The sequence below is a fragment of the Dermochelys coriacea genome, chromosome 10, assembly GCF_009764565.3.
Source record: "Dermochelys coriacea isolate rDerCor1 chromosome 10, rDerCor1.pri.v4, whole genome shotgun sequence".
Taxonomy (NCBI): Eukaryota; Metazoa; Chordata; order Testudines; family Dermochelyidae; genus Dermochelys; species Dermochelys coriacea.
Window position 1 is genome coordinate 1,704,396 of NC_050077.1, and position 144,179 is coordinate 1,848,574.

At 47.2% G+C, this 144,179-nt stretch overlaps 2 protein-coding genes and 1 long non-coding RNA gene across 4 annotated transcripts; 2 read left to right on the forward strand and 1 right to left on the reverse strand.

The window, feature by feature from the left end:
* Window positions 1-3,559: 3,559 nt before the first annotated feature.
* USP31 (ubiquitin specific peptidase 31) lies at window positions 3,560-67,241 on the reverse strand. Of its 2 annotated transcripts, XM_038419187.2 has the most exons (16): window positions 66,581-67,241; window positions 37,162-37,299; window positions 34,002-34,090; window positions 32,596-32,688; window positions 30,999-31,134; window positions 30,192-30,336; window positions 25,709-25,889; window positions 24,606-24,717; window positions 23,102-23,196; window positions 20,660-20,737; window positions 20,026-20,155; window positions 17,579-17,698; window positions 16,852-17,077; window positions 15,512-15,670; window positions 12,678-12,830; window positions 3,560-11,718 (listed from the first exon to the last, which is right to left on the reverse strand). In XM_038419187.2, exons 1-16 carry the CDS (start codon window positions 67,103-67,105, stop codon window positions 10,166-10,168), a joined length of 3,933 nt encoding a protein of 1,310 aa, XP_038275115.1. In that variant the 5' UTR covers window positions 67,106-67,241; the 3' UTR covers window positions 3,560-10,165. The 2 variants fall into 2 exon arrangements, with proteins under 2 accessions (XP_038275115.1, XP_043349371.1); XM_043493436.1 differs by lacking the exon at window positions 17,579-17,698.
* Window positions 67,242-87,010: 19,769 nt separating this feature from the next.
* LOC122456113 lies at window positions 87,011-110,347 on the forward strand. Its single transcript, XR_006274792.1, has 3 exons — window positions 87,011-87,023; window positions 88,624-88,637; window positions 109,972-110,347. It is a non-coding gene; the product is annotated as an uncharacterized LOC122456113 (long non-coding RNA).
* On the forward strand, window positions 94,638-109,979 carry SCNN1G (sodium channel epithelial 1 subunit gamma). The gene is made up of 13 exons (XM_038419559.2): window positions 94,638-94,721; window positions 98,332-98,656; window positions 99,811-100,108; window positions 100,833-101,026; window positions 102,559-102,662; window positions 103,144-103,307; window positions 104,971-105,069; window positions 105,986-106,103; window positions 107,166-107,244; window positions 107,334-107,391; window positions 108,052-108,113; window positions 108,317-108,392; window positions 108,896-109,979. The coding sequence occupies exons 1-13, from the start codon at window positions 94,691-94,693 to the stop codon at window positions 109,283-109,285; spliced, it is 1,998 nt and encodes a 665-aa protein (XP_038275487.1). The 5' UTR covers window positions 94,638-94,690; the 3' UTR covers window positions 109,286-109,979.
* Window positions 110,348-144,179: the final 33,832 nt, after the last annotated feature.

Genomic DNA, 144,179 nt, shown 5'->3' on the forward strand with positions numbered 1-144,179 from the left:
GCAAGAGTGCGACAGCAGCCCACTTCCAAATTGTGTTACCAACTGACACCAGCAAATTCCCCGTCCCAGACTTGTCCCTAGAAACGTGCATCTTGTACTGCCCAGCCCTCTCCTCCTCTGGACAATGCAAGCTTATAGAAAGTCGATCCCTTCATGAATAGGAAATAATATGCACAACCCCCGTTATCTCCAATGGAGGTTCCCAAACATTTCAACCAAACACACTGGTTTAGATAAAACTATTCTATTAACTACAGATATCTTTTAAGTAACTACAAGTAATGAGGCATAAGAGGTAAAACAAATACCTAACTTAACGAGCTAAGTGAATTCAAAGCAAAATGGCTCTCTCACCACATGCTTTTGCAGTCTGACTGAATCTTTCAGCCAGGATCCCTCCCCAATCCAATGATGCTTCCTTTGTCTTTCAAGCATTGTTGATGCCATGAGTAGAGATGAAGGGAGAGATATGGGGGGCTCTGTTCCCCTTTTCTTACACTTTGCCTTTCCTTTGGAAAATCATCTCCAGCTGGGGTTCAGGAGATAAGATGTCTGTGAGGACAAGAACTTCCAGCTGTTCCTTGGCCATAATGTAAATTTCTTGCTCACACCCTTTTTCCTGCCAAAGAATGGCCACTTAACCAGGTAATTGTCCATCTGATGTTGACGACACCTGGCTCCAGTGTTGGCTAGCCTTTTGTCTCTGGGGAACTGGTTTGAAGTGATTTCCCCAGACTTGGAACATGTCTTATAGAGTAGAATCTTATAACTTTACATACAATGTTGCCACACACATTTTACCCGGACAATAATGTTCAGCGGAATACAGGTTTTTGAATGAAACTTCACGAGGCATACTTTGTACAAAATCCATTATAGTTTTGTAGAAAGGGTGAACATAGGGATACAGACCATCAGTGTGCTTCCGGTTCAAGCAGCCCAGCTCCATACGTACTTAGCCATGACAACAGGAGCCACCTCCCTGCCTGCCTGACCACAGCCTGGAGTGTTCATTGACATCAGAATGTGTCATATGCAAACAGCTGGTTGGAGCTGTAATCAGCCATCAGAACTGGAGATCTCTCCAATCCCTTCTCCTCCAGCCCCACAACCAAGCTGGAGCACTCCCTCCAGCACGTTCACCAGCACAGTCTGGAACAAGCCAAGCAATGGAGCTGGAGAACTACTGTTCTGACAGCACAGAATAAATCAGCAACTCATCTACATTCCAGGAGAGCTCCCACGTTCTCGTCACTGATGGGGAAAAAAACATCACTGCATAACCCACCAAATGAAAAATAATATTTAATTAGGACAGAGCTAGACAAGCACACAATTAAATGTTCTATTACTATCAGTCTTTCACAGTTTAAGCCTCAGTTCAATAAGGGGTCATTAAAAAGGTTAATCAATATCAAATATCAAATATATACATCAAATATCAAAATGTACATAGGGAAGTTACATGTTGCATTTCAATAACTGCTCCAGTGCAAGAGATCTGAGGAGAGTTCTGCCGAAACCAGTATGAAAACGAAAGGCAAATGGGAGCAAGAGGCAGGAGCCAGACAAGACCTGGGAAGCCTCCCAGCTCCCTCCAGTGAGAATCAGAAAGGAGATGGGAGCAGCCGCAGCTGTAGGACTCTGCGGTTCCTCCTGGAGAGGCAGGAGCAAATGGCTGGAGAAGTGAACTAGCTGCCTTTGCTAAGCAGAGGCCCAAGACTTCCCATTTTACTAGGGAGCCTGACAGTGAGGCTGCTTGAGAGGAGCCTGCACCCTGCATAAGGGAACCATCCCCAGACACCAGCCTGGGGGGATGGCAGACACGTGAAGGGCTAGAGGAATCCACCCAAGGGAGCCAAACAGGAATCAGAGCGATTCAGACTACCAGCCTGCTCCCCGCAGACCACCACTCACCAAGGTAAACGGGGCTCCTGCCAGCTTGTGGTCTCCCCTCTCCAGGGCATCACGAGGGGATTCCAGTCCAACACAGCAGCTGCCATCAGCAGCACACAAACCAGAACATCCAATATCCCGAGTGTCCAAGAGAGAGGAGGCCTGAAAAAACAGCGGAATGGGGCAGGGGGCCTGCTTCTCCAAAACCTTAGCAAAACCAGGAACCATGCCTGGTCTTCTCTGCTTCTGCTGGAGGACTCCTTGGTGGACTAGAGAACTGGAGTGGAAGGCTTCCCAGCCCTTTGAGGAAGAGATGCAAGTGTTGTGTCTTTTACTGAGCGCGCTCTCCGACCCATTTTCTGTCAGGAGATGGAAATCAATAGGTGTAAAGAAAGTTCTAGATCACTATTGTCCTGCGCAGCAACTTAACCATCTGTTTTCCCAGATGGTCTCCCCTGCTATGCAAGGGTAAACTGACATTGAACACGACACACTGGATCTTTTTGGCTTTGCTGAAGAGCACATGGCAAAGTGATTCAGGGCCAGGGAGTGGCCTGAGTTGCCTGAAGCTCTCAGCACCGCCTTACCAACCTACCATGCCATCCCCGGCACAAGCAGAGCTGAGCTGAGCAGAGCAGTACTAGAGTGGATTTCTGGGACGGATTGGGTGAAGCCCTGATTTAGTTGCTGACACTTTTCAAAGCTGAGCAAGGGACCCTGCGGAGAAGGGCCTTGGGCAGGAGGCAGTGGAGTGAAGTAGGATTTGTTGTGCATCCAACAAGGGGCTCTGAGCAAACACCGGAATCATGGACATTCGCTCCCTTTAGGTCTGCACTGCATCTTGGAGAACCAATTCCATGAAAATCCCGCCTCAGTGGTATATAAACCCACCGAGCCCAAGTCATCAAAACACTTCACTCCTCTAGGAGTTTGCAGACCTGAGGAGCCTCCAGATGAGTTTCTAAAACTTGCCTCCCTGTCAGGGATAACAGGATGGTTGTGCCATCTAGCGGCCACAAAGGAGATTCTACACTACCCACCAGCAAGACACGAACCATGTAATTTGAACGTTGTAAAATCTCATCTAACTGTAAAAAGTGCCTTTGGATCTGGCTTATCTCCTATTTGCTCACAGGGACAAGAGACAACCCCCCCCCCGTCACTAAACTGCAATGTCAGGTATAAAGGCTCTGTATACCACCTGTACGCTAGACACACTGCACTCAAAGCCATGTAGTCCTTGTACTCTAGAGCTCACAAGTCCAGGCAGTAGCATGAGAACAGAGGAGGGAGAGGGAATACCCGGTGAAGCCAAGGGGCTGATTGCAGTTGAGTGGCCACAGCATGACAATGCCATCTTTGTGTGTGACCCTTGGCCTGGCCTGAAGGAGAGAACTGGCAGGAAAGACGTGGTGTCAGACCAGGTTCAGGAAAGGGTTTGAGCATAGGGGTGCATGGAGAAGGGAGGCCAACCCAGAAATGGCAGTGAGACCCCAAAGGGAGAAGTTAGTCTGTGGCCAAGGTGGAGCGAAGTGGAGAAAGGGAAAAACAGGGAGTAGCGCAGATATGAAGAAGGGGCAGGTTTATGGGATGAATCCGAACCACATGCCTTGGGTAGCAGGCACCAACCCCTCACCTCTGAAGAAAGCTCACACAGCCAAAATGCATGGTAATAAATTTATTGTATTTTATTACATTTTCCCACTTTTTCCACTTAATTCCAATTCCTTGTATTCAAAACTCTTCTTTCTGAAAGAAAATGATCTTTTAACATAAAAATATAAATTCTGCATATTAAAAGTGCATACACCTCGAATAATAAAACATACAAATAAATAATAAAAGGCATCACAGTCTCATGCACTTGTCCTCAAATAATTTAAAAGTTTTTATGGTACAATGTTCAACCCCAAGTAAAGACAGCCTGCTTTCCAGATTACTGTACAGTTCAAAAACATTAAAATACAGAAGAGTATCAAAGGTGGGGTGATCCCCACTGCCCAGTATCAGCGTACAGTGATATGACATGCAGCTTTTAGAACTGTAGATATTCCAGTGTAAAATCTGAAATTTGGTGACCAGAAGAGAAACTGCATTTGTAATGGGACTTAAAATTCAATTTTAACCAATGGTGAGGCACAGTTGGTGAGCAAACCTGTATACTCTGAAGGCCAAGTGTTCTAGCCATGTGTAGCCTATATCCCCTGGTGTTTAATACTACCCAAGGCTGTATAGCACCTAGAAACATTTCCATATTGCATTGCATAAATGCTGCATCTTAACACAAGCTTTCTTGAAAAGGGTTTGTGCTGCAGGACCTTAAGAGTGGAATAGAATGTATGTTTGCACCTAGTTTTAATCTGTGCCATTTAAATACTATTTGCAGGTATACTGGATGTTAGTAGCTTTTTAAAAAACCCCGCTAAGCTTTGAAAAAAATGGAAAAATACTGTAGGAATCTTCATTTTATCTTTGTTCTGCAAAATAAAGCTCCCATTGGTAATAAATGCTTTGTGGTGCTTTTATTAAGAAAACCATGTAGTACTTTCATCTCACCACAGATTAAAACTAAATTTCAGTTGCCTCCACAAACAACACGAGATACTGCCAAATTATTTTGGATTAGTAGGCAAATGACAGCAAAGATAAAGAGGATTACAGTAAAATGATTTGGAATGTCATTTCAAAACAAAAACGTTCTTTATAACTGCTGTTCAACTGAGAAAAAAGGGTCCTGGAACAGATGCCACAAAGAAATGGGGGCAGTAAGGATGTCCTAGATGTGACCAATGACTGACTGAATTGTTGGCGATGGAAAAGATGTCTGTATAAGAGGGAATATCTCCTATCGGGGCCACATTTCATTGTGGCTCTTCAGTTTTCCATACTAAAAATGCCCAATCCCTCAAGAAGTCTTGAAACCCATCTTTGAATTAAGAGGGCACAGTCCCTTAGACCAGCTGTTCTCAACCTCCTTGGGCACCTGTACCAAGCTAAGATCTCAGCCAACCCCATGATGCTCCCATTAGGCTGTGCATGCTCTACCAACCATGGAGTCTGCACTCACAAAGGACTGAGGCTTGGTGGTCATAGCCTGGGGTACACAATGGATTGTAGACAGCCAGTGAACAGCAGGGCCTAGGACAAAAGCTTATCATTCAGGGAGGAACCTAAGGTCCCAGTCACCAAAGCCTGATGTGCCAACATAGTCAACATGCCAATGGCTGGTAACCACTCCCTGAGAGAGCACTGAAATTCTACAAAAGCTCTTTTAGACTGTCAACACCGCTACAGGTGACCTCCTTGTCTCTCAGCATGATGTACAGAATGGGCCATTAAAACCATATAGAAAGTAGCAGGCTACATACAGAACATAACAGAGTCAGGCTATTCCGGTTAAAAATATATAAAAAAACAGTTTGTTCTCATTTCAACACTTCAGATTCCTTTCTGATTTTACTCTACACTGCAGTCTTGTCAGTAATCCAAAATTCTGCAAAGGAAAGAGAATCAAAGATGTGCAAATAAAGCAAGAAACCAGATACATGCTCCTCTCTGGTGCTTGATACTTTCTGTGCTGACATGCAGCCGCACCAGGACTCAAAACCAGAACCCCAGAGTCTACCTAATAGCTTGTGATACTGACAGTGCAATCTCTAGTTTATCTTAATGCTTGCATAGTTAATAAGTGCATGCAGTCAGGAAATAACAAGAATCGCCATGCAAAAATGGTCTTAATTTCTTAGGAAAAATGGTTGGTCATGCTCAAATGTATGTTGTGACAAGAAGACAGCTGTGTGTGTAGAGACTGGGGAACTTGCAGTGGGCCAAATGTACTGTAATTAAGCTGTTAGTTTTCTATCTAAAGCGTGTGGTTTTTGACTTAGCCATACAGATTGCATAAGTTTTAGAGAGTTAAAAAAGTTTGTACATCCATCCAAAGTGAGCCACCTATCACTTACAAAGAATTGTAGGCACCAGTTTGCCTATCAAATGCAAGTAATACAAAGTACAAGGTGCCTCTATAAATACATTTCATTTAAAATGTACTTATATAGTTAACATACTACTAAATACTACCCATAAAATTTTGCCCAGAAGGGTGAAAATAATTTCTTCAGATGGCTCTAGCAAGAATCTAGCTATGGAATGAAGGCTCAGCTCTTCCGCAATCAGAAGGTAAGACATCAGGATTACAAGCGAGTAACTAGAGACATTTGAATCTCCACAGTTTAAGAAATGAATTCATTCATATCAGGCCCACCCAGAGATGGTTATAACCATCTCTTAAGCCCTTCAAGATGACCAACTCTCTCCCTTCTCCTCCGAGGATTGTGGCTGGAAGTTCAAAGACAGAGCTAGCACTGGGATTCCCTACTCAAAAGGACTCTCACATCTAGTAACTTTCTCTTCCAGTTTACCAGTCTCTGATCTTACAGGGTCTCACCTGTGAGCTAAACAAGCTGGAGACCAGACTCGACCCCACTAAAGGCCACACTGGCAATTCAAGAGAGGCCCAAAGGCTGCACGTGACTAATAAAATGGAGCAGGATTACAGCCACTTGTCTTTAATTCAGAGCTGCAGGCATGAAGACTACAGGACCCAGCATACAAATCCATGAGATCAGAATGGCATCCTGGGTCCTGCCATCCCCCAGGTTGCATCTCCTCCACATTAGGTATGAGCTGCTCTGGGAGCCAAAGCAGAATTAAGTTACTGTAAACCTGGTACAGGTAACTGCTTCAGGGCAGTCCAAGACCTTTAAAGGACTAAGACATAAACCCCTGCCAGACCTAGCTTTTAGGACTTGCAAAACTCACAGCCAAAAGGGACCCCGTACTGAGGTTACCCCTAATTTAGGATTGCTCTGTTGTGTTGGACAACAGCACACACCAACTTCTTCCCCTTCCTCATCTTGCAGGAAGGAGAAAAAGCAGATTGATGGGGGAAGTGAGGGAAAGATTGAGATGTCCCTCCTCCCCAAATCTCCTCACTGGGAAGCTCCAAAATCATGCCAATGGCCCTAGAAAAATCTACTCCCCATAACTGGTTCAATGAGGGCTAGCAGGACAGATGCTTGGCTTAGATTCATATTCAGAGTGGTTCTTTTCTGGTCAAGCAACACATATGCCCAGAATTTCACGTTCTATTGATATCAACAGAACCCAAGGGGAGAGGATGCAGAGAAAAGCAGTGAACGACCATCACACTTTCTAGACAGTTTTGTGTTTGGGTTTCATCTGCCCATAAAGATACAGCTCCAGTTCTAGTTACTGGCAAGAGTCATGGCCATCATATTTTACTCACTTTGCCCAAAGTTGTGCACTTCATGAGACCACCAACAGAAATCCACCGCCCTATATGAACCGAAGTGATTTGCTGTATGGCTCAGCCTGCCCTAGTCAAAAATATACTGCAGCAAAAATATATATGAAGTGCAGGCAGTCTGCCACAGAAGAATAGTCACTCACTTTGAGAGATTTTATTATACTCTTCCCTAGAGATGAAAATTAATGGGAAGAGGGGGATATTCTAAAAACTTCAGATGGGCGGGATTGACCAGACGTAAGTGTATCATAGTGTATCATAGTTCCTGTTTTCAAACGCGCAGATACCAACACGCATTGGACAGTTTGCAGAAGAGGAGAGGATTTTGGAGCACGTAGGAATTCCCAAGAGGGATTATTCGCAGACCCCAGAGAAAGATTGGAGTTACCCACCAGAACGGGGCAGTTTGGCTGTTATTGATCTTAATTAGAATATTTGGCAACAATAAACTTCTTGTTCCCATTTTGGTGCTGCAGCTTATGTCTATATAGCAAACTCACCACATGGTACTGGCGCATTGGATTAGCATTGGTCCACAACACAGTCTCAAGACATTGCTGCAAATTTGCTTCAATAAGGCAGCGAACGCAAGTAGTAAAGCTACCATTTGGAAACCTTAAATCAACTTTCAGCTGTATGTAATACAGGAATTGCACAATGAATGAGTGCACAAGCTATTCCATAAGGTCACTTTGCACAATGCCACCTCATTAGGAAATGTATCAAACTAGGTCCAGCCTATAGCGAGATGTCGGACCACGTTGGCACAGGCTACTGGAAAGGTGTTCCTGCTAGAAGAGCTGTTGCAATAAAGGAGCTAAAATGGTTTGCGCTCTCACGACGACAAAGCTTTAAACTAATGCTTCAATATCAGAAGTTTTAGGTAGAAATTTACGACTAGAGGGAATATGCCCAGTAACTCCTGCCTGTTTAGGAAACGGGGTACAAGAAACAAAATCCAGCTTCACAAATTAAGGTAATTTTCTATGCTTCTTGCCCCCTTTTGCTCCATTAAGTGCGACACAGGAACGAATGGAGAATGGGGCCATGTTTGGGTTTTAAAGCATAATCCATAACATGGAAAGTCAGGCAGAGTACAGAGAGGTGTTACAGGCTATAGCACTGCTACTAGTTATCAAGAACGCTTGTCCTGCAGAGCACACGGTCTGGACGGGATGGTGTGGGTTACACTGCACTTGGGTTCATATTCACAGGTTACATAGAGCTTTGTGGTATGCACAATCACGCATGAGGCCGTATATGCAAGTCTTGTGTATTACCAAGATGAAGCTACCCTGAAAGTAAATTTCTCAACAGCTTGTTGCAGATGAACTAAGTGTAAGTGATCAAATAGCAGTCACAATCAGTGACCTGTGAGCAACTTTCCCAAGAGGTTCAAAAGAGGAGATTGAACCAGATATTTAACAATAACTATTTGTTCCAGGGCCATTTGTTACTGTAATAGTGAGCAGGAAAGGTTAATAAATAGGTCTGTCCACACACTAAGCTCACAGAGCCAGAAGTGTTCATGTGACAGGCAAAGAATTAATGTACATCATAATGTAAACTGGAGATGATTTGTACACACAGTACAACTCTGCTATTATACACCATTTATCACAAAACACAAGTTTGGAAAGGACACAGTTTGTTGTTTTCTTAAAATGAGAATGCAATTCATCATCATCTCATGAAATAAAAACAGACAATGCCACATGTGTATCAAAGGACTGGAGGGAAGAGAAGCCACCTTTCAAAGAGAAAGTGTGTGCAAAGATGTTGCCGATGTAGTGTTTTAACCCTGACAGAATTCCCCAAAGGATAAGAAACCAGACTTGTAAGACATTGTTGCAGCTGGACCCATCAGCAAGCATTAGAAACGTAGAATGAAGAGAAGAATGTGGAACTACACTATTAGTCCAAATGCTACCCCGCAGCATTTTGGCTTAGCCACACAGAGGTGCGTTGAAACACACTCGGAAAATGCAAAAAGGGAGCAGAGAACATGTGGTTATCTATTCACTTCTCCAGCAGATAGAGAGATGCCACTACAATGAAGCATCCGAGCATGTGTGTTAGAAAATGCTTCTCAGGAGTTTAACGATAAGGGTCCTACCAGCGTCACTATTCAAGACTCGGAATTCCAGCTGTCTTTCTAGGCATTGTAATAATCTTTCACCATGGACATTTCACAACTAATGGCTAGAAACTGACTAGTCATTTTCTCTGCAGCTTAGTGTAGCACTTCAAAGGAAGAAGGAAGCTAGAGCAGACAGTGGAGTCTCCAGATATGCAACAACAAAAATTAAGCCTGTTGGAATGAAAATATGAACCCTGTTCTGCACATACATACATGGGAGTACCTTTTGGATCTGTCCGGTCACTAATGCTAACCCTCCTATACTGGCTGAGTATATACCTGAGAAACAACATTAGTGTTGAGATATTGCCCTTTAAAAAGCTTGAAAAATGGGGGACTGGGGAGAGCACAAAGAAGCAGCAGTCTCTCTTTTTCACAGTTCCCTTAGCATCTTCTGCAGCCAAGAACCAGGCCACCCATCAACACAGATGGAGCCTGCTTAGACTAAAACCAATGGAATATTAGTTCACAGTTCTATAAAGCACGCTAGTTACAGTATAATGGAGTCACAGGTTTCAAACCTGGTGTCTGAAGAAAGTTGTTGCATTTTTCTATAAAGAGACCGTACAAGTGCTATGGGACAGTTGTGTTTATATTCTATGACTCCAGATGGACTTCACTTGGTATCAATGCTGGCCAGCTGTGGCTATTTGGTTTGATGGCAGAATCAAAAGGCGCTTTACCAATTTGCAGTTAAGTTCTCCTCTAACACACATTAGGCACATGAACAAAGAAACAACAAGAACTCAGCATAAATTAGCTCTCAGCAGGAGAAAGAAAAACACCTGGATTGCAGCATCTCACTGAGGTTTTGGAGAAGGCCGTGCAGACATGTGCATGCTGGAAGGTAACTTTTTTAACGACTTGTCAGCAGACTGTTTGTCACTGGAAGGTGACTGCGCTCCGGGATCTAGCTGGGAAGACTTGGATTTGCGGCTGGACAGCAGAGAATGTTTGCTGGATGGGGCATCTTTTGGGGCAAGCTTCTCTTTCACAGCAACCTTGGTGTTTGCATGAGAGGATGGTGGGAGGCTGCTCTTCTCTGACTTGTCTTCTGCCACATTTTTACTGCCTGGCTTGGAGGAGCCACCTGCAGTCTTTTTTGAAAGCATTGTCGTCTTCCCCAGATCAGCCGACCGTCGGGTCTCCTTCTGCCTTAGGGCTGATTTGAAGAAAGACAGCCCTTTATCTTCCGACTTGCTGTCCCTCTTTAAACCTGAACGCATGCTGATGCTTGGGGACCTCAGGCTGGCCATAGAGGAGCTCCGCACATGCTTGCTGTCCATTGCTCTGCTCTCGCTTCTAGGCTGGCTTATCCGAGGAGAGCTAGTTCTTGAACTAGAATTGACACTGATCTTATCCGAACCAAGGCTTACCTTGGAGCCCTCCCTGCTGAGGCTTCGGTCTGAAGTCCTGCTCTTCCCAGCAGAGGGCCCCCGTGTCACTGAGCCTGAAATAGTTTTCTTGACAGCTGTGGAGGATGGGGAAGAAACTGACTTGTGTTTCTGTTGAGCCCATGACAAAGCAGTTTCCTGGAGTTTGGCACCAGATTCCTTTCTAGCCTGGCTGGAAGCAGGATTTGCATGTCGCCCACTAGTCCTGGAAGAATCGGTCTTGCTTCTGGAATGGGAAATCTTCTGAGAGGTCTTTAAAGGAGGGGCAGAGGCAGAAGAAGGGTGAGAAATTGGGGATTCTTGGCTAGACAAGACTGTCCTTCCTTTCCTCAAACTTTTATCTGGCTCAGAAATGCCTTTGGAGCTGGGAGCTTTCTTGGGGGTGCCATCTGCCTTCTCGGAAAGCAGCCCTGTCCCACTGGGGGCTTTCACCTCTTTGACTGGAGAGCTCTCTACAGAGTCACTCTGATCCACAAAAGCAATTTGATTGTTGTTATCAAAAGGGTCCAGAGCCAGGTGGCTCCTGTCTGCTTGCACTGAGCTTTTCCCATACGGGTCCATGAAAGCAGAATTCGATTTCCTTGCAGCAGATTCCTCTCTGAACACCCCTTCCATGACAGCCAGAGGGGCTCTGCCCACAGTCCTATGTTCTTGCCTGCTGCTGCTGTCGCTTGGTTCCAGGTAACTGCTGGAGAGATTCCTTAAGCTGCCAAAGCAGGAGGTGGACACTTTATCATCAGCAGCCTCCCCGATCTTCTCCAGTGTTGAGGCAGAAGTGCGCACAGGGGAGTCTCCAGGGAAGCGTGAAGGAGAGTTGGAACGCATCTGCAGCTTTGCAGACAGCGACCAGGATGGCCGGACGCCATTTTCATTTACTGCCAGAGGGCTGGTGACAGAGGATCTAGAAGACAAGCTCTGACGCTGGACACTTCTTACAAAGGGTCGAGTCGAGAACCCCCCTGCAGGGGAAGAGAGCAACACTTAGTTTTGTAACTCTGAAAGCTAAGCCAGAAGCACATAGAGAAATCCTGGAGAAGCAGGGTGCAGCCAGCAGCTGTCAGGGTATTTGTAAAGGTGAATCTGCTAGCATTCTCTTTCCTGGGGAAATGAGAAGATCGCGCCCCATGCGTGCTTTGAGCATGGCAACATGACACCAGCAGTTCTCAAACTGTGGGTCAGGACCCCAAAGTGGGCAATGACCCCATTTAAAATGGGGTTGCCACGGCTGGCTTAGACTTGCTGGGGCTCAGGGCCAAAGCTCAAGCCCTACCACCCGGGGCCGAAACCGAAACCCGAGGGCTTTAGCCCTGGGCGGCAGGGCTCGGGTTACAGGACCCCTGCCTGGGGCTGAAGCCCTTGGTCTTCGGCTTTGGCACCCCCAGGACAGCAGAGCTCGAGTGGGCTCGGGCTTCAGCCCGCCTCCTGGGGCCATGTTGTCAGAATTTTGTTGTCAGAAGGGGGTTATGGTGCAATGAAGTTTGAGAACCCCTGCTCTACACTAAACGCACGTGGAATGTCAGCCTGATATTGCTCCCTGCAAACATGGAAGAACTTAATTCTCAAAAAAAAAAAAAAACATTTTCTAGAGGGGCTGGGCACATGCTGTGGTTTCCACCTTACATTTTCTTCCTCTCAAAGGCCCTCTATGCTGGTTCCCACACTCCCAAAAAAGGGCAGCCCATCAGTGCCACTCAGTCTCCTAGCACTCCTTGATCCACTGTCTGTTGCTCCCAGAGGCTGGGGACACTGCCTGCCTGCCTCCTGAGCACACCCTGTTCAGATTAGGGAGCCCGCTCCCGGGGCTGTATGCATTCTGCTGCTATCCTACGAGAGAGTCTGTATTGAGAGGAAACACTGGATCCACAGACCCGTTTTGATTTTATAACCCCCTGCCCACACAGTGCGCCAGAACGCTCACCATCATCTTCACTCCGTTCACCAGTCAGCTCAACCGATTCCGAAAGCGAGGCCAGAGACGTGCGTCGTGAGGAAGCTGCTGAGGCGATGCTGGGCTGTTTGCTGCCAGGAAGCCGGCTCACCCAGTGTTCACAAAGAGAAGAGCTTGTAGAGCCTGCAGAGGGGTCAGGGCACTGAAATCAGACCAGCAGCATGTGGCCAATTACAGATCACACCCCCCTACCAAGGCACTGATTGATCACAACCAAATTACATTCCTACCAGGAACCTATCCTTGCAACAAAGCCTGTTGCCAACTCTGTCCACATATCTATTCAGGGGACACCATCATAGGGCCTAATCACATCAGCCACACTATCAGAGGCTCGTTCACCTGCGCATCTACCAATGTGATATAGGCCATCATGTGCCAGCAATGCCCCTCTGCCATGTACATTGGCCAAACTGGACAGTCTCTACGTAAAAGAATAAAATGGACACAAATCAGATGTCAAGAATTATAACATTCAAAAACCAGTCGGAGAACACTTCAGTCTCTCTGATCACTCGATTACAGACCTAAGAGTGCCTATCCTTCAACAAAAAAAAACTTCAAAAAATAGACTCCAATGAGAGACTGCTGAATTGGAATTAATTTGCAAACCAGATACAATTAACTTAGGCTTGATTAGAGACGGGGAGTGGACGGGTCATTATACAAAATAAAACTATTTCCCCATGTTATTCCTCCCCCCCCCCGTTCCCCAGATGTTCTTGTCAACTGCTGGAAATGGCCCACCTTGATCATCACTACAAAAGATTCCCCCCCACACACACTCTCCTGCTGGTAATAGCTCATCTTAAGTGATCACTCTCCTTACAGTGTGTATGGTAACGCCCATTGTTTCATGTTCTCCGTGTATATAAATCTCCCCGCTGTATTTTCCACCGAATGCATCCGATGAAGTGAGCTGTAGCTCACGAAAGCTTATGCTCAAATAAATGTGTTAGTCTCTAAGGTGCCACAAGTCCTCCTTTTCTTTTTGCGAATACAGACTAACACGGCTGCTACTCTGATTCCTATCACTGGGATTCAACTCTAACTCCCGGAAACCAGAGCTGTGTCTATGTGACTGCAATGTTCTGACTAGCTGTAGCAATAAATCCACATTCACATCACATGGTTTGGCCCATAAAGTAAAACTCTTCCTCCAGCAGCATGTGAACTGCAGCAAGAGTGCCACTGGAGCAGAAATCAGCCCAGGCTGCCACTCAGACCCACAGCAGCTATCCTGATCCTGCCCCAACACCCCCGTGCCTTCACTTCTATCCGACCCCACGATGGATGAGTCACTCCCTGCAGTTGACTGACTTGCTGCATTTGGTTGGCTTAGTGAATTAGTGAGATTCTACCAATGACAGACCAGATTATATTTATAGCATATCACTGTAATTGGATGAACAAACTAACTTCAGACTGGCTAGCTTTAAAAAAAAAAAAATTTTAAATTGAAGAATAATGCTCCGGCAATCTGACTGGCTGCTACACAGACAAAACATCCCAATCAAAATGGGCTCCAAGACTCACCTATTTACTTTCTCCCCTTCATATTCAACTTTCCCCTTACTATATTCTTCAACTCACAGCCCCTCGGAGGTGGTATTCCTTCCTCTAACCCTGCCCCACCCCAGTGCGTGCACACGTACGATTTCCCTGAAGGAGATTTTTCTTCCTTTCGTGGGAAGGAGGGGAGGAAAAAAAAAATCAGTCTCTCCCTTTGTGGATATTAAGTCTCTTAAGATTTCTTTAAGGCCCTGTCCACATCACATCTTGCCCATGATTTTGTAACCAATTAGAGGCACAGCCACTTCAACCAATTACCAGTAACACTTCAGTTTGTGTCCAGGGGGCATGGATCAACAGTCACGTCGCACTCCCCATCAGTTCCTGGCCTGGGCCAGGTAAGCTAAAGATCCAACCAGCAGACCAAATTTGATGATGAAACCTGGGTACATAGCACCTGAGGCACGGTGCATGTACACTTAGAAGTTTGTTTGTAGGAGTGCATTCTGGGAAGCAGCCAGCTGACAGCACTTCAGCAGGGAGAGCATGCCTGGAGAACATGCAGGTGGAGCTGCCCCAGGGACACATGGAGCTGTATACGTGGGCTGGCCTCCTATCAAAAGGGAACTGACCAAAGTCCTGTATACACATGATCAGCGTGCCCTAGATAAAAAACAGAGCTGAACTGGATCCAGGAAGGAAGCCTCGTGCTTCTGGCAGGGAGAAGGAACAAAGCTGAGCGCAGTAACTGAACTGGAAGCTCCTTGGGCACGGACACTAGCCAGGTTGGTTACGGTTCCCTCTGCATTGAGGAGACCGAAGTCCGGCCGTGCTAGTGTGATCTGACCAGCAGGGTTTCTCTCTCTGTGGTATAAGTGCCTGTGCATTAGCTACAGGAGTGGGTCTCCCAGGACTAGCCCCCAGAGAACAGAGCAAGTGCACGAGCAGCAGTGGAAGAATTCCCCAGTGTCTAGAAGAGGCCTCAGTGGGAGCAAACTCAGGCCTATGCTCTAGGATGGCCAGAGCTTAGGCTCTAAGCTCTTTGGGAGCTGTCTCTATTCCTACCTGGTCAGCACAAGCGGAAATCACCACTAAGAATGGGCAGCTTCAAGGGCTAGCGGCACAGCTAGTTAGCTACGCCAGCTCCCTGACTATTCCCACAGCAGCCCTGTGCACCAGGGGCTGACGAGGAGCGAGACACAAGGCTGATCTGATCACTAAGCTAAAGCCCTTCCTTCAGTTCTACAAGAAAAGACCAGGTAAGTTCCTTGACCAAGCCAGCGTTGCTTTACCTGCCACAGAGCTGTTAGCTGACCACGATGGGATCATCGTGCGCCTCTGGTAGAAGAGAATATAAGCGGTCTGCTTGCAGACTTCGTTTTCTGCCAACTGCTGCACATCAGTATCATCGAAGCAGTACCACAAGCCATCTACAGAGTTCTTACAATATGCTGTCAGACAGAAGAGTGCGTTAGAGACCTCACAGCACCAGGCACCATTCACTTCACTCCTGCCAACCCAGCAGCCAAATCCACTGTATGACAAACTGCAAGCAACCTCTTCCGCTACCACAAGCTCAGTTAGACAAAGTGGAGAAGGATGGATCACAGATTTATTATCCTGGCTACCCATACTCTGAATGGCCAGCAGGAAGCTTGCTGAAGACACCAGAGATGTGCATTGCACACATGCCGGTACCTACGGTTGCCCCATGCTGTCCAGAGAAGGGACCCCTGCTTTGGGGCAGCTTCATTTGTTTTATTTTTTGTTTGAGGCATTTTGCCTCTGTTGCTGCATCTTGTGTCTTAACTGAACCTATTCAGAGTGCTGCAGGACTACAACGTCCAGAGAACACCCACGGAGGGAATGGCATGTGTCTCATCACTGGGCTGGGAGTGCACGAGCACAGACATTGAAAGGTGCTGAATTCCTGTCTCTCACCAGCTGTTCTTTAGAGCTACATAAGGACAAGCAAGTAGGGATCTGCTGGGATATGCACACACATAGCTGAAGAATCACCACATCTCATATACAACACAAGTTCCGGTGGTAGGCGAGCACTGAACAGCATTTGGTAAGATGTAAGGAGGGTTAACTTGACTGTCCATTCTAAGGTTTATGGCTTTTTAGCATTTTTATCTGCAAGAAAAGCAGTTAGGATGACTGGGAGAAACTCATTTTTGTCAGATTTGATTGTAGTTTCATCTAACATGTAGCTCATTTCTAAAACCCTATTGGCACTCCAGACTCAGGCAAACTCCTGTCAGAGTCAAACAGGGCTCTAAGTACCTACTCAGCAGCCCTCATCACCATGTTCTCCAAGCACCTAGAGTTGGAATCCGCTATTTTACTGTGTTTCTAGAATTACTGGCACTAGAAGAAGCTGTGCACAGGCTGTTTGGTAGGACGTGTGAAGGGAGTTTGGGCCTAGAGGGCATTGTTCCAGTTCCCTGTAAGCAGGTCACAAAAGGCCATAAAAACAGACCTATAAAATTGGACACTAAGTGGCCCCTTATTAGCAGGCTCAGGGGGGCCAAGCTAGATTCCTGCAGGTTTGGGAAGGCGGCATATTAGTGAGGCTACAGAGATCCACCCTGAAAAGTGCATCAGTCTAAAGCTGCAGAGCACTTGCCTGTATAGTGCCCTCCTTGCATAGTGCCGTGGTGATTGCACACAGCATACAGGTCATAGACATAGTCCTCGGGATCCCTTCCAAGACCGTAGGGTCGTCTCCATGGGGACCAGTGAGATGGCAGACTCCAGCTACTCTGACTGCGTTTGACGACGTGAGGGGTCATATCCAAGCCGGTCAGAGGGAACTTGACCATGTTTTGAAGTTTCATTCTTCGGTCTCCTTCCTGTTTAAAAGGAAGTGTGTTTTACAATGGCAGGGAGGATCCAGAGCTTGAGGAGAAGAGGAATGCATGATGCAGAAGCACAGTCACACAGTAAGGGACTTCTCTCTGCAGCTCCTCTCTCCAGAGGCTACTGAGTCACCAACACAGCAGCAAGAGAAACTAGAGCAAAGTTCCAAAGCCGAAAGCGATTATGACAGACAGAAGAACGCACAGGAAGGCAGGCAATGCCGACATGTTCCGGTGCGGCTTTGAACCACAGTGTCAGTTCTGTTGAGGAACTTTGGTTTGCACAAGAACCACAACTCCAGGTGTCAATACAAGCCCATCTAGGATATTCATACTTCTAGTGAGCACAATTGGCCACTTGGGGACAGTGTTCAATTGCAATGCAGCCAAAGACAAAGTGCTAATCAACTGCCTAGCTTCAGAGGGTCAGTAGTTTGAAAACCCATTTTTCAGTGTTCCTTTTGGAGTCTCCCACTTCATGCACCTGTTTCTTACCTGTCTAAACCTCTTTAGATGTATGATGAGAACATCAGGTAAAGTCCATAGGCTCAGTGTAATACTCCCCTGCTGCAGCTGCTTGCAATGGGGGCAGCGCCATGCATCATCTGGAGCAAGCTAAGAACAAGGAGCATTAGCAGCTGTTAGCTGGCAAACATCTCAATTAAAACATTTACCTACAGCAATTGCTCACTTATGCACTCACACCCAGTGCATCCAGACACTGGCTACAAATACCTTCACTGTCAGCTGGCACGCTCGCCAACCGGGGCTTCCAGCAGCACAGAGGAGCTCCCCACATTGATGGTGCATAATAAACATGGAGGGAATGGATGCAGGAGACACTTCAGCCAGTGCAGCTGTGCAAAGCATCTACTTCCACTTCCAAAACACTCCCTTCCGTGTGTTTCTCTCTCTCTCACACACACACACACGTACATAATAAATGGACAGGTCTGGCAGTATGAGAAAGCCATTTTTTGCTGAGGGCAAGAACACTTGCCCATGGTCTTCATGGCTCAATGGATCACGGACAAATACACAGCTGAAGTCAGTCTGGCTCATCAGCATGTTAGTATTGTTAAAATAGGTACTGGAATTACAAGGATGTGTTTTGTGTTTAAAAACTTTATTGAATGCTTGTGAGCTGCTGCATGCATTAATCTCACATATAATATCTGTATCCCATACTGTAAGGTAATATTTGAACATTTGTATTCTAAGCCTTTGCAACTGTGCAAATTACCAGACAGGAGAAACATTTATTGTGAAGTGCTGGTCTCCCACAGAAGGGGTTCTATCCTGTTGGACAAGAAAGCCCATCAACACCAGATGAGCTAGAGTGGAATATCAAAGGACAAAAGACTGGTGTTTACTCTCCCCCCACATCCCATGAGGATGAGTCTTGCAAGTGAATTCCTCTCATTAGCTCAGTTTGCAGCTCAAAGCAGAAGGGGACCAACGGTAAAAAAGCCCCTAACAAGGAGGGACTGTATCTCTATGCTGCTTGGACTCGAGGGCAAGGATTATTTGCCATAAGCAAAAGATCCGCCAGATTTAGCCCTAAGGGTCATATAAAGCTTATTCATCATATAAGCTTTTATTATCTTTTAAAACTTAGATACTCACAAATGAGTTAGTCTATGTTCCTGCTTTAACCTTGTAAAAAACTCTTGTATCCTTTTCCTACACAAATCTTTAGATAGTTTAATATAGGATGGGCTACAAGCGTTGTCTTTGGGGGGAGATCCAAAGTGTAAGTGACCTGGGATAAGTGACTGGTCCTTTGAGACTGGAGTGTCCTGAATAGTATTGTGATACTTGGTGTAAGGGACGTTCTAACATAAAAGTAAGCTTACCAGGGGCGGCAAGACAGAATTGGGAGTATCCAAGGGGACTCTGTGATTAGGCTGTGATAGTGCCTGAGGAGTTTACACTTCCCAGTTGGTTGGTGAATCATAGAATCATAGAATATCAGGGTTGGAAGGGACCCCAGAAGGTCATCTAGTCCAACCCCCTACATAGAGCTCACAGCCAGTCTGGGGTTGGTCCCTGGTTCCGAACACTCTACCCTAAGGTTGCTACTCATGCTTCTGAGCCACCGCAGAGCAGCTTGACCTTAGTTTGGAGGCTACGCGGCTTTCTATGTGTACGTACAGCCCCTGCCCAAGAAATGGGGAACCCAATTTAACGTTTTGGACTGTGCCAGCCTGTTTCATGGCCAGGCATGTAGATCACATTTGCATGTTACCCTCCTTTACAGCCCCATGTTTATCATGCACAGAACATCCCTCCCAGAAGCCATGAAAAGGCTGCTCTCTGAAAGCACCCGATACCAAGCTAGCAGTCTCTCCCTCTAACATTCCCTAGCTTGAAGAAGTTCTTCTACAAGAGGTTAAGTACAGCATGATCTAGACGAGGGGAGTCTCCAGCCTTCCTAATAGCACTCCCTGCTAGATAGAGACTAAGAGAAAGGGGCAAGACCACTGAGTGAAGAAACTGTCAGCATGCTTGCTGAGGAGGCCTGTGGGCATGGCGGCTCAGACTGAGCACTGTAGCTCCAAGGTGCACTGATAGAGGCATTAGAGGCAGCCTGCACTGCAAGAGAAAAAAATCCTCCCGGTCTGCCTCAGAGACTTGGAAACACACAATAGCATAGTTCCATGAGAAGAAAGAAGCCCAAACGGTCTCCAGACTATCGTAAAGGACATCTGCAGAAAGTATTACCCCTTCAAAAGGCAGGCACTGCTAAGGCGGGGAAGGATTTGAACCTGGGGCTCCGACACCCCAGTGAGCCCAGTGAGTCTGCAGAACAGCTACTCCAGCAAACTAGTGAATCTAGGCAGCACAGGAAGTGACTAAAGCAGCAGAGAAGATGATAGAATCCCATTCTCCTCCAGAACCTCCCGCTCCATATTTAAAGAGGCCAGGCCCTGGACTCCTACCTGTTCCTCTTTGGTGTAAAGTTGGAAACACTGAGATAAACTGCAGGACTGAGGTTGGTGATGAAGCTCCCTCTGCTGACGGACACTTTCGGAGTCTGGGATGTACTCATCCTCCATGTTCACAAACAAACTGCATCAGGGAAACAAGGCATTTACCAGCTGTACAATACACACATCCCAACGTTACAGATGAGCCATTGCAAGGCTGGAAGTATTGCTTGCTTGATCTGTCCCATCCCATAGGTAGCCAGCCTTGGTAAGAGGCTGCTCTACAGCAACTCACTCAAAGAAAGGAAAGCAGTTTTCACTCAGTCTTGGGTCTAGATCAGATAGCAGAAATGGGAAATTCATGGGGTGGCTTAAGACCCCTCTGACATGAATGGGAGCTGTGCACATGGAGCAAATGGTTTGTGATGGATAAGCCAGCTCGTATATTACGGAATCCAGGCTAAACAGAAGTAGGGATCCCACCACACAGAAGCTCCAGTAGCTAGATCCTCCTGTCTTTACAGGTACAGTTTCACCTGAACATCTCAGAAGCTGGAGATTTTATGGGATTTAACATTTTGCTGCATTTCCTATTATGCCAGGCTGTTTGCAAATATTTCCCTGCAGTTAATGCAATCATACTTACTAATCTTTAGTCTCTTTGTCCCATTCTACCACTAACTTCACATGAGCAGTTCCACCCTGTCCACATGATTTCAGTGCCCTAGAGAGAGAAGCAGACATTGTAGGGTTAGAATAGCACTGAGTCAAACTCAAATCACCCTGTACTGTGTATGTGTGTATCTATATCTATATCCACTGCGCACCCTCACCCCCTGAGCTAACCTAGCAGGGCCCTCTGAAGTAGGAACTCAGCTGGATCAGAGAAGCAAGTCTTTCAGCTTAGCTACTACTGCCGCTAACCGTCTGCATCGATATAGACAGGCTACTCAAAAGGAAAAAAAAAATCCAGCAAGAACAGCTTATCCATAAAGTCTCCATTCACAAGAATGACCAGATATGCTGGGGGATTTTCCTTTGTGCTATCAGCAGGGAATCAAATAAGGAAATGATACCAGAAACAAACTACTTGTCAATTCATCTGCTTGACACACCTCACTGTGCAAAATGGGGCAAAGAAAACTACTCATAAAGCAAGTTACGAAGCCAGCAACATGTGCGACCAGAGAAACATCGTATGAACCAGATTTTCTGTTAGCCAATTGGATTCCAGCATTTTCTCCCTTGAAAAATGGCTGATTTTGTCTGTAATCAAGACTGTCCCATGGACAAGACTGACAAGAATTTTAAAGGGTTTCTCACATCCAAAATTGGAGGCCCTAGCCACTCAGTGTACTATAGCACGTAACAGAGAAGAGTGGTGCCCACAAAACTTTGCCCCAGCGAACTGGCCAAATTCCAATTTGGGGATCTACTTGTGGTATTTCATTATGCCTAAGGATATGATTCTGTCAGAGGCCACAGGTTCCGTGATTTTCCAGGATCTCCGTGACTCCTTCTGGGGCAGGGCTGAAACAGCGGCTGGGGTTGGGTCAGCACCGTTTGGGCTGGAGCAGCGGCAGTCAGCCCTGCTGCAGAAGTAGCCCCTGGGGCCAACTGGACCACCCCCAGGGCGCGGCAGCAGCAGACAGCCCATGCTGCAGGGGGCTGGAACAGCTGCAAGCCCCTGGCAGTGATCTATTTATCCATCCGTCCTCCCCTCTTACCCTACCCTCTGCGCAGGGTATTTTTAGTAAAAGTCAGGGAGAGGTCACAAGCTTCTGTGAATTTTTGTTTATTGCCCACAACCTGTCCCTGACTTTTAATAAAAATAACCATGACAGAATCTAACCTTAATTATGCCCATCACTTCAGTATTTTATTGCTGGCCATCATATTCCTTTGGGTACAGTTTCTTGCTTCATTCCCTGTCTTAAGGATGATGCAGTAATGTTACACGCTGCTCCTATGGTTTTGCATTCCAATCTATTCTAGCTACATATGTGACTCTGCTTACACATTATCTAAGCACGTAGATGAGTGTACATTGCAATGATGGATGAAGTGGTTCTTGCGTAAGTTCCTGAAGCATTGTGGGATGGGAGTACTAGGGAAAGGCAGAATTACTCTAATATGTTCCACTCTGGGGGCAGAAACCCAATTTGAGAGAAGACGTTTTAGAGCCCACAGTCCCTTCCTTGTTTTCCTTCAACACTAGCATATCTAATGCCAGTTAACAGCTTGCAAGTTGAACTCCTCTCGCTCCTAGAGATGGTCCCATCCTGGGCACAGCTGAACACAGCCCTTGCTCAGTACATTATACATGGCTTGCCATGGGCAGCGGGTGGAGCCGCCCTTTGGGGAGGCTAACCCCCAACTCTGCCCCTTCTGCCTGAACCCTCCCCACAGCCAAAGCCCCAAGACCCCCTGCCTCAGCTGCAAGAGCCCCAGGGCAGCTGAAGCCCTGAGTGCCCCCACCTTGGCTGGAGGAGTCCAAGGCTGGCCGAAGCCATGCTGTGCCTCCCCTCCCCGGACCCAGTCTGCCTGGGGAAAAGCGCCCATTACAAGATGCTTTTGATATGCCCCATGCAGGTTCCAGGGCGGTTGGGGAGGTGGCATGTGCCGCCTTAGCTGCCCCGCAACCTGCATGGGGCATAATAAAGCAAAAACATCACCGCCAAACCCCACAACCAAGGGTCTGGCAGCAATGGCAGGGGAGGCAGAGCCTCCCCTGGCCTATTCTATCTGCAGCCCGTGTGGCTTGCAGTCATTTTACTCCATCTGTTACTATCTCCAGTGCCGCACACCTGCCTCTCAAAGCTTCTCTCATCTTCTCGCCCCATTTATTTCCAATCACTTGCTCTCCTTCTCCACATAGTGCCAACTAGGAGTTTTCCAATGGAATTTTCTTACAACAAATATAAAATTCATCCATGGCCATCCAGGTTTAGAAAGTCTGTCTATGCTCCCACACGTAAGGCACCCATCTCCTAAGGGCTAAGCAGCAATACTTCAAGTTCAACACTAGAACAAGCGAGTAGTGAACTGGAAAACACTCTGCCCCCCTGGGGGACAAGGCCGTGCTTACCGTTCCACAGTGGGGTGGCAGAGGGGTCGCTCCTCCTGAGGTAATAGGTATGTTATGCCCACAACACTAACCACCCGCAAGCTGAATGGACACACCTATGGTAAACAGGGAAAAATATTAACTGGTTGAGTGACTGAAATTAGATTTATTCTAAGAGGCTGGTTCACTCCCTGCAAGCGCTAAGGCAGGATCTGCCCCTCTGAGTATGCGTTTCACAAGAGAAAACAAGTTCTCGTGGCTACTGTGCTAAGAGTAGATGTTCCTGCACCTGGAACCCAATGCAGGGACACTTGAAAGAGCTGAGGTTTGGGAGAATCACCAGGAACTCTTCCACAGTGATAGGCAATGTCTCTTCTCTCCCCACACCTGCTTGTTCTTACACAGACTTTTCCAACAGACATGTCTACTCTAAGAGCCACCTAGCATGCTTGTGGGAGCCATGAAAACATCAACTAATGTTTCAAAGTCTTTTCTAAGCCAGATTTCTCAATTAAGAATGTTAATGGCAGAACTACAAAACAAAGGCTGGCACATGTTGAGCTTGCAAATGACTCATTACAGCTTCAAGCCTTAGATTTTTGCAATTTAAACTGTGAACAGTTTGAGGCTTATTGAGTGGGGGGGTGAGGAAAATGAGCAATCATCTCATTGAAACAATTATAAACAAAGGACTCACTGGGGCAAAAGTTCCCCAGGAATGAAGAGTTGGAAAGATCAGCATGGGTTCTAAACAGACTGCCAAAGTACTAAGGGGACAGGAAAATTCTCTGGCTTGCCATCTAACCTGATCTCAGCTCCTCCATCCACCTCGCGCAAAACCAAAGACAAGCAGGGCCCGCATCAGGCTGAAGCCAAACGGCACCCAGAGCACTCTAGTTCACCTGCTCCCCTTGGCATTGCATTGCTCCCTTATCGCTTGCCTCTGCTCTGCTGGAGGCGCTAAGCTCCAGGGCAATCCCTTTGGTGCTCCCCCAGAATGGGGGTCACACCAAATTTCAGACACCTGCTCCTCCCAATTTTGCCAAACCCAGGCTTTTTATACCGGGGAAAATTCCAAGTATGAGACCTAAACATTTAGTGGTTCTACAGTTTAGACTGAAAGGCTCTGTTCTAAGGGGTGTAAAAGGCAGACGTCTCCTGCTAGCTGGTTTCAGTTATGGAAGGAAGCGCAAGACAAGCTTGTCATGTGCTGCTCTCAGAATGCTGAAGAGAGCTCTTGACAGAAATCCTTTACGCGGAAGCTGACTTCATTCAGCCCCCGCCTAGGCTGAGCACCTATACTTTTTCAGGGTGGTAAATAAAAGCGGACAATTCGGCAAACGGCACATGCAGGCTGACCTTCAGATCGCACACCACCCCCCGGTATATATTTCATATAAGGAATGTTCCATCACCACATACACAGCACTTTCGCCACCTCCAATCAACTGGATTCTCCATCAGCTTCAAGCTACAAAGACAAAGAGGTGGAAATTCCAGGAGCAGAAGTGTCAGTCTATTTTACCTGAATGCAGGCCGAGGGCCGCAGAATATTCTGCATCTTCTCCAGGATTTCCTTCTGAAGGAGATCCCACACAATTGTTTTCTCCAGGTGCAACACAAAGGGCTGGCCAAACCTACCAAAGGGAGCAACATTTTAAGAAGCCGTTAAAAGATTAGTCTTTTTGAAGGGATGACCCTGTTATTTTCCCCTTTCTCACTGCATGTCTACAAACACGACACTGAACAGCATCAACCCTGCCAAAGCCTGGAGTTTCAAAGGTAAAGAGGAGACACTGTATGAGATTTCCAGCATTGGCCCAATTCTGCTCCCAGCAGAGTCCATGGCAAAGCTCACCCTCTCCTCGTTAACCCCAGTTACCATCCCAAGAAAACACATATGGCCCAATTCTACCCTCACCCCACCTCCACTGACTTCAGTGGAGCCCAGGCCTTGGAGACCTATTGAGATCACAATCAAGCCCAGATGGATTTTGAGGGAGGGAGAGTGAACATTTAGTGGTATACCCTGGAGCACACAGGGACAAATGACTTAAGACTGTTTCAGCGGTCACATTCAAAAGGGTCTTGTCATTTGGTCCCAACTTCCCACCAACAAGGTCCCATTTTCAAGCTGAAATACGAAGACTAGGAAGAAGAATAAACTTCTCATTATGAAATATTTCCCATTCCCACTCTAGCACCTCAGCAAGAGCAGATAGAGCCTTGACATTTGGCAGGGAGGCACATCAGGTACAAGTGTGAACTGCACCACCCTCAAAGGACAGGCTGGCTCATCAGAGGTGATTTCAGGCCATCTGACGGGATCTAATTCCCTATGACACACGCAGTTCCCATTAGCGTTCACAGAAGTTGCGCCCATTTAACTGCAGACTCAACTATTAATGGTTTCAAATGAACCCAATGGCTACATCACTGAACATATGTTTTTAGTGGGCCAACAACTCTTCACACATCACTTTGGCTCCCAACAAGAGTTCGGACTTTACACTGTGGCTCCAGAGAGGTGTCTATGTTGTCGTCTCAGTACATGGAGAGTTATAACAGAGAATCCTGGCTTTCCAGGGAGGCCACTACCAAAGGTGTAGCCTGCAAGCTGGTGTTTACCTTTTCCCCTGCTGTCCGGTAGATGCTCTGTTGCAGATCAGCAATACAATTTTGTCACTGGCTGCTGAGCGAGTAGAGGTTTCCTGTTTCCCTGATTTCACCGCCCCTTGTGTACAAGATGTTGTTCTGTGGTGATCAGTGCCATATTTCAAGTTATTCAGGTTATTGTTCACATGAATTCCTGGAATATTAGGGGAGAGAAGGCATTTTAAATGGTTTTCCTCTACCATTGGATCTTGTGCCCTCCACTGACAGAGGAGTGTTAACATGCTCTCAAGAAGTCATCTTCTAATTTAGAACAGCATGTCAGTGTAAAATCAGGGCTTCTAGACTGGGTCACTTAGATTAGATTCATTGTCGAATACTTTAATTCTACAAAAAAGTTATTTTACATAAGTGATTATTTCTATACAACAGAGATACAATATAAAACACACCCCCACCCCCCTAGTATCTCACACTGGAAACCCAGTTCAGTTGTTGTATATGCACCTGTAGTTTTAGGTCAGCTCATTTTGTTTATAAGTAGAAGAACTGTTTGAGGGAGTAAACGAAAAAACCCTTGCTCATTTTCAAATATAAAATTTTGCTTTTGTTCTCCTACATCCCACTCTCAGATGTTTCCTCCTCTAGTTGGTGAAATCTGTACTCTGCCAAATTGCAACAGATCTCCAGCAAATCTAGCTTCTTTTGGTTTCCTTCTCTGCCTGCGCACCAGCAGCATGCAGTTCAGCTGGAAAATGCACAAACTGGCTGAAGCATATGTTAGCACCTGCAGTTGCAAAGACAACAGGAGAAACTCGGTGCTTTCATCCTGCAGGATCTGAGTTACTCCTATTGACTTGAATGAGAGTTACCCAGACACGGAGAGAACAGGGGCCCCAAGGGCCTTAAAGAGAGGGGCACATTTTGTTTATTCCTGAAACATCACCAGCAATCTGATTTTTATAGCAAAATTTTAGCTTTGGGTCAGAGTTCAGGACAACTATCGCGGTCCCTTTAGCAGCCCAAAAGATGCACCCACTCTTGTGCTTCCAGCCCTCCAGCTGTTGCCAGAGCGCGAGTAGCCTTGCAGGGCCACTAACGGGAAATACAGAGGCAGGTGCTCTGAACTGTAGCACATATGACAGTGTATTTGGGATCTGTAACAATCTGAATTGCATGAGTGCCAACAGCGGTAAAAACAAGTACTGAAGAAGGAACAGCATAGAGACAAGTGTCTCAGTCATCATTTTGGGAAAAGGAATAGCAAAAAGACTGGGGAAAACAAATTTTGAACAGCTTAAGAAAAACGGGCTAGTTGAGTTATGCAGAGAAATGCTTTCAGAGCTGATTTGTCTAAATCAATCAATTTGTTGTATTCGAATGACCAGCTGAGGAACGATGGTTCAGATTTGCAGAAAACCTCCAGTCTGCTGGAGGAGGATTCAGCAGATGGAGAGCCCTGCAACTATGTTCCATCCAGACCAAGCCCACCACTGCAACAGGAATGGTGGACAGCTTAATAGCTGGAGCAGGAGAAGCAGGAAACCCAACAGCTTGTAGAGTAGGAGCAGCAGTGTCTGTATGAGAGATAAGAGGACAAGCAGCAGCACTACCAGCTCCAGACAGAGTGACGGCAACAGAAGAACAGTTGCCCAGTAGGTGGAACCAGGCCCCAGTACCTGTACTGATGGGTGGTATACCTCGCTTTAGGGAGGGGAATGACAGGGATGTGTTCCAACATGCTTTTGAACTGGGGTGCTAGCTGAATAAAATGGGGGGAAAGGAACATGGTAAGGTACCTTGCTCTACTGCTGTCTGGGACAAAGGCCTTGGACATTTTTACCCTTACGGGAAGCGAGGACTATAAAGATGACAGTTAACAAGCTTTGTTACAAAAGTTTAAACTGACCCCCAAAACATATAGGAGAAGGTTTCAGGGAGTTTAGAACAAAAGGGACATGACCCATGCTGAGATTTCAACTCAAACGAGGAGTTATGCAAGGAAAGGGGGAGCAGGTTGTGGGGAGACCATGGTCAATGAGATCTACATATTAATGGGGCTGACAGCCTGAGCTCACACTGTCAGCACCGGAGCAGAAGGAAGGGCCCAGTGACAGCTCAGGCTGTCAGCAGCGCATCAGAGGAGAGGGGAGGGGAGCGCAGGGCTGCCTGTGTCCCACAATGCCCCACTTCACTTGGTGGATTGGATGTGCTTCTGGGGAGGACGTGCACCACCGACAGAAGGCACAAGAAGGAGCTTTAATTACTGTGGTGGCTGTGAGTCAACTTAACTTTGTAGTGTAGACAAGTCCTCGGTTATTCTCAGACAGGCGAGGACAGGCAGAGGGCAAAAATGTCTATAGCATAGCTGACTAGGGGAAGGGACATCCCGTGGACACTGGCAGTGTCCATGAGGAGTCTGGTTACATACCCAGAGCATGCAGACTGAGGGGCGAGGCGCAAGTGCTTGGTGCTCAGGAGAAGGGACAAGACCCGCTGACCTAAAAGGAAATTAACTGGGCCCTAAAATGCAGATCAGGAAATAAAGTTCTCTGCCAGCCCCTAAAAAGGGACCCCGGGGCAGAACAGAGCCTGATGATGGCAGTGTCTCCGGCCAAAAGGAGGGAGACAGGCAGCTGTGGTGCACTGACAAATCTATGATACCTACCCCAGTGTGGAAAATGCACAAGTACAGGGTAAGACAGCTGCTGGGGAGATAGCGAAGGATCCTGAGCCAGGTGGGAGAGGGAATTCTGCTCACCTTGACTCAGTGGGGTGGACAAAAGAAACCAATGGTGTGGGGGATCAATACTCCCATCACCTGCACCCAGAGGAGCTGAGGTGGTGCCACGGGAGTCCTGGAGCCCAACTTCAGGGGAGGTAGGGCAGAGAAAGGAATCTGGCTATGGGGGAGGTTTGAAGACATTCCCTTGGCTTGACTTTTCCTGTTCAAAGCAGTGCATTGTTGACAGCCACTGCAGAACTATTTCTCTCTGTGGTCCAAAGAATGGCTGCTTGTAAAATTCCTGGGTGGTGGGAAGTGGGGAACCTCAATCAAGAACAGAAGCAACTGACCCCTTAGGGCACCACAGAACATGACACATGCTCCCTAGAAACCGCACAAGAAGTGGAAGAATCAGGTCTCAAGTTTCCATCCAAAGGGTTTGGGGTAACAGGGCAAGAAGGTACTTGTGAAAGCTCAGTCCCATATGTTTAAAGAGGAAAATTATGTAGGATGCTGGTCAGACAACGCCATACAGATTTTTGAAGGACGTATGCTAGTTTGCTTGCAGGTTTGTTATCTGAACAGGTGAAATGTAACAGAGAAGTAATGGCACAGCTGCCATCCAGGGAATATCCCCACCGAGGCACTCACTCAATGTGTTCCCCTAGAATGTTAGTCAGCACCCTCATTACACCCACTTCTGTAGAAGGAGAGATGTGACAGACTGACAATATCCTGAATGAGCTTTAATGAATTAAGTTACACCTTACTGAATTATGGTTAATACCTCTGGGATACATTGTATTAGAAATGCAAGTGTTTATTTACTATCATGAGATTATATGGAACTTCTTTAGCAGAAAGACAGGATTAATGCAATCTCTGAAAGGTACTAGGCCATCAAAGATCTTTTTGCAACATGTGTGAAGTGAATTTCCTAGGAAATACCTGGAGGTAAGGGGAATTTTGTACCAATTACCTACTTCTGGAAACGCCAGGTCAAAGACCCCTGAACTGTATAACGTGTGAACTGAACATGTTATGAGTGTGCTTGTTCTGAGCTGAAGCTGTGATGAACTGGTAACCCCAAGAACTCTCCTAGGGAGGGTACTGATGGACTTGTCCTGCCACAATCCATGTAAGGCTTAGGGTTCTTAGTACACTTAAAAGCATGTCTGTAGGTTCTTTTATTGGTTTTAATAGGTTTTCCTCTGCAATGTTTTTTACCGGTAGAATAAAGTAGACTTGATTGGGAAGTCTGTGCAGTAACATATCTGTAGCAATTATACTTGTTATCCGTCTCTAAAAGAGAAAGCATGCAGGTATTCTTGAGCAATTTGTCCATGCTGGGAAGTATTCAGTGAAGGCAGTGACTGTGCAGCCTGGAGACTCCGGGTCAGAAGGAGAGGAACACGTCTCCATCCAAGAGAGGCAACAGCTGGGGAACTGGAAGCCTGCGTGAGTGCCCTTGCTGAACCAATAATGAGAAATACAGGTGCAGTTGCTCTGTACTGTAACAGATTGCTTGGCAGCACCCCTCCACCACAAGGTTTGATAATGCCAGGTTCAAAGCTAAGCCGTCTATGTTTGGAATGCCAGCCCGTGGAAGCAGAGCTCAATTCAGAGTCAGCAAACCAGGAGACACTCCACGTTCTGCTCTAGGCCTAGGACATATATAACCAAATGCCCCTTTTCAAACAAATTCCCCTCAGCCAATACTCCAGTAGGGGTGGAGTTGGAGGGAAGAGGTGTTTAGAAGACCTACCCACTTACCTCTCTGACTAAGGATCCCCTCAGGCCTAAATATCTCAGGGGTCTCAAAGGCAAAAATGCAGTCGCTGTCCTGAACGGTGTCCAGGTCATCGGCGTCGCAGAAGGAGCGATGGAACCCATCGTAGTACATCTCAGTCAGCACAATCTACAAGGCAGAAGTGGAACAGCAGCCATTAGACCATCAGTGCCAGCCACTGCCGAGCTGCAAACTCCCACGATGGCAAAAGAAATTAATGAATGGACTTTCGCTGAAGCATTCCTGACAGAGGATGGGAATTCTCCAGTCTTATAGTACCAGCCAATAAGGAGAAACTGGGGAGGGTCTGACCATGAGGTAGTAGCTGGGATCAAGGGAACACATGCAGAGGTTTTCGTGGGACCCTTTGAGTGTCATCTCAGTAGTTTTCCCTTCAGAGTCTCAAAACTCCATGAGCCCCTGCTGGTTTCTCAATAGTGAGCAGAGTACACACGTGCACTCTATGGCTGTTAGGCAGAAGCACCAGGCTTTCCCTTCCTCAAGTAACAGAGCAAAAAGGAGCAGAAGCAGCAGGGCACCTGGAGGCCTGAGCAGGGAACTGGTATACCCTACAGGCAGCCAAACTGATTCATGGGGGAGTTACACATAAGAGACAGTGTGTTCGGTCTAGTTTCTGCAGTCACCCATTTCCTCCACAAATTTAGGTCCACTGATCTGAACCCCGAGCACCCATTGTTACCTGCCACATCAACTAGAAAAAAAAACAAACACACATCGGAACTCCTGAAGGACACCAGTGGCACCACGGTAACCGAAGACCAGCCCATTACCTGCTCAGTTGGTATCTTGGTTTCCATGGATACTGCTTCACGCAACTTCGCCACTGTTCCAAACAGAGGCACCGCCACACCGATGCGCATGCAATGCGAACACTTCCCTTGATACACCACAGTGATATACAGAGGTCTGCAGAGAATACAGGGAAGAACTGGGATGGCTGAACATTTCTATACAGTACCTAGGAAAAAAACAGCCTGAGCTAAGCTTGGTCAGATCGACAAAGCAGGCTGCAGAACCCTGCATGGGGACTTTTACATTGCACACATCATAAAAATACAGACCATTTCTGATCTGGTTGTTATGACTTAATCTCCAGGCCATTTAGGGATGGGAAAACAGTGTAAGGATGTCACTCAGTCCTTGGGTTGCGACCCAAGCCTAGTTCCCACACAGAGTTCCCTAAGAGGCTGGTTGCATCATCAGTAATGAAGTCATACATGACCATTCTGGGCCACATTACCCTGGGGCTATTCAGTCAACAAGACCCAGCCAGCAGATGCTTTGGAGTCCCAAACGTCTACCAGACCCTTAAATAAAGGAGGGACGGACACCTATCTTGCTCCAAGTTGGAGGTATGTTCTCTATAGTGCTAGCCTCTACTCTATGTACTAACTGGGGAGTCCTCCCAAGGAAGTGGAATCACAGAAAACAGTTCCTCAATGAGGCCGCCCTAGATGACCTCTTGATTGAAAGGCAATCCTAATTTTACCTCAAGGATCCTTGTAACATGGCCCAGATCAATCAAAACTGACATCCTAAAGCCATTCTCAAAGAAGTGCTACTGAGAAAACCCACTGGACTAAAGAGAACAGGAAGAGTGGAAGCATTCTTGCAGCCTCTTTTCTACAGCTGGTTGGAAGTTTTCCCCCAGAACATTTTCCCATTGGCAAAAGCCAATAGCAAAACGGCCTTTCTGCAACCAAATATTTTCTGTTTACATGTTTTTAAAATTTTTTATATTCTAGAATCAAAGAAATGTAGGGCTGGAAAGGACTGAGAGGTCATCTAGTCCATCCCCTGCACCGAGGTAGGAACACGTCAATCTAGGTCATTCTCTGGCAGGTGTTTGTTCAACCCAATGACTGGGATTCTACAGCTTCCCTAGGCAACCTATTCCAGTGCTTAACTAGCCTTATAGTTAGAAAGTTTTTAATATCCAACCTAAATCTCTTTCTTGCTGCAAACTGAGCTCATTACGTCTTCTCCAACACTTGGTGAAGCTGGAGAACAATTTAAAAAAAAAAAAAGTCAAAATCAGAACAAAAAACTTTAACCCAAAATGAAATTTTGGAATAAAGTTTTGTAGGAAATTTCAATCTTTATTGTTTTCATTCTGCTTTGTATAGGAAAAGCTTTTAGATTTATGGAATTCTCTTAGAAATAAGAAATCTAGTTCCCGCAGAGCTCATCTTTTCAGCATTCAGTTTGGGGGCTCAGAATACAGCTCTACCGGCCCATTCAATTTAACCCTAATCTGCCACAAGTCTTGTTGGCGTCTCAATCTCTTCTATAAAAAGATTTGCAATGCTACCAAACATTGGGAAAGGCGCCCAAAATTTAACTTCAAGGCACAGATTAGCACATTACCGTGTCTGAGGCAGAGGAATTGGTAAAGAGATGCAGAGGAAAGGATCAAAGGTGTTACTCTGCTTCTGACAATGAGGGCACGTCAGAGAGGACCTGTTAAAAACATCAATCGGGGTAAAGTTACATCTCCCATTTAACTAGGGACAAGCAAACCATCGAAGAACACAAACAGTGACTCTGCTCTTCCCTCCTGATCAAACCCCTTCTCTCACACTCCAGCAAGGCTCTGCACGGTTTGCTGTAAATGAAAGGCACCTAATTCCCAGATGCTCACACAGTAATTAGTCTCTGAGCTCATTTATTACAGGGTATGACAGGAAGACAGGCTCCTCTCTATTATTCCACTTTGCCTCCACTAAGAGACATTTGTGAAATTAACAATTCACTCATATTTGACTCTAATAAAGAGACTGACAAGGACTATTCTCCCCCAGACACGTGCGCGAGGGGGATGGTTATGCAGACAGCACTGCATGGGCCTCAATCTCATTCACTCAAAGAAAGGAGACTCCTCACATACACACATGCACACGCATGCACCCTGAGTATTTCATATCCCAAATTAACAAGCCATAAGGTCACTAAGTCTTGCTCAGGATTCTGTAACATCCCAAAAGGTTTATTTCTTTGCCACTGGGGAGCCTCAGTGACATACTTGGAAGACCATTTAACCACTCAATCTCCTACACCAGATTGGCTGCAGTGCTGCTGGGAGAGTTTGGAAATTAGCCTGTTTTTTTCAACTTCAGCTCTCAGGTGGAAAGCTGTGGTTGTTCCCATGAACAAAGGGGCAGTGAAGGACTAAGCACAGAATTTCTTTTCTGCTAGAAGGCTTCCTCATTAATGATAAATTACTACAAGCTTGTTTGGGATTCTAAACTCAAGCAGCCACCACATGCCTCCAGTTCATACCACAGGCTCCTGACTCGGCACAACCCAGGAAGATTTCAGACATGCAAAATTGTGTCTCACACCTTTGCTCCCTGACCAATCGGGCTGGAAACACCATGGGGGCTTAGGTTGGGGGTGAAGGCTGAAACAAGCACTCCTGATTTACTGGCAAGAGGGAAACAAATGTACCTTTTCCACTGAAGTGACAAAAAAATTTAGTGCAATAAAACTGACCGTTACTCCCCTTTGGAGCAAGCTTTCATTTACCAGAGTGAGAGACAACCACTAAGGGAGTCTGATCAAGTGGGGCACGGAGACACAGAAGCACTGTAAACAAAATGGAGGGCTGCAGAGGGTTACTTGCCTGCTACCTCTCCGTCCTACCTGCCCCCACACCACACACAGCACTGCTGCACTGCACCAGGCTCTGCCACCAGGGATGAAAGAATCTTACTGTGATTATAAAGACATGCACATAAACCCCCATAATCCAAGTGTGCTGAAAGTTACTATACCTGTACTGAGCTTGAAAGAGTTCCTGTACGAAAGTGCTACTGATTGGAAAGCCTGGTGCCTCAAGCAGCGCAGCATCTTCCAACGGTGGCTGAAAAGGAAAAGCAGTTCTAAGGGAAGCCTGCCAGGATATGCAGGAGTGCCACACCAATCACATACAGCTAAACGGGGAAGAGCCAAGTTAGGTTCTCCTGAGCTAAACATACCAGGACAAAACCAAGTATTTGAAATTGCAAGTGCTTTCAGGCCCACAGAGGGGACTAGAGCAACTGGGCAGTCATCTTTGCTGGACATAGCTGGCACATCAGTAAGCTGCCAAATTTAACTGGTGGCAGAGTCAGGGGTCACCATTCACACTGGATTGTGCTGGTGCACACTTGCCATGCATTGACTGAGAAGGCTCTTTGCAGCCACAGGGGCCAGGAACAGCACTCTGGCTACTGCATTTGTTACAGGAGAGATATCATGGCTGGGAAGTAGGGCTGTCGATTAATTGCAGTTAACCCATGTGAATAACAAAAAATTAATCGCGATTAATTGCAGTTTTAATCTCACTGTTAAACAGAATACCAATTGAAATGTATTAAATATTTGTGGATGTTTTTCTACATTTTCAAATACATTTATTTCAATTACAACACAGAATACAAAATGTAGTGCTCACTTTATATCATTATTAAATATTTGCACTGTAAACATGATAAAAAAATAGTATTTTTCAATTCAGCTCATACAAGTACTATATGCAATCTCTATCATGAAAGTGCAACTTACAAATGTAGATTTGTTATATAACTGCATTCAAAAACAAAACAAAGTCCACTCAGTCCTACTTCTTGTTCAGCCAATCGTTAAGACAAACAAATAAATTTGTTTCCATTTGCAGGAGATAATGCTGTCCTCTTCTTATTTACAATGTCTCCTGAAAGTGAGAACAGACATTCACATGGCACTTTTGTAGCTGGCATTGCAAGGTATTTACTAAACATTCATATGCTCCTTCATGCTTCGGCCACCATTCCAGAAGACATGCTTCCATGCTGATGATGCTCATTAAAAAATAATGCCATCATAAATATAAAGAGAATCACAGAATCATAGAATATCAGGGTTGGAAGGGACCTCAGGAGGTCATCTAGTCTAACCCCCTGCTCAAAGCAGGACCAATCCCCAATTTTTGCCCCAGATCCCTGAATGGCCCCCTCAAGGATTGAACTCACAACCCTGGGTTTAGCAGGCCAATGCTCAAACCACTGAGCTCTCTCTCCTCCTCTAGGGTAACCACCTTTCTGTATAACAGTGCTATAAAATCCCTCCTGGCCAGAGGCAACATCCTGTTACCTGTGAAGGGTTAAGAAGCTCAGCTAACCTGGCTGGCACCTGACCCAAAGGACCAATAAGGGAACAAGATACTTTCAAATCTTGGGGGAAGGAAAGCTTTTGTTTTGTGCTCTGTTTATGTGGTTGTTCTCTCTTGGGACAGAGAGGCCAGACAGAAATCCATCTTCTCCAACCCATACTAATCCAAGTCTCCAATATTGCAACCAGTATAGGTAACCCAGGCAAGGCGGATTAGTTTATCTTTTGTTTTATGTGAATTTTCCCTGTGTTAAGAGGGAGGTTTATTCCTGTTTTTTCTGTAACTTTAAGGTTTTGCCCAGAGGGGGGATCCTCTGTGTGTTGAATCTGGATACCCTGTAAAGTATTTTCCATCCTGATTTTACAGAGATTCTTTTACCTTTTCTTTAATTAAAATTCTTCTTCTAAGATCCTGATTGATTTTTCATTGTTCTCAAGATTCAAGGGTTTGGGTCTGAGTTCACCTGTACAAATTGGTGAGGATTATCATCAAGCCTTCCCCAGGAAAGGAGGTGTAAGGCTTGGGGGGATATTTTGGGGGAAGAAGTCTCCAAGTGGGCTCTTTCCCTGTTCTTTGTTTAAAACGCTTAGTGGTGGCAGCATACTGTTCAAGGACAAGGCAAAGTTTGTACCTTGGGGAAGTTTTTAACCTAAGCTGGTAAGAATAAGTTTAGGGGGTCTTTTTTGTGGGTCCCCACATCTGTACCCTAGAGTTCAGAGTGGGGAAGGAACCCTGAGAAATGCATTAATTAAATTTGTGACTGAACTCCTCAGGGGGAGAATTGTATGTCTCCTGTTCTGTTTTACTCGCATTCTCCCATATAGTTCATGTTCTAGCAGTCTCAGATGATGACCCAGCACATGTTGTTTTAAGAACACTTTCACAGCAGATTTGACAAAATACAAACAAGGTACCAAAGTGAGATATCTAAAGCTAGCTACAGCACTTGACCCAAGGTTTAAAAATCAGAAGTGCCTTCCAAAATCTGAGGGGAATGAGGTATGGCGCATGCTTTCAGAAGTCTTTAAAAGAGCAACACTCCGATGCAGAAACTACAGAACCCAAACCTCCAAAAAAGAAAATCAACCTTCTGCTGGTGGCATCTGACTCAGATGATGAAAACAAACATGCGTCGGTCCGTATTGCTTTGGATCGTTATTGAGCAGAACCCATCATCATCGGCACGGAGGCATGTCCTCTGGAATGGTGGTCAAAGCATGAAATACAACATGTAAATATCTTTCAACACCTGCTACAGCAGTGCCATGCAAACGCCTGTTCTCACTTTCAAGTGACATTATCTCCTACAAATGTAGACAAACTTGTTTGTCTGAGCAATTGGCTGAACAAGAAGTAGGACTAAGCGCACTTGTAGGCTCTAAAGTTTTAGATTGTTTTATTTTTGAATGCAGGGTTTTTTGTACATAATTCTACATTTGTACGTTCAATTTTCATGATAGAGATTACACTACAGTACTTGTATTGGGTAAATTGAAAAATATTATTTCTTTTGGTTTTTACAGTGTAAATATTTGTAAACAAATATATAAAGTGAACACTGTACACTTTGTATTCTGTGTTGTAATTGAAATCAATATTTGAAAATGTAGAAAATATCCAAAAATATTTAAATAAATAGTACTCTTATTGTTTAACAGCGCAATTAATCGCGATTGATTTTTTTAATTGCTTGACAGCCATGCTGGGAAGCTAATACAGAGATATTTTGTTTCAAACGGAAAGCTTCTGTGGAACCACTACAAAAGAAATGCCCCTGCTGGCCTGTGCTGGATTTGCCTTACCTTCAATGGAGGTCTGCCATTGTATTTCACTACATTGTTCAGGTCTTCATGAACCCTGTCCAACAGCCAGAGCAGAAATTCCTGTGCATCATGCTGCGAGTTCCCTCGGTACTGCATGGAGTTCTTCGAGACAATGCTCTGCAGAGGAACGGCAAAGAGGCCTTCAGAACACAGTATAAGCCCAGGGTCAGAACATCCGCCTTCAAGAACAGCCCTGTGATCAGAAACAGGCTCAGCTAACCACTATATTCAGAATCATACAGCTTCCCTGTTGTCGAGGCGCAGTGTTTACAGGTGGAAGGGGGGTTCTGTGCCAAGCTTGAAGTAAGCCGAGAGCCGCAGGAGATGTGGAAGTTGCTCTCTGATCTGAAAACTGGACAGCGGGGCTAAGGCAGAGGCTACCAAGGGACCTGGTTTCTATTTTAGACAGAAATGCAAGTTATACATTGACTGATTCAAAGAGATCAGCACCAAAACGATCAGTCTATAGAACAGTCTAACTGCTGGAAATAGCCCACCTTGCTTGTCACCATGAAAGGTTTTCCTCCTCCCCCTCCCCCCGCTGCTGGTGATGGCTTATCTTAAGTGATCACTCTCCTTACAGTGTGTATGATAAAACCCATTGTTTCATGTTCTGTGTGTGTGTATATAAATCTCCCCACTGTATTTTCCACCAAATGCATCCGATGAAGTGAGCTGTAGCTCACGAAAGCTTATGCTCTAATAAATTTGTTAGTCTCTAAGGTGCCACAAACACTCCTTTTTGCAAATACAGACTAACACAGTTGCTACTCTGAAATCTGTAGAACTAATACTAGCGAAAAATCAGGCAAGTGCATTTTAGATCCACTAAAGTGGAGCAGCAGCACGTGCAGGGAGGCTGGCATAGAGGTCTCTTGGAGAAGACCTGGCATTTCTTCCCCATCCCTCCCAGAATAAGAGGAAAAATCCAGCTCCATTATTAATATTCTGTTTTGAGGGACTATCTACATTCCTAGTCTAGCCAGGCCAGCAATACTCATCTGGCATGGATGGGGCACCTACACTGTAACACAGCTTTGCCAGTTCTAAACCCTTGCTAGGAATCATGTCACAGCCTAAAAGGGTCTAACATCCTGCAACACAGATGCTACTAAGCTCACACTAGTACAGTTAGGTTCATATTACATCCAGGCCATAAAATTCCCCATTATTTCAAATCGATGAACAGGTCTTCACGGTGTCTCTGAGCTCGTGCAGTGTTGCTGTGCACTGTTAACCAATCGCCTGTTCAATCCAGAAGTGGCTGCATTTCATTGTTAAGTGAAATGATATACAGGTAGATAAATGTCAGGGCAGTTTGCAAAGTGCTTTGAAATCATTTTGGATAGGAGTTCACTACATATCTTGATTAGCTTCATACTCAACGTATGGAATCCTTAGCTTTAAGCTTTTGCTGTTAAAACGTGTCTTTGGGCTCAAGCTTATGTCAAAGAGCCAGAAGTCAGACGAATCACAAAATCCTCCATTGAGAACACTCAACCCTTGAAGATAGCTACATAAATCCAAAATTTATCTGGATTAGCAAATAGAAATTCCAGCCACTGCTACAATCCTAGTTGAGGGGCTGCATGCCCGAAAGCACATTTACCAAGTGTTTCATCAGCGAAGCAAGTGCAACTTTTCCCTTTGGTAAATATAAAGCATCAATGACCCAGTGCACAAACCTAGAACGGAGAGCAAGGTTTGCCTTCATATCAAATATGTTGCTACAAACAGGGCTTAGCTGTCAGCCTGGAGAGGCAAGGAACTGGGAAGTTTGCCAGAGAACTGTACATTTATCTATCTATCAGAAGAGTACTATTTATCATACCACTACTGTCCTGGACTGAAGCCATTAAAGACAGGCTGCCATCAAGAACTACATCTCCCAAAGGAACAGCACCAGCAGACTAATACCTGATGGAGTCCCTTCACCACCTCTGTAGAGCAGAAGTGATTTCAAACGCTGGTTGTTAGATTTTACTCTCAGAGCCACGCATTCGGAGCAGGACAGGCAGACATTTGGTCTTTTACCATTGTCTATACCTAGGAACTTCATGGCTCTGGAGCTTAGAGTTGTGTTTGATAGGGGTCTCAGAGCTAAAGAGACCCTAGTATTGACAAGCTAAACTGATAATTGATATTTCAGCCTGTTTTCTCTAACTGAACACGTCTTTACAAGCATGCGGCAGATAACTCCTCAGACCCATGTCATCTAGCCTGGATTCTACCTCCAATATTCCCATCTACACAAAAGGCTCCTGTCTTAAGTGCTCCAAAGCCATCTCCCTGCTCCCCAAACCCATCTTCAGTAAATTCTGACAAGGCCACTCTGCCCCTGAAGCAGACTGTACCGTCACACTCCATGTTTTTAATCATGTTTATCATGGTAGTGCTAAGGACCTGCCAAGAATGAAGCCCCATTGTGCCAGGCACCGTACAAGCTGCAGACAGTTCCTCTCCTGAAGGGCTGCCTGTGTTTAGCCATCCTGCCACACAACATTCAGGCCCAAAACCAAACTGATCAGAGATAGAGAGACCCAAAAATGCCAAATATTGCTGAAGCAGCTTTGCCCAGCTTTCGCTAATGACTCCTGGCCAATAATGGGAAATATGATATGGAGTGACAGGTGGAGAGATCAGCCATGTTGAGAGAGGACTTACTGAGCAACAGGAACCATCATTTCCTCAACGTCATTGACATGTTGACTAAGTTGCCTGGGAAAGTGGCCCAGCACCTTTCTTCTGACTTTCATTAGCCAGGAGGGACACACATCTAAACTCAAACATCACAGGGCAAAACAGTTCCTGTGTCTTAGTCTCAGCAACTGTATCCAGAAAATAATTGTCAGACTCCTCATTGAGCAAGGCTCAACTGCCAGGGTGTACCAGTTGCAGGTGATCTGAAAACTACTGTGAAGAAATTGAAAAACAGTTATCTTTCCATACCAGGCATGTGACAAGACAAGCTTTCCCAATGCAACAGTTGCCAATCCAGTAACAAAATATTCCTGCAGGACCGGGAACAAGAAAATGGGGCTGCAAGAGCAACACAATCAGCAATAATGGCACAACCAACACAGGGGATTGCTGGAAGAGACCAGACAGTCTGCACACATGCTCACGTTATCAAGCTCTCCCTTCTCTAATCAGACTTTACAACAGATTTGAGAAAGGAGGTCGGGCTACTCGTTTTATCCCTCTTGGAAATGGAGTCACCACAGGGGAGGGAAATGGGCCAATCAATATTTATTCTAGTTCCTCAGTAATCTGCCCACTTGCCCCAAAGCAGCAAATGAGAGGAAGTGGAAATCTGTTCTCAATACAGATGTGCAATTTCCACTGACGTTAGTGGATTTACTGCTCATGCCTGCACAGGGATTAGTGTCTTCCCACCTGCAAAGTCTTGTATACACCCGAGACCCACTATCCTCCTCATCCACCACCACCACACAGCCCCACAAACCAAAGGGTTGCCATACAGAGAGTCATAGCTTGCAGACATTTTAAACCTAGTCTACTCTGTCAGGAATGGCAGGGGAACTTGTGGGTCTACAGTCCCAGAAAGTCTCACAGAAAGGACAGTATCCTGACAGAGAACACACAGAACTAACAGAGCCCTTTGCATACTGTATCAGAAATAGGCAATGTAATAGCATTCACAAGCAGCAGCACTGAACTGGACTGGAGGTATTTGCAGAACATTGTAGTTTTAAATCACATAGCCCAGCAACTGGCAAGAATGCGGCTGAAGCAGAGAAGAAGGAAGAGCAAAGTTATGAGGGTCCATCAGTAGCCAACATCCTGGCTCTGTTGAAGAACTGGATTCAAAAGCTCTTGGACACGATTAGAGGATTATCCCCACCCCACCCCTTCATGCGTCTTCTATATATTTACATTAGTATGTTGACCTGCTCTCTGGTTGTTTCTCCACCACCATCTTTTTAAGAATAAGGCTATGTCTACTCTGCATCATTTACAGCGGCTCACTTGAAGCGTTACAGTGTACAGCTGAAGCCCGTGGGGGAGAGCTCTCCCACTGGCTTAACTCCTGCCTCCAAGAGAGGCAGAGGAGGTAGCTGTGTCGGCGGGAGAAGCTCTCCCGTTGACATGCAACTGTCTACACCAGCACTTAGGTCAGTGTAACTTGCATTGCTCAGGAACATCGATTATTCACACCCCAAGCAATGCAAGTTATACCAAAGTAATTTGTAATGTAGACATAGCCTCAGACTATCAGAGTGGGATGTAAGGCCTTTACAGTGTATGTCTGTACCCATTTCCTATCTTTCCCCTGCCAAATAAACCCAGGAACATTGGAGGTGGTTACATGTTCTTCTTGTCCAACTTGCTCTCAGTCTCACTCAGCTGCCTATGGACCAACTGCTGTCGCCACCCCATAGGGCTTTTAATGGCCATGGAGATTCCACCTCCATGCCCAAGACTCTGTCTGCCCAGAGATGATATGCAGGGCTGTGCTGGAAAGTGGGGCAGATCCAGACTAACCCATAGCAATGACCTGCATGCTCTACTCCAGAGCCTCCATCTTGGATTTTCTCCACACAAGAAGTGTGTTCCCTCCAGCTAGTTTCCATACTTTAAACGCTCATTCTTTGTCGACAAGCATGAACAACCATGTCGGCCATCCACCGCCCTTCTCTGCTGCTTCTTAAAGGAAGAAAACCCCTTTAAACAGCTAGGGAATTTCAAAAGCTACCCACATGGAACATGCTTCACAGGTCATGCATTTAAAGCGACAAAACTAGCTTCCTTGCTATCTTTTCCTGTTCTTCTCCAAGCACTGGAGGGTCTGCCCTCTCAATGCACACACATGCAATTCCCATTAACCTTCATGTTCACTTGGTTTTAAATATGCAAAACTTCTAGGCTTGGCTCCTGGCTATGCTGGGCATCACCGAGAAGTGCCTGAAGGGGAAATTATTAGCTGCCACCTTCAGTTGCTGCTATCTTGGGTGAATAAGACAGAAAACAGCTCTGGACTGAAATGAGATTACTCACAGCCCCCCAAGGAAGTCAAACTCTGGCAGGCAGGAGGGGTGGGGGATGTGTCCTATTCCCACATCTTCAAACAGTTTCATCCAATGGAAACAGAATTGGGATTTTCTCTGTTTTCTTAACTATTTAGCAAGCAGAGATATGGGCCTGTGAAGCAGGTAAAGTCTGAGTACCCAGCACTACTTTGCAGTATAGAAACTGCGCAACCTTAGATTATGTGCAAGTGCTTACCCATGCAGCTGTTGTAGATACTGGTTCATTGATGCTGGATCCTTCCCTGCCACTTTAGACATTATGCTTCAATGGGAGGAAGTTAGAACAGGGAGGTCCCTCTCCCATCTCTGAATTCTCTCAAGTACATTTAATGGAGTGAATCTTTACAACATGGCAAACAAGGACAGACCTTGGCTTGCAGCCAGTACCAACAGCATTAATATCCAGCACTCATACTTTCAATGGATATCAGCAACACGAGGGAAACAAGCAACGACTAACTTGCTGTAAACATTCAGACCCCGTTTTAACTAATATCCAGGGGACAGTTCACACCCTCTTTTTGGTTTCAGAGGAGTCCACCAGCAGGGAAACAAGGAGGCAACACTGACGAGATTTCATGGTATGTGGAAAGCAAACTCCAAACCTCCCAGAAAGGCAGAAAATAAGGATTCAGGCCCTCCATGCTTCCCTTCCAGCTGGAACATCTAGTTAATTAGGGTAATTTTACCCATTTGTAATATTTAATATAGAGAATCTAGGCAACAATCACAGATTTGCAATTCTCGCTCTCAGATCACTTCCCTGCCAAATCCCCCTGTACACATCCATCAAGTGTTATCCAGGACAAGATTCCTGATATAGAGGACAAAATATTTGGAAGTTATACTAAAGACTCAATGGGCACAAGCAGGAGTAGCCTTTAAGATGCGACCTTGTCATGTTTATATTTGTTTCACTTATAGCTGCTCTCACAATATCAGATGGGAGCAAAGAGCTGGAAAGCCTAAGGTGGACCTTGTTTGGCTTCTTGTTAACCAGTGTAGTGCAATATAAGCTTTTTTGATGCTGATTTGGTGAATCTAATTACAGGGGGGAAAACCACCAGTTTTGGGGAATTGCATTTCACTTATTACATTCCAGGATACGAGACTCACATTCTTTGCTCCTAGATGTAAGACCTTGCATTAGGCTGTTTTAAAAACATGTCCAAATGAGTTCCTTACCAGGTATATAACCCACTTTTCGCCATTATTTACCACTCCACCAAACTGTGTCATCTGCAAATTTACCTAGCAATTTTATACTTTCTCCCAGATCATTTCTAAAGCTATTGAATAGCATCAGGCAGAAACCATGTCCCTAAGCAACCCCACTGGCAACACTCCCACTGGAGGATGATTCTTCCTTTACAATTATTTTTTTGCTATCAGTTGACGAGTTTTTAGTACACTTCGTATGGACAGCAATGATTTTGTATCATGCTAGTTTTTTTTTTAAATCAGAACCTCACGCAGGAAGTCGATGGGAGTTCTGCAATTCAGGCCAACGTTTCTGAAGAAACTATCTACAGCAGGGGTCGGCAACTGAAGGCACATGAGCAGATTTTTAACGGCACGCTGCTGCCTGCCGGGTCCCAGCTGCTGGCCCCGCTCAGCCTGCTGCCGAACCCAGGCCAGGACCCGGCAGGCAGCAGTGTGCCATTAAAAATCCTGCATGCCCCGGCCTGCTCTTCTCCACTCCCCCCGGGCAGGGTAAAGAAGCTTGGTCCTGCCGGCTGCTACTGCAGGGCAGGCAAGCTCCCCTGCCTCTTCCCCCAGCGTGCTGGGTCCCCGCCCCTCCTCCTCCCCCCCCCTCTCTTCCCCCAGCATGCTGGGTCCCCGCCCCTCCTCCTCCCCCTCCCTCCTCCCACTGATCAGTGATGGCCGTTGCAGGGGAGGGGGAGAAGCAGAGCGCTGCTCCGGGGAGGAGGCAGCGAAGAGGTGGGAACAGGGCCTTGGGGGACGGGGTGGAATGAAATCAGGGCATATCCCCTCCAGTCCCCTGCCGTGAGCCACTCTGGGCAGAGGGCTGGGGAGTACCCCCATGACCCTAGCCCAACCCACACCCCCAGCCCTCTGCCTGGATTCCCCACACACACACACACACACACACACCCCCAGACCCCCCGTGCCCTGACTCCTGCACCCCCTCATATACCGCCAGCCCTCTGCCCTGACCTCTGCACCCCCCACAACCCCAGCCCCCCAAACACCCCCAGCCTCCTGCCCTGACCCCAGCAGCCCCCCATGACCCCAGCCTTTACTCCAGCAACCCCACACACATACCCAGCCCCCCAAACCCCATGCCCTGACTCTTGCACCCCCCACATTCTCACCCCCACCCTGAGCACCAAACAGGAGCTCCTGCACACCCCCCCTCCACACACACACACTCCTGCCTGAACCCCTCGCACCAAATGGGAGCTGCCCAAGTAAGCACTCCACACCCAAACCTCCTGCCCCAACCCTGAGCCCCCTCCCTCATTCTAGCTCCTGGCCAGACCCTGCATCCCAACCTGCTCCTTCACCCCCAGCCCTGTACTCTGTGCACTCCCACCCTCAGCTCAGTGCAGAGAGGAAGAGAATGAGCTTGAACCAGGGAGAGGTAGGTACCCACTCTACGTGGGCAGGGCCGGGATCCCAGACTGGCAGCCGGGACCCTGGCTGGCAGGAGCCAGCGGACAGAATCCCAGACTGGCAGCGGGCTGAGCCGCTCAGCCCACTGCCGGTCTGGGGTCCCGGCCACTGACCCCGCTCAGCCCACTGCCGGTCTGGGGTTCTCGCTGCTGGCCCCTTGCCAGCCAGGGCCCGCTCAGGCTGCTGCCGGCCTAGGTGAATGGAACCCCAGGGTGGCAGCGGGCTGAGCGGGCCGGCAGTGTAAGGTCAGCATTTTAATTTAAATTTTAAATGAAGCTTTTAAACGTTTTGAAAACCTTGTTTACTTCACATATGACAAATAGTTTAGTTATATAATATATAGACAGAGAGAGACCTTCTAAAAAACGTTAAAATGTATTACTGGCACGCAAAACCCTAAATTCAAGCGAATAAATGAAGACTTGGCATACCTCTTCTGAAAGGTTGCTGACCCCTGATCTACATTGTGGTGTCATCTTATTTTTAAGAAAATGGAGAAACTGATCCACATCACAGAACATTTGAGGAAATTCCATATAACTGAACATTGACAAGGCACAACAGGCAAGTGCCAAAGCCTCAGACACAATCCACGCTCTGCCTTCCCATGGCAAAGGCCTCTTCTGAGCTCCTGCAAATCCCTACAATCACCCTCCACACACACACTCACACCCAAAGCCTGACTCATCCCCATATCTGCCCCAGAGACCAGTAAACCCCACCTGGGGCACATGCACAACACAGCTGGAGGAGTATGACAGTAAGAGTACAGAAGACCTGATGGATTTGTGCAGTCTAAACTCGATTATCCAGAATTAGGGGAATAATTAAGTATTTTAAAGTTTCAAGAGTGAGCTATACCCTAAGTATTAGAACCAAGGTATGAAATTTAATGCTCCAAGAGAACGTGGCTGAAGTTGGTTTAGCTAGAAAAAGCCAAAGAAATGTCGGAAAACCAGGACAATTTTTCCCCTAAAGCAGCATTTTTACACATTTCCTCAGCATTCATTAGTACATATTTTGCTGAAAAGGTTACACAGAAAATTCAATTGGTCCTTGAATTATTGGGCCAACTTTGTAGACCAAATTCAACTCATACAAATGAGTAAGAGGGATTTCAGTCCCAATTTAAGTGCTAATCTCAATACAACCTTACTCCAATGCCTCCACAATAATAAATTTGCACTTTACAGCCTTGTCAGAGGATTCACCCTTCCCACCAGACAGCACTTCACCCACTGAAAAACTGCCTAGGATATTATCCCCAGAGGCAGAAAGTCTACATCACAGACCAGCCTCACAACCATCCTTCTCAGTGACCAGAGGGCAAGGAGGAAGAGAGGTACAAGCAAGAAGCGGTTCTATGGCCTTGTCTTGATTAGGTGTGATGTTAGCCTGTTAGCTTTAACTCTACCAGTTTAGCATGCCAAAGGCAGCATGCCTTGTTTATACTAGATTTTAAAACATTAGTTATATGCTAATATGTGCTATCACCACACCTTAAAATCCTAGTCTAGACAAAGCCTCAAAGGAAAGTCTGCAGAACCCCTCTTGGAGGTATACAAGGTAAAAGTGAGCTTTCTACATAGAAACAGTCTACAGAAATCTAGGCCCACGTTGCCCCATTTCCCCTTCCCCACTATTGTCTGCACATCATTCCAATCAAAAGCCTAGTGGCATTTGACCAAAAGCTTCACTGATGAGCTTTCATGCCACAAGGAAGCCAGCCAATACTGTAGAAATGGAAGTCTCTGTTCATAATGGAGAGAAAAAAGCCAGGCAACTAGCAGCAAACAGCACATCTTGGGTGGTATCTTCCTTCTCTGCCTCACAGGTGTCTCCATGATACTTATCCTGCCCCAACTCCATAACATTGAGAAGTGAGCAGGCAGAGAATAAAGACAGTTGCCTGTGGAGATGGATTGCTAGGTCACTGGAAGTGAATCAGGAAGTACCACAGAACATCAGCTGCAGTTCCCTCATGAGTTGCTTTGCCCTAGAAACTCCACCGACAGTAGCAGCACCTTCCCATTCTGTCCAGGCCCCTTCTGCCGTCACTGCTCTGAAGTGGGTTTGTTACTGAAACCTTTATATTTGCTGGTCTGTGAAATGTTACATGCCTTTCTTCTAATAAGATGCTGTGGCAGCAAAGTAATCATCAAAGGACAAGCAAGGTAGAAAGGAAGCAAGAGACATATAACAAAGAACACAGTACAATCTGGCTGTACAGCTAAGGAGCACAATTAAACCTAGAGGAAAGATCAAGAGTAGATACTAAATTGCATTTGTAATTAAGAAAGGAAAAAAAAAAAAGATGTTCTTTAAATTTACACTCAATGGCTTGGTAATGGGATACGGTCCTTCTCACTGCCAGGTCAACAGTTCAAGTCAAGCCCATTCTCATAGCCTGCTGCCCAGTCACTAAAATGAGAACACACTACACTGATCTCTGGGCAGTTCAAAATTGCCAGGTGCTCACACCACAAGAAAACCCACCATAATTAGTACTGGATTAATGAAACCGTCCAAGTTGTCAGACAGTTAAGAAAAACTGGATGGGCCACAGATACAGAATAAGGAAGCCCCCTTGCACTCAAGTGGTGCCCACACTGAGAATTCCCTGCAGTTTTGCCTAGCACCTGTGCAGATCTACTAGGGTAGACCAGCCACATGCCTTCCTTTGCTCAAGCAGCTCCAGATGACAGTGCTAAAATGCCTGTGCTAATTCACAGTAGTAAAACTGAACAGATACTTAGGCCAGCGGTGAGAAAATAACATCAAATTCTCAGTGTAGACAAGGCCCTAAGATAGCACCTCTACATCAGGACACAGGAAGTCTGGCAGGACAGTCTAGGGAAGCCTGTTTGCTGCCCATGCTCTCTCAGTTCTGTGTACAGCCTATTTCACTATACAGGAACTACGATATCACAAAAATTAGAGGGTAGAAATGGGAAACAGGGTCACTAGGAAGAAGGGGATGTTTCCAAATTCCACACTCAGATCCTGTCTACACTGAGAGAACTACATGGACATAAACCCCTAGTGTGAGAACCTTACCCAGACACAAGGTACTGTTCACACCAGTGCTATGTGTCTAAACTAGGCGATCTGCATTGGTACAGCTACATCAGTGCAGACCACCACACACAAGACCAAACAACTAGTTTCAATTTACTGCTCTAATCACAAACAGAAAATAAAAATCACATGGAACAGAATGATTAACCTTTCGTTTGCTGTTTCTGTTCCCTGGAACACACAAGATTTTAAATGGAAAAATATGGGCCTGCTATTTTCCAATACATCTCTGGTAGGAAACAGCTGTAGAAAGGATTTTGTATGTACACGGATGGGGCTAGCTCATTAGAGGTCTGAACATAATGGCACAGATGTGCACAGGAAAGATATCTATTCTTTATCTTTCAATACAGAACACTAGTGACGTTAAGACAGATTTTTATCACACACAAACCTCATTCTGCATTTGGGAGATTATGTTAGAGGCAGAACATCCCATGCTGAGAGAGATCTCCATAGCACCAATGCATCCACCTCCACCCTGCTCCACACACATACACGCCCCTCCCCAGCCAGCTATCCTTCTCTATAAAGGTGAAATAGAAATCCGAAAACTGCAGAGATTGTTTCTCCAAGAGCAAACACCATGGAACTAAAAAGGGGTTGGACAGTCAAGATCTTCTATTTGTCCCCAAAACAGGACACAGTGTCCCTGAAATACTGGTAACTTCAACCAAAAAGCTACCTGGGCTTGCAATGACTGATGTGGGGCCACCACATGTTCCTTCCTGGCCTGCCCGCCACTGAGCTGACTCCTCCATTGGGGGACCAACATGGCCTCCAGATACAGAGGACAGTACAGAGGAGGAGCTGACTTAACTGTAGGCAGGAAAACAGTGCAAAGGATACAGAAGCAGACAAAACAGTCTCCTTCCTCACACCCTTAACAGTAACAGTATCAACCGGAGTGAGTGGGGGGGCGGGAGATGAGGCAGAAATAGAAGAGGTAATACAGCAACAAAGGAAGGGTTTGTCTAGAGTAGGAAGAAAGCCAATTTTGACCTAATCTCAGCCTAACAGATCGGCCAACTCTGAGCAAACCTCAAGCTTTTTTCCCCCCACCAGATGTATCCAAAGAGGAGACTGAATCCCAGGGGAGGCTGCAACAGGAAGAGGGATTCCACGTTCCTCTCCCTGCCCCACTGATTGCAGTGCCTCCTTTTTTTGGGGGGGGGGGGAAGAAGGGGGAGACACAACAGAAACAGAGCACAAATACAAAATGGGGAAAGGACATGCTGTTGCTTCCCAATAGAGAGAAGAGAACACAGAGAGGAAACAGTGGGGGGAAAACTGTGCCCAACACTCCTGTCACATTCCAGCGTGCAATGCATACCAGTAAGGGGCTCCATCCCCCCCACCCTGAAACCTTGGGTGCCTCACAAAGTTTTGCTGTTTTATCTCCCAACCTGGGTCACTCTCAAACAGCATGCAGGGCACGCCCTGAGCGTCTGTGTATAGCTGCAGCCCTGGTCCAGCAATTCTGACTCTAGAAGCCTGTCAGCTACACACCAGCTACACTCTGGCTTCCAGCAGCCTTGCTTACTACGTGCAGGGTGACCCCAACACACTCCCAGTCCCAAATTTTCCCCAAAATATGTATTCTGCACTGTCCAGCCCTCTCCTGGGCAGTTCAGTTAAAGTAGCAAACTACTGGAAATTTGTTCCCTTACAGGGGCAACAGACCTAAAATCTGGAGTTACGCAAACAGTTCAGTTTAAAACACTAGATTAGTTTTGATTAAAAACAAGTTTATTTAACTTCAAAGAGATATAGTTGTACTCACTCAAGGCATTAAAGGCATTTTATTTTGTAACCATTTCTGACTTCTAGTAGCTAAAACTTAAACTAGATTTGATTTAAGGAAAATCCTCATCACATTACCAGCTACACCGCTGACCACATTTTCAAGTTAGAATCACACCCAAAGTCAAAAGGCTGGTTCCTTTGTCTTCTTAGAAGAGACAGAAATAGGGAGAGAAAAAAATAACTTGGGGTGATTTTTACAGTCCAGTCACACTTTGAAATGCGTTGTCCTGAGGGTTACCCAGAGACAAAAGTTTCTTCCAGCTGACAGGACAGAGCCACAGAGTGTCCTGGTGAAAGAGGTTCTATGTTGTTGCTAAAATGCAGATCAATCTGCTCCTGTCCCCGCTTCATTGCCAAAAATGGCCACCAGAACAGTGATTGCTAATCAACTTTTATGACAGCTTGCTAGAGGAATCAGCTTGTCCTTTGTCTTTGAGTTACCGGGTTACCCTTCTAGCTGTTCCAAGAACCCTGTTTACTGCTTAAATATATTTACTTCAGTTTACATGTATTTGTTTAGGACAGACCTGTTTAACTATTGCTTAGTCAGAGCTATATAGGTTTGAACATGTGCTAACAACGTCCTAGGGGAGAATTCATAACTTTACATATAATGTTGCTACACACATTGCACCATGATATTATTGACCAGTGAGTTATTAGTTTTCAAATGATACCTCCCAAGGCATATTCTGTACAAAGATAATTACACTGGGGTGCAGGGTGTGAATACGGGGGTGCATTTGGTCACAACCTACTCCCCAAAGAGATGGAGGCTTAGCATCCCCCAGATTTCCAGCTGATCTGGAGAGTCATTCCTCAGACAAGTATTAGATGGTGGCAACCAGGCATGGGCTCAAGCACAAGTGCCATATCTCCTGCAGGTTTCAGAGTAGCAGCCGTGTTAGTCTGTATTCACAAAAAGAAAAGGAGGACTTGTGGCACCTTAGAGACTAAAATTTATTAGAGCATAAGCTTTCGTGAGCTACAGCTCACTTCATCGAATGTAGCTCACGAAAGCTTATGCTCTAATAAATTTGTTAGTCTCTAAGGTGCCACAATATCTCCTGTAGCAGAGGATGCAGCAGACCTTAGGTCACTATCAACTCGCCCTTCAATTTAAGAAGGATCAGATATTGGGGTGGGATCTGGGGAAGAGAAGGGGGATAGCCAAAATAATCCTCCCACTAACCCTCCCAAAAGTCCTAATCCTAGCCCTACAAAGGGCTAAGTGGCAAGGGGGAGGGGGGAGTAGCACCCAGTCACATGGCTACTAAAGCCATTGGGATGGCACATTTGTATTTCAAAACAGTACCTCTCAATGACTGTTGTATCCCAGTGAATAGAAAAAGCCACCTCCTATCTCAGAAGGTAGACATTTCAAGAAAGCTTTTATATACTTAGTCCACAGAGAAATAGCCAGTTTTATGGCTCTTGGTGAAGTTTTGCTCCAGGTTTTATAGGGCTCCCTCACTACTGACTACGTTTGTATGTACTACAGTTAACCTTCCTAGCCTTAGCACATAAAGTAATGCCATCTGGCCAGACAAACAGTAAGCCATCCATTATTATTGTGTAGATGGAGAGGAATAAGCCACATGCAAACAACATTTCAATGGCTATTTAAAAGTTCCCTGCTCTGTCTCAGACATTAAGCTGACAATGCACTGAGCTCACCACTAGCCTCCCAAATGTGTTTGACTATCATGCTACCCTGGTACTAAAAATAAGATGCTTATAACTTTGATAGGTTTCAGAGTAGCAGCCGTGTTAGTCTGTATTCGCAAAAAGAAAAGGAGTACTTGTGGCACCTTAGAGACCAACAAATAACTTTGATAAAACTGAACCCTTTTCCTTTGTGATAGATTTTACAGCCTCATAGTAAATTCAGTCTTTCAGAATTTAAGAAATACAGCCATCAATTGGCCATCATGAAGATCTATCAGGCTTTACCGTCTTACTGCATGTGAAATTGCTAGGAGAAGCGTAAAAGCTCTTTATCCTTATCCAAAATTGTTTAATGAGTCTTGTTGCCAAACACAGCTAAGCATGGCATTCCAAAGAGGAAAGCGGAAGCCTCTCTGGCAGCTCCACCTCTCCTGAAGCTGCTGCTATGTTCTGTTCTACACCAGAGCGCTCGCCTTCTTCAGAGAGACAAGTGTAGTAATTTGCTTTTTCCTAAAGAAAGTCACAGCCTCAATAGAAACTGGCATCTTAAGAAGCAGCAAAGTGGATTCTTACCCCATGTTTGATACAAATTCATAGATCAATGAACACTGCCCAGCTTTCCCTATGCCAGCAGTCAGGCAAAACACTAGCAGTTAGCCCCATTCCTCTAGTTTTAATCTTTAATGATCCTATTTCTAGTTTTCTCTAATTTTGTTGAAGAAAAAATTTGTCAGGGACATCATAATCATAACCCTTCCAGTAAAATAACCCACTCCTTTGGTCACACAGCAATTGGGGATGGTACTGTGCAGACAACCCTGCTATTAAAAATATAAACAACCATTCAGTGAATCAATCGATATAGCTAGACCTGGATCTCAATGCTACTGGGCAAAATACCAAGGGATGGGATGCTGTTTTCACATGAGCAGGATTCAAAATGTAGTTAAAATGCGGAGACAGGGCACAAGATTGGGACTCAGGAGACCTTAGTTCCCCGCCACTGACCTGCTGTGCAATCTTAAGCAAGTCACTTCTCTTTGCAGTTTTCCTTCCCAATTTTTTGCCTTATATCTCAAATTAGAACGTAAACCCACTGGGGCAGGGACCTTGCTTTTATTTCTTCTGTAAAGCTCCCAGCACATTTCATGTGCTGTAAAATGTGAGAACCTGACTGACATGTCAGTCACATCCAAAATGATCAGATGTCACTAACTACTCTTAAAGGCCAAATTTCAAATGGGACTTTGATTAGGCTCAATTCCGTGGCAAGCACACATTTATAAATGCTAGTCTGCAAACGAAGGGTTAGGACATATGGATTAATTTCAGTCTCATTGGAACAAGTCACTCACTTATTTTATCGTGTCCCAGTGGGTGACTAAAAGGGGCAGCTTGATGTTTTTGCTGCTTATGCTTTTGCTATATGATAAAAATTGTGACAAGTTACAGTGCCCAGCCACCTCTGAGATCACACACCTCATTAGAAAAAGTTTTTAGGGCTATCTGGCAAAGCAACATACAGCTACAACTGTACAGTTGTTTACCCCTCCTTGTGTTTGTTTCCTTTGCCTTCTAGAAATGTCAGGCCTCTTCTTCCTTACTGCAGACCTGGCTTTAAAAAGGAGGCAGCTTCTCCTGACTGTTCAACATTGAAATTCGCTGTCTGTTTCTAACTTCCTTCTCCTTTACCACTCACAGCCTAACCCACTCAACTCAAATCGCCAGCAAATCACTGAACTTGACAGATCAAAGCAGCAGCCTGATGACAACCTAATCTCAGTGAGCCCACCTCAAGGTCAGAGCAAAAAGGCAGCAAACACTGACTAGCATTTTGAAAGATGTGTGGGGTCTTCTAGTAGCAACTTCAGACAAGTAGTAAAAGCAAAGCTCAGATTTTACTGATGATTAAAACAAAAAAAAATTAACATGGGAACACTACCAGAGACTTTAGCGAATAGCAGGTCACATTTACTCCCAATAACATGCCAGAAGTGCTTCAATTGTTTTACAGAAGGTTTTTAAACTTTACTTTTAAATTTTATTAAGAAAAGGCACCCGACAATACCACCAACTAACAGAGCAGCTGTGGGATTAGCACTCAATTCACCACATCTACACTAATTTTTTTTTTTTTGGAAGTCTCCCACCATTACATCTCTACCAGTGGTAGCACAGATGGGGCAACGGCATTTCAACCACAATGCCACTTTGCCTAGATCTACGCCAGCCTAGACAAGCACAGTGCCAAACACAGAGCAGTCTACACTAATGCTACCAACATGTGAAACTGGCTGAAAAAGGTGAACATGATGTGACTGGGTTCAAGCCTGCATCCCATCCTCTCGCACTGAAGCAGAACGGACAGGCTGGAGTGATCACTCACTGAGTGGAGCGCACTCTATAAACACATTATGGCCTCACTGCAAACTCCACTAAACATGATCAACTGGGAAATGCTCCCTAAACAAGTTTAAACAGTGCATTGAGTTGCTTCTTTCATAAGGAGAACAACCTATAGAACAGGAAAATGGTGGGCCTGGAGCCAAGGTTAAAACCACATACTGTTTCATGTTTCAGAGTAGCAGCCATGTTAGTCTGTATTCGCAAAAAGAAAAGGAGGACTCGGGGCACCTTAGAGACTAACAAATTTATTTGAGCATAAGCTTTCGTGGGGGGTGGGGGTGGGGGAATAAACATGGGGAAATTACTTTGTGTAATGACCCATCCACTCCCAGTCTCTATTCAAGCCTAAATTAATTGTATCCAGTTTGCAAATTAAATTCAAATTAGATGGGAGTGGATGGGTCATTACACAAAGTAAAACCATTTCCCCATGTTTATTCCACCCTCCACTGTTCCTCAGACATTCTTGTCAACTGCTGGAAATGGCCCACCTTGATCATCACTACAAAAGGTTCCCCCCCTTCCCCCCCCCCCCCCCCCCGCTCTCCTGCTGGTAATATCTCACCTTAAGTGATCACTCTTGTTACAGTGCGTATGGTAACACCCATTGTTTCATGTTCTCTATGTATATAAATCTCCCCACTGTATTTTCCACTGAATGCATCTGATGAAGTGAGCTGTAGCTCACAAAAGCTTATGCTCAAATAAATTTGTTAGTCTCTAAGGTGTCACAAGTCCCCCTATACTGTTTCATATACAACTATTTTAAAACAAACATGCAATTGACCTTTTGTACAGAATAAAAAGAACTGACCACAACGTGCAGGGTACAAGATATTAAACTCTGACCTGAAGGGGGATCCCATTGCCCGTATAATAATGAACTGGTTTCCTAAAAGGACTCTCTTTTAGTCTAATGCATGGGATGGAAGCTAAGAAGCTCATGGCCCAAATGACTGCATGTGTAGGGGAAAAGTTCTGTCCAGAAGGTCAGCATGGGCCAGGCAGCCCAGGCCAGGCCGCAGACTGGGAATTTTTAACCTCTCTCCATCTACCAGGAAAATGGAATCAATAGCAATGGACTTAAGCACTCATTAAGAGTCACCTTTTTAAAGGTCAGAAGCAGAATTAACAGATGAATGACCAGAGTCCAATGTTTATCCAACTTACAAAGAAACTGAGCTTTACCGTCCCTATAGAAGTCAGTGATCACAAGGCAGCGTGTATAAACGTTCGGATAAAAGACATATAACCAATCTGTACTAAAAGAACAGCCTTTATGCAGACATAGTTCAATTGTCTATTGCAGCCGTTTGCTAATTTTTTTTTTCGTGGACCACTTGAAAATTGCTAAGGGCCTCGGTGGACCACTTAATGATCTTTCCAATTGTTGTTTGTACTGTTAGGTAACTATTGTAAAGCACTTTGGATAAAAGCGCTATATAAAAAAAACCTTAATTAACTTTTTTTTTCTTCTACAAATGAAAGCACACAACACATTTTAATATCAGTAGTCTTACCTTTCTAATGCGATGGATGTGCCCTCTCTCCCCCGCCCCAGCAGCCCCCAAACTGGAGCTGGGAAGGAGGAAAGTCACTCTCCGGCAGCCGCAGCCCTGGAGCTGGGGAAAGTTGCCTCTTTCTCTGGCCACCACATCCCTGCAAATCCCAAATTCCCCCAATCCCTCCTCACCCCACTGCCCCCTCCCACCTACTCCCCAAGGCCACTACCTTATCTTACAAGTGTGTCTTCTCCAGGGTCCAGGCACCTAATTAGTGTAGCCACACCTGTGTGGCTCCACTAATTAGGTGGTGGCCCATCACTCATGTGTGGCCGCTCAGGCACGCGCCTTAGAGGAAACCATCCGTGGACCACTTGAATGGAGCTTGTGGGCCATTGGTGGTTCGTGGACCACAGTTTAAGAACCTCTGGTCTACTGCAACAGAGCTAGCTCTTATTTAAGCAGATTGAAATCAGAAATATTTTATTCTTTCTACTAAGATTTCACATAGCAAGCTCATACACCATAGTGGGAGTTGTCAACAGTCAGCAGTGGAAGGCAATAACCAATTCCTGGAAACATGTCAGTGGTCTTAGGAAAATACACTACTTCATACCATAGTGATTAGATCCAATATATGTATCTGAATAAATTTATTCCTTCATCCCTAGATTTGCCCAACATTTCACCATTTGTACAGACTTGACCTAAACTGACACAGAACATAATGCACTTGTACTAACTGGTAAGAAATTTCCCTGTTACACAAGAAGCATTCCTCTCTGAGGTTTTATTTATATAAGGATTTCATTGTTCATACCACATGCACTTTGAATACATTTGTCCACAGAACATTTTCCTTTACTGCCCCTGGATTGCACACAAATGCTGTTGTGGAGTATGGGTAGCTCTTCTAGCAGTAAAATTCCTATGTTTCTACTCCCCCACATACACGTGCACGTCCCCAGAAGTAAAGCCTCCGAGGATGGATTGCTCTTTCCCCCACATAGATGGTTTAGATTCTCTACCTTTTCAAACGTGTGACTCTTACAATAGCTCACAATCAGTTTTAGATAACTCCACCTAGTATGAGATGCTACCTCTGTCCAAGGCGCAGAAGCAGTAACATTCATTAAAGCCAATTAAAGTGCCTGATATTCTAAATATTCAACATTCATCCTGACCTTTAACTACTACCATCCCAAATTTGTGCAATCAGTTCCACAATGATGTCTGTGTATGGTATTTCTAATGCATCCAACACTACCCTGCACTTGGTTTTCCAAGGACTGTGGATTGCTAAATTTGCAGAGCAATTAACTACATCCAGTTCTAGGACTTCAGCACCTCCACAATATTTACAAGATTGCTTCTCATGGTACTGGTGCTTACATCAAGAATGTCCCCAAAGCATGTGCATCTTGAAACCCTAGTATTTGTATAGAAGTAAATCCTAAGTATTATAAATTACATAAACAATAGAATAGGTGCAGTTTTGTCAATATAGCATAGTGATCAAATTTATAGCACTCCTGGCAGTTATCCATCAGCTCTGCTAAGAATCCAGCTCAGTATCAAATGTCAAAAACTTACAAAATACAAATGCTCCTTTAATTCAAAGTTACAAAAAAGGCAGTCCTCAGCTCGTAGAATGTAAAGTATCACCATCAACATGCTCTAGCCAACTAAGGATGCTTTACAGCCTATGTACTCAGGTCCTGAGTTGACGGGCAGTTAGCATGTAAAGTTCAAAAGAGAATATACAATATTGTTCCCAGGAGAAGCCCCATGAGAAGGAGAACAAGAGCCCAAGGAAGGCCAGTTAGGGGAGTTTGGAGAGTGCTGAAAATGGGATTTTCAAAGCCTAATTCTCACTGCTTTTAATGGAAACTGGACACAGAGATCCTTTAAGCAGCTTTAAAAATCTCTCTGGCACAGATTGTTCTGTGTGTGTTAGAGCCCAAAGCTATTCAGAGGAAGAAATGGCAAGCCTGAGGCACAGCTACTGCTTACCCAGCAATTGTGTCTTGCCAATCCCACAACATTACCAAGAGGAGAAAGGAAGCAGAGGCTGCGAAACTGGCACTAGTTAGCAGGGCCGCTGCTCTCATTAGGCAGAAAGAAAGTCGAGCAGCCAGGAGAAGCTGGTTGTTGCAGGGCACGAGAGCTACAGGAAGCAGAGTCCCCCAAAGCAGAGAGCGGGAACACACGCTACCTCTACATTCAACAGTGCTTCTTCTGCAGAATCTCCCCCTCCAACCCTGCCCAGCTCCATTACATAGTGCTATTCTCCCAAAGCTAGTGCTGAGAAGCTACCGTACAAACACACAGATGCAAGTATCAAGACGTCAGAAGAGAGGAAGAGCTGCCATCAAGTCGTTTTTCTAAAAAGGAAGAGACCATGTGAAAACTCGGGAGAAGAAGGGCTAGTGTCCGGCAAAGAGATTTAACAGAGTACAATTACAGTTAGAACAAGTTAAAGTGATTCTATAGTTCTAAACGCAGACAAAGATGTCGAGTCCCCTGGCAGGCTAGAATCCATCTGCTTGGCAGGAGTTCATGATCTGGGAAGAGATTATCGAAGCTGCACGCCTCACTGCATCTCTGCCCCCTTTCTGGTCTCCGGGAGTGCCTTCGGCCCCCCACCACCACCACCCCAGTCAGGCCCCATGCCTTTACCTCTCCTGGGACGGGATTCCACAGTTCTCCCACTCTTACCCAGCACGCTGTAGCCCAGAGCCCACTGCACCAATCACAGTTATCAAGCAGGTCTGACTAGGTTCTTCCCTTGAGGAATTCTGGACCAGTGGTCGCTACATATACCAAACAGCTTCCTCAAAACCAAAGCATTGCTATGTTGTTTACTGTTTAGTAAGAATAAAGCACTTAAAGAAAAAGGATTTTAGAACAATATACATGCATGTCTGTCTATCTTACCCAGTGGCTTACCATCCCCAGTGGTAACCTAGATAGGCCTACCTTCTTCAGACACCTCCAGCTGGTACCTGTATCTTAATCTAGTTCCCCAAGCAACTCCCCCCTCTTGACAGGCAGAGAGAATCCCTTTTTACACTGCTACAGTCCTTTTGAGCTTCTGGCTCCCTCCTGTCGGAGCATTTTCTCTCAACAAATCAGGTGTTTGCTGAGAAGTGGCTTATCTTGAGCTAGGCTTATTAAAATTTAGGACTGGAAAGTACCTTCTCTTCAAGATAATTTGCTGCTTTTTCCTGTTCCAGCTTATTTTTTCATACAGCCCCCTGTGATGCTATCTAATTAAAATATGACCAGCAAATCATTGCTGCTACCACTGTTAGACAATTGCAACGAATCTTACACAAAATGTGACACGTGGCCAGAAAGGGTTAAGCAGCTTGCAGGATAATTGACCCAGAATCAACCATTAGAGAGATGGTAGAACAGTATGTAAACTGTCATTAGGGCCATTCTATGGTAGATGGTCTAGAACTTTGAAATGCAAATGTGTATTGTTAGAAATTAGAGGTGATATTAATTGTATGTATGTACTCAGATCTTGTTAAATGCTAGCCATGTAAACACACAGTTCCTGTCACTATAGCTATTGATTCAGAGACCAAGGGAACATTAACATTTAGATTAATCTTGGGTGCAATAATGTCATTGTGTGTGTGTGTGTCTCTTTAAAGTTTGTGATAGCCTGCCTAATGGATAAATTGCCTTGTGTTAAATTGGGCAGCTAATAAACGGTGATTCTTAGGATATAGGTCTACATCAAAGTATCCGTGATTGCCTATTGTTCGCCTAAGGACTCCTAACTATATAAAGATGCCTTGGGTCTCAATCCATTTTATCTCAGATCTGCTTGATGCTTCATGCAGGGGAAGCTTAAGCCCAAAATTGAGATCTCCAGCCCTAACCTGGAATTACCCCGAATATAATTATTGGACTATAACCTATGAACTAATTCTGAAAGAACTCTTTGCAACTACAAAGCTCACCATATCTGCTATGAATCTGAATCTCAAGAATTGTACTCATGTCTGTATGTATACTGATCTTTTAACCAATACTCCTTTTTTAAAATAAATTTTAGTTTAGTTAAAAAGAATTGGCTGTAAGCATGTATTTGGGTAAGATCTAGAATATTCATTAATCTGGGAGGTAATGTGTCCGATCCTTTGGGATTGGTAGAACTTTATGTGATGAATAAGATTTCCAGTAATCCTCATCATGTTTGACTTGGGTGTCTGGGTGGAGGCCTGAGACTGGGTGGCTTTAAGGGAACTGTGTTGCTGGCTTCTGGGGAACCAGTGAGATATTAGAGAAGCTGTTTTGTGCTGGCTTAGTAAATTTAAGTATTAGAATATCCACCAGCTTTAGGGATTGTCTGCCCCATTCTTTGCAGTTCACTCTGAGTGACCTCAGTTGGCTCCCCTGGGACCCTGGTCACACATCCTAACTAAACCAAACCAATATATTTACGCAATAAACATCTCAACAATCAGCATTCATCAGTTATAGGACAGTTCCACTTCTATCAGAGAGCTTAACGAGTAACTCCAAACATCTTCCCACAATGGAGCCTTACCTTAAAGTTGGAATTGGCTGCAGACACCATCTGTGGATCTACCCGCAATGGATTAACACAAAGTATCAGTCTGGAACAACAGTAACCCAGTAGAACTGGGTAAGCACTTTTATTCGTGTATCATGAGCTTTGGACACCCCCTTTATCAGAGGCCAGGACATAAATCCAGGGCTTTATTTAAAAAATAAAATAGGTCCTAGGAGACTGGAGAGAACCTAGGACACTCACAAAACATGGCACATCTGACCAAAGAGTGATTCTAGCTATATAAAGGTTTCAGAGTAGCAGCCGTGTTAGTCTGTATTCGCAAAAAGAAAAGGAGGACTTGTGGCACCTTAGAGACTAAAATTTATTTGAGCATAAGCTTTCGTGAGCTAAATTTGTTAGTCTCTAAGGTGCCACAAGTCCTCCTTTTCTTTTTGCGGATACAGACTAACAAGGCTGCTACTCTGAAACCATTCATTTAGCGCTCGCTTTTAAATGGAAAAATTCAAGTTCTACTTTTTCCCATACTTTACAGCCCCCGCCTTAGCCACACGAGTATTTACTTATACCTTTAAAGAGGCATTGTGCAAATCTGTCAGTTAGCAAATAATCCCATTAAACACAGGATTTAACGGCAGGCTCAGGATCGTTACACTTCAGGACAGAGAATGCAAAAAGTCAATTCACTAGAAACAGCCTGCCCCTTGTAAAGAGGCAGCCTAGCTAGCACATGACAGAGTGTAATCATCAAATCACTTTGTATCTGGTATAAACCTGCTTGCTCGCTCTTTGCAGATATGAAGATGGACCTTACTCAGTGCCAGTAGCTCACGAAAACTTATGCTCAAATAAATTTGTTAGTCTCCAAGGTGCCAGAAGTCTTTTTTTTTTTTTTTTTTTTTTTTTTGCAGATACAGACTAACATGGCTGCTACTGTGAAACCAGTAAGTTAAGGTGTGAATCTATCGTCTGTGTGGCCCTTCTGAACAGGATAAACAGGAGTATATCAAAGCATGCTAGGGAACTTTTAGTGCATTGCAGCAGGATTCACATGGACAGCTAGTGAGCTTAGATTTACACTCCATCTTACTGATTGTTCATTCAGACAATCCCTCAACAGCATTCCCCATGATATGTTGCTTGACAGATCATCCAGAAGGCTCCAAAGACTCAAAAGATGGTATGTGAGAGAGGCATACAACGAATGCCTAGAAAGAGGAGTTCACCTAGCAGTTGTGGGGATTTTGAGAGGAATGGGAATGCAGGAAAAAAAAAAAAAAAAAAAGAAGTTCTACTAAAACCTTTTGAAGGCAGGAGTTATTTCTATCTAGGTATCATTGTTATTAATCATGAACATGATGGTAGTGCTTAAAGATAAACAAGTGAGGCCTCATGGAGGCATTGTACAAGCACAAGAGTAGTAGATGGTCCCTGCCCCAAAGAGCATATAATATGTTCCCTTCCCCCACTTCCATCACCATTTTGTCACTGCAATGTAAACTCCTCTGCAATCTGAAGTCATTTATAAATTTCCAAATGCAAGTTCAACTGATTATTTGATCATGGCAGTCGAAGGAGTAATTGATAACAGATTCATAGATACTAAGGTCAGAAGGGACCATTCTGATCATCTAGTCCGACCTCCTGCACAGCGCAGGCCACAGAATCTCACCCACCCACTCCTAGGAAAAACCTCACCCATGTCTGAGCTATTGAAGTCCTTAAATCATGGTTCAAAGACTTCAAGGAGCAGAGAAGCCTCCCTCAAGTCAACCATGCCCCATGCTACAGAGGAAGGCGAAAAACCTCCAGGGCCTCTCCAATCTGCCCTGGAGGAAAATGCCTTCCCGACCCCAAATATGGCGATCAGCTAAACCCTGAGTATATGGGCAAGATTCACCAGCCAGATACTACAGAAAATTCTTTCCTAGGTAACTCAGATCCCATCCATCTAATATCCCATCTCAGGGGATTTGGCCTATTTACCCTGAATATTTAAAGATCAATTACTTACCAAAATCCCATTATCCCATTATAACAGCTTATATGACCCATTCAAAGACTAGTTTTTAGACTGTGGACTCCTTGGGACAAGACCATCCTTTCTCTATTCAGGAAGCACTTTGCACATTCCAGGCACTATGAGAAAAATAATGATTTGACGTATCAGTGTCCCCAAGCATGTCTAGAAATGGTTTCATTATTTCTGCAGTTCAAGGGGTCTGTTCTTCAAGTGCTTATACTGCCCAATATTCAGTACTGAAAACTCAAGTGTCCACTCACATGAGGACCCCACACAGCAACTATGCACAATGTAATAGCTGAATATGCAGTTAGCTGTGCCATGCACACATGACAGGGACTGCAGCTAGTGGGGCCCAGCTCACAAATGAATTAACAGACCTCCACAACAAAAAACATGGAAATAGCAGGACTGCAATGGAAAGACATCAGTGGATTTCCTGTGTGGAAACAGACAAGATTGCTGGCCATTGTCCCAAATTCAGAAGATTAGGGAGCCTCAATTGTATCCGTGCAACCCCCAAATGGGCATTTTAACGGGAATCAAGAGGGCACACCTAGTATATACACATCGGGTGGGTCAGGATATTACTGTCTTCATCTTCAGTAAGAAAGTGCAGCATGTGAAGATTACATATGCTGGAATTTGATGGGACCTAGTTGCTCAGATCAAGGTACAGCACTGCATGCTGGGACCTGCAATCTCCACTGGTCACACCATCATTTGGATAATGGAGCCCTATGGCGCCTTCAAGAGCCACATCAGAGGCACAAACCACATTTCCGGCTGCTCTGGCTATAATCCCGTACATCCTCTCTTCATCCTGCCATGCAGGAAAAGAATTCACCATTTAGATGAACAAAATTAAGTCTCCACTGTCTCTTAATCCTGCATGGGAGCGCAGAATTTTGATGCTCCAAAAGAGTCATTGTTACAAAGAAGGTAATTTAGTAGTACTGTACTCTCACTATGCTAGGAGTAAAGTTAGCCCAGGAATAACCTCTTACTGTAGCTTTGTCAAGTACCTTTCATCCCAAAGGACCGACAGTGCTTTAAAGACTACAGACACAAGATCACTTCCCCCACCACCACAGAAGTGATCTGACTTCTGGGGCAAACATGACAGCTATTTAACAGCACAATACTTTACAGTAGCTTTGGACAGAAACTAAAACTGCAGAAGAAATGTTTAAGTAGGCAGAATGCACCCAAGTAAAACAGGAGTTGGCACAGATGTGGAGATTAAAATCCTCCACTCTTGCAAAAAGTGAAATTGGATATTTTCACATGGTCAGAAACTTGGTTTGAGTGTAAGAATCTACCCTTTAAAATGACTGACTCTGTAAGAATGGCATCTTACTATTCAACAGATCTACTTTCTGCATGTAATCAGAGTCAGACTTGCTCACTTGAGTGACAAAAACAAGTTTTAATTTTAACACATTAGCACATCAGAATCCACACAGCAATGGAACAGCAAGGTGGATGCTTTCTGGTCTCTCACAAAACCAAGAGAATTGTTTATCAAGTTTCAATAGAACACTGAAAATAAAAATACTGGAGTTACTAAGGATAAAATCTGATCTGCAGAATATTTATTATTGGTGATGATACATGAGCCAGAAAGCACCTCATTTGATTTATAGTTTGAGTCTGCGGCACTATCATGTAAAATACAAGTCTGCTTTTCTGAAGACACTTAGAAGCTAAGTTAGGTCTCTGGAGCTGCTGAAATACAAGTGTTGAATCCCACAAGGTCCCTTATGGAGAAGCATGTTTCAAATTAGAACCATGCTTTGCATTCCTCCTGAAAGACAGCATCAATACAGTACTCTCCTGCACCATGCTGGGAAGTCATGCCCACTGAATCATGAACACCAGGTCCTACAGCACCTGCAGCTAGACTACAAAAATTGTAAGTCATATTATAGCAACAATGCAGTGGTTCTCAACCTGTGGCCCAATCAGCACACAGCTGCAGCCCATGTGACATCCTCAGGGCCATACAAGTAGTATATATATTGTGTGGATGTCATCCACATAACAGAGAGAACCCACAATTGTAAATAGGTTGAGAACCACTGCATTAGTGGTAAGCTGCTAGGGCAGTCATGCAAACCTGCTCTGTCCTGTCATAGTGCCATGACTAGACCAGTGCTTGCAATATTGGCGGCAGCAGTTGTAATACAGGTAATAATTTTTCTTGTGTAGACCAAATCTAGGGTGAGAGATCTCCTAGGAACACCAAGAAGTAACCTAACCCAACAATGCTTATGACTAGACCACAAGTTAAAACAAACAATCCCAGTTTTCACATCCGGAAACAGAAATGTCAAAGAAAAAGTGTGGCCTGAGGCAAAAGTAAGCAGTTGTTACAGGAGACTACTTGAGAAAAAGAGTACTTTACACAAAACAAACTGTTCATTGCTCAGCTTTGCGAACCAGACGACCGAAGTATACCTTCTGCTCACAGCCAGAAGTTGGTTCCACCAGGCAGCTTTCAATTAGCAACATATGAGCCACATGTCTAGAAATAATATTTCAGACATGTCAAGTACCCCAAAATTCTGTTCTATGGGACTTTGGAATAAACTTTAAGACAGGAAAAGACCACCAAAACAGAGTCTGGTACACACTTAACTTGCTATGTGCCTGGTTTGGTATTGATATTAATAAGCTATAAAACTTATAAAACTTAAGGGTTCTCAGGCAAACTAGTCCCAAGGGCAAGGTTAGCCACTTGCACATGAGACTGGATCTGAGTAAAGAGAGAGGAGGGCTAACTTAAAAGTAAACTAGTTTAAGAAGAAAAGGAGTACTTGTGGCACCTTAGAGACTAACAAATTTATTAGAGCATAAGCTTTCGTGAGCTACAGCTCACTTCATCGGATGCATTTTCGTGAGCTGTAGCTCACGAAAGCTTATGCTCTAATAAATTTGTTAGTCTCTAAGGTGCCACAAGTCCTCCTTTTCTTTTTGCGAATACAGACTAACACGGCTGCTACTCTGAAACCTGTAGTTTAAGAAGGTAAGTAGTATTGCTAGCATAGCCAGGTTAACAAGCAACTGCTGCTCTACAGACAAGAAACAAGCTGTTTGCAAACACTGCCAAGTTTACCTTCACACTCAATTTCAACATTTAGTTTTTTGCTTTGCATTACAGAAGTTTCAAACTTCAAAAACTCCAATCTGCTGCTTGCCTGTTTACAGACAGCTAGCATTTTTGCTTACTCAGAAATGTGAGAAACAACATTCTACATAGGTATTGGTTATCCCAGAGAGTCACTAGTGACTGCCAATGTATAACATGCCTTATGAATCTGCTTATACTTCAGCTAGTGGTACGCATCTGGTCCCAGCTTCTTAATAGAACCAAAATAAACATTTGTAGCCAAGAATAAAAAGATAAATATCCACTAAAAACAGTTCCTTTCTCCTGAAAACACTTAACTGAAACAATAAAGGAATCTTCCTAGCGCACTGGTACTCAAACTTTTTTTCTGGTGACCCAATTGTAGAAAATCGTTGATGCCTGCAACTAAGGGCTGGGGCAGAGGGTTGGAGTGCAGTGGGTGGGGCTGGGAATGGAATAGCTTGGGGACATGAAGGGATGCAGGAGTGGGGACAGGGTTCTGGGGTGGGGACAGGGATGAGGGGTTTGGGGTGCAGAAAGCAGCTCCAGGTTTGGGGGGGCCTCAGGGCTAGGGATTGGCAGGCAAGGTTGGTCCCAGTCAGCAGCACAGCAGGGATGCTACGGTAGGCTTCCGGCCTGTCCTGGCACCACAGACTGCACTGTGCCCCAGAAGAGGCCAGCAGCAGGTCCGGCTCCTAGGCAGAGGCGTGCAAGCGGTCCCCGCGGTTCTCGCCTGCAGAGACCACACCCCCCAGCTCCCATTGGATGGTTCACAGCCAATGGGAGTGCAGCGCCAGTGCGCGGAACCCCATGGCCTGCCCCACCTAGGAGCCAGACCTGCTGCTGGCTGCTTCCGGGGGTGTCAGAAGAAGCAGGAACTAGCCTGCCTTAGCCAGCCAGCACCCGCGACGGGGCTTTTAACCTCCCCGTGGGCGCTGCTGGGTTGGGACCCACAGTTTGAAAGCCACTGCCCTAGCGCATACCAAAGCCCTCCCACTTGTAAATAAAATAGCTAAACATTAGGTCAGCGTAGGTGCTACTAAGGTAGGCCCTTGTATAACCTGCCTTTCCTCTCGTTCTTTCAGTTACGAGTTCTCCTTAGTCGTTCTAAACGGTGAAGGGTTGCACGTAGCCGGGGCAAGCTAACGGTCATGGAAAGTGATCATGGACTCTCAGGGTTGGGAGGCACCTCAGGAGGTCACCTAGTGCAACCCCCTGCTCAAAGCAGGACCAACCCCAATTTTTGCCCCAGAGCCCCAAGTGGCCCCCTCGAGGATTGAGCGCGGAAGGAGGAACGGCAGGTGCCCGGGCAGGGGACCGCAGCACAACCGCTCAGTCAAAAGCGGAGCCCGCTCAACGCAGGGGCTGCTGAAGGCGAAAGGCAGGGCGGGCAGGCGGCACCGAGCCGAGGCACCGGCACCCCAGCCCCCGCCTTCGCGGCCCAGGGGCGGGCGCGGCGCGCTTATTTACCGGATCCCCCCCCCACCCCCGCGCCCGAAGGCGAGCCCAGGCCGCCGCGCCCCCGAGGCCGCCCCGCCTCACCTTGAACTCGCGGCTGTGCTGCGGGGTGTACTCCAGCGTCCAGAGCGCCCGCACCAGCTGCGCCAGCTGCTCGGTGACCTCGCCCTTGGGCGGCGGCGGCGGCGGCGGCGGGGCGCTGTCGGGGGGGGGCGGCGGCGCGGCGCCCGCCTGGCCCCGGTAGCGCTCCAGCGCCAGGTACTCGGCGAAGAGCTCGGTGTTGCTGAGGCACTGCAGGACGGCGTTCATGAAGCACGTGTTCCCGTGGTTCTTCAGCCCGGCCACCCCGGGCACCGGCTCCGGCGCCTCGGGCGGGGGCGGCGGCGGCGGCGGGGGCGGCGGCTCGGGGCTCGGCGGCGGGGGCAGGCGCGGGGGCCGCGAGCCGCGGGCCGCCTCGGGCTCGCTGCTGTAGTGCGACAGGGTGGAGAGGGTCTTGAGCACCCGGCTCATGAAGCCGCTGAGCGAGCGGGCCGAGCCCGCGCCGGCCCGGCCCCGGAACAGCCGCTTGCTGAAGGAGCGTTTCTCCTGGGGGCCGCCCACCCTGGACATGGCGCCCGAGCCCACGGCACATCCCCAGCGGGCGCCGCGATCGGCCGCGGCCTCCCGTCGCCTCTGCAGCCCGGCTCCGGCTCCGGCTCCGGCTCCGGCCCCGCTGGGCGGCGAGCAGGGCGGCGGGGGGGCTCACCGGGACGCCATGGAGCGGCGGGGGCGGGGCCGCCGCGGGTCACGTGCCCGCCGTGAGGCCGCCGGCGCCATGTTGAGCGCGGGCAGGCCGGGCGCCATCTTTAGTAGCAAGAGCGGGAGGACTCGGGGCCCCTGGGAGACCAACACATTTACCCGAGCAGGAGCTGGCCTGAGCTAGAGCCCACGGCATCGCATGCAGGCGGTGCAACAAACACAGGGGAGATGGACACACACACACAGAGAACATGAACCAATGGCTTTATCCTACACACTGTAAGGAGAAGAGAAATGCATCCGACCAAGTGAGCTGGAGCTCCGCAAAGCTGATGCTCTAATAAATGTGTTAGTCTCTAAGGTGCCACAAGTCCTCCTTTTCTTTTTGCGAATACAGACTAACACGGCTGCTACTCTGAAACCTGTAAGGAGAGCGATCACTCAAGCTGAGCCACCACCAGCAGCGGGGGGGGGGGGGAACCTTTCCTGGGGACAAGCAAGATGGGCTAATTCCAGCACCCTGACAGCAGGATTGTCTGGCTATGTAGACTCCCTCCTCAGGCCCTTCGTTACCAGCACTCCCAGCTATCTTCGAGACACCACCGATTTCCTGAGGAAACTACAGTCCATTGGTGATCTTCCTAAAAACACCATCCTGGCCACTATGGATGTAGAAGCCTCTACACCAACACTCCACACAAAGATGGGCTACAAGGCGTCAGGAACAGTATCCCCGATACTGTCACGGCTAACCTGGTGGCAGAACTTTGTGACTTTGTCCTGACCCATAACTATTTCACATTTGGTGACAATGTATATCTTCAAATCAGCGGCACTGCGATGGGTACCCGCATGGCCCCACAGGATGCCAACATTTTTATGGCTGACTTCAAACAACGCTTCCTCAGCTCTCGTCTCCTAATGCCCCTACTCTACTTGCACTACATTGATGACATCTTCATCATCTGGACCCATGGAAAAGAAGCTCTTGAGGAATTCCACCATGATTTCAACAATTTCCATCCCACCATCAACCTCAGCCTGGACCAGTCCACACAAGAGATCCACTTCCTGGACACTACGGTGCTAATAAGCGATGGTCACATAAACACCACCCTATATCGGAAACCTACTGACCGCTATTCCTACCTACATGCCTCTAGCTTTCATCCAGATCATACCACTCGATCCATTGTCTACAGCCAAGCTCTACGATATAACCGCATTTGCTCCAACCCCTCAGACAGAGACAAACACCTACAAGATCTCTATCATGCATTCCTACAACTACAATACCCACCTGCTGAAGTGAAGAAACAGATTGACAGAGCCAGAAGAGTACCCAGAAGTCACCTACTACAGGACAGGCCCAACAAAGAAAATAACAGAACGCCACTAGCCATCACCTTCAGCCCCCAACTAAAACGTCTCCAACGCACCATCAAGGATCTACAACCTATCCTGAAGGACGAGCCATCACTCTCTCAGATCTTGGGAGACAGGCCAGTCCTTGCTTACAGACAGCCCCCCAATCTGAAGCAAATACCCTCCAGCAACCACACACCAGAACCACCAACCCAGGAACTTATCCTTGCAACAAAGCCCATTGCCAACTCTGTCCACATATTCAGGGGACACCATCATAGGACCTAATCACATCAGCCACACTATCAGAGGCTCGTTCACCTGCGCATCTACCAATGTGACATAGGCCATCATGTGCCAGCAATGCCCCTCTGCCATGTACATTGGTCAAACTGGACAGTCTCTACGTAAAAGAATAAATGGACACAAATCAGATGTCAAGAATTATAACATTAAAAAACCAGTTGGAGAACACTTCAATCTCTCTGGTCACTCGATTACAGACCTGAGGGTGGCAATCCTTCAACAAAAAAGCTTCAAACACAGACTCCAACGAGAGACCGCTGAATTGGAATTAATTTGCAAACTGGATACAATTAACTTAGGCTTGAATAGAGACTGGGAATGGATGAGTCATTACACAAAGTAAAACTATTTCCCCATGTTATTTCTCCCTCCCACCCCACCCCCCCACTGTTCCTCTGATATTCTTGTTAACTGCTGGAATTAGCCTACCTTGCTTGTCACCATGAAAGGTTTTCCTCCTTCCCCCCCCTGCTGTGGGTGATGGCTTATCTTAAGTGATCACTCTCCTTACAGTGTGTATGATAAACCCATTGTTTCATGTTCTCTGTGTGTGTGTATATAAATCTCTCCTCTGCTTTTTCCACCAAATGCATCCGATGAAGTGAGCTGTAGCTCACGAAAGCTTATGCTCTAATAAATTTGTTAGTCAGGTGTTAGTAAGGTGCCACAAGTCCTCCTTTTCTTTTTGCGAATACAGACTAACACGGCTGCTACTCTGAAACCTGTCATCTTTAGTAGAGCGGCCCGTTCAGAGCCCGCTACAGGGGCGCCGGCGGGATTCAGCCCTCGACGCCCCAGCTCCCCCAAGGGGCGGCCAAGGGCCAGAGAGGGACGCCAGGGTCCCCTTCCACTTCACTGCATAGCCCCAGCCCTCCGTGGCGGGACCCGTACACCGGCCCCGAGTGCAGCACCAGCACCAGCCCTGGCGGGAAACGTTTCCGGGGCCCCCACGGGCGCTGTCCGCAGCACCCTGCCTAGCGCCCCACGCGGCGCCTGCCCACCCGGACACCCCGCCCTGGGACCCGGGAGACCAGGGCTGGGCTAGGGCGGGGGGGTGGCACCAGCGGCCATTTTCTGTCACCAACGGCCCCGTGTGTCACCAACTGCCCCGCCTGCCACTAACTGCCCTGCCTCTCCCTGTTCTGTCACCAACTGCCCTGCCTAACACCAACTGCCCTGCCTGTCCCTGTTCTGTCACCAACTGCCCCGCCTGCCATCAACTGCCCTGCCTGTCCCTGTTGTGTCACCAACTGCCCCACCTGCCACCAACTGCCCTGCCTGTCCCTGTTCTGTTACCAACTGGCCCACCTGCCACCAACTACCCTGCCTGTCCCTGTTCTGTCACCAACTGCCCCGCCTGCCACCAACTGCCCTGCCTGTCCCTGTTCTGTCACCAACTGCCCCGCCTGCCATCAACTGCCCTGCCTGTCCCTGTTGTGTCACCAACTGCCCCACCTGCCACCAACTGCCCTGCCTGTCCCTGTTCTGTCACCAACTGCCCCGCCTGCCATCAACTGCCCTGCCTGTCCCTGTTCTGTAACCAACTGCCCCGCCTGCCACCAACTGCCCTGCCTGTCCCTGTTCTGTCACCAACTGCCCCACCTGCCACCAACTGCCCTGCCTGTCCCTGTTCTGTCACCAACTGCCCCGCCTGCCACCAACTGCCCTGCCTGTCCCTGTTCTGCCACCAACTGCCCCGCGTGTCCCCAACTGCCCCGCCTGTCCCTGTTCTCTCACCAACTTCACCGCATGTCACCAACTGCCCTGCCCTGTCCCTGTTCTATCACCAACTGCCCCACGTGCCATCAACTGCCCCGCCTGTCCGTGTTCTGCCACCAACTGCCCCGCATGTCACCAACTGCCCCGCCTGCCACCAACTGCCCTGCCTGTCCCTGTTCTGCCACCAACTGCCCCACCTGCCACCAACTGCCCTGCCTGTCCCTCTTCTGCCACCAACTGCCCCACGTGCCATCAACTACCCCGCCTGTCCCTGTTCTGCCACCAACTGCCCTGCCTGTCCCTGTTCTGTCACCAACTGCCCCGCGTGTCACCAATTGCCCCACCTGTCCCTGTTCTGCCACCAACTGCCCCACGTGCCACCAACTGCCCTGCCTGTCCCTGTTCTGCCACCAACTGCCCCGCGTGTCCCCAACTGCCCCGCCTGTCCCTGTTCTCTCACCAACTTCACCGCATGTCACCAACTGCCCTGCCCTGTCCCTGTTCTATCACCAACTGCCCCACGTGCCATCAACTGCCCCGCCTGTCCGTGTTCTGCCACCAACTGCCCCGCATGTCACCAACTGCCCCGCCTGCCACCAACTGCCCTGCCTGTCCCTGTTCTGCCACCAACTGCCCCACCTGCCACCAACTGCCCTGCCTGTCCCTCTTCTGCCACCAACTGCCCCACGTGCCATCAACTACCCCGCCTGTCCCTGTTCTGCCACCAACTGCTCTGCCTGTCCCTGTTCTGTCACCAACTGCCCCACGTGCCACCAACTGCCCCGCCTGTCCCTGTTCTGCCACCAGCTGCCCCGCCTGTCCCTGTTCTGTCACCAACTGCCCCGCGTGTCACCAACTACCCCGCCTGTCCCTGTTCTGCCACCAGCTGCCCCGCCTGTCCCTGTTCTGTCACCAACTGCCCCACGTGCCACCAACTGCCCAGCCTGTCCCTGTTCTGTCACCAACTGCCCCACGTGCCACCAACTGCCCCGCCTGTCCCTGTTCTGTCACCAACTGCCCCACGTGCCATCAACTGCCCCGCCTGTCCCTGTTCTGCCACCAACTGCCCCACGTGCCACCAACTGCCCCGCCTGCCACCAACTGCCCTGCCTGTCCCTGTTCTGCCACCAACTGCCCCACCTGCCACCAACTGCCCTGCCTGTCCCTGTTCTGCCACCAACTGCCCCGCATGTCACCAACTGCCCTGCCTGTCCCTGTTCTGCCACCAACTGCCCCGCATGTCACCAACTACCCCGCCTGTCCCTGTTCTGCCACCAACTGCCCCGCATGTCACCAACTGCCCCGCCTGCCACCAACTGCCCTGCCTGTCCCTGTTCTGCCACCAACTGCCCCATCTGCCACCAACTGCCCTGCCTGTCCCTGTTCTGTCACCAACTGCCCCGCGTGTCACCAATTGCCCCACCTGTCCCTGTTCTGCCACCAACTGCCCCACGTGCCACCAACTGCCCTGCCTGTCCCTGTTCGGTGACCAACTGCCCCATGTGTCACCAACTGCCCCGCCTGCCACCAACTGCCCTGCCTGTCCCTGTTCTGTCACCAACTGCCCCGCGTGTCACCAATTGCCCAGCCTGTCCCTGTTCTGCCACCAACTACCCCGCATGTCACCAACTGCCCTGCCTGTCCCTGTTCTGTCACCAACTGCCCCGCCTGCCACCAGCTGCCCTGCCTGTCCCTGTTCTGTCACCAACTGCCCCACCTGCCACCAACTGCCCTGCCTGTCCCTGTTCTGCCACCAACTGCCCCACATGCCATCAACTACCCCGCCTGTCCCTGTTCTGCCACCAACTGCCCCACGTGCCACCAACTGCCCAGCCTGTCCCTGTTCTGTCACCAACTGCCCCACGTGCCACCAACTGCCCTGCCTGTCCCTGTTCTGTCACCAACTGCCCCGCATGTCACCAACTGCCCTGCCTGTCCCTGTTCTGCCACCAACTGCCCCGCATTTCACCAACTGCCCCACCTGTCCCTGTTCTGTCACCAACTGCCCCATCTGCCACCAACTGCCCTGCCTGTCCCTGTTCTGTCACCAACTGCCCCGCATGTCACCAACTGCCCTGCCTGTCCCTGTTCTGCCACCAACTGCCCCGCATTTCACCAACTGCCCCACCTGTCCCTGTTCTGCCACCAACTGCCCCACGTGCCACCAACTGCCCTGCCTGTCCCTGTTCTGTCACCAACTGCCCCGCGTGTCACCAATTGCCCTGCCTGTCCCTGTTCTGCCACCAACTGCCCCACGTGCCACCAACTGCCCTGCCTGTCCCTGTTCGGTGACCAACTGCCCCATGTGTCACCAACTGCCCCGCCTGCCACCAACTGCCCTGCCTGTCCCTGTTCTGTCACCAACTGCCCCGCGTGTCACCAGCTGCCCCGCCTGTCCCTGTTCTGCCACCAACTGCCCCGCATGTCACCAACTGCCCTGCCTGTCCCTGTTCTGCCACCAACTGCCCCGCATGTCACCAGCTGCCCTGCCTGTCCCTCTTCTGCCACCAACTGCCCCACGTGCCATCAACTACCCCGCCTGTCCCTGTTCTGTCACCAACTGCCCCGCCTGCCACCAACTGCCCTGCCTGTCCCTGTTCTGCCACCAACTGCCCCGCATGTCACCAACTGCCCTGCCTGTCCCTGTTCTGCCACCAACTGCCCCGCATGTCACCAGCTGCCCTGCCTGTCCCTCTTCTGCCACCAACTGCCCCACGTGCCATCAACTACCCCGCCTGTCCCTGTTCTGTCACCAACTGCCCCGCCTGCCACCAACTGCCCTGCCTGTCCCTGTTCTGCCACCAACCGCCCCACATGACATCAACTGCCCTGCCTGTCCCTGTTCTCCTACCAACTGCCCCGCCTGCCACCAACTGCCCTGCCTGTCCCTGTTCTGTCACCAACTGCCCCATCTGCCACCAACTGCCCTGCCTGTCCCTGTTCTGTCACCAACTGCCCCGCGTGTCACCAATTGCCCCGCCTGTCCCTGTTCTGCCACCAACTGCCCCACGTGCCACCAACTGCCCTGCCTGTACCTGTTCTGTCACCAACTGCCCCGCATGTCACCAACTGCCCTGCCTGTCCCTGTTCTGTCACCAACTGCCCCACGTGCCACCAACTGCCCTGCCTGTCCCTGTTATGTCACCAACTTCCCCACGTGCCATCAACTGCCCTGCCTGTCCCTGTTCTGCCACCGACTGCCCCGCGTGTCAGCTACTGCCCCGCCTGTCCCTGTTCTGCCACCAACTACCCCGCATATCACCAACTGCCCTGCCTGTCCCTGTTTTGTCACCAACTGCCCCACGTGCCATCAACTGCCCCGCCTGTCCCTGTTCTGCCACCAACTGCCCCGCATGTCACCAACTGCCCCGCCTGCCACCAACTGCCCTTCCTGTCCCTGTTCTGCCACCAACTGCCCCGCATGTCACCAACTGCCCTGCCTGTCCCTGTTCTGCCACCAACTGCCCCGCATGTCACCAACTGCCCCGCCTGCCACCAACTGCCCTGCCTGTCCCTGTTCTGCCACCAACTGCCCCGCATGTCACCAACTGCCCCGCCTGTCCCTGTTCTGCCACCAACTGCCCCATCTGCCACCAACTGCCCTGCCTGTCCCTGTTCTGTCACCAACTGCCCCGCGTGTCACCAATTGCCCCACCTGTCCCTGTTCTGCCACCAACTGCCCCACGTGCCACCAACTTCCCTGCCTGTCCCTGTTCTGTCACCAACTGCCCCGCGTGTCACCAATTGCCCTGCCTGTCCCTGTTCTGCCACCAACTGCCCCACGTGCCACCAACTGCCCTGCCTGTCCCTGTTCGGTGACCAACTGCCCCATGTGTCACCAACTGCCCCGCCTGCCACCAACTGCCCTGCCTGTCCCTGTTCTGTCACCAACTGCCCCGCGTGTCACCAGCTGCCCCGCCTGTCCCTGTTCTGCCACCAACTGCCCCACGTGCCACCAACTGCCCTGCCTGTCCCTGTTCTGTCACCAACTGCCCCGCGTGTCACCAATTGCCCCGCCTGTCCCTGTTCTGCCACCAACTGCCCCGCATGTCACTAACTGCCCTGCCTGTCCCTGTTCTGTCACCAACTGCCCCACCTGCCACCAACTGTCCCGCCTGTCCCTGTTCTGCCACCAACTGCCCCGCATGTCACCAACTGCCCTGCCTGTCCCTGTTCTGCCACCAACTGCCCCGCATTTCACCAACTGCCCCACCTGTCCCTGTTCTGTCACCAACTGCCCCGCCTGCCACCAACTGCCCAGCCTGTCCCTGTTCTGTCACCAACTGCCCCGCGTGTCACCAATTGCCCCGCCTGTCCCTGTTCTGCCACCAACTGCCCCACATGCCACCAACTGCCCCGCCTGTCCCTGTTCTGCCACCAACTGCCCCACGTGCCACCAACTGCCCCGCCTGTCCCTGTTCTGCCACCAACTGCCACCAACTGCCCCGCCTGTCCCTGTTCTGCCACCAACTGCCCCAAGTGCCATCAACTGCCCTGCCTGTCCCTGTTCGGTGACCAACTGCCCCACGTGCCACCAACTGCCCCGCCTGTCCCTGTTCTGTCACTAACTGCCCCACGTGCCACCAACTGCCCCGCCTGTCCCTGTTCTGCCACCAACTGCCCCACGTGCCACCAACTGCCCTGCCTGTCCCTGTTCTGCCACCAACTGCCACCAACTGCCCCGCCTGTCCCTGTTCTGCCACCAACTGCCCCACGTGCCATCAACTGCCCTGTCTGTCCCTGTTCGGTGACCAACTGCCCCACGTGCCACCAACTGCCCTGCCTGTCCCTGTTCTGCCACCAACTGCCCCACGTGCCACCAACTGCCCTGCCTGTCCCTGTTCTGCCACCAACTGCCCCACGTGCCACCAACTGCCCTGCCTATCCCTGTTCTGTCCCCAACTGCCTTGCTGGTCACAAGCAACCATATTCTGCCACCAACTTCCCTACTTGTCCCTCTTCTGTCACCAGTGGCCATGTTCTGTCATTAGCTTCCTTGCCTGTCACCAGCAGCTGTGTTCTGCCACAGCCTGTCATCAACTGTCCCACCTGTCACAGTGGCCATGTTGTACCACCAATGGGCACATTCTGTCACAGCCTGTTATCAGGAGCCCTGCTTGTCACTAGTAGGATTACCAGCCAGCCAGTGTTTGACTGGCCTGGCTATTTTGCGGGGTGGGTGTGGGGGGGGGTTAATGGATTTGCCAGTTGCCAGAAAAATAATTTAATCTGCCGGGTTTGGTTTGATTTTTTTGCTGGGTCTAAAGATTTGCATTATCACAATATACTGGGATATCTAACATTAAAAGTTTCTTTTTAGTGTATGCACAACATGTCTCAAGTGGCACGTGACCAGGATTCGTCACCAAATTTAGTCCACTGGTTGGATCACTGGCAGGGAGTGCGATGTGAACCGGGTTTCATGCCCTCAGAAGTTTCTGTGTCCAGATAAAGATGCTGCAGTATTCACACTTCCATAGTTAAGCAACAGATCAAAACTCTTGAAAATATAGCAGCTGTCTGCCCACCAACATGCAAGTGCACCGTGCGTGTGTGTGAGAGAGGATTTGAGTCACGAGGGAGGAGACGTGTGAGGCATATTAAATAATGGAATATCAGGGCAATGGTGCAAGTGATCCTACTACACCCCCCAAAAAAAATCTCGCACATTCAGTGACAACTGGCTAAAAGAAACAGATCACAAAGACCGGCTGGCAAAATGTGCTGATAAAACAAATGTCCGTTTATTATCAATGGTGTTATCAATCTTATCTCTATGTGTTATCTCTCTAGATACTATAAGTGGCTGTTGAAGGGGGGGAATTGTGCCGTTACCTTGTCGTTTGGGTTATGGCAAGGGTGCCTTGGGGGGAGGGGGTTGCTGGGTTTTTTGCATTTCAAAGATGGTAACCCCAGTCACCAATGGCCGTGTTCTGCCACTAACTGCCCCACCTGTCACTAGTGGCCATGTTCTGCCACCAGCTGCCCTGCCTGTCACCAATGGCCATGTTCTGCCACAGCCTGTTACAACTTCCCCATCTCTCACCAGTGGCCATGTTCTCATGGAGGACAGGAGAGATACTCAAGGACTGGAAAAGGGCAAATATAGTACCTATTTATAAAAAGGGGAATAAGGAAAGCCAGGGAATTATAGACCTGTTAGCTTAATGTCAGTACCTGGAAAGCTAATGGAACAAATAATCAATTTGTAAGCACCCAGAACAAAATAAGATGATAAGTAACAGTCAACATTGATTTGTCAAGAACAAATCATGTCTAACCTACCTGATATCCCCCTTTGACTGGGTAAAAAGCCTTGAGGATAGAGGGGAGCAGTATATATGATATACCTCGACTTGAATAAGGCTTTTGACACTGTCTCACATGGTCTCATAAACAAACTAGAGAAATATAGCCTAGACAAACCTACTATAAGGTGGGTGCAATACTGGTTGGGAAACTGCATCCGATGAAGTGAGCTGTAGCTCACGAAAGCTTATGCTCTAATAAATTTGTTAGTCTCTAATGTGCCACGGGTACTCCTTTTCTTTGTACTCAGAGAGTAATTATCAATGGTTCACAATCAAGCTGGAAGGGCATATCGGGTGCAGTCCTGCATGAATCTGTCCTGGGTCTGGTTCTATTTAATATCTTCATAAATGATTTGGATATAGAGAGTACACTTATAAAGTCTATGGATGATACCAAAATAAGAAGGGTTGCAAGCACTTTGGAGGACAGGATTAGAATTCAAAATGATCTTGATAAACTGGAGAAATTGTCTGAAAATTAATAGGATGAAGTTCAATATGGACAAATGCAAAGTATTACACTTAGGAAGAAATAATCAACTGCACAAACACAAAATGGGAAATGAGTGCCTAGGAAGGAGTACTGCCAAGAAAAGAATCTGGGGGTTATAGTGGATCACAAATTAAATGTGAGTTAACAGCATAATACCATTGCAAAAAAAAGCAAAATCATTCTGGGATGTATTAGCAGGAATGTCATAGGAAAAACATGAGAAGTAATTCTTCTACTCTACTCAGCATTGATAAGGCCTCAACTGGAGTAGTGTGTCCAGTTCTAGGCACCACACTTTGGGGAAAATGTAGATAAATTGGAGAAAGTTCAGGGAAGAACAACAAAAAATGATTAAACATCTAGAAAACATGACCTTGAGGAAAGATTGAAAAAAATGGATTTGTTTAGTCTGGGGAAGAGAAGACTGAGGTGGGACATGATAACAGTCTTCAAGTACAAAAAAGGTTGTTACAAAAAGGAGGGTGATAAACTGTTCTCATGAGGACAAGACAAGAAGTAATGAGCTTAGATTGCAGCAAGGAAGGTTTAGATTAGACATTAGGAAAAACTTCCTTACTCTAAAGGGTAGTTAAGCACTAGAACAAATTACCTAGGGAGGTTGTGGAATTTCCATCATTGGAGGTTTTTAAGAACTGATTAGACTGACACCTGTCAGAGATGGTCTAGATAACACCTTAGTCCTGCCTCAGTGGGCAGGGGACTCGATTAGATGACCTACTGAGGTCCCTTGCAGTTCTACATTTCATAGAATTGTAGGACTGGAAGGGAGCTCCTGAGGTCTTCTACTCCAGTCGCTGCACTCATGGCAGAACTAAGTATTATCTAGACAAGGGTCTCAAACAGCGGTGAGTGAAGTTATTTCCTGTGGCCCGCCATAGGCGCTGACTCCACCAGCAGCCAAGCTCCCCTCCACCCCTTCTTCCCCCCCTGAGCACGCCGCATCCCCACTCCTCCACCTAGCTCCCAGCGCATCCCATCTCTAAAAGCTGTTTGGCGGCACTTAGGACTTTCCAGGAGGGAGGGGGAGGAGCAGGGACGCAGCATGCTCAGGGGAGGAGGCAGAGAAGAGGTGGGGCCAGGGCAGGGATTTGGGGAAGGGGTTGGAATAGGGCAGGGAGGGGGTGGAGTTGGGGCAGGGACTTTGGGGAAGGGGTTGGAATGGGGGCGTGGCCTCATGGACTAGACCAGCAGTCTGAGGTATGAAGTTCAGCACGTATGATGCTTTGCTGTGAGTAGTTGGGAAGAATGTTTGTTAAAAGTGGCAACGTATTTTGTATGAATAGTTATTTTAAAAAGTTCCTGCCATTACAGTGATGTTGATAGACTGTTAGTGTAGATCATCATCAGTGTTACTGACCACATAAGGAATAATTACAGATGTTTATATTTGATTAAATCCCTCTTCGCATTACAGTTTTTAAAAAGTTAACACATTGACTTTTAATAGCACACTATATTAATCTTCATTTTTTTCATTTTTGACGATACTTTTGTATCGTTGTATGAAAAGGTTTCAGTGATGCGGCCCTCTGGCCAATGTACTAGTCCTCATGCAGCCCTCGTGGTGATTTGAGTTTGAGATCCTTGATCTAGACCATTCCTGGCAGGTGTTTGTCTAACCTGCTCTTACAAATCTCCAATAATGGAGATTCCAAAACCTCCCCTGGCAATTTATTCCACTGCTTAACCACCCTGACAGTTAGGAAGTTTTTTCCTAACATCCAACCTAAACCTCCCTTGCTGCTGTTTAAGCCCATTGCTTCTTGTCCTGTCCTCAGTGATTAAGGAGAACAATTTTTCTCCCTCCTCCTTGTAATAATAAAGGCAAAAAGTTCTGAGACATTCACAGTTGCTCCTGAGATCACACTTTTAAAAAACCTCAGAAAATCACAAGATGTGTGATAATATCACAAGAGCTGGAAAGTCTGCTGCCTGCCACTGTGTCTGCTGCCACCCACTGCCACCCTCCCCTGATGCCCATATCACTCACCACTACCATCACTGCCCCTCCCTGTCACAACATGCCACAATTGCTCCACCTGTCAGCAACTGCCACTGTCATTGCCATCTGGGCAGTCTCTGTTCTGTGAATGAAAACTGGACATAAGCCTCCAGGACTGCCAATCCAGCACATTTCACCAGCATAAAGTTCACTTAAAGAGTAAGGATTATGCCTGCAGTCCCACCCCATACTCACATGGTCGTGTCAGCTTTTGACATCCCCCGACAACGGGGCCCCGGCCTGGCTAGCTTCTAGGTGCTACCTCATTATAAATGGTTAAAATAATAATAATTTTGTTCTCATCCCAAAGCATCTTCACTGACATGTAAAACAGTACAGCATCACCATTCATTCCTGCCCATGGCTCAGTCCTCCATTAAGCCCAGCCTGATCATGTCCCTGCATACTGTGTCCCACCATCTAGTTGGTGGTTGGCCTCTAGATCTGGCTGACCTTGGTTGCATTGGCATTAATAATAATTAATAACTTCTCAAAGCAAAGGGAAACTTGCCTTTGGGGCACCCTGCTGCCATTCTCTACCCTGAGACCACCCTCACATAGCGCCCCGGGGCAGTGCTCCTTGCTGCCAGGCTCAGTCAGACACTTACCTTCAACCTCAGGCACTAATCATTAGTTCACCCCCATGTGCACATGCCATGCACTCTTATTTCTCCAGGCCCGCATTTCCTGTAGATTTCCTCTGTTTTCTTTGGCATCAATGACCCTTCAGTGTGTGCCAGTCCCATGGCTCCAATGTCTGGCTTTCCTCCATGTTCAAGGATTGGCAGCAGCACAAGGGCTGGGCTTCCTATATTTATTTGTAAAGAGGGAACTGGGTAAAGATCATTACAAATGGGAGGGAGGTCAACAGGTTCAAGGCTTGTGGAAACTCTTTTGCACTTTGGAGCTTCCCTTGATAAAAATTTTGGCAGGTAAGAAAATGTGAGTAAAATATAAGATTGTTCAACAATTTTTTCAGACAGCATTTTCTAGTATGATTTATAATGCTTAATAGTTAAATAGAACATTGCACCTTTAAAGTGCTATATAATAATCATATCATCCTCACAACACTTCTCTAATGCTATTTTCCTCATTTTACAGATGGAGAAACAGAGCTTACGACCAAACAGTCAAATTTGGGTGCCTAAAGATAGGCACTTAAATCCATATTTAGGTACCTAGAAAAGCATACCTCTGAAAATCAAGCCATTTTTCTAGGTACTTAAATATGGACATATGTGCCTAATTCTGAACTTTGCACCCAAGTTTAAAAAATTTGTCCTTTGTGACTTACTCAGAGTCACATTGCAAGTCAGTGGCAAAACTGGGAGTAGAACCCAGGAATTTCTGGTTCCCAAGGTGGTGGTTAGTCCATTACACAACACTATTTTTTAATATTATGGTTTGAATATAGAATTGATGCCTCTAAGGTTTTTTCAAAATTGTATTTTGTTCTCAGTTATATACTTGTATTTACAGTGATGGAAACCCATAAAACACATGTGAATAAAGAAGAACTAAAAAGAACATCAGAGATTCTAGGGGTAAACTATTGTATTTCCTTTTTTGAAATTGTGCTACATATAGGAGGATCTGGATGACCTTGTAAACTGGAGTAATAGTAATAGGATGAAATTTAATAGTGAGAAGTGTAAGGTTATGCATTTAGGGATTAATAACAAGAATTTTAGTTATAAGTTGGGGACGTATCAATTAGAAGTAACGGAAGAGGAGAAGGACCTTGGAATATTGGTTGATCATAGGATGACTATGAGCTGCCAATCTGATATGGCTGTGAAAAAAGCTAATGTGGTTTTGGGATGCATCAGGAGAGGCATTTCCAGTAGGGATAAGGAGGTTTTAGTACCATTATACAAGGCACTGGTGAGACCTCACCTAGAATACTGTGTGCAGTTCTGGTCTCCCATGTTTAAAAAGGATGAATTCAAACTGGAGCAGGTACAGAGAAGGGCTACTAGGATGATCCGAGGAATGGAAAACTTGTCTTATGAAAGGAGACTTAAGGAGCTTGGCTTGTTTAGCCTAACTAAAAGAAGGTTGAGGGGAGATATGATTGCTCTCTATAAATATATCAGAGGGATAAATACAGGAGAGGGAGAGGAATTATTTCAGCTCAGCACCAATGTGGACACAAGAACAAATGAGTATAAACTGGCCACCAGGAAGTTTAGACTTGAAATCAGACGAAGGTTTTTAACCATCAGAGGAGTGAAGTTTTGGAATAGCCTTCCAAGGGAAGCAGTGGGGGCAAAAGATCTATCTGGCTTTAAGATTCTACTCGATAAGTTTATGGAGGAGATGGTATGATGGGATAATGTGATTTTGGTAAGTAATTGATCTTTAAATATTCGGGGTAAATAGGACTAATCCCCTGAGATGGGATATTAGATGGATGGGATCTGAGTTACCCAGGAAAGAATTTTCTGTAGTATCTGGCTGGTGAATCTTGCCCATATGCTCAGGGTTTAGCTGATTGCCATATTTGGGGTCGGGAAGGCATTTTCCTCCAGGGCAGATTGGAGAGGCCCTGGAGGTTTTTCGCCTTCCTCTGTAGCATGGGGCATGGTTGACTTGAGGGAGGCTTCTCTGCTCCTTGAAGTCTTTAAACCATGATTTGAGGACTTCAATAGCTCAGACATAGGTGAGGTTTTTCGTAGGAGTGGGTGGGTGAGATTCTGTGGCCTGCGCTGTGCAGGAGGTCGGACTAGATGATCAGAGTGGTCCCTTCTGACCTTAGTATCTATGATTCTATGATTCTATGAAATATTTCTCTTCTCTTTTTAGGGGAGAGTGGAAGGGAGGTCCAAAGGGGAAACCCAGCAGGGCCCCCCAGTGTGTTTACTGAGCTAGTGGGGAGTTAAGGACAGTTCAGAGCTGTAATAACTAAACATATTTGAAAGAGAATGTGGTTTTACAAAATAAGGGGTGATAAGAGCCCAGGAGACATGGCAAATTTAAAGATGAAAACTATGGGGCAGATCCTGCTCTGCAACTCATGAGAGACAGTGCACAGAAAGTGCAGTCGAGGGAGGGAGGGAGGACAAGGTGACTTTAAGCCACCTTTGTGCCTTCCAGATTCTGAGCCTCTAACGGGGCCTAAACGTCCCTCAACATAATTTAGAGCAACTACGAGCATAAGCTAGGGCGACCAGGTATCCGGTTTTGGACCAGAACACCCAGTCAAAAAGGGATCCTGGCAGCTCCAATCAGCACCACTGACCAGACCGTTGACTGTCCGGTGGGCGGTGGCACCATGCAGCAGGGCTGGCAGGCTCCCTGCTCGCCACCGTGCTGCGTGGCTCCCAGGTCAGGAAGCAGCCAGCATGTCAGGCTCCTAGCCTAAGGGCGGCCAGGGGGGGTCCGCGTGCTGCCCCGTCCCCCGCCCGCCAGCACAGCTCCCAAGGTGGCTGTTGAGGGGGCATGTGGTGCGCGCCTCTCCCGATGCTGCCCGGCTTCTGCTCCTCGCGCTCCTCATGCCGCTGGTCTCGAGCTGCGGCGTGTGCCCTGCAGCGAACCATGGTCTGTCTGTCACCCCACCACCGGCACCCAGGAGTTTGAGGTATGTGTATCCTCATCTCTGAGTGCTAGGAATGGGGCTGCACTCCCATCCCCACCCCACTGCATCCCTCCCCGTCCCAACCCCACCGCACCCCCATCCCCCGTCATTGCTTCACTTCCCATCCCAGCCCCACCACACCCCCATCCCCCGTCACTGCATCCCTCCCCGTCCCAACCCCACCGCACCCCCATCCCCCCATCACTGCATCCCTCCCTGTCCCAACCCCACTGCTCCCCCATCCCCCGTCACTGCATCCCTCCCCGTCCCAAGCCAACCGCACCCCCATCCCCACCCTACTGCATCCCTCCCCGTCCCAACCCCACCGCACCCCCATCCCCCGTCATTGCATCCCTCCCCGTCCCAAGCCAACCGCACCCCCTTCCCCTCACTGTATCCCAACCCTACCCTAACCTCCATCCCCCCATCATTGCATCCTTCCCATTTCCCACCTGTCCTGCCCCCCACACCTACCCATCCCAGCCTTGTACCCCTTATAGCACTCTCCCACCCATCCTCTGCACATCCCAGAGCCGCCACCCCATGTCCCTCACCCCCCCACATCTCTGCACCCCATTCACCTCCATACACTGCTGCACTCCCATTATATCCCTATACACCCCTGTGCCCCCCCACATCCTCATGCACCTGGAGCCTTATGCCTGTCCCTGCATCCCCACCCACCCCAAATCCCCCCCCCACGCACTCCTCTCTCCTTCACTGCCCCCTCTCACCCCCATCCTGCTCTCTTCCTTGGCCTCTTTCCCTCCCCATCCTCTCTCCTCCACCCCACCCCCATCTTTTCCCCTCCAGCCCACTCTCCTCTGTTCCCAGCTGGGTGATTTAGGCAGCCCCTGGAAAAGTGTATGTAAAAGTGTCTCTGTGTAGGCAAGTGTGTGCATGCATGCATTGTATGTATGTAAGAGACTGTGTCTTTGTGTAGGGAGGTGTGTGTATTGCCACATGTGTGTATACCTGTGTGAATACAATTTGCAACCTAACTCTTTGACTGTTGCTGGCTTGGGCACAAAAAATTGATGACATAAAATATGTGTGTATTCATTTCATAACAAGTTTTTAAAAGAGAAGGGAACTCTAAAAGCAATGTATTATTTCTTAAAAAGTGAATGTTGTTGACTAGTAATTGCAGAAGAGCTAATGGATCATACATTTCTCCCCACCTTTGCCTAGCTACATTATAAACACTTTGTCGCAGACTCTCTCTTTTTATGTGTTTGTCCAGACCTTCCACCCTGGAGCCCTGATCGTAGTTTGGGTCTCTAGGCACTAAACAACAATTGTAATATTAAATTATGTGGAAGTCTATGTGTTAGTGCACACTTGATGTGTACACATGAATACATGTGTGTATCTGCACGTAGGTGTGGGAGTCAGTTTCGACAGATTTATTTATACAGGTATCTGGACAGGTGTGTGTTTCTGTGGTTGTGCTCTATGGATTTATATTTGGGCATGGAGTGAGCCTTTTTTGGACCCTGTGCAGCTGTGAGAATTGCACACATAAAATTACAGTAACTTTAGCGAACAAAAACCATGGAGCTGGTTATGAGAAATGGGAAGAGGGGAGGGAAAGAATCATGAAAACCTTTGTGGAATTTCATTTTTTTAAATGACCCTTTTTGACGATTTTGCTGCCAGCTCTCACATCCTGTAACAAATAAAACCTGAATTTAGCATAATACAGCTGTCAAAACAAGAAATATGCCTGTCTGGGCCTTGCAGTGTGGGAGAGCAAGCGATGGAGGGAGGAGGGATAGAGTGAGCAGGGGGAGAATTCGGGAAGGGGCGGGGCCTCAGGGAAGGGGCGGAGCAGTGGGAGGGGCACGGGTGTTCGGTTTTCTGGAATTAGAAAGTTAGCAACCCTAGCATAACCCCACCCCCAATCCTTTCCAAGCCCAGCCTCTAATACCCTCTGTGGCAGGGCCTCAATCTGCTCCAAGCCCCACTCCCAAAATGTCCCCTATGTCAAGTTCCACTGAGGGGGCAGTTTAGAGCCATTTATATCAATCCTACAATACTCCTGCACTGGGAGAATTCTCCTGGGCCCATTGTGGCTCATTTTACAGCCCCTGTGTGTTACTATAGCAGTGTACCAGAGCCAGGCCAGGGCCAGACTCACTCCCTGCAAATCTACCAGGAACTTCTGAAGTGAAGGCCCATACTGTGTGAAGCGTGCCACGTACTGACTCACTCAAGACACTTTCCACATCACCTGGGTCTTCCCTAGCAGATTCCCACCAAAATAATGACTATGCCTAACGCTTGTGACAGCTGATGAGACCGTGACCTGGGTGGTGGCTTCACGCACATTTCCCGCGCTTTCATAGAAAAGAAGGTGGTGCACAACAGGATTTGTGAGGAGCAGGACCCTTGCTATGAAGATGGCAGGGAAAGGGGGCTCAATTATTGTAGGAAACCCTAACTGTTGCTCTACTGAGATTATATTTTTTTCTTTCCGTGCATAGATTTTATATTGTCTGCATCTAGTTTACTGTTGTTGTTATTATCATCATCGTTATTTATTATTTCTACTGTGAGAATACTAGAGGCCCTGATCCAGGCCCCTTTGCACCAGGCCCTGTACAAGGGGGTTGGACTAGATGACCTTCTGGGGTCCCTTCCAACCCTGATATTCTATGAAGGGGTGAGAGCTAGGCCAAGAATTTGGGCAGCTGTAAAAGTGACGTAAAATGACCATGAGCTCCTCCTCCTCTGGAGCTGTGCCTAGCTCACTCAGAGGCCAGGCCAACGTCTTTTATCAGAAACAATAAAATGGCCTTTCTTTGCAAGTTCTATCCCCTCACACTGGTTCAGCAATGGAGCCCAGCATAAATCAGTTCTGTATTGATCAGCATCCTATATTACCTAGTATCATATTGCACTCAGATGTGCGGTTTGGTAATTTACTGCTGAAAACCATATCCAGCAGTCTTTCCAGTCAGCTTGGCTTTGCCTAAGCTTACGGTTTGCAGATATGCCTCACTGCTCCGATATTGTGGTTTGCATACAAATCCATACAGTCATTTTCATTCCTAAAAGTACTTTGGTTAGTTGACATTTTTTGTAGAAGGTATTTTACCACCTCTCACGCATGGCAGTATTTCTGTGGCTTCCCGTAAGCCAACTCTTTGCTATGTTTTACCATGCTCTGAAGGTCTGAGTGCCTGTGTGTGCACATCACAGCTGGTGTTTATCTGATCAGGGCAGTTCTCCTCTTTCCAAAGCTCCAGTTTACCCTTCCGCAGGGTGGTACATTAGCAATATTGCAATGAGCCAGCTAGCGTCTGTGTGTACTACTGCCCTCTACTGGCTAGAATCAAACTGCTCATTAAAGTACGGTTATAATAACAGTATCATTCAGAGGCCTCCAGTCCAGACTTGGCTCTATGGGTATGTCTACACAACAAAATTAGGTCGAATTTATAGAAGTCGGTTTTGTAGAAAGCGTTTTTATACAGTCGAGTGTGTGTGTCCCCACACAAATGCTCTAAGTGCATGTAGTCGGCGGACTGTGTCCACAGTACCAAGGCAACCGTTGACTTCCGGAGTTTTGCACTGTGGTAGCTATCCCACAGTTCTCACAGTCTCCACCACCCATTTGAATTCTGGGTAGAAATCCCAGTGCCTGATGGGGCTAAAACATTGTCACAGGTGGTTCTGGGTACACATCATCAGGCCCCCCTTCCCTCCCTCCCTCCGTAAAAGCAAGGGCAGAAAATCGTTGTGCGCCTTTTTTCTTGAGTTACCTGTGCAGACGCCATACTACGGCAAGCATGGAGCCCGCTCAGCTAACCATCACCGTATGTCTCCTGGGTGCTGGCAGACGTGGTACTGCATTGCTACACAGCAGCAGTTTAGGCAGTTTGCCTTTTGGCAGCAGACTATGCAGTATGACTGGTAGCCGTTGTCAACATAGTCCCGGGTGCTCTTTTAACCGGGCACCTGGGCAAACATGGGAGTGACTCAGCCGGGTCATTTCCCTTGTTTCGTCTCATGGTGATTGAGTCCTACCGGCAGTGCACTGTCTTTTAATTTGCAGCCAGCAGAAGACGATGGCCAGTAGTCATACTGCATCGTCTTCTGCCGAGCATCCAGGAGATGACGATGGCTAGCGGTTGTACTGCACAGTCTGCTGCCGGCATGATGTATAAAGATAGATGAAGTGGCTCAAAACAAGAAATAGACCAGATTTGTTTTGTATTCATTTTCTCCTCCCTCCCTCCCTCCCTCTGTGAAATCAACGGCCTGCTAAACCCAGTTTTGAGTTCTATCCTTGAGGTTTTGAGTTCTATCCTTGAGGCGGCCATTCAGTTTCTCGCAAAGCCACCCCCTTTGTTGATTTTAATTCCCTGTAAGCCATGTCGTCAGTCACCCCTCCCTCCGTCAGGGCAACAGCAGACAATCGTTCTGCGCCTTTTTTCTGTGCAGATGCCATACCACGGCAAGCATGGAGCCCGTTCAGATCACTTTGGCAATTCGGAGCACATTAAACACCACACACATTATCCAGCAGTATATGCAGCACCAGAACCTGGCAAAGCGAAACCGGGCGAGTAGGTGACGTCAGCGCAGTTACGAGAGTGATGAGGACATGGACACAGACTTCTCTCAAAGCACGGGCCCTGGCAATGCGGGCATCGTGGTGCTAATGGGGCAGGCTCATGCGGTGGAACACCAATTCTGGGCCCGGGAAACAAGCACAGACTAGTGGGACCGCATAGTGTTGCAGGTCTGGGACGATTCCCAGTGGCTGCGAAACTTTCGCATGCGTAAGGGCACTTTCATGGAACTTTGTGACTTGCTTTCCCTTGCCCTGAGGCGCAAGAATACCAAGATGAGAGCAGCCCTCACAGTTGAGAAGCGAGTGGCAATAGCCCTGTGGCAGCTTGCAATGCCAGACAGCTACCGGTCAGTCAGGAATCAATTTGGAGTGGGCAAATCTACTGTGGGGGCTGCTGTGATGCAAGTAGCCAACGCAATCAAAGATCTGCTGATATCCAGGGTAGTGACCCTGGGAAATGTGCAGATCATAGTGGATGGCTTTGCTGCAATGGGATTCCCTGACTGTGGTGGGGCCATAGACAGAACCCGTATCCCTATCTTGGCACCGGAGCACCAAGCCAGCGAGTACATAAACCGCAAGGGGTACTTTTCAATAGTGCTGCAAGCACTGGTGGATCACAAGGGACGTTTCACCAACATCAACGTGGGATGGCCAGGAAAGGTACATGACGCTCGCCTCTTCAGGAACTCTGGTCTGTTTCAAAAGCTGCAGGAAGGGACTTTCTTCCCAGACCAGAAAATAACCATTGGGGATGTTGAAATACCTATAGTTATCCTTGGGGACCCAGCCTACCCCTTAATGCCATGGCTCATGAAGCCATATACAGGCAGCCTAGAGAGTAGTCAGGAGCTGTTCAACTAGAGGCTGAGCAAGTGCAGAACAGTGGTAGAATGTGCATTTGGACGTTTAAAAGTGCGCTAGCACAGTTTACTGACTCGGTTAGACTTCAGCGAAACCAATATTCCCACTGTAATTCTGCTTGCTGTGAGCTCCACAATATCTGAGAGAGTAAGAGGGAGACGTTTATGGCAGGGTGGGAGGTTGAGGCAAATCGCCTGGCTGCTGGATACGCACAGCCAGACACCAGGGCGGTTAGAAGAGCACAGGAGGGTGCGGTGCGCATCAGAGAAGCTTTGAAAACCAGTTTCATGACTGGCCAGGCTAAGGTGTGAAAGTTCTGTTTGTTTCTCCTTGATGAAACCCTCTGCCCTTTGGTTCACTCTACTTCCCTGTAAGCTAACCACCCTCCCCACCTCCCTTCGATCACCGCTTGCAGAGGCAATAAAGTCATTGTTGCTTCACATTCATGCATTCTTTATTAATTCATCACACAAATAGGGGGATAATTACCAAGGTAGCCCAAGAGGGGTGGAGGAGGAGGGAAGGACAAGGCCACACAGCACTTTCAAAGTTTAAAACTTATTGAATGCCAGCCTTCTGTTATTTGGGCAATCCTCTGGGGTGGAGTGGCTGGGAGGCCAGAGGCCCCCCAACGCATTCTTGGGTGTCTGGGTGAGGAGGCTATGGAACTTGGGGAGGAGGGCGGTTGTTTACACAGGGGCTGTAGGGGCAGTCTGTGCTTCTGCTGCCTTTCCTGCAACTCAACCATATGCTGGAGCATATTAGTTTGATCCTCCAGCAGCCTCAGCATTGAATCCTGCCTCCTCTCATCACGCTGCCCCCACCTTTCAGCTTCAGCCCTCTCTTCAGCCCGCCACTTACTCTCTTCAGCGCGCCACCTCTCCTCCCAGTCATTTTGTGCTTTCCTGCACTCTGACATTGTCTGCCTCCATGCATTCGTCTGTGCTCAGTCAGTGTGGGAGGACAGCATGAGCTCAGAGAACATTTCATCGTGAGTGCGTTTTTTTCGCCTTCTCGTCTTCGCTAGCCTCTGGGAAGGAGAAGATCCTGTGATCCTTGAAACACATGCAGCTGGTGGAGAAAAAAAAAAAAGGGATAGTGGTATTTAAAAAGACACATTTTTATAGAACAATGAGTACACTCTCTTTCACAGTAAACCTTGCTGTTAACATTACATACATAGCACATGTGCTTTCGTTACAAGGTCGCATTTTGCCTCCCCCACCCCGCATGACTAACAGCGGGGAACATTTCTGTTCAGCCATAGGCAAACAGCCCAGCAGGAACGGGCCCCTCTGAATGTCTTCTTAAGAAAATCACCCTATTTCAACCAGGTGACCATGAATGATATCACTCTCCTGAGGATAACACAGAGAGATAAAGAACGGATGTTGTTTGAACACCAGCAAACATACACTGCAATGCTTTGTTCTACAATGATTCCCGAGTACGTGCTACTGGCCTGAAGTAGTAAAATGTCCTACCATGGTGGATGGAATAAGGCTGCCCTCCCCAGAAATCTTTTGCAAAGGCTTTGAGAGTACATCCAGGAGCACCACGAATGCCAGGGCAAATTAATCATTAAACATGCTGGCTTTTAAACCTTGTATAGTATTTTAACAGGTACAGTCACCAAAGGTCCCTCTCCGCCTGGTGGGTCCGGGAGACAGCCTTGGGTGGGTTCGGGGGTACTGGCTCCAGGTCCAGGGTGAAAAACAGTTCCTGGCTGTCGGGAAAACCGGTTTCTCCGCTTGTTTGCGGTGAGCTATCTACAGCCTCCTCCTCATTGTCTTCCTCGTCCCCAAAACCTGCTTCCGTGTTGCCTCCATCTCCATTGAAGGAGTCAAACAATACAGCTGGGGTAGTGGTGGCTGAACCCCCTAAAATGGCATGCAGCTCATCATAGAAGCGGCATGTTTGGGGCTCTGACCCGGAGCAGCCATTCGCCTCTCTGGTTTTCTGGTAGGCTTGCCTCAGCTCCTTAAGTTTCACGCGGCACTGCTTCGGGTCCCTGTTATGGCCTCTGTCCTTCATGCCCTGGGAGATTTTCACAAATGTTTTGGCATTTCGAAAACTGGAACGTAGTTCTGATAGCACGGATTCCTGTCCCCATACAGCGATCAGATCCCATACCTCCCGTTCGGTTCATGCTGGAGCTCTTTTGTGATTCTGGGACTCCATCATGGTCACCTCTGCTGATGAGCTCTGCATGGTCACCTGCAGCTTGCCACACTGGCCAAACAGGAAATTGAAATTCAAAAGTTCGCGGGCCTTTTCCTGTCTACCTGGTCAGTGCATCTGAGTTGAGAGTGCTGTCCAGAGCGGTCACAATGGAGCACTCTGGGATAGTTCCCGGAGGCCAATGACCATCTAATTGCGTCCACAGTATTCCAAATTCGACCCAGCAAAACTGATTTCAGCGCTAATCCCCTTGTCGGGGGTGGAGTAAGGAAATCGATTTTAAGAGCCCTTTAAGTCGAAAAAAAGGGCTTCGTCATGTGGATGGGTGCAGGGTTACATCGATTTAACGCTGCTAAATTCGACCTCAATGCCTAGTGTAGAGCAGATAGAAACATATAGTAAGAGATAGTCTGACTCAAAGAGCAAGCGTCTGTACTGCTACTAGCTAGTGGAGATTCTCCTTAACTCAGTGGTAGGAGCCTGTGGTTTGAAATAGGAGGATCTGGGTTCTGTCCCAATGATTGGTTTGAAGTTCCAAGCACGGACCGTCCTGGCAGCTGGGAAGACTTAGTTGGCCAGGCATTTGTTAAAATATGTCTGTGTCTGGTTTATCTCCACTGTACAAGAACTCTCCTTTTACCTGCATGTTTGTTACAAAAATTCCCTCACTATGTTTTTATTTTCAGACAATTTACAGTATTTAAATTGTTCTGTAGGTGGATGCATGGATCTGGAAGAAGTCTTTGTGCCTAGTACGTTAACATTGGTTAGAATATGATGTTAGATTTTATTAATAGGTTTCCCCTACATCCCACTGACATCAGTCATATGCAACTATTGGGCAGCAGCAGGGCGTACAGAAGTGACTTTTCTCCGCTTCGTGAGGTCTGAATTGTATAACCTGTTATAGGCACAGTCTGAGACTCACGGTGGTGTGAATGAGGCCCACAAAATCCATATCACTGACTTGATACTTAAAGCAGCAGGGGCCTTCTGATCACCCACCACAAAAAGAGAAACAGGATCACACAGACTAGTTCACACACTGGGATCAGAAAACAAGTGACACATTCTTGATATTCACAATTGCCCCTCTCCCCAGGCTTCCCCAAAAACCCAGGGGAGGGAGGAAAGGCCAAAGACTCCATGAAGTCAGTCGGGGACCTTACCATGTCAATCATTAACCAAGGAGGTGCTCAGATACTGTAGTGATGAATGCCAGTCCAGAACCCTGAAATACGTGAAGCTCAGGAATGCTTCTCTTAGGTGTGTGGGATTAGTGAGATAAGCAATTGTAATTTTTACAATGACTGCTTTAGCATGTTAGCGCTTTGTCCGCAGACACCTTATGGATCCCATCACGTGCCCTCTGTGAATGTAATGGAATAGTTCCAGGTACAGCTGATTTCAGACACGGCCTGTGGACAGCCCTCCTCTTTCTCCCCTCTCTATTGGCAGCACCAGTGGAAACTCTGAAATTCTAGTCATGATGTTGTTTGCAGCTCTTGGGCTTAGTGATGCAAGGCTGCCACTTCCACACCCTGGAAATGATCCAGAACTGTATAAAGATTAGCCAGCTCCCTGTGACCAGTGGCTGACTTCAGACTGTAGGGGAAGGGAACTGTTCCAAGTTTGGGTTCAGACACTGCTGAGATCACAAGAAGCCAAGAACATTTCATCATGGGAGCCATTCTTTCCCCAAACTCCTCAACACCCACTTTCCAAGTCCCCAAGTGCTAACACACATGGAGTGTGAGACCAGTGCCAATGCCACTTCAGGAAACAGTGGGACTGGAGTGCCAAAGCGTGTAAGTTTTCCTCCATACCAGACCCATTCCCTCCATAACATTGTGTCTCTGGGCTAAAACCACAAAGGGATGTAGGTGTTGCAATGCTCAATCTAAGCCCCACCCTTCTGAGGTAGTTAGATACTGAACTCCAGGCCCTAGGAAGACGCCTAGCTCTGCTTGGGATTCACAGCCATGAATTTTCTCCTGGAATTAGGCACCTAAGCCAGGTCAGCCTCCCTTTCTCAGTAAAGAACAGAGGCAGGAGACCCCATTACAGCAATAGCCCGGGGGCATGGTCAGAGCACTTACTTGGGATGTGGGAAAGCTGTTTTCAAATCCCCTACTCTACCTGATTTGCCGCAGGGACTTGAATTTGGGTTTCTTACACCGTAGGTGGGTCACCTGATGGCCTGCCATGCTAGGGGATTCTGCTGAAGCTGGTCCGGGGCTCAGGCCTGAGTGAGGCTGATGAGACGGTCGGCACTAGGATGTAGGTGGCTTGTGCATACCAACTGGCAGACACCTCGGACACTTTGCCAGGGAAACAGCATCTATGGAATTAGGCATCAATTTGAGCAGGAGGTTGGAGGATTTCAGTTAGCACCAAAGCTCTTTTGTGGAGCTAACCCTCTGCCATTATCTCTGGCCCTTTGTTTCTCCCATAGCAGCACTTATGTCTGACAACGAACCAGGATGATTAGCCATGTGCCCAGTTTCCTGGCTTGCTGTCTGCCACCAACCTCGACACCCCTGGGGCAGCAGGCAGACGGGTGGTCGAGGGGCAGTTCCTGTGCAGCAATGCTTTACACACAGAGCTGGCTGCAGAGGCAAACTGACCAGAACTGCACAGTTCACTGCCTCTGGGCATGTTCCGCCCTGAGAATTATGTGAGTCCCACAATGTGTGGAGATGAGCAACCAAAACATTTGTTTAACCCTCCACATGGCTGTCCCATGGAGGCATTTGTTCCTCCTTGTTAATACATGAGGAAGAAAAGCTTTGTGGAAGTAACAGGGGAGCATACTATCAAAACAATCATGGGGAATAACCCCCTCCCCACATGTGCACAAAATACCCTAATAGCCTCGTATACCTCATCCCCCCAGCCACACACACATGCATACCCTGTCCTCCAAGAGATTTCTTAGTTCTCAGAGGGCATTTCTCTCCAACCATCTCCCAAGATTTGGGAGGAACCTGTGCTCACATTGGGGTCTCCCACATGTTGTACCTGTGTGATAACCCCCACACACACACGCACCAGCACCACCACCAAGCAGCAGAAGGGACATCCAGAGCAGGTGCTCATCCAGAAAAGTGGTTTTCAACCTTTTTTCATCTGGGTGGAGGTGCAGACCCTTGGAAATCTTAGACACAGTCTGCAGACCCCCAGGGTCCATGGACCACAGATTGAGAACCCTGATCTAGAACCCTGACAATTGACTGACCTTCCTTGGAGTGAGGGAGTGAAGAGTAAGGAGGGCAGGCAGGCTCGTGGGCCCAGGGCTCAAGAGGCCTGGAGCTGACACAATGCATCCGATGAAGTGAGCTGTAGCTCACGAAAGCTTATGCTCTAATAAATTTGTTAGTCTCTAAGGTGCCACAAGTCCTCCTTTTCTTTTAGGGGGACAGGAGACTCCGTTTGGGAATCCTCGGACAGCATCATTGTGACTTGCTCTCCTCTGGGGCAGGTTTTATGTGTCTTGTGTTTGTGTCAACACTGAGACTGCGCCTTGTTCCTTTGAAAGTAACGTTCAGAAAAGCCAGGCAGAGGGTGCAGTGGGGAGCGCTGCCCCACACCCATGGACAGGAGAGGAAGTGCCCCAGCTTTAACCCCTTCTCCTGCTCCATCCCCTGCAGGGTTTTCACCAGGATGGCTCCGGTCCACAGGCAACTGTCCTGGGAATGGGAACCCGGGCAGCGCTCAGCACTGCCCTGCGGCTGGCCGGTCCCGTGCGCCCAGGCTCACCCCATGTCCCACCAGAGGGGGCAGCCCCGCAAGGCCCCTGCCTGCAGCCCGGGCCGCCCCACTCCCGCAGCCCCACCGGCTCCGCAGGGGCAGGCCCAGCAGCGAGCCTGCCGGCAGGGGGCGCCGGGGGGCCGCCGCGGGCCGGACAGGGGCGGGGCAGCACCAGGGGACGGGGCGGCCGCAGCAGGTGCGGGTGGGGGCGCGGCGCTCGCATCCCGCACTGACACCTGCCGCCTCCTGCCTGCAGCACCCGCCGGCCGCCGCACCGGCCGCATGGAGTCCCGCGGGCCAGGAGACACCCGAGGTGAGAGCGCCCCGGGTGCCCCGTCCCTGGGGTCCTGCCCCGGAGCAGGGAGGGACCCGGGGGGCCCGGAGCAGAGCGGGGTCCGGGGGCTCCGGAGCAGAGCGGGGTCCGGGGGGCCCGGAGCAGAGCGGGGTCGGGGGGGCCCGGAGCAGAGCGGGGTCGGGGGGGCCCGGAGCAGGGAGGGACCCGGGGGCTCCGGAGCAGGGAGGGACCCGGGGGCCCGGAGCAGGGAGGGACCCGGGGGGCTCCGGAGCAGGGAGGGACCCGGGGGGCCCGGAGCAGAGCGGGGCCCGGGGAGTGCGCACCTGTCAGTCCTTGGGCGCGCAGGGTCCACGGGCATCTCCTCCGCCTGATGGCCTCGGCGCTGGCCCCTGCCAGTCTCTGCGCTGGGGTGAGCCGGGCAGCCTGCGCCAGGCGCTGCGATGCCCCCTCCTGTGTCTCCGGGCAGCCAGAACCTTCCCCCGGGCCGAGGGTCTTGTGTCCCCAGCTCCCCTCCCCGGCCTGGACACACCGGCGCCGTTCGGGCAACACCGGAGCGTTTTAAAGGCGATTCTGTCTCTGCAGCTGCCCCAGCGCCTGCCCCCGAGCAGCTGGTGGGGCTGAGCGCGCCTGGCTGGGCTCGTGGCTGGTCCGCCTGCCTGGAGAGCTGGCGGCAACCCACAGCCCCTGGGGCATGGCAGAGCTTTTCAGCCTTTCATTCTCTTCCTGAGCGACGGGTCTCAGGACCGACGGGGGGGGCTGCTCATTTACTGCTGCTTCCCGGCAGGAGCCTTGGGGCCTTGATCCTTCCCTCCTTGTATAGGCAAAACCCAGGGCCAGGAGAAGTGCTCGGGCTGGACCCTGCAGGTCTGTCCCACCAGTGGGAGTTCTGCACAAGGGTTTGTGTCCAAGGAGGCCAGGTGAACCTCAGGGCAGGGGGTGACAAAGGAGAACCCCAGTTAGCAGAGAGGTGAGGCTGGTGCCTTCCAGGGCTGCTTCAGTTCCACTTCCTAGAAATGTCTGGGTAGAAAATAAGTGTGTATCTTTCACGTTAAAATCAGCAAACACTTGTAATAATGAAAAGGAGGACTTGTGGCACCTTAGAGACTAACCAATTTATTTGAGCATAAGCTTTCGTGATGCATCCGATGAAGTGAGCTGTAGCTCACAAAAGCTTATGCTCAAATAAATGTGTTAGTCTCTAAGGTGCCACAAGTCCTCCTTTTCTTTTTTGCGAATGCAGACTAACACGGCTGCTACTCTGAAACTTGTAATAATGAATAACTTAAACCACACGGGAAAGGCTCCTGCCTGGCTCTTGCTTTCAAATGCGGAGGGACCCTTCCTTTGTCACAGATCATGGCCCTGATCCTGGGAAAACTCATGCATCTGAGTAACTTTACTCATCTGAATAGCTCTATTAACTTAAATGGGACTGACTGCACCAGTAAAGTTGCTCACTTGATTAAATCTGTTGTAATTGGCTCTAGTGTCTGTATGTACAAGATGATGGTTTCCTATTTCTTGAGTAAACTTCATTTTTCTAACATTTTGTACATGACTGGAGATCTGCAGGTGTGTGTGTCTTTATGTCTGGTTTTAAATAGTGTGGTTTTCCTTTAAAAGATTTATGAATTCAAGAGACTTGGGCAAATCTGCAATAAGAACATATTGTAGAATGTGCCATTTGTGTGGAAGTGTTTTGCTATTTTTTGCACAAATACATGTGACAGTGACACTTCCTACTTGGAAATATTTAGAAAAATGATCAGTGATGCTCTTAGCAGCTGACACTGCACCAGGACACTTTCTAGGTGCTCAAGTTCCATGATACCAGACTAACAGACTAGGGCCAGTAATTGCGGGTTCCTGTCTCTGTGCTTCCCAGCCTGGCAGCTGTGTCAGTGAGCTGCTATGCCGATGTCATTATCCTGTTTGACCTGGAAGTGCCTGTGATTCTCACTATGGGCCCAATCCTGCAAACAGTTCTGCATAAGAGTAACTTTACTCATGTCAGTAAACCCTGGCGTCGAGATCAACAGTATTTGCAGGATTGGGCCCATAGTGAATTTGGTGCAGGAGGAGCGGATGAGCTCTAAGGCAGGGGGCCCTTGCTTAACACAGATCACCCGAATAATTAGCAAAGGGAGCAAGCAAGAAATACCAGAGATTAATGAGTTTGCATTTGCCTCTGCTAGATTTGTGAATGCCCTCCAGAGACCGCTGTCTGCTTAGGGAAGTGGCCTTGTACTCACTTGGTTCCATATTGTTTTAAAATACTGAATACCTTTCCCAGATAGGGTTGCCAACCCTCTAGGATTGGCCTGGAGTCTCCAGGAATCAGCACTGATCACCTGGTGACTATTGAAAGTAATCTGGGAGATTTTAATAGGATATTTTAAATGACATTACATCATGTTGGGGGAAAACATCTCCCAGAATAGCTTCTGTCAGAGTTGGCAACTACTCCCAGACCTGAAGAAGAGCTCTGTAATGCAAAATCATAGAATCATAGAAGATTAGGGTTGGAAGAGACCTCAGGAGGTCATCTAGTCCAACCCCCTGCTCGAAACAGGACCAACCCCAACTAAATCAGCCCAGCCAGGGCTTTGTCAAGCCAGGCCTTAAAAACCTCTAAGATTCCACCACTTCCCTAGGTAACCCATTCCAGTGCTTGACCACCCTCCTAGTGAAATAGTTTTTCCTAATATCCAACCTAGACATCCCCCACTGCAATTTGAGACCATTGCTCCTTGTACAGTCATCTGCCACCACTTAAGGGCTGAGCTCCATCCTCTTTGGAACCCCCACTTCAGGTAGCTGAAAGCAGCTATCAAATCCCCTCTCATTCTTCTCTTCTGCAGACTAAACAAGCCCAGTTCCCTCAGCCTCTCCTCATAAGTCATGTGTCCCAGCCCCCTAATCATTTTCGTTGCCCTCTGCTGGACTCTCTCCAATTTGTCCACATCCCTTCTGTAGTGGGGGCCCCAAAACTGGATACAATACTCCAAGTGTGGCCTCACCAGTGCCGAATAGAGGGGAATAATCACTTCCCTCGATCTGCTGGCAATGCTGCTACTAATGCAGCCCAATATGCCGTTAGCCTTCTTGGCAACAAGGGCACGCTGCTGACTCATATCCAGCTTCTCATCCACTGTAACCCCCAGGTCCTTTTCTGCAGAACTGCCACTTAGCCAGTTGGTCCCCAGCCTGTAGCGGTGCATGGGATTCTTCCGTCCTAAGTGCAGGACTCTGCACTTGTCCTTGTTGAACCTCATCAGATTTCTTTTGGCCCAGTCCTCCAATTTGTCTAGGTCACTCTGGACCCTATCCCTATCCTCCAGCATATCTATCTCTCCTCTCCCCCCCCCCCCCGCCGCCCCCAGCTTAGTGTCATCTGCGAATTTGCCAAGGGTGCAATCCATCCCATCATCCAGATCATTAATAAAGATGTTGAACAAAACCGGCCCCAGGACCTACCACTGGGGCACTCCGCTTGATACCGGCTGCCAACTGGACATTGAGCCGTTGATCACAAAAGCTTGTCTCTCTCACCAATTGCTGGTACAATAAAAGATATTACTTCACCCATTTTGTTTCTTTAAAATATTTTTTCACCCTCCATGTGTAGAGTTAAACATGGCTCCTGGGCAGATGATCAAAGCCAAGATCAAGAAGACTTTGCCAGTGACTGGCCCTCAGGCTCCAACAGTCAGTGAGCTGATGCATTGGTACTGCATGAACACCAATACACATGGCTGCCGGCGTATTGTGGTATCAAGGGGACGCTTGCGCAGGTTCATCTGGATCCTGCTCACCTTGAGCGCCGTGGGGCTGATCCTGTGGCAGTGTGCTGAGCTCGTCATGTCCTATTACACAGCCTCTGTCTCAGTCACCGTGCAGTTCCAGAAGCTGCCCTTCCCTGCTGTCACCATCTGCAATATCAACCCTTACAAGTAAGCCATGAGGGGCCAGGGGATGGCTAATTACTGTATGAATGGCAGAGTCATGCCATTATGGCCAGGGTGGCCATGCTTTCAAAGGACATGAGGAAAGTGTTTCTCAGACATTTGTTAAATAATTTTTCCTCAAAACTCTGTCCAGCACTGAGCCCCTCAGGAAGCTTATCCTGCAGCTCTGACACTCCTGCTCTTTCATTCCATCCCCTTAGTGTTAGCTCTGTCCCCTTCCCACAGCACCCTAAAATGCTGCACCTCTACTTCCTGGCTGTTCACACTCGTCAGACATTTGTAGCCATATCTGACTTACCAGCACTGAGCCAAGCTAGATGCATTTAGCTCGTTTTATCTTTCTGCACACATCAGCCCCCCCAGTCCCCTCTCTGAGAACACCATCCTTCCAGTAATGGAGAGCTCAGGCCTAACTAATATTCCAGGCACAAACTCTCCAATAGGGGGCAGAGAGTTTTCCATCTCCTCTTGCTTGGATGGGATGCTTTGGCATATGCCGTCCAAAATCGCATTGGATTCTTTTTCCTGCCAAACTGTATTGCGCACTTCTGTCTAATCTGCTGTCCACTCTCCCCGTCTCAGTCTCTCTCTCTGCCATTCCTGCTTTCTGGTCTCTCCTGCCCACGGAGGATCTGCATTTCAGATTGTATTGTCCCAGCTGCATTGTCCCCAGGATAAATCTTTTCCATTTCTTGTCCATCTTTCTGCTCTCTCTAGTTTTGGCAATTCCTCCTCATTTAGTGCAGTACCCCAATATCTATCTGTTACTGCTTTCTCTAGCCTCTCCAGCTCATTAATTAAGATTTTAAAGAAGCTCAGACCTTACACTGACCTCTTCACAGCTCAGTCTGTTGCTGCTTATAATGGCCTGTTGTCCATAGTCCTTCAATCAATGGACAATCTCTAGGATCTAGCTTTTACCCAAGCCAATTCAAATTAATTGTGTGAATAAAAGTTCCAAGTGAAGCATCAGTACTAAGTCAGTCTAGGGAGGAGAATGAGGAAGAGCTGGGTGTCTCCTATAATGGGCTATTCATTGTACAATGTGTAGGACAGGATAGGACTGCATGGAGTAGTCCAGCAGGTTGACACCGGGAGAATATGGCATGTTATTTACTATTACCTTCTCTCCTATGTAGATACAGTGCAATGAAAGAGCATTTGTCTGAACTGGACAAAGAGACAAAAAATGCTTTGGAGACTTTATATGGCTTTTCAGAGGGCAAATTCAAGGTACGTCGGGATGCAGATGACTGGAACGCTACAGAGAGCAAATTTCTTGAAAGAATCCCTCTGCTAAAGTTCAAAGACCTCTCTAAGAAGACTGTTACTGAGATTCCAAGTGGCAATAAGCGGAAAATTGAGACTAGTGTCTTTCACCAAGGTTCCAGCATGGTGAATACTGGGGATCCACAAGATGTCGTGGGCTTTCAGTTGGTGAGTTCCATTCCTACACGGTGACTGGGCATGGTGTTGGCACAAGGAGTGGATGTGCTAGGGCAGGCATGACTGTTCGAGTAGATGACAAGTGTAGCAGTGGATGGAAATGATAAACCTTTCAAGAGTTAATTGAGGCTTTAGTGAGGAATAGATACAAAGAACCTTCAAGGATGGAGAGACCCATGTACTGTAGATTTTCCAAATCCATCGGTTCCTTAAACATGTCCATCCACTGCTTCCCGCAGATTATTCCACATACCCACAACCCTCAGGGAGAAAAAGTCCTTTTTGAAATCCAGCCTAAACTGCTTCCTCTTTATTGCCAACCATGACACCGGGGAGGTCATTTCTTAGATCCCCTATGATGAGCCCCCACCAGCCATGCTTCTTTAAGGTTACACACATTCAGTTCCTGATGTCCATGCTCACAGGAAAGGCCACTGGTGCCCAGATGAGCCACTTTGCTTCCTCTGTACCTTTTCCAGACTGATCTGCGTTCAGAATGCACACAGCTCTCAACACGAGGACCTTTTGAAGAGGAACTATTTGTATCCCATAATACCTTATTTGTCTTTTTTTTCCTCCCCCTGCAACTAGAAACTTCCTGCTTGAGTAGCATTGTTCAGTAGAAATCATATTGCAAACCCTTTAGTGGAAAATTATACCACGTCTTCCTCATCTGAAACTCATTTTCCTCCTTTATTATTATTATTATTATTAGTGTGACCCAAACAACAGCAGTGACTGTGCAGTTTACACATTCAGCTCTGGGGTAAATGCTATTCAAGAATGGTACAAGCTGCATTATATGAACATCGTGGCACAAATACCCCTGGAGACAAAAGTGAATATGGGCTACTCCGCTGAGGATCTTCTGCTGACATGTTTCTTCGATGGCATATCTTGTGACACAAGGTCAGTGCATAAAAATTACTCACCAGCCTAACTTCTCACTTCTTAAAATAAATGTCAAACAATTAGGAATTAAATGTTTCTTATTTACAGAGTGCAAATCAGTGTGCTCAGGAATATACAGAGCATAGAGGAAGCCACCGTCCCTTGCTTACTATCTAGCTTAGGCAGACTGCACCATTCAGACTGACAATCAGCCAATCACCAGGCTCAGACTGGTGAAGACAGATGTGTAAATTTTAACATTGTGTTACACACGTCTTGCTCTGACAGATTATCGCTGACAGGTTTAGCAGTAAAAGTGCATTTGAAGGTGGGTTGAATGAAGGAGGATAGTCATTTGGAGCACAAAGAAAGACTGTTGAAATGAACTTCAAACAGCAATGTACTTCAAAAGCCAACACTCTGCTGAGTCATCCATCGCACAGTCAGGGACCATACCTGCACCCTGAGCCCCCACTGTCCAATGTCAGAGTTGGAGCATAGATTGTTTGCTATCGGTTCTTAAACAGACACTGTTAAGTAGAATTAGGCCCTAGGGCTAAGATTTTTGTAAAAATACACGTTTACAAGACCAAAGTCCAATAGAAGTGCTCCTTTCTATGTTCCTTGTCCCTTCGGAACTGTTACTTTCAGAGGGAGTTTGGAGTTTCCCCAGGATACAGATTCTATCCAAAGATGTTCTTATAACTCTTTCTTAATTATTTAATTGGAAACATTTTTAGCAATCATTTTCCTGCAACATTTGCAGCATTGTACTAGTGCACAAGAGCCTGGAAATGAGAGCGTCTGGAAACCAGATATAAAGCAAAGTGAAAGAGACCTGTTTTCCGAGCTTGAAAAAATATGCATAAAGAAAACAGCACAGGAGATAAATATTAATTAGATTTGAAGATTATTTCAGATTTGATAAGGTGACGTCTGGAACACAGGTGAAGATTGCTTAAATATATTAATTTAGCCAGACAGTGCCATTTAATGTGGTTGTACTGGTGCAATTTAGTGTGCTCTTAGGGAGAAATTCTGGGCCAGGATTTCAGTTAGTGACTGAATACTCTAATAGTGCACATACTTCTCTTCCTGGGACTGTAACTTGTTTGTTGGCTGTTTTATGTCTAGATATGGCATGAATATGTACATTGAGCCTCATCACTTCAGTAATAAACAGTCTAATTTAGGTTTCAGAGTAACAGCCGTGTTAGTCTGTATTCGCAAAAAGAAAAGGAGTACTTGTGGCACCTTAGAGACTAACAAATTTATTAGAGCATAAGCTTTCGTGAGCTACAGCTCACTTCATCGGATGCATCCGATGAAGTGAGCTGTAGCTCACGAAAGCTTATGCTCTAATAAATTTGTTAGTCTCTAAGGTGCCACAAGTACTCCTTTTCTTTTAGTCTAATTTAGGACTCTTAACACCTGTTAAACCTGCTTGTTCTCTCTCCTCTCAGGCTCATGGGCGATCCAGTGAATAATTTACATTGCCATGGGCAGTTAGACCAGAGCCTAGGATGAAAAAAATGTTTGCTCTCTTTTAGAAACTTCACCCCTTTCCATCATCCACTGCATGGCAACTGCTACACCTTCAATAGTGGAGAAGACGGAAAAGTCCTGACCACCTCCACAGGAGGCAGCGAGTATGGTAAGGGAACCAAGTTAGTAAAGACATTCGAAAGCAGATTGTTCAGGGAACTGCATCCTAAGCAGGTTGACTGGCATGTCGGCATTAGACATGTTATCTGATTGGGTTGGTTCAAATGAACATTTCCCCAATCTGTTGCCAAATCACATGAATCAACTGTTGTTGCATCACTAGAGTTTTTCCACCTGAAATTATTCCTCTCCAGTTATGTAACTTGGTTTTTTAATAGGTTTTCAATAGCATTCTAAGTCATCACTACTATTTATTATTATTTGTGCTGGATGCTAAAGATTAGCTGCAGGAGTGCTTGGACACTCAAATGATATCCGGACAATTCCACTTGAAGCCAGATGTTTAATCCAAACAGATGATGACAGTTAAAACTGAAGAAGATTGTACAGTGACCATAGACTAGTCAACTCTCCCTGAGCTAGGGCTCTAGCTTTTTTAACCCCGTTAATGCTATTTCTTTGTTCTGCAGGATTGCAGGTTGTTCTTTACATAGAGGAAGCAGATTACAATCCCTTCCTGGTGACCTCGACAGGGGCCAAAATCATTGTCCACGACCAGCAGGAGTATCCCTTTATTGAAGATATTGGCACTGAGATTGAGACTGCAGTGGCCACCTCCATTGGGATGCACTTTGTGAGTGGCAGAGATCTTTCTTCTCGGGCTCATGAGCACTTACAAACACTGTGTTAATTGTGTTAAATAGATCCCTGCTGCTGCCTCACAGCATCCAGGAAAGCTAGCAGAGAGCTGGGAGGGTACATTTATGCCTCTGGCCTGGCTATCTAAGGCACCGTAGAAAGCATGAGGCCAGAGAGAGAGCCACTGTAACTGACCTGTGTTTGAGCACTCTCCTGACCCACGTTTTACTGCTCAGAGGTGAGAGCTGTTGGAAATGCAGGCCTGTGGGAATCCCACACCTACGAGTGATCCTGGTTTTATCTCATGGATTTCTTGAGGATTTTGATGTTTTCTACAACGTTTGAGGCACTATCCACACCATCAAACCCCTGGTTTAACTCATGTGCTGTAGCACAGTACAGACATGGTTGTGGGTCAAATCAGGTTCTCATGTGGTTTGGCTGCCAGAGCAGACGAGCTAAAGCACAACTCTGACATCTGGCTATTCTGATTGGCTAGATGGGTCTGTGCTTACTGCCCTCCTGGCTGTGAAGAGACCCTTCCAGATGGCCATGTCTGCACTTGCCTGCCTCGGGAAATCTCCCACCATTGGTATCACTCGGGGTAGGGTGGAGGCTGAAATAAGGTGCTGGGAGTTTCCCAAAGTAGTTCAGTGTAGAGCAGGTGATATTGTCCTAAGGGGGCCTGTGCCTGTTGCAGACAAGCTAAAGCTGTGCCGTCAGAAGATACAAACTTCCCCATTAATCTCAAGGACCAGTTAAGTGATCATTTGGGCTTTCCTTTTCTCTGTTGTTCACTGAACCATAAACACCCAGCTAAGCTGATTATTTGGAGTGGCTGGGTGTGTCATGCCATGTCCTGATAGTCCATGCATTAGAAAGGACAGTAGGATAAAGGACAGGTTCAAATGTGCATATAGTTGACTATCTTCCAGGTGTCTGGATAAACATTAGGGACAAGTGACTTTATAGTGTCTAAAAATATGGGACTTTCCCAAAGAGGCTTGTAGCTTTCTATAAAAGCAGGCATGAGTAATCAGCAGCAGAGGGTTAGATCTATAGAGACCTAAAATACCTCCCAATTCTGCCTAACCCCCATGTCCTTATTCTAATGCCTATAGAATAAGAACAACTCCACATATCACATCATCAAAACTCTACTAGAACAACTCTAGATATTGAAAAACATGGTTTACCTTGGCATTCCTCAACTAAGTCATACACTGCCTTAAAGTCCCAGAGCCGTGTCTTGAGACAGCTGATCACAGAACAAGACTTGGTGCACAGTGAATAAGATTGACAACACAAACTCTGACGTGGAAGAAGTGCCCTTTCATAGCAGGGAGCCATTGCAAATATTCTGAATGTGTAGGCGGTTAGACTTTGAGTACCCTGAATTATGGAAGGCTGGAGGCATCTCATGGAGGCATCAAATATAATTAGGAAAAAATCTAAAAACAATTCTAGCCACATAATCTCCTACATAAAAGCAACCTACGTCCTTCAGGCTAATTCACATAAGCTAGCTTCAGTCCTGCCCCATCATTGTTATCGTTTAGGACTGTGATCCCAGGGTGTCCAATAAGCAGCACTGAACGGTCTCTTTCCTTCAGCTCGGCTGGGGTCTCTCAAGTCAACATTTGTTTTCTGGTTTTCAGACTCGGTCTCACAAGCTAAGCAAACCGTACAGCGACTGCACAGAGACTGGCACTGACATTCCGGTAGCGAACCTCTACAACAAGAGCTACTCGCTCCAGGTAAACCTCTGTTACACTTGCTTTTTCAGAGACAAGGCGGGGGATGTAATGTCTGCTCTTGGATCAATTTCTGTTGGTGAGAGAGACGAGCTTTCGAGCCACACCGAGCTCTTCCTCAGGTTTTTCAGTCATTTGGGCGATCCCCTTATACAAACAGCACAGTATTCTGCAGTGCTAGCCCCCAACCCTGCAGGAGCACTGCTGCAGTTGAAATGCTTTGGATCACAGCTGTAGAATACCGTACCACTTTTAAAATCAAGGTTTTGTTCCAAAATGATTGAAGCTTGAAGTTGCCTTGGGGATTCTGTCATATAGCAGGAACATTAGCTCATTATGAAATTCTCTGGCACTGCTGGACTGGAAAATATTGGCCAAACAAATGTTGCAGCTTAGTAAGCCTTGAAGCTAGAAATTGTGACCCCTGTCAGATAAGACTCCATGAATAACTGATACTATCTAATCTGTGTCCAACCAGCAGAACGTTTACAAAGAAAGTTTCCACTAGTTTTGCAAGGCTCCTTTAATAGGCTCCACCTTGAGAGTATCAAGCATCCTGGTTTCCTCCATGATAATTCCCATTGCTCTTGTATTAATTGCTACTTTTTGCAAATCCAGTACCTGGTCTTGATTTTTCTTTTTACGGGTATTAAATGCCAGCACCTGGTGATGTGATGTCAGCTGAGGTCACACAGGCCTCCAGCAGAGTTAGTTCATTAAAGCATGGAGCCCAGCACTGCAGTTGGTAGGGACTGAAGATGGGGTCCCACCTACTGGAAGTTCCAGCTGAAAATATTAGTTCCTGCTGGTTCCAGCTGACAACCCATTTTGGAACAGAGCAGTAACCTAGAAGCAACCCAGGTCTGCTTGTACATTTGTTGACTCATAGAAACCCAACTCTTGGTTTCTTTCCCTGCAGATTTGCCTGCATTCCTGTTTCCAGAGGGCCATGGTGGATACCTGTGGCTGTGCCCAGTACGCCCAGCCCTTACCTCCCGGGGCAGAATACTGCAACTACAAGAAATACCCCAACTGGAGTAAGTTCTCCACAGCATGCACAGCTTCCTCTACCATCTAGTTACAACCACCAAATGTCCCGCTGACAGACAGCTCCCAGCTCCGCCCCTGGCATTAGATCATTACCACACACACTATTCTCCACTGAAATTGCCACCCATGCAAGCCCATCCGTGCTGGAGGAAAGGTGAATCTGCCCAGAGATAGCTCTCTGCTAGCAAGAGCCCCCGTGTCTCTGAAATCTCAGCAACACACTTCGTAACACTAGTTAATTGTACTCTGGTAGCATCTGGAGGCCGCACCTGAGTCCCGGGCTCTGTTGTGCTAGGGGTTCTCAGGACGAATTTTTTGGTGGCTGGTCAGAGTGTGGCTACCAACTCTTGCTGGTTGCAACTTTTCCCTAAAATACTTAATTAGCATTAGGAAAAACAAACAAATATGCACATAGACACAGCCAAATCATTGTAACTTATTTATTGCTAACTAGTAATGGGGCATTGGGGTGGTTGGCCAGGGGAGGTAGCAGGGGCCCAGAGCATGAATCTTTGTGGCTGGGGGGTCAGGGCCTGGGGCTGGAGCCCAAACGCCTGAGCCCCACTGCCACTGGAAGGGAACTCACCAGCTGCCTACTCCCCCAGGTGTCTCCAGATGGGAGCAGGGCCCAACCTCCTGCTGGCAGCTGCAGCAACCAACACCAGGGCAGTGCATCCAGGAGCAACAGGGTCGGGGAGGGGCCGCTGCTTTCCCCTCCCTCCCAAATCACAGTCAAGAAGGCTGTGGCCACAAGAAAAGCCACCTGTGGCTGCATTTGAGAAACACCATGCTCACTGCTAGACATGGCATAAGTATAGCGAGCGCCTGTCCCTGCCCCGAGGAACCTGTCTTTCCAGGGAAAGTATTTACCCCCATTTTGTAGCTGGGGAAATGAGACCCTCAGAAGAGAGGGGACTTGCCCAAGGCCCAGAGCAAGTCTGTTACAGAGCCAGGAATTGAACCCAGATCTCCCAAGCCCAGTATATTAAGCACAAGACCAGACTCTCTCTGGCTTTCCCAGCCAGTTACCCTGCGCTCTTTTTCTGTAGTGTACTGCTACTACAAGCTGCATGAGAAGTTTGTGAAGGAGCAGTTGGGCTGTCAGCAGATTTGCAAAGAAGCCTGCAGGTAAGTCCTGCTGCCAGATAGGCAAAAATGAAACATTCCTTATGCAGGAATTCAGACTGACAACTAACACTAGGCTTCTTTTCCCACAGCTTTAAGGAATGGACGCTGACCACCAGCTTAGCCCAGTGGCCATCTTCAGTTTCTGAGGTGAGCTCCCAGTTCTGCTCTGCTTGCTCAGCCGGCCTAGACGCACAACGAGAGTCACAGGCTCTGTGTTCAGGCTGGCTTGGTTCCCTTGTGCCTCAGACCACAAGATCATTGTCAGGCTGGGGCTTTCCCCTGCTTCTGCTGCTGTGTCACATCCTCCAGGGGTTCGCTGCAGTCTCAGTGAGGGCTGCCCTCTCCGCAAAGGGGGGGATGAGGCCAGATTTCTCAGCGATGGGGAGATGAGGTTACAAGGGCGAACGGCCTCCCACAATGAAAGGGGGAGGGGAAGTTTTACAGCTCCAACAGGAACTAGGTAAAATCCAGAGGTGCAGCCTTGGGAGTGAGAGGCCCCTTCTGTATTTGTGAGCATTGGCCTGGTGCTTCTGACCTGGGGATCTGAACACTTGCAATGCGTGAGGCTCCCATGTCCAGGTACAAGGACACGGCCCTGGCCAAGGAGCTCACTAGCTAACCTGCAAACGTGTCCCCTGGGGGTTCAGTCTCTCTGGGTCTGTGAGATCCCCCCACTTGGCGGTAGCGTGAGGGCCCCACCACACAATCATGGCATTCTAGAATGAAACCCGAGCCAAATGAACTGTCACGTCCTGGGCTCTCTGGGCTTGCACTCATGGCAGTTTCATTGTTTTCTTGTTTTCCAAGGACTGGATGCTTCGAGTACTCTCTTGGGACAAAGGGCAGAAAATCAACAAAATGCTGAACAAGTAAGTTTCCCCCTGTGTATTTCCAGTCTGTGTCCCAAGTTCAGATACAATCGCAGCGGCCCTAACAATGGAAATGGAAAAGAACGCTCCCTTCGATGGGCCTGGCCCTTCTCGTCCAACTGGTTCTTTAAATCACTCTTCAGTGAGCCTCATGCTATTGTTTGACTAAAGCCAGGGCCTGCTCTCTCTCTCTCCCTTCCCAGAACGGACCTCGCAAACCTCGTGGTGTTCTACAAAGACCTGAACGAGAGATTCATTTCTGAGAATCCCGCCAACAACGTAAGCTCTGACGTCTTCAGGCGTCTGTTTAGACCCAGAATAGGTCCAGTGCAGGCAGCAGCAGGACAAGCTTCCCCAAACAGTGCCCTCCAACGTGCCCCAGTCCTGTCCTGTCGCTAGCATCTCCAGGGACATGTCGGGAGGTCAGGTTCCTTGTCTCATTCAGTCCTTGTCCTCTGTCACGTAGGCACCTCTCCACTGGGAACTGACCTGAGACAAGTGTAAGTGACTTTTCTGTTTCAATGTTAGTTGACGTTTCTAGAGCATAAGCTAGAGTGGAGCAGGCAGGAAGCTTAAGAGATGTGCCCATTATATTTTGCCTTCACTTTAGTGACCAGACTCCTGTATTGGGCAGGTTGCGTCCCTTTAACAGTGTCTAGTTACCCAACCCCTGGGCACCTTGTGACAGACTCTGATTGCTCTAGCTCAGAGACGTCTCCTCTCTGGCAGCTGCTGGTTGCCTGGCTGGTTCTGGTGTAACCTTGCACTCTCTTCTCCTCCAGATTGTCATTCTTCTTTCCAACTTCGGGGGCCAGCTGGGCCTTTGGATGAGCTGCTCCGTGGTTTGTGTCATTGAGATCATTGAAGTTTTCTTCATCGACTCATTCTTCATCGTCATGCGGTGCCGCTGGCAAAAGGCGAAGAAATGGTGGAATGACCGAAAAGCAACACCCCCTCAAGAGCCCCCTCAGGGTAATGCTCCAGCCAAAGAGGGCCACGACAACCCTGTGTGCACCGACGAGGACCTGCCCACCTTTAACACTGCCCTTCACTTACCACTGCCCCAGGAAAATCAAATGCCCAGGACTCCCCCACCCAACTACAGCACTTTGCAGCTAAACGCTGCATTCACAGACCTGCTGCCCGACACTCTGGAGGGCAGGAGCCATTGACCATATTTGTCTCCTCATCCAGAGGCCAAAGCAGGCAATGAACATGTCATCCAGGTGTCCAGGAGCGAGAGGTGTGTGTCTGGGGGTGCGCACTAGGGGACTATTGGGTTCAGCCTCAAATTCAGGGATTTGGAGCTTTGTGGTGAAAGTGTCTCTGGGAGGAGCGTGGGCAAGAGGACTCAGCCCCCCGGCATAGAGCAGGGGTTGGTAACGCCAGGTCCAAGTCCCTGGTGTTTTCCAATGAAGGGTTGCTGGCGCTGGTTTGTGTAGGATGTGGAACTGAGCCGTGATGGGTCTTACCAAACAGTGAAAAGCCACACACCCCTCCCCATTTCATCTGGGTAGGAATCACGCCTCGGGAGAAGCAGGCATATCAGCATGATGCCACACCTGCTCCAGGCCTGACATGTGGGACCAACTCAGGTCTTTGGGGCGGCTTGTGTTACTTGGCTAGGAGCAGGCAGAGAGGGGGCTCTGGGATAAGAGTTAAAACCTGCAGGTATTGGATGGTGGCGAGAGGAAAGGAAAATACCACTGTAGGGTCAGATTCTAACTGGTTCAGCTAAACACTGAGCAGGTAGGATTCTGCCAGCCGCATCCCAAGAGAGAAATTCCTTAGCCGGGAGGAGAACCTTGAAAGCCAATCGAACTCCTCCTGGAGTAAGGCACGACTCAGCCAGAGTAAGGGAGTCATCCCCAACCCTTCCTTTAAAATACCTGAAGTCTAATTTTGAGCAGGATAATGACAAGGCACGGCAATCAGTGTGTTCAAAGTATCCCACTTAAAGTGCAGCTGCCCTTGGTACACTCGGATTCCAGCACTCTCAAAGGGCAGCTGAATCCTCTTCATGCTACAGTCATTTTGGCCCTTCTGCTGGGAAATACCATTCAAATGCCAGCTTCATTCACTGGCACACACCCTTAGCCCGCGCACAGCCCGAAGAACTGGGCTGTGCTCTGGGGAGCATCTCAAGGGCCAGGAAAGAAGAGGAATCCCACTCCAGGGCACACTGGGAATTTCTGCACCCGGACCCAGCCTTAATGGGGAACAGTGAGCAGAAGATACACTAAAAGGAAAAGGAGTACCGGTGGCACCTTAGAGACTAACAAATTTATTAGAGCATAAGCTTTCGTGAGCTACAGCTCACTTCACGAAAGCTTATGCTCTAATAAATTTGTTAGTCTCTAAGGTGCCACCGGTACTCCTTTTCTTTTTGCGAATACAGACTAACACGGCTGCTACTCTGAAACCGAAGATACACTGACCCCATCCCCAGGTGTGTTGCCCTTAAACTCCCCTTGTCCATTAGCATGCAGCGAGTTTCCTATGGAGCTGCTCTCTCTGATGCCAAGCCCCTGTACACGGGCTCCTTGGATCCTACCTCTAGTTCCTCTCTGACTGGGAGGCACTGTACCTGCAGATCTGACCCACTGAATTGAGATGAAAACAGTCACTGGGTTTCAAACATTGGTTCTAAAATGGTCACTGCTCATGCCCATTCTCACAGAATGGGTTAGCCCGAATCATTGGAGTTTCCCTGCCTTGAGCACATGATCATGAGAACATTCAGGGCCCAATTCTGCCCCCTTGAAGTCAACAGCAAAACTCCCATTGAGACCCCAAAGTGAAGGCTGCAGCTCATTGTCCTCTCTGGTGTGCCCAGTTTATTGCAGGGGAGCACACACCTGGCAGGTGCATTCTGTAGGGAGAGGTGGGCGCCCGCCCATGACTCAGAATCTCCCTATTCCTAGTTGGTTCCGGCCATGGCCTCCTGGGAGCTGAGTCAGGTGGGCTGCATGAGTGTTAGGATGGCTGTGTGCTGGGCCAGCGTGACCTCATGGGCTTTCAGAGTACTGTGTTGTCAAATGAATCAGGCATTTTAACAGTGAGAACAAAGATGTTTCCAAGTGTGCAATACAAGACGTCTTTTTTAACTGAATTATTTACCAGCAGGGAGGCTGGAAAATGAAGAACAGGGAAAGATATATTTTTGAATAAACTTTTTTTTTTAATTAATGGATGTCTGTGTTGTTCTGCTTGGATGTCCAAAGTCATTGCTGAGAACAAGCGAGCTGTGCCTCGCTCTACCCTGGCCTGCTCTATCCTAGTCCTTTACATTTGTAACAAGGGACCAACTCAGAACTGCTTAGCAACTGGGAGTTACTCTTCGGGCTTGTCCACATAGTGGCTAATGTAATGTGCACCATGCGGCTGTAATTTCTAAAGCGTGTTGTGTTGCACATTAATTGGTCCATGTGGTCCCTGCAGGTGAGTATAACACATTCCCTGGAGTGCTTTAACTACCAGCAGGGTCTACGTGGACCAATTAACACACTTTAGAAATCACATCCCCCAGAGCACATTACCCCACTGTGTAGGTACGCTATAGTGGAATTGATTTACCTTGCCACCAAAGGGGCAAGGTAGAGGCTCTACCTTGAAGGGATGAAGTGCTGAGAGCAAAGGATTGACTGCCTGTGTCCTCTATAAACAACCATGTCTTGTTATTTGAAGAGGCACCTTCTCCCACAAGGCATACCTTCTGCCAACTTCCTGATTAAATTCTATGCCAAATCAAAACAAAAATTCCCCCACATCTTCCGGGGCTTTGCCAAAGATGTGTGCTGCAGTCAGGTGGTGATTTCCCAGAAGTCACACCTCATTAACACTATAAATATGCTGTGATTTATAGTGAGAAAGGCAGGGCTCCTTGGACAGCGGATTCTCTGGGGTTCTGCCTGGAACAATGCTTCTCCACTGGTGCCAGAACAAAGCTCGGGAACTGAAACATGCTTTTCTTTTGTGGGGTGACATTCTAAATGAAACATGTCAAGGGCTTTCCCACTTTCCTATGCAACCAGGATGGTACCATCCCCCTGGCTCACGACCTGCCATGCTTTTAAGGCAGGGCCTTTCCCAGCCTCTCCTCCATTTAGTTGGATGAAACCAGGACTATGACCTCAGTCAGCTCCGCCTCTGCTCCATGACGAAGTTTAACGTCTGAAAGGGCGGAAGGATGCCAGGCCCCATATGCACAATGGAGAGCCGTGATGTACATATACACAGCTTGGCTTCCCACCAGGCCATCCTGCATGACCTCTGGGCATTGTTCCCAGTGGAAGCTGTGAGCCTGGCCTTGCCAGCTTGCAGCGGGATGTGGTGAAGCTGGTATGTTCTCAGCCTGTCAGGGCCACTGAGATATGTCACCAATTGTGCTTCACATTTTTGGTAGCAGTGAGGAGTTTGGGGGCCTGTGTGTCACTTTGCTAGACCAATGCCACACACTGGCTTCCTGAGCTTTATGCAAGAAATGGGGCTTTAAAGAATGAAAGTTTTCGCTGCAGCCAGAACAGGGTATAACCACTCTCCGAGGCAAGGAGCCAGCATGTTCCAACGCAATAGGAGTTCTCGAGCATGTTACGTCTTTGCGGCTTTCCAAAATCACTAGTTAGGCAGAGTAGCCCCAACACCTCCCACGAAGCTGAGGGGTTAGCAAGTGTGCCCACTAGACGCCTTTGCATTTGAACTGACTTTCCAGTACGTGAAAAGCTGTTTGGTTGATTTAAAATTACTGAAGCATCCAGTTCTCTGAAGGTGGGGAGTTCCCCCAGGGTCACTCCCATCAGAAAACTGCAACATGTGCCCTGGTTAGAAGTTACTTTTGTAACTAAGCGAGAGCAAGCTGAGGAATAGGCCATTACATGTTACATACTTTAGAAGGCTGCACTCCATCATCAATACAGCTGCATCACACCTGTCCTTGCTGTTGCCACACAGGCAGAAAACCCTGGCATGGCTGTATAAGCATGGGTATGTGGGGGGAGGGTTAATTCAAGCTTTAATTACTGTATACATGCAGAATCCTAAATGCCAGAAAGGCAGAGAAAAGGGGCAGAAAACAGCTGTTCAATACACCCCAGCCTTCATGCCCTCAAAGAGCCCAAGACAATTTTTGTACTAGCTTACACAGCTCCATCCTGTGTAACAGCAACATCTCTTCCTCCTTTTCACCACTTATTTGAGGAGCAGACGAGAATGTCAATTATCTTAAAATCCATTTCTTTGCCACTAGGGCAGCAGTCTCAGTTAGTGACGACTCAGGTCGATTTTGTAAGTCTCCCAGGAGAAGGAGACAGAGAAAGGGTGCCGCATTAAATTAGTTACTGGATGTGGCGGATACTCTCACGCCCTATGCAATTGGATAGCCCCTGTTAGATTCACATCACTGGTGTGTATTGCTAGTATGCTGAGCACGGGTTGCTGGATTAAATACACACATGGCCTGAAGTTCTGATCTTAGGAAATATGTGGTTCCCCAATGTCAGATTTAGGTCTGTGCTGGCTCCTGGTTCCAAAGGCTCCTGGGGCCATCTCAGCTGACAGGACCTTTGGAGATGAATCACTGGAAGGTGCATATTTTGGCAGCAACAGACTGTAAACAGCTTGTGGTGCTGAGGAATTTTCTGGCTTGAGAAGGATCACTTTGCCTAACATCCAGGCTGTGCTTGGCCAGGAGCCACCACCTCAGGCCAAGATTTTATCTGTCATCAACTGAAGAACACTGGGTCTGGGTCAATACTTTGGCGCAGTTTGCACTAGGAGCACTTTACTAATGCCAGGATACTCTAGATTTATAGACGTGCAGGACTGGAAGGGACCGTAACAGGCCATCTAGTGTAGGCCCCTGCATTCAAGGCAAAGCACTCCTAGCGTAGAGGCAGCTATACTGCCAAAGCAAGGTTTTTGCCGGTACAGCTAACTCCCCATTTAACTAAAACCTTATTATCCAAATCCCTTTTTGTCCCCCAGCATGAGATACACGCCCTCTGCAGCAATCACATGCTTGGAGACAAGGAAGGGTTTTGGATAATGCAGTGGTACACAGATAATAGAGAAGAGACACCCCCCCACCCCCAGGACTGCAAGGAAGAAGAGGATGAGCACTTAGCCATGGGGAAGGCCACTCTGCTGCTGAATGGCTTCTGCCTTGTAGATTATCCAACCTCCCAATTATCTGAATAAAGTCTGTGACCCACCTGCTACTCGGATAGTCAGGAGTGTATGGTACAGCTCACTCCACACACACACGCACTGCAGCAAAACAAGCTATACTGGTAGAAGCAACGTTCTGCTAGTATGTACTCTCAGGCTTTGGGTGGCACAGCCATGGCAGTCATGGATCACAGCTCTTCACGCCCCGGACTGACATTGCTCTGCTGACCAACCTGGCCATCGACAGGAAATCTGCCAGGAAAACCCAGGTGTTGCAAACATGGAATAGATGACTTATGCTCGTCCCTCTTAGTCAGCAGTGCTCAGTTAATGGCCCAGGGTGGTGTCCTGCAGCCCCAGGCTGGCAGACATGGCACTGACGTCCTGACCATAACCAGTAATTAAAGATCCCATGGTACGTTTGACAAGACTTAGGCTCAGCGTTCCACTTCGGGTAATTACATTCTACCAACAAAAAATTCCCATTGCAGCTTCTATTTCACACGGGATTCTTCACTTCCTGACCGAAGCTGTTGTGTAGTGCTGCAGAACAGCTGGGAAGGTTCACATCAGAGGAAGGTGAAGTGGTCTGTACATCCAGCCTTCACTCAGTCTTTCTACAGCACCACAGAGAGGGCTCAGAGCTTTACCGAACACAGTAGAAGTCCCTATCCAGAAGAGTTCACAGTCTCACGTCCTGATCCTGCAGTTGGATCCACTAGCAAGGAGCCCAACTGGGCTTCTTGGGGGTGCATGGCTCCACGCTAGAACATTGGATTGAAGGATCAGGGCCTAAGTTAGATCATAAGGTGAGGCTGGCATTAGGACAGTTCATGTTTGGTGGCTTCTTGCTGGTGGTTTGTTTGCTGTGGTTTTTAATACTAAGGAACCAGAGCTTTGGGGTGCTGGCAGGCAGCAGCCAGAGGGGACAGGAAGTTGCCAGTATAAGACACAGTAGAAGTAAGATTTTCCGAAGGCTGTGGAGAGCAGGAAGGCTCAGTGTGCTGGAGGGGAGATGGGTCTAAGCATGGGAGACCTGCACTGCAGGCTGGTCTGCACTTGCACATCTGACAGAAATAAACATGTCAGTTAGGGGTGTGAATTTTTGCTGACATTCCAACCCAGGGCAAGCCCATGAGCAGGGGCATTTAAAGCAGTATAAAGGTGCCTTGGAGTGGTATGGATTATTTCAGTTCCTAATCTGGAACAAGCTATTGTGGGCTAAAGCCCTTTAACGCTTGTATAACTGCACCTGCATAGGACAAGCTTGTCAGTCTATGCCTGCATGAGTAAAGTGGCTAATCTTTTAAGTGTGGGCAAGCAGCCCCTAGAGCAAAGAGGGATGCAGCTGGAGAGGTCGCACCACTCTCCAGGCTCAGTGGACAGGGGCAAAGGTGCTGCCTGTATGCGTGAGTCACCCTGTACTTAAAGTTTTTTCATTCAGTAGAACACACAATCAGTGCTGGTCAGAAACCATTTCTTGTAGCCCCAGAGGAGACACTAACAGTGCAGAGGAACCCTTTAACCATAAGGACAAGATTTAACTCAGAGCTTCGGGGCTTCAGGCAAGAACCACAAACACTTTCCTGTTCATTGTATCATCATATTTTGCAGATGAAGTGCAAATCTTCTTGCTCACTTGTCGTAATGCACATTCCCAGGAGAAAGGGCCTGCACTGAGTATGGGGCTGAATGTCTGCTCCAGGGGGGAAGTCAATCTCATGGGTTTATTTTGATTTGGCTTCTGAGCTGTGACTTCCTAGAGACGCTGGACTCATGACTTATTACAATATGTAACCCACTAACAAACCTCTCCCAGCTGCTCCTCTGCCCATTTGCTCCCTATGACAGCAGGGGTGTTAACCAGCCACTTCGCCTTCAATGGTCTCTTGAAATGTGCTAAACAATCTGTTCAAAGCCTGTAGTTAGCAGTGATACTGTTAGTTTCTCAGACCTGAGGAAAAGCTCTGTGTTGAAAGTTGGGGCATGGCTACACTTGCAGATGTAGAGCACTTTGAGTTAAACCAGCCTTCAGAGAGCGCAGTAGGGAAAGCGCTGCAGTCTGTCCACACTGACAGGAACAAGCGCACTGGCATGGCCACATTTGCAGCATTGCAGCGGCATTGGGAGTGGTGCATTGTGGGCAGCTATCCCACAGAGCACCTCTTCCCATTCTGGTGCTGTGGCTTGTGGGAAGGGGGTGGGGGGCATTCTGGGTCCTGTCCCAACGCCCCGTGATGCATCAGTTTGCATCCCAGCAATCCCTCTGCTTCTGTCCACATTTGGCGCCATCTTTCAACAGTTTTTGTGCTGCGCACTCTGTCTTCCCTTTCAGTTTGCAGGAACGGAGCCCGAACTGCCAAGGAGTATGCTGACGAGTCTCACCAGCGCATCACGTTTGGCAGTCGAGTTACTCCTTATGATCCAAAGTGACAGTGAGGGCTCCGACGATGCTATCAACTCGAGTAATGCATATGACACGAGTTTGTTTGTGGCATTCACGGACATGCCCACCACCGTGGAATGCCGCTTTTGGGCTCATGAAACAGGCACTGAGTGGTGGGATCACATTGTCATGCAAATCTGGGATGACGAGCAGTGGCTGCAGAACTTTCAGATGAGAAAAGCCACTTTCATGGGACTGTGTGAGGAGCTCGCCCCCACCCTGCAGCACAAGGACATGAGATTGAGAGCTGCCCTGCCAGTGGAGAAGCGGGTGGCTATTGCAATCTGGAAGCTGGCAACTCCAGACAGCTATTGATCGGTTGCTAATCAGTTTGGAGTGGGAAAGTCAACCACTGGAATCGTGTTGATGCAAGTTTACAGGGCCATTAATCGCATCCTGCTCAGAAGAACCGTGACTCCGGGTAGTGTGCATGACACTGTGGTTGGCTTTGCACAAATGGATTTCCCTAACTGCGGAGGGGCGATAGATAGGATAGAATTCTGGCACCAGCCCACCTAGCCTCCAAGTACATTAATCGGAAGGGCTATTTCTCGATGGTTCTCCAGGTGCTTGTGAATTACTGTGGGCATTTCATTGACATTAACACAGGCTGGCCTGGAAAGGTGCACGACACACGCATCTTTCGGAACACTGGCCTGTCCAGGAAGCTGCAAGCTGGGACTTTTTTCCTAGACCAGAAGATCACCGTAGGAAAAGTCGAAATGCCCATTGTGATCCTTGGAGATCTCACTTACTCTTTAATGCCATGGCTCATGAAATCCTACACAGGGAGCCTTGACAGTAGCAAGGAGCGGTTCAACAACAGGCTGAGCCGGTGCAGAATGACTGTGGAGTGTGCTTTTGGCCATTTAAAGGGCCGCTGGCGCTCTCTGAATGGGAAGCTGGACCTGGCCAATGACAGCATCCCCGTGGTTACATCCGTGTGCTGTTCCCTCCATAACATTTGTGAAGGGAAGGGTGAACGATTCACTCAGGCATGGAAGTCGGAGTTTCAACACCTGGAGGCTGAATTTGAACAGCCAGAGAGCAGGGCTATTAGAGGGGCCCAGCATAGAGCTGCAAGGATTAGGGATGCCTTGACAGAGCAATATGAGGCTGAAAGCCACCAGTAATGTCTGGTGCCCTGCAAGGGAGTGAAGTGCAGTGGTTCCAATGTTAGTAGGAATCTGTGCTTGCTATGCTGACTTGCGGTGCCGGTTTCTTTCCTGGGCTAAGGTATCTTTCACTTTATGCAATAATAAAGAATGTTTTCAAAGCCAAAAAAATCCATTTATTGAAAAGAAAATTCATTTATTGAAAAGAAACACAACTGCTTGGGAAACAGAAAGGGCTAAGTGGTGGGGTGGAGAATGGTACAGTTACAGGTTTGCGTTTGTCCTGTTATCATACTCAGCCGTGCAATGAGTGCTGCACTTCAGGATCACTATATTGCATGGTGATGGGGGTTGAGTGCAGCGTAGTGTTCAGGGCTGGGTGGTGAACCTACAGGTGTTGGAGGCAGCTGGTGGCGGTAAGAACCTCAATGTTGAGGAAAGTGAGTTGGAGGTGACATGGGGGCACAAGGGAAAGAGATTTGGGACAAAGGCTGCAGAGGCGGGGCGGGCATGGAAGTGCCCTGGATTGAGTCCGCTTGGAGCTCCATTATGCTTATCAGCCGATCAGTGCTTTGCTGCCGGAGCACCATGCTTTTGTGCCAGCACTCCTCATTCTGCTGGCAGATCTTCCTTTCACTGTCTCGCCACTCCTGCACTTTTTGATTTTCATTTCTTGAATGCTGCATTACTTCATGCAACATGTCTTCCTTGCTTCTACGTGGCCTCTTTTTGATTCTTTGGAGTCTTTCAGCTAGTGATAACATGGACGGCTGTTATCTCAAGGTTGCATCTGTAAAGGCAAAATGCAACACTTAACAGAGGCAGCATTGTTCACACCAGACAGAGCAATGATTCCCCCGAACATAAGGGCAAGCACAGTCTACACCATAGCATAATTTGCCAGTCCCAAAGCGAGCGCACATAACCCATGGGAGCCCCAAAATAGTGAGTAAGCACACGGTCAAGGGGGACTAATTGTTTCACGGCTGTACTGTCCTCTGGGTTTCTGTGCCTTGGGGAGAGCCAACAGTGGCAGGGGGCCCCTACACTGAACACTGTCCCCACCTTTTCCACAGGAGTCCGTCCTGGAAGAGATCTCACTGCTGAGGGTGATCTGGGAAGCAAGGGAGGGTCTTCTACTGCAATGCGGCTTCCACCCTGGCCCATATGCAGCTTGCCTGTGTGCAGCAATGGTCCCTGCGCCCCTCACGGCACAGTGGCGGGGACAAGTTAACCTGACTGGGACAGGACCGCAGCGGCTCTCCTGAGAAACCTGCATAAGCACATTGCCCAGCTTCTATATGAGACCTTTGAAGAGATCACTGAGGCCGATTACTGCGATGTGAAAGAGCACGTCAATGCTCTATTCCGCATCAAGGCATGCATACAGCCCTAACCCTCCTCAGCCCAAGAGCTCACACCGAATAACTTCCTTCCCAAAATAAAAGCCGCTTACCGGGAACCTCCTCTGGTGTTTGTCCTTCCCCAAGCACCGGCCACCGTAACTGGCTACCTTCCTCCTGGCTTGAGAACAGCTCCTGGCTGCATGCATCTAGGGATGCTGGGGCGTCTTCCTCCTCCGGAGCACCCTCGCTCCCACTTTGCTCCTCCTCCTCCTGTCTTGTTGGACTGGGCTCTGAAGTGTCCATGGTGGTCCCCAGAGTGGAGATGGGGTTGCCCCCAAGTATCGTGTCCAGCTTTTTGTAGAAATGGCAGGTCGTGGGGGAAGCACCGGAGCTGCTGTTTGCTTCGCGGGCTCTGCGATAGGCACTCCGCAGCTCCTTCACTTTAACCCTGCACTGCAGTGCGTCCCGGTCATGGCCCCTTTCCAGCATGGCCCTTGATATCTGCCCGAAGGTATCGTAATTCCTATGACTGGAGAGCAGTTGGGACTGGTCAGCTTCCTCCCCACTAACACTGATGAGTTCCAGCACCTTGCCATTGCTACATATTGGGGATTGCCTGGCGCATGGAGGCATGGTCACCTGGAAAGATTCGCCGAGAGCACTCCACACCTGGCTGAGCAAACAGGAAGGGGACTTTCAAAATTCCCAGAGAATTTAAAGGGCGGGTCTGACGGTTGGTCACCTGAGGGCAGGGCAGTAGAGTTCAAAGTGATGACCAGAATGGCTAGAACAGGCATTGTGGGACACTTCTGGACGCCGATCAGAGTGCACTATAGGACCAGGGCATCCACACTGGCGCCGCGGCGCTCCAGTGGGGGCGCAGCAACCGTTATTCCACTTGCTGAGGTGGAGACCAGCAGCACTATAGCCGCGGAGTCACAGCGCTATATGTGCCTTGCCAGTGTGGACGCGTAGTGAGCTAGTGCGCCCGGGGCTCCTTTAATGCACTGTAACTCACAAGTGTAGCCAAGCCCTCGGTCTCTCTCACGTACAGAAGCTGGTCCAATAACAGATATTACCTCACCCCCTTGTCTCTTTAATATCCTGCACCAACATGGCTACAATACTACATGCAATTCCTAGTGTTGGCAATCCAGCCATTAGCCAACCGGAGATCATCCATGTCCTGTGGAGATCCAGCTGCTACTAACCACATTGTATGCAGTTTTCAGAGTAGCAGCCGTGTTAGTCTGTATTTGCAAAAAGAAAAGGAGTACTTGTGGCACCTTAGAGACTAACAAATTTATTTGAACATAAGCTTTCGTGAGCTACAGCTCACTTCATCGGATGCATTCAGTGGAAAATACAGTGGGGAGATTTATATACATAGAGAACATGAAACAATGGGTGTTACCATACACACTGTAACTAGAGTGATCACTTAAGGTGAGGTATTACCAGCAGGAGAGTGGGTGGGGGGGAACCTTTTGTAGTGATAATCAAGGTGGACCATTTCCAGCAGTTGACAAGAACGTCTGAGGAACAGTGGTATAGTTGTAGCCATGTCTATCTGTCACTCTGTATTTGACCTTTCAGTCCTCAGCCTCCAAGGAAACTTGCACAACAATGTCAAAAGATGAGCCCAGGAGCCTACATTCATAACTCTGCCAGCCAGACACTAAAACTCACGGACTGACCAGAGACGCTGGATTTATGGCTTATTACAATGATCCGTAACCCGCTAGCCCCCATTTTTGTCCTATAACTGCAGAGGTGTTAACGGGACTCTCTACCTTCAATAGTCCCTTACAGCATGTGCTAACTACCTATACTAAACACTCTGTCCCACCTGGCATTTTGCTGTGATGCTGAATGTTCCTTTCCTGTGACTCTGAGAGCCCTGATGAAGAGCTCGGTGTGGCTCCAAAGCTTGTGTGTCTCACCAACAGAAGTTGGTCATAAAAGATATTCCCTTTGTCTCACTAACCACATTATCATTCTGAGCCACTTGCTGCCCAGCATCTCCCAGGGCTCTGCAGCCACACAGCATTCCCTGAATGTCAAACTCGGCACATTTCGCCCAGGCTGTGAATCCTGCCCTCTTTTCCACCTCTCCAACTGAGCATTCCCACTCACTAACTCCTCAAAAAACTAAGCTGCCTGTCCAAATGCATGAGGTTCCATCCCTGGGCAGACACACAGAGCACCTCTAAGACTGTAAGCCAGGATACTCCCTACTGAAGCCATGGGCCTGGCTGTCACACTCTGGGGACTGTGTTTGGCCCATGGCCACACTCTTGTATTTAGTGAAGATGTTCCCAACTGGAGGCAGACTGGGAAGTGATACAGAAATTCCTCCCTGCTTAGGCTGTCCGCCAGAAGTGCCTCACCTGGGAGGCTGGAAGGAAGTGGAAGAGCCCAACGCCCCAGTAAAATAGGGGTGAACACAATGACTAGCTAGGCTTTCCCACTGAACAGCCATGCCAAGGACACCTGGGAACATAAGTTTGTGGAGAACAGTCCCATGATTCCTGGGGATTCCTGGCATCCCATTGGTTCGAATGGACTTTCCATTGAAAGCTGCTCCCAAGAAGCACATCCAGCACTTTCCACCAGCACTGATGGGGTTAAAAACTCCACCACTCCAGAGGGTAACACCCACATTTCAATGGTCCCCAAACAAGTTTTGAAGTTAAATGCCTCATTAAGGTAATTGGGGCTGAGCATCTTAAGAAACATGCCTAGGGAAAAGCTATTCAGGCTGTAAGGACTGTTCAGAGCACAGACGGAAGTCCTGGGAGCCTGCAGACAGACCCATGGAGCAACAGGATATCATTTGAATGTTTCCCTTTCATCTCAAGGGGCTTTTTAACCTGAACCTTAATTATCATTATTTAAATATCAGCAGAGTTAAAGGTTAGACCCCCCACCCTCTTAAATATCAGAAACACCAAGCTAATATTTGTCCAGTCAGGCAAGATAGTTCCTCATGTTCCATTCATATCCAATGGGACAGATTGTGAAGACAAAGCCACATGATCTGACCATGCAAACCGAATATTTCGCTAGAAATGTTCTTTTGATTATTCACACAGCTAAGGTGCTGCTATCTAAAGGACTTTGTCCACACTAGCTAATCTCGGTACAATTGACACAAAGTCTAATTGGCACAACACTGAGAGTGGCTGCTGAAGCCTGACACCTGTCTACACTAGGCTCCTAAAATTGCATGTACCAGGACCTCAGTGGGAATTTTTTTGTAAAAACACCCTACTGCAGACACAGTTCAACAGTGAGCAATAAAGTGGCCTTTACAGTCAGAGCTACAGTGCAAAGAGTTGGACTCCGAGGTGTTTTCTTAAAAACTTGGTCCACAGCGAAGGCCATTTGGTTTAATAAGACTATTAAAGACTAATAAGACTATTTATGATCCACTTTCCTTGTCACTAGCAATAAGAACTGGTACTTGAATCTGTAGAACAGGTCATTCCCTAAGCTGGTGCCTACACACCAGAACTAAAGGACCTTGAGAAATGCAGATGGATTGGATTACACAAAGCAGGCCCCTCCTCTGCCTGCAGATTTGGCCAAAAAATCCCAAACTTCAGTTGGCCCCAGACGGCTAACAGATGCATCAGTGAATGTTTGTAATGTGCTTTAAAATGGAAAATGCTATATAAGTGTTAAGGATGATTCATTATCATGACCAGTTCATTCACATTTCAGCTGCTGTTCTTCTCTGGCTGGCTGGAGTCTGGCTGAGGTAGGTGTATGAGCAGCAACACATGGCTGTGTGGGGAAAGCCATCCCACATTTGCCAAAGAACACAGTGACAATCAGATCCACAGGTGCAGAGCCATGCAAATAACTCAGTTTTCGAATTGCTAGATGAATTGTTCAGCAAATCAAAAAAGTAAAAACAAAAATTCATTTGGTATTTAACAAAACATTTAATGTGATCTAAAATGAAACATTTGGTTTTTGAGGGAATTAAACCTTTTTTTAATGGAAGTAAAATTAAAAATTGAACAATTGAAACATTTTGATTTAAAATCTGGAAACTGAATGTCGAGAGTTTTTCAGATTTTTTTTTCCAAACCAAACAATTTAGTGAATTTGATACAAATTCACAAAATGTTTTAGTCAATCCAAATCTGCACTTTTCAGGGAAAAACAGTTTCAGCCAAACAATTTTGCCCAGGTTTACTCTAGAGCTATGAGTTGTTTCCTTGCGCCATCTCCCCATCATTGAGGGTCCCCTAGGTGGGTAACTGTCCTACCCCAGGACCTGAGCCCCAGCCCTGGTGGAAGGAGGGAGACACTGCAGCTGGCAATAGCCCACAAGGACGGGACATTTTTGCCTTTATTTTTTGTTGTTTTGTTCCTCTAATAATTTGCAGACAACAGAATTGCTCCAAATATCTGAGATATACTTGTAGCTCTGCTACAGCCTTTGAAATGGGATGTGCTCAACGCAGAAACACTGGAGACATAGACAGCCACTGAAACCACTAATTTCTTTTTCAAATTATCCTTCCTAGCTCCTTCAACATCTCAGATCGAAGGGATGGCTCCACTCATTAGAGTACCACATGGAAGCCACACCTTCCATCTCCAGCAGGGTTTCTGAACCTAGCCCCCAATGCCCTGCATTGAGGGCTGTAGCAGGTGGTATAGAACACTGTTGTTTTCTCAGAATGGATCTTGGATAACACCTGGAAGAGCAGTATCTTTTTTTTAAATGTTGGAATGTTATCATGTGAGGATAGGCAGGACTTTTGCTACAGGCAAACCAAGATGAATGAACTGTACCTATAGGACTGAAGAAGAAACTACAAGACATAAGAACATAAGAATGGCCATACTGGGTCAGATCAAAGGTCCATCCAGCCCAGCATCCTGTCTTCCGACAGGGCCAATGCCAGGTGCCCCAGAGGGAATGAACAGAACAGGGAATCATCAAGTGATCCCTCCCCTGTCGCCCATTCCCAGCTTCTGGCAAACAGAGGCTAGGGACACCATCCCAACCCATCCTGGCTAATTGCCATTGATGGACCTATCCTCCATGAATTTATCTAGCCCTTTTTTGAACCCTGTTATGGTCTTGGCCTTCACATCATCCTCTGGCAAGGAGTTCCACAGGTTGACTATGTGTTGTGTGAAGAAATACTTCATTTGTTTTAAACCAGCTGCCTATTAATTTAATTTGGTGGCTCCTAGTTCTTGTGTTATGAGAAGGAGTAAATAACACTTCCTTATTTACTTTCTCCATACCAGTCATGATTTTATAGACCTCAATCATATCCCCCCCTTAGTCATCTCTTTTTCAAGCTGAAAAGTCCCAGTCTTATTAATCTCTCCTCATACAGCAGCTGTTCCATACCCCTCATCATTTTTGTTGCCCTCTTCTGAACCTTTTCCAATTCCAGTAGATCTTTTTTGAGACGGGGCGAGCACATCTGCATGCAGTATTCAAGATGTGGGCATACAATGGATTTATACAGAGGCAATATATTTTCTGTCTCATTATCTATCCTTTTCTTAATGATTCCCAACATTCTGTTCACTTTTTTGACTGCCACTGCACATTGAGTGGATGTTTTCAGAGAACTATCCATAATGACTCCAAGATCTCTCTCTTAAGTGGTAACAGCTAATTTAGACCCCATAATTTTATACATATAGTATAAAAGACATAGTTCTGGATCAGAGAGGATTCTCAGCCTTCTGATTGCAAGAGATACCCAGGGCCTCCCAGAGGGAATAAAGGGGGGAAATCCCAGCAATTGACTAGTTGGTCTCAAGGCTGAGCTTGAGACCCGGATATGACCCATGTATATAGATCTCCACTCCAAAGTACTGGAAGAGTCAGAGTCCTGCAGCTCTTACCCAGCTCAGGCATGATGGCTCATCTGTGCACATGCTGCATGGCATGGCCCTGCCCTCAGGTACAAGGCCAAAAAGCTGTGCCCAACTCCAGGCCTGACTGACACTGAAATTCCATTGACAATGATGTATTTTGGCTCCCATTAATGACTACGATTGATGTCTCTAAATCCTGCATAAGAAGCCAAAGCAGTGTGCAATACCATTCCATTACAGGGGTAAATGCTTACATGAAGTAGAATTGCTAGTTGACATTCATTCCATGCCTTTCTGTCAGGGTTTTCCATAAAACCTTAAAAAGAAAAGGAGTACTTGTGGCACCTTAGAGACTAACAAATTTATTAGAGCATAAGCTTTTGTGAGCTACAGCTCACTTCATCGGATGCATGGATACAGACTAACGTGGCTGCTACTCTGAAACCTGTCATAAAATCTTAAACCCTGTTATTCCCAGAATGTAATAAATCCTGTATGGATCTCATAGGCTTCAAGGCACAGTGTGCTGTTACTGGAATTCCTTGTGCAGCTGTCAATCATCTATTTAATTTATTGCGTCATAAATGAGTTGCTTTTACTACAGGAGAAGGCAGCTGCACTCACATGATATTCTGATGCTTTGAAAGGTGATTTCTCCACTGCTATCCAGGGTGTTTGACAATGGACATGGATCAAACTGGCTATTCAAGACCAGATTATAAACTCAAAGTCATTGAAGCCCGAACATACATTAGTGAATAACACAGGATTAAAACCATTCTCTAATGCATTGTATTCGCTTCCCTGTAACTCACGTAGTCATTGCATTCACATAGCCGTCTCATTCAGACACATGCTGAAATCAGGCCATGGGCAGTGTTGCTGTTTTACTGCAAGGTTTGCAATATTCAGAGCTTTTCTTAAAGCCCCAGCTCCTGAGAATCTCAGCTCCGCCCCTCCCCCAAGTAAGTTTCCATCTCTCAGACTTGTGGAGAAAAGCTTGAGATCAAGAAATCCAAAGGCTCAAAAACCACAAGGCAAATACACAAGAATGCAAAATTAATTATCTTTAAAAGCTCATGGTTTTACAGACAGTTGACAAGAAGGTGTGAGTAACAGTAGGGAGAAATTAGTATTGGGGAAATTAAGTTTAGGTTTTGTAATGACCTAACCACTCCCAGTCTCTATTCAGGCCTAATCTGATGGTATCCAGTTTGCAAATTAATTCCAATTCTGCTGCTTCACATTGGAGTCTGTTTTTGAAGTTTTTTTGTTGAAGAATTGCCACTTTTAGGACTGTTATTGAGTGACCAGAGAGATTGAAGTGACCTACTCAAACCTTCTTGTCAAGTGTCTGTAAACCACTTCAAAAGTTATCTTTCCTCCCTTTGTATCCTGCTGTTAATTGATTTAACTCATTAGACTGACCTCACACTTGGTAAAACAACCCTCCACCCTTTCATGTATTTATACCTGCTCCTGTATTTTCACTCCATGCATCCGATGAAGGGGGTTCTAGCCCATGAAAGCTTATGCCCAAATAAATTTGTTAGTCTCTAAGGTGCCACAAGGACTCCTAGTTGTTTTTGCTGATACAGACTAACACGGGTACCACTCTGAAACCTCCCTCCATAGAAGACAATTCAGACAGTTCCTCCACCCAACATAGTCATACAAGAGTATAGAAGGGACATAAGCAGACAAATCCCAGGATCCACCCCATATAGATTTCTTACAGGGATAAAATCACTTTGACCCCAGTCCCCCAACTCCCAGCACATGTGCACGGTCATTCTGCTCAGTACCTTGCACACCATAGGCTGTTCTAACTGCAGATCCCACCCCCCTGCAATTCCTACTGCATCGAGATGGTTCCAGATTTTCTGAAAACAATACAAATGTTGTTCACAAAAAAGGAAAATGTTTCAACAGGTTCTTTTACTGTTTCTGTGAGATGAGCATCTCCAACAGGCAGGACAAGTGTGGTAACTTAGCCTTACTTAAAGCTACACCTTAGGAACATGGGAATTGCCAAACTGAATCAGACCAATGGTCCAGCTAGTCCAATATTCTTTCTCTGACCTTGACCTGCACCAGGCCATACAGAGGAAGGGGATAACGAGACAATCAAACAGAGAAAGGCTCCACATTCAGCTCAGAGCCTGATATGAAAGGTACAAACACCAAGAGGGGTCAGCTAATCAGACTTCAGAGAAAGGACAGTGTATGTGCATGTGGCTGTATCACTGCCTGGCAGGAAAAGAAGAAAACAACATAAAAGAAGATGAGTACTTACCAATTAGACAGGAAAAAGATGGAGTCTGGAGTAAATGAAGACAACATGGCCCCCTTAGGACTGCATCTGCTTCTCTCCCCAAGACTTAAAGGGCCAGCTATCATCAGAGTATGTTGGGAAAGGCTTTATGAAAGGGCAAACCAAACAAGGGGGCCCTGTGACTGCCCAGCACTTAGGAAGCATGGAGCTCTGGGATGAGAATTTCTCATCCTTTCTGAAGGCCACTGATCTGGGGCAGGAACAACCTGAGATATCCAGAACAGGAGCCTCATGTGCTATGGAGCTGGGCTGGTTGTATCTTTCCTTTGGTTTGCTCTATAACATAAGAGACACCCAGCTCCCTTTGGGGCACCAGTTGCTTCCTTTGCTTGAGGCTTATCAGCACTTGGTCACAATGCACTCATGGTCTGAAATGGAAGGAGGATCAACTTCTGCTCCAGCTCAAAAGGACCTTTGCCTCCCATATGGCTGTAGTATGAGGAGTTGAACTAAAGAAAGAGGGTCAGGCTTCAGGATGGACCTAGAATAGTGTGATACCATGGGCTCAGAACTGCAAGATGAGTCCAGGCTGCTAGCTCTCCAACTGCAGAGCCCCCAGGTGTAGCAATGGCCACTTTCCTCCAACTCTTCCTGCCTGACACCTCTCTTATTGCTAATGAACCAGGAGTCCCTGGCTGTGAAACAATCCCTCATGAGAAAAGTAATATTTAATAAAAGGATGGAGAGATGTTCTAAAAAACACACTTTTAAAGCCATGTGCCACAGCTGTGCCCTCCTCCTGTCTCTTCTTGAAGGTTTTGAGTCTCAGCTCCTAGCATAAAAGAGTTAAGTGCTCAGATACCCTGATGATGGGCACAATAAAAGAACCTGAAGAGAACAGGATAATATTCTTTGATCTCTCTCATTCTCAGCCCCCAACAAAAATATTTAAATTGAATTATCTCAGTCAGCAGTTCTCACTCCCACTGCTTCTCAGGAGTGTCTTTAAATGCCTTCTCCTTCTTGCATAGTTCAGACACAGCATCCAAAACAATCAGCCTATGTCTCTGTCAAGCTGTGAGGATTCAACTGAGAGATTTCAGGCAATTCTGACAGATTTTGAATAACACAGTGCAAAACTCTTCCTCTGGAAAGTGAGATACTTTAGACGTAGCTCTAACCCAGGGGTGGGCAAACTTTTTGAGCCGAGGGCCACATCTGGGTGGGGAAATTGTATGCAGGGCCGGGACAGGGGATTGGGGTACGGGAGAGAGTGCGGGATGTGAAATGGGGTGCAGTGTGTAGGAATGGGCTCAGGGCAAGTGATTGGGCAAAGGAGGGGTGCGGGCTGTCTGAGGGGGCTCAGGGAAGAGGCTGGGATGCAGAAGGGGTGCAGAGTGCAGAAGGGGGCTAAGGGTGGCAGTGGCACGCACCAGGGCCAGGACAGGCTCCCTGCCTGCCTGCCTGCTGTGGCTCCATGCCACACCGCTCTGGGAAGCAGCTGGAACCACATCCCTGCACAGCCCCTGGAGGCAAGGGCAATGCACAGAGCCCTCTGCCCCCCCAACCCCAGTGCCCCAGGGACGTGGTGCTGGCCGCTTCTGAGAGTGGCGCGGGGCCTGCGGCACCACGGGGGGCAATCCTATGGGCTGGATCCAAAGCCCTGAGGGGCCAGATCCCATCCCGCGGGCTGTAGTTTGCCCACCCCTGCTCTAACCAGAGCACAAATTATGGGTAAAAAGTAGGAGGTGCCTGAGGATCAAGTGGCTGTCTTTAATTTAAACAGTAGGGTGAAGTATGGAGGCCATAGACAGAAGTGAGGTATCTTATGAAAGTAGTAAGCACCCCCCAAACTCCTCAATAATTTGAGATTAATCCAAAATAAGGGGGGGGGTCTCCTTGCAGATGAGCAAGACTTGGCAGGTGTGAAGTCCCTGCCATCACCACACCACACCCACAACATAAACAGGTCCTTGTGGTTGCCATTGCTTATTTACTGGAAAATTAAGGCAGGCAAAACTGATCACACGTTTTAAAAAAATTCAGAGGAGTTCAGGTCCAGCAGAGATGGTGCGTGAGGAAAGCCCTGAGGGGCCAGATCCCATCCCGCGGGCTGTAGTTTGCCCACCCCTGCTCTAACCAGAGCACAAATTATGGGTAAAAAGTAGGAGGTGCCTGAGGATCAAGTGGCTGTCTTTAATTTAAACAGTAGGGTGAAATATGGAGGCCATAGACAGAAGTGAGGTATCTTATGAAAGTAGTAAGCACCCCCCAAACTCCTCAATAATTTGAGATTAATCCAAAATAAGGGGGGGGGTCTCCTTGCAGATGAGCAAGACTTGGCAGGTGTGAAGTCCCTGCCATCACCACACCACACCCACAACATAAACAGGTTCTTGTGATTGCCATTGCTTATTTACTGGAAAATTAAGGCAGGCAAAACTGATCACACGTTTTAAAAAAATTCAGAGGAGTTCAGGTCCAGCAGAGATGGTGCGTGAGGAAACGGCACAACCACAGAGCACAGTAGACAATTCTCCTCATGGAAAATACGCTTCATTCCCTTTGTAGACAACTTTAGAGTTTCCCCTTTTTGCTGTGGGCCAGTGTGCTCCCCAAGCTTTCCCTATTGGTCTGCATATTTACCCCTCTCCTGTTTCTGCAACAGTACCTGCTTTGCATTCATAGAATCATAGAAGATTAGGGTTGGAAGGGACCTCAGGAGGTCATCTAGTCCAACCCCCTGTTCAAAGCAGAACCAATCCCCAGCTAAATCATCCCAGCTAGGGCTTTGTCAAGCCTGACCTTAAAAACCTCTAAAGATGAAGATTTCACCACCTCCCTAGGTAACCTATTCCAGGAGTGAGGGCTTGTAAGCCATGTGGCTATTTGGTATTTATGAGCATTTCATATGCATCTGGTAGGTTGCTACATTGTATTTGAAGCTATTTTTGTCATTGGTTTAACTTCTCCCAGAGTTTTGCTCAATTTTTCTTCCTCACTTTCTGGCGGGAGAATCTTTCATTGTTGCTGAGCTTTGAAAAAATCTCCTTCTCATGTGTCCCCCTCCAACTTTATCTTTGTGTCCAACCTTTCTGTGAGCAGCACCTGCCTACATTGGAGAACTCAGTTTGCACAGGCTGTGTTAAGGACCTATGACAGTCCAAAGCCTGAACAACCATTGAGGAAGCAGGTTACAATTTGAATACAGTTCTTAAACTATGTGAAAACTGGCTGCCAGTCACAGTCTGTCCCACTGAAAATATCGTACTTTAATATCAAGCTTATGCCACTCTTTTCCCAGGCTGAGAATCCCCATGGCAGCCTTCCTATTAACAAAGCTTATACCCCTCCTTTCAACAGTCATTGCTTTCTTATTTACCAGCTGTGAAAGCTCCTCCCATGGGATTAAGAAGAAGCCACAAATGAGATCATGGTAACATGGGGTCTGATTTTCAGAGATGCCCAGGATCCACGATTCCAGTTAAAATAAATGGGAGCTGCTGATGCTCAGCACCTTGAGAAATCAGACCCAGGCTCTATAGTGGAGGGAAATCTAGCGCACAGTTCATGAAAGATATTAAAAAATTGAAGCACGGGCCTAATATCCTCTTTCTCTCTTATGCTGCTCTCAGTTCTGTAGACAGAATACTGATATCTCATCTGTACACAGAATTCTGAACGTGGAATTCTGAGATTTCTTCTTTAATCCGCAATAAGCTGGTTCCTTCCTTTTATTTCTTTACATTTCGCTAATCCACTCATCCAGAGCCCTGAGTTTAAAAATACATCAAATAGCAAAGTGGACAACAGCCTCAAAATGCCTTTGAAACCCATCAGAAGGAAACCCTGTGCTGAGCCACTTGCCACAGCCACACCCTGAACTGACCCTCCTGGAACAACTAGGAAAACAGACAGGCTGGGACAGGCAGATAGTATGTAGTAATAATGTGGAGTCCATAGGTAGGGCGCAACACACATTAATCAAACCCCATGACACCCAGGTGAGGTAAGAAAGCATTGTCCCCATTATATAGGTGAGGTCATAAAGGAAGCAAGGTAAAGGGACTTGCCCAGAGCCACAGGGCTGGGATTGGAATTTGGGAGTTTCTAATTCCCATTCCCGAGCTTACTCACCAACCAGTCTAAATGCATGGGTACAGTCTTGCCACTGTTCCCTCTAAGCTGTGCGCGTGTGCACACGCACACAGATCCTAAACCCGATGCACACATTGAAACACCGCATGCACAAAAATTTGCACAGAAGCACAATTTGCACAGAAGAAATTTTTTGCACACACAGCCTCTCAAAAATTTGCACAGAAGAAATTTTTTGTGCACACGGCCTGTCAAAAATTAGAGGGAACATTGGCCTTGACTGACACACAGGTTGGCACAAGCCTTGGAATGCAGGGCTACAACCTTATTGCAAAATTACTTTAATGTACTTAATGCGACTCTTCCCTTTAGCTTACAACACGATCAGGCCTCAGAGATCCCCAGGAGGTGGAACTGAAGTCTCATCAGTCCTTCCTGCCTGCGAGCATGGTTGCGATGTAATTTGAAAGAGCAAAAAGAACATACTTAATTGTAGGGTCTGGACTAACATTACACTGTTCTCCTTCTCTTTTTATATCACCACTGGGGATCCTAGTTTTCTGTGATAAAACCCCAAAATTCTCCAAAGAAAAGAACATAAAAATCCATTTTCCACAATTAAAATGAAACACTGAACTTTAGTTTCCCTATCCACAATATATATAAGTATCAGTTGAACACATTTTATTGATATATTTACAATGTTTAAGCAATTTCAAAGCCTACCAGTGCCATCAATTATTATAATAAAATAAATAGAATTGAAATTTGGTTAGATTTACCCAATACTTATATGTTTGTAGTCTATATTTTCAGAAAATTGGGGTGGGGGATGCGTTAATGCACACAAAAAACTCAAAAATTGCTTTTATCTTAACATTACTGACTTGCTGAGTTAGTCCTGGAGGCTGAAGTGAAATTTGAGATGCATTAAAACATGAACCCCTATACGCCATTTCGTAACCTCCATACACTGGAAGCAGTTTACTGGAATATGTTTAGGTATCTACAGTAGAACCCCATTTATTCGAGCTTCCATTATCTGGCTCTCCATATTAACCGAACAGGGCCGGCCCACAACATTTTGGCACCTGAGGCGGGAAGCTCAAATTACACCCCATGCCCCCTCGCTTGGGCCAAAACTTTGAAAGGTCCCAATTCTGGCTTTTTTCTGTTCTATTCCTCTCATGGTACTGCTCTGCTACCTACCCCAATAAAGGAGAACTTACAACTTAAAATGCCTTGTTCAAAAATTTTAAGTAACATTTAACTTTCAAACGCCTGCAAATGGAACTTTTCTTGTCTGCATAGTAAACACTGCCATTTTTATCTGTTTGAATAATCAAAGTGGTGCTTTCCATGCCTTCTTGGTTGCAAAGATTTGAACTGCTTCCTGAAGGTCCACAGTCTGGGCCAGCTCATGCTCTATTGAAATGGTTACAAGGCTGACCAGCCTCTCCTGTGTTGTTGTGGAGCGTAGCTGTGTTTTTATTAACTTCAGCTTGGAGAAGCTGCGTTCTCCACTGGCAACTGTTACAGGAAGTGTTAGAAGTATGCGCAGAGCAACAAAAGCATTTGGAAAGAGGGTGGTCATCTTATTTGTGCACATATATTCCAGAACAGCCTTTGGAGTTGATCCTGCTGAAATGTATCTTGAAAGGACTTTCAGTTCATCACCTAAATCACTCACATCAATATAGCGCATGTCATCATGTGTCAACACTGTCTCTAGTTCTCTGCATTGCTGTTGTGGGTCCTCTTCAGGTATAGTGAGGACTTTTGGAATATCATACAACATTCCAAATATACTGCTGTGTTCCTTGAGCTGCATGAAATGTTCTTCAACTGACTGTATTGCACAACCTAGCACCTGGTTAAAGAATTCAACTTTGAATTGTTGTTTGGGGTCTCTTATGGGATTATCCTGTGCCTCATAATCAAAATGTCTTCTTTTTCAGTGACTTGTATTCTTGAATGGGTGGGAAAATAGCTTGAATGAGTGGGAAAATTCTTGAATGAGTAGGAAAATAGTGAAGTTCCTCTGCCAACTTCTGTGCACTCTTCAGAACATTTTGAAATTGTGACCAGTAAATCTGACCAGTAAGACTTTGCTTTGTCCAGTTGTTCCATTACTCCAGATATATCAAGGTCAACACCTTGGAGTCTCTTGCTTACAACATTTATTTCAAACAGTATGTCATGCCACAACACTAAGCCACACAGAAATTTGAAATTATGTAAGTTTCTGGTGATTCCATTTCCCTCTGCCACTGTTCTCCCATGAACAGTTCCTGTCATAGCATTTTCCTCCATAATGGCAACTATGGCATCATCTATCTTCCCAATCTGGTGTTTGATAGGCTTTATCACCTCCACTCGACTTTCCCATCGTGTGGCACTCAGTGATTTCAGTGTCAGAGAGGATATTCCCAGATGTTGCTTCAAAATTTGCCATTGATAAGTTGACGCAAAGAAAAATACATAGATGCTTTGAATTATATTAAAAAATTCAGGAGCCTCACTAGAAGCTGATGCTGCATCACTGACCACCAAGTTCAATGAATGAGAACTGCATGGGACAAAAAAAGCTCAAGGGTTTAAATCTCGGATCCGTGTCTGCACTGCTCTGTTCTTTCCTCCCATGTTAGCACCATTATTGTAGCCCTGACTTCTCATGTCAGCTATTGCAATTCCCGTATCTTCCAGCTTTTTAAGAAGCACATTTGTCATACCAGCTCCTGTAGTATCATCAATGTCAATACGGTCTAGAAAATGCTCTCTGACAGTCACCATTGTAGGGACATTTTCACTAGGTTCTACTGTTGTTACAAAACACACCATTAAAATAATTTGTTCCATATGGCTGATGTCAGGTGTGCAGTCCAGAAAAACAGAGTAATATCTTGCTGAATTCAGATCTGCCACAATCTTCTGTTTGACTTTTGTTACCAGTAACTTTATGATCTCATTTTGAATTGTTTTTCCAAGGTAGTGGTGTGTGTACATTTCTCGGGTGGTGACTCTTCTTAGATGCTCCTGGAGAACAGCATCAAACTCAGCCATCAGCTCCACAGTTTTAAGGAAGTTTCCATTGTTTGGCACATGCAGCTGATCTGAAGTGCCACGCAGTGCTAGGTTTTGGGTAGCAAGCATTCTCACAATGGCAGTGAGCCTTTTCAAAACATCCAGCCAGTAAAGAGATTCTGATGCAATCTTCTCTTGATGCTGATCATCTATGGCCTTTAACTTTAGTCTCATCTCAAGCTTTTTCCACGTATAGAATGCTCTCTGGTGATTTGCTGCCTTCTCCTGGCATGCCAGATTTCTCGCCAGATTTTTCCAGTCCTTTGTTCCTGTAGAACCCAATGTGGCTGGAACGTTAGACTGGAAGAGTTTGCAACAAAAACAGTATGCAGCATTCTGGGGTTTTGAGTACATAAGCCATGGCCTCTGCACTTTGTCACCATTGGGGATTTCATGCCAGTAATGTGTTGCATGGAAACTTCTATTTTCATTGTCTTTGGAGAACATGAAGTTTTTCATTTGCTGTGGCCCATGCAGTACAAGGAAGTCCCTCAGGCTACTGCTCAAGTGAGTCCACAGTCCCAGATCATCTAGACCTAAGGAACTAAACTCAGCAGCAGCTGTTTCTTGCGCCTCCACCACACTCTTCTCTGATCTACACTTTTCTTCAGGAATGTGCAGGGTTACATCCATTTGAGATGGAGATATGGATGCTGCAGTAGCTGCCAGGTCACCTGCACTCTGACTAACTGGAAGATCAGGCATCTCCTCACCACTCACATCCTCACTGGGGCCAGAAGGCTCACCAGGATCATTTGTGTCTATGTATCTCAGGAGATCTCCTTCCTGCTTAGATAGAAAAGCTTCCTTTGCTTCCTTTCTTTTTCCAAATGCTGCCCCAGAGAGGTGTTTTCTTCTTTCACTCATGACTTCAGTTCTGTGCCAGCTATAGTGGCTCTCAACACTCAATTGAAGGGGATAAATAAGCAGGCTGGTAGCAGGGCCTGAGTGAGGGAAGAGATCAGCATCTTAAGGGCCTATCTGGCTCCTACTACTTCAGTTGACTGCCTGTTCTCCTCAAGTGGATTCAGGGAAGCAGCACGAAACAGGAAGCTCCCTGAGATGCTTGGGTTAATCAGTCCCAGTCCAGGGGGTGCTAGAGGGGTACCTAAGGGGCTCCTCCTCCTCTCTCTCCCTGCAGCTCCTGCTGCTTTCTGTGATTCCCTCTCCCCTTTTCTCCTGCCTGCCTGTTCTGTCTCTTGTGCCCTCCTTCCTCCAGCACAGCACTCCACCATCACTGTGCATCTCCAGCAGAAAGAATCCAGATGCACTAGCAGCAGACACAGTTTTCTACACTCTGGCGCCCCCCCACAGTCTGCCTCAGTTCGCCTCATGGTAAGGCCAGCCCTGTAACCGAATCACCAGCTGCTCGGGTGGTTGGGCTCGGGCAGTCAGCACATTCAAAAATCAATGACAAGAAGGGACGGTTGTGCACATTGAATAAGTGACTCTGGCACTGTCGGTAAAATTTAGTTAATATATGTTTATTTTTTCACAAAATATAAAAACTAAAGATTCTCTATAAAAATGCAAATTCAGCATTTTTGTGCATTTTTCTGTGGCAAACGGATTTCTAGGATCCCTGATCACCACCTGTATTTGATTGGAATTCTCTGCCATTTCTTCTCTCTCATACTCTCCTGTTTCACACATTCCCCCAGGGGGAGCCTGGCCTGCAAACCACATCCAGAGAGAGAGAGAGAGAGAGAGAGAGGAGGATAAATTAGTGAGTTTCCTCTCCTTCTTCACTGTGCAATGCATGTTTATCTGGGCCCTAAGAATCGTTGTGGAGTTGTCTTTCTGGATGCTGTTATTCCCGTTCGGCTGGCTCATGTATCAAGGAAAACTCAAGGATCATATAAATAAAATTCTATGCATCACTCTGAACTGCATACAAGAAGCAACCAGGAAAAAATAAATGTTTCTTAAACAAGCTAATTGAAACAAATAACAAATAACAGGAAGCCACCATCTCGACAAGTAGAGAACGCAAAGCAGGAGTGGAGAGATCAGCTGTCATGCTAACTAAAATACTTTTTCCATTATAGTAAAAACATGAAAACTACCCAATTATCAATATTTTCTGCACCAGATTCTCATTTACACTTAAGTCCCTTTACTCTGCTCCTTAAAGTTCACATACATGTAACTGTAAAATGTACTTTATTTCCACTTTACGGTCCCGTTACACTGACATTGCAGTATAAAGTAAATGAGGATCAGACCCTCTATTATGACTCCTTAGAGACTAACAAATTTATCTGAGCATAAGCTTTCATGAGCTACAGCTCACTTCATCGGATGAAGTGAGCTGTAGCTCATGAAAGCTTATGCTCAAATAAATTTGTTAGTCTCTAAGGTGCCACAAATACTCCTTTTCTTCTTAAGACCATAGGGTTGCATAGGGTTACAGCGTGCCCAACTAGATGGTTCTGAGTCATTTTAAAGATATTTTTAAACTAAAGTAAATAAAATAAATAAAATCATTATTATTATTTATAATACAAAATCTCCTAGAGGCCGCAACAAGACAAGGGCCCCATTCTATTAGGTTCTGTACATATATGTAACAAGAAAAAGTCCCTTCCCCAAAGCCCTTATAGTCTAAATAGATAAAATAGAGAAAGAATGAGAGGAAAACAGGTCTAGAGAAAAAAAGTGATCTGCCCAAGGTCTTGCAGCAGATCACGCTGCTGTATCACTGTAGTGTAGACATATTACAGCTATAAAAGAGGTTATTCCATCAGTGTAGTAAATCCAGCTCTCCAAGAGGCAGTAGCTAAACTAGTCAACACAAAAATTCTTCCATTGGCCTAGAGGGACGTGCATGACCAATTCCCATTAACCCTTCAGAGTCAGATTTGTATGTGGGAACTGTAACCGCAAGCGACATCTAAATTCAAACCTAGTGAGGGAGTTTCTCAATCTCTCCTTCAAGACGGAGTGTAAGCACACATGTTCCCACAAAGTAATAGTGGGTGGTCATTATGGCTGATAGGGAAACCAGCTGCTCCCTCCCTGGCCGAAGGATATCATGGCTGGTAGTTTGCACTTTGTCCTTCATTCCTCCTCTTCCTCCATGTGAAAAAACAGCAAGGAAGGAAAAAATATCCATCATCAGATAAAATAGAATCCTTAGGCACTGTGTGCTGGCTGCATTGTCCCCGGTATCCCTGTGAGTGTGTACCTCACATTTTAACAAAGGAGTCGCATTTTCACTTTCCATTTCACTGCTGTGATAAACCCAAAGAGGAATCCCTTTCTTATCCTCCAAATCTGAGTAATTCCAACACCATCAGACATTGCTTAGGGCATGGAAAAGGTTCCATCATTCTCAGGACCAGCTCTAGGCACCAGCAAAGCAAGCACGTGCTTGGGGTAGCACAATTCCAGGGGTGGTTTTCCGGCCACTTTTTTTTTTTTTTCCCTTGGGCAGTTGCACTCTCAGAGCTTGGGGCAGCAAATTTTTTGCTTGGGGTGGCAAAAAACCTAGAGTCGGCCCTGATCATTCTGGTCTATCCTGGGCTGCTCTTTGCATGTCCTCTATGTTGTTAAGTCCTATAAGTTTTCCCTCTCTGAGTACTGTTCAAAGGATGGGATGGCTCTTTTTGCATTTCTCCAGCTGCCCAGTGGTGTACTTGCCATGGAAGACACACTTGCTTCATTCTTCATACGTCTCAAATATTTTCATCTTCTCTGTTGGATAACATTATAGGTCAGGGGTTGTTGAACACTAACAAACTGTGGTATTTGTTATAAAGTAATTCAGTTTAATACCTAGAATATTTCTAAGGCAATTTCTTTTGAAGGCATATAGACATCTGCCTATACCTTTGGTGGACTTCCATCTTTCACATCCATATGTTAATATGGAAATAACAGCTGAGTTAAAGATCTAACAATGAACCTTTAAGTTGTAGATTTTCAATGGCCAAATCTTGTTTAAGCTGGTAAATACAGCTGCTGCCTTGTGACCTTATTCCCTTCTAGATATCCCCAGTGGTTTCCACATTATTGCAACATGTTTATTTTTTTCTTAGTATTGTAATTGACTTTTAGTTCCCATGCAATTTAATTATTCAGAGAATAGTATGATAATGCAATCTCTGTGTTGATACGCTTGACTTTCAATAGAACTTTGGCTCCTAAGTTACTTGGTGCTATTGATATTTTTAACTTGTTTAATGGAATAACCATGACCAACTCTGCTGTGTCAGTTTCTTGTGAACTGCTTATATTAGTGATGGTTTATTCCATTTACTGGTATTAAATGTTTTGAGTCTCTGGAAAGTCAAATTTTAAAGTAGGTCCCACAGTAAAGAAATCAATAGCCCAAGCTTTGTTTCCTCTCTTTCGATAGCTTGAGCTGTCTATCAAAATGTTGGAGAAGTAGTTTCTTCATTTTAGCACAGGGCTATCTCCTTTATATTTGTTGGAACATTTAGTCCAGTTTTGGAGACAGTCTTGGAGGATTTTGTGATGAATGTTCCCTTCCAAAATCTGTTCTTATGGACGTGTTGGGAGCCTTTGAATTCCTAGGAAGAACCATGCTGATTGCTACCAAAAGGACTGTGAATTCATAACTCTTTCTTCTGAAAGAAATCTGAAACTTTTTCAGATTGCAATAAAACCAAACCTCTAATTAAGCATACTTTGCTACTATAGATAGTAATAAGGTGTTATTACATGGAATGAAAATTCTTTTTGTATCTACTGAGCTCTAAGCACAGCCTCTATAATTCTAACAACCTGAATGATTTAAAAAGCAGAAAGCATCAACCCAGCACTGCAGTGGATTAATAATCAGGTAACAGCTGCTAGCATAGGGGACCTCTCAGGCCACATGGCCCAGGGAAATGTCTAGCTAAAAGTGAAAGAATGTGCAAAACTTACTATCTCCTGACATCCCTAGAGAATTCTGAACCCAATAGCTAGTTCCCCCTGTTAACAATTTTGTGACCCATCTAATTGTGCTGGTGAGATCCTCACTTTCTTCTTGTTATTTATTCGTATGCAGATAGTGCTCCCAATGTGCAACGTGCTAAATACCACCGCCCCACCCACTTGTGGCACAGAGCTCACTGCCTAAGAAAGAATACTCTCCTGATTAGCAGAACAAGAACCTTGAACACCTTCCACCCATTTGTCTTAAGAACTTAATTAAAATGATAAAATACCATACAAGTAAAAATTGTCCTATTAGGAAAGGAGTACTTGGGGCACCTTAGAGACTAACAAATTTATTTGAGCATAAGCTTTCGTGAGCTACAGCTCACTTCATCGGCTGCTACTTTGAAACCTGTCCTATTAGAGACTGGTAGGCTAAGTAATGTATAAGACCAATAGTCTCTTGGCCCTCTGGTAGTAGCCTATACCTGCTGATTCAGAGGAAGAAAAATACCCAATAAAACAAATAAACCATAATGCTCCTTAGCCAAATTTTACACATCAGGACTTGCTACTCCAGCAGGTGATGAGTTTACACTCTGAAGAGCATGTTACTTGTATTACATTGGGCCCAGTCCTGCTCCTGGAGAAGGCACTGGGAGTTTTGCTATTGATTTGTGGCATGTAATGTACAGCCTGGGGAGGGGATTGGGCTCACTGTCTTTTAGCTTCTATCCTTGTAAATGTTATCAATGACCATAATATTACCCACTCCCAGCCCTTTTAAAAATCTTCTTACACTATTTGCCTCAATGTCCCGCTGGGGGCTGCCCTGAACTCCAGGCAATATCTTAGAAACTGACTGTGAAATGTTTGTTTATTGCAAGCTACTTTGGAAGAGGGGAGGAAAAACTGCGAAGAGTTTACCCCTTCATGGTGCAGTTAGTTCCAGTGCAAGACTCCACACCTTTCAGAGAAGAATTGTCAGAGACTTGGAGAAAGGGTTTCAGGAACTACCCTGCAGCACCAGCAGAGTTTCTGTGCGTCAAGAGAACTTTTGTCACTTACCAAAATAAATTAACATATAAAAACAAGGAAACACCATGGCTCTTGCAGGAGACACAGGTTTTAGCAGAAGAGACAGTCTGGATTAATGGGTTTCTGCCACAAATTCATTGTGTGACCTAGAGCACATCATTTCATCTCTCTCTCCCTCAAATTATCCATCTGTATAATGGATATAATAGGCAAAATCCTGCTCCCACTGAAATCAATACTTCTCTACCACAAATGAGGTTAAAAAAAGCTTAATTAATGCTGTAAAAAAGTGAGTCCTTTGGGTGTAAAATACAATAGAAGAACTATTATTTGTAATGATAATATCATATGTAACTAGCATCTTTCATGATAAGGGATCTTGCGGTATTAAATAAACTTGAGCTGGTATAGAAACTATACACAGTGATCATTTCATCCACCACTGAAATGCAGCTACTTCTGAGGAGGAACAAAGCAGCTGTTTAACAGCACACAGCCATACTACATACAAGATTTTGGAATGAGAAGTGAAGAATACCTTTTCCTACTGAAATTGCAGAGTTTGATTTAATTAGAGTGAATATAAAATATAACTTGGTCAGCACACTAGGCTAGCAAGAACCCTTTTTAGGTTGTAAGGTTTTTCAGAGGAAGGATTGTGACTTCATGTGTGTTTGCACAGCATCTTCTAGGTCAACTAGACCAGCCTGGCTCATGACAAAGGAAACACATCATTCTTTTGTTATGCAATAATGAAACTACACCAGATAAATACAAAACAGAATGCAAACTCCCCCCCTCCCCCCGGCTGCATTTCCTGCAAATCAGTTACACCTGGACCCCTCACTTTACAAGAAAAATCTATAAGGAAACTTCTTGTGAAGCTTTCATTTACCAGACTTCAGTAACATGAGCCCCATCATTCTGAGAACCAGACCCAGCACTAAGGCCTGATCCTACAAACATTTAGCCCTGGTCTACACTAGGCGTTGAGGTCGAATTTAGCAGCGTTAAATTGATGTAACCCTGCACTCATCCACATGATGAAGCCCTTTTTTTCGACTTAAAGGGCTCTTAAAATCGATTTCCTTACTCCACCCCCGACAAGGGGACTAGCACTGAAATCAGTTTTGCTGGGTCGAATTTGGAGTACTGTGGACGCAATTAGATGGTATTGGCCTCCGGGAGCTATTCCAGAGTGCTCCATTGTGACCGCTCTGGACAGCACTCTCAACTCAGATGCACTGACCAGGTAGACAGGAAAAGGCCTGCAAACTTTTGAATTTCAATTTCCTGTTTGGCCAGTGTGGCAAGCTGCAGGTGACCATGCAGGACTCATCAGCAGAGGTGACCATGCAGAGCTCAGCAGCAGAGGTGACCATGATGGAGTCCCAGAATCACAAAAGAGCTCCAGAATGGACCGAACGGGAGGTATGGGATCTGATCGCTGTATGGGGAGAGGAATCCGTGCTATCAGAACTACGTTCCAGTTTTCGAAATGCCAAAACATTTGTGAAAATCTCCCAGGGCATGAAGGACAGAGGCCATAACAGGGACCCGAAGCAGTGCCGCGTGAAACTTAAGGAGCTGAGGCAAGCCTACCAGAAAACCAGAGAGGCGAATGGCCGCTCCAGGTCAGAGCCCCAAACATGCCGCTTCTATGATGAGCTGCGTGCCATTTTAGGGGATTCAGCCACCACTACCCCAGCTGTATTGTTTGACTCCTTCAATGGAGATGGAGGCAACACGGAAGCAGGTTTTGGGGACGAGGAAGATGATGATGAGGAGGCTGTAGATAGCTCACAGCAAACAAGCAGAGAAACCGGTTTTCCCGACAGCCAGGAACTGTTTCTCACCCTGGACCTGGAGCCAGTACCCCCGAACCCACCCAAGGCTGCCTCCCGGACCCACCAGGTGGAGAAGGGACCTCTGGTGAGTGTACCTTTTAAAATACTATACAAGGTTTAAAAGCCAGCATGGTTAATGATTAATTTGCCCTGGCATTCGTGGTGCTCCTGGATGTACTCCCAAAGCCTTTGCAAAAGATTTCTGGGGAGGGCAGCCTTATTCCATCCACCATGGTAGGACATTTTACCACTTCAGGCCAGTAGCACGTACTCGGGAATCATTGTAGAACAAAGCATTGCAGTGTATGTTTGCTGGTGTTCAAACAACATCCGTTCTTTATCTCTCTGTGTTATCCTCAGGAGAGTGATATCATTCATGGTCACCTGGTTGAAATAGGGTGATTTTCTTAAGAAGACATTCAGAGGGGCCCGTTCCTGCTGGGCTGTTTGCCTATGGTTGAACAGAAATGTTCCCCGCTGTTAGCCATGCGGGGTGGGGGAGGCAAAATGCGACCTTGTAACGAAAGCACATGTGCTATGTATGTAATGTTAACAGCAAGGTTTACCGTGAAAGAGAGTGTACTCATTGTTCTATAAAAATGTGTCTTTTTAAATACCACTATCCCTTTTTTTTTCTCCACCAGCTGCATGTGTTTCAAGGATCACAGGATCTTCTCCTTCCCAAAGGCTAGCGAAGATTAGAAGGCGATGAAATGTTCTCTGAGCTCATGCTGTCCTCCCACACTGACAGAGCACAGACGAATGCATGGAGGCAGACAATGTCAGAGTGCAGGAAAGCACAAAATGACTGGGAGGAGAGGTGGCGGGCTGAAGAGAAGGCTGAAGCTGAAAGGTGGCAGCAGCGTGATGAGAGGAGGCAGGATTCAATGCTGAGGCTGCTGGAGGATCAAACTAATATGCTCTAGTGTACGGTTGAGCTGCAGAAAAGGCAGCAGAAGCACCGACCACCGCTACAGCCCCTGTGTAACCAACTGCCCTCCTCCCCAAGTTCCATAGCCTCCTCACCCAGACGCCCAAGAACGCGGTGGGGGGGCATCTGGCCACCCAGCCACTCCACCCCAGAGGATTGCCCAAGCAACAGAAGGCGGGCATTCAATAAGTTTTAAACTTTTAAAGTGCTGTGTGGCCTTGTCCTTCGCTCCTCCACCACCCCTCCTGGGCTACCTTGGTAATTATCCCCTTATTTGTGTGATGAATTAATAAAGAATGCATGAATGTGAAGCAACAATGACTTTATTGCCTCTGCAAGCAGTGATTGAAGGGAGGTGGGGAGGGTGGTTAGCCTACAGGGAAGTAGAGTGAACCAAGGGGCGGGGGATTTCATCAAGGAGAAACAAACAGAACTTTCACACCGTGGCCTGGCCAGTCATGAAACTGGTTTTCAAAGCTTCTCTGATGTGCACCGCACCCTCCTGTGCTCTTCTAACCGCCCTGGTGTCTGGCTGTGCGTAACCAGCAGCCAGGCGATTTGCCTCAACTTCCCACCCTGCCATAAACATCTTCCCCTTACTCTCACAGATATTGTGGAGCGCACAGCAAGCAGTAATAACAGTGGGAATATTGGTTTCACTGAGGTCTAACCGAGTCAGTAAACTGCGCCAGCGCACTTTTAAACGTCCAAATGCACATTCTACTACTGTTCTGCACTTGCTCAGCCTCTAGTTGAACAGCTCCTGACTACTCTCCAGGCTGCCTATGTATGGCCTCATGAGCCATGGCATTAAGGGGTAGGCTGGGTCCCCAAGGATAACTATAGGCATTTCAACATCCCCAACGGTTATTTTCTGGTCTGGGAAGAAAGTCTCTTCCTGCAGCTTTTGAAACAGACCAGAGCTCCTGAAGATGTGAGCCATCTTTCCCGGCCATCCCACGTTGATGTTGC

Coding starts and splice junctions, on each gene's coding strand:
- SCNN1G (XM_038419559.2), top strand. CDS start 94,691: ATGGAGTCCCGCGGGCCAGGAGACACCCGAG. Junction 106,104..107,165: donor CAAGAAATACCCCAACTGGA/GTAAGTTCTCCA, acceptor CTTTTTCTGTAG/TGTACTGCTACTACAAGCTG. Junction 108,114..108,316: donor ATCAACAAAATGCTGAACAA/GTAAGTTTCCCC, acceptor CTCCCTTCCCAG/AACGGACCTCGCAAACCTCG.
- USP31 (XM_038419187.2), bottom strand. CDS start 67,105: ATGTCCAGGGTGGGCGGCCCCCAGGAGAAACGCTCCTTCAGCAAGCGG. Junction 23,197..24,605: donor GGCCCTCGGCCTGCATTCAG/GTAAAATAGACT, acceptor TGTTTACCATAG/GTGTGTCCATTCAGCTTGCG. Junction 17,699..20,025: donor TTTACACCAAAGAGGAACAG/GTAGGAGTCCAG, acceptor CCTTGTTCTTAG/CTTGCTCCAGATGATGCATG.